Source organism: Simochromis diagramma, unplaced genomic scaffold (genome assembly GCF_900408965.1).
Source record: "Simochromis diagramma unplaced genomic scaffold, fSimDia1.1 OVJJ01000422.1, whole genome shotgun sequence".
NCBI lineage: Eukaryota > Metazoa > Chordata > Actinopteri > Cichliformes > Cichlidae > Simochromis > Simochromis diagramma.
This window is the reverse complement of record NW_024387252.1, coordinates 7,240-151,418: the sequence shown is the minus strand read 5'-3', so window position 1 is coordinate 151,418 and position 144,179 is coordinate 7,240. Positions and strand designations below refer to the sequence as shown.

At 40.9% G+C, this 144,179-nt stretch overlaps 4 protein-coding genes and 8 long non-coding RNA genes across 17 annotated transcripts in view; 2 read left to right on the top strand and 10 right to left on the bottom strand.

Moving 5' to 3' along the window:
• Positions 1–3,277: 3,277 nt before the first annotated feature.
• Positions 3,278–8,767, bottom strand: LOC120715200. 5 transcript variants are annotated; one of them, XM_040002055.1, is made up of 4 exons: positions 8,407–8,767; positions 8,157–8,221; positions 7,516–7,602; positions 3,278–7,173 (listed from the first exon to the last, which is right to left on the bottom strand). In XM_040002055.1, the coding sequence occupies exons 3-4, from the start codon at positions 7,591–7,593 to the stop codon at positions 5,227–5,229; spliced, it is 2,025 nt and encodes a 674-aa protein (XP_039857989.1). In that variant the 5' UTR covers positions 7,594–7,602; positions 8,157–8,221; positions 8,407–8,767; the 3' UTR covers positions 3,278–5,226. The 5 variants fall into 5 exon arrangements, with proteins under 5 accessions (XP_039857989.1, XP_039857988.1, XP_039857990.1 ...); XM_040002054.1 differs by having other exon boundaries at positions 8,157–8,767; XM_040002056.1 differs by having other exon boundaries at positions 7,516–8,221.
• A 13,292-nt stretch (positions 8,768–22,059) lies between these two features.
• Positions 22,060–24,479, top strand: LOC120715190 (programmed cell death 1 ligand 1-like). Its single transcript, XM_040002050.1, has 2 exons — positions 22,060–22,369; positions 24,058–24,479. Exons 1-2 carry the CDS (start codon positions 22,297–22,299, stop codon positions 24,399–24,401), a joined length of 417 nt encoding a protein of 138 aa, XP_039857984.1. The 5' UTR covers positions 22,060–22,296; the 3' UTR covers positions 24,402–24,479.
• Positions 24,480–28,205: 3,726 nt separating this feature from the next.
• LOC120715194 lies at positions 28,206–30,183 on the bottom strand. Its single transcript, XR_005691558.1, has 2 exons — positions 29,573–30,183; positions 28,206–28,858 (listed from the first exon to the last, which is right to left on the bottom strand). It is a non-coding gene; the product is annotated as an uncharacterized LOC120715194 (long non-coding RNA).
• A 6,588-nt stretch (positions 30,184–36,771) lies between these two features.
• On the bottom strand, positions 36,772–44,771 carry LOC120715193. Of its 2 annotated transcripts, none has more exons than XR_005691557.1 (3): positions 42,095–42,144; positions 39,738–39,813; positions 36,772–39,029 (listed from the first exon to the last, which is right to left on the bottom strand). It is a non-coding gene; the product is annotated as an uncharacterized LOC120715193 (long non-coding RNA). The 2 variants fall into 2 exon arrangements; XR_005691556.1 differs by lacking the exon at positions 42,095–42,144 and adding an exon at positions 44,410–44,771 and having other exon boundaries at positions 38,376–39,029.
• Positions 44,772–57,894: 13,123 nt separating this feature from the next.
• On the top strand, positions 57,895–124,856 carry LOC120715188 (vascular endothelial growth factor receptor 1-like). The gene is made up of 6 exons (XM_040002048.1): positions 57,895–58,005; positions 58,798–59,151; positions 81,449–81,784; positions 95,235–95,570; positions 124,025–124,381; positions 124,601–124,856. Exons 1-6 carry the CDS (start codon positions 57,933–57,935, stop codon positions 124,786–124,788), a joined length of 1,644 nt encoding a protein of 547 aa, XP_039857982.1. The 5' UTR covers positions 57,895–57,932; the 3' UTR covers positions 124,789–124,856.
• Positions 67,067–67,685, bottom strand: LOC120715199. The gene is made up of 2 exons (XR_005691563.1): positions 67,553–67,685; positions 67,067–67,462 (listed from the first exon to the last, which is right to left on the bottom strand). It is a non-coding gene; the product is annotated as an uncharacterized LOC120715199 (long non-coding RNA).
• Positions 68,903–70,631, bottom strand: LOC120715195. The gene is made up of 2 exons (XR_005691559.1): positions 69,736–70,631; positions 68,903–69,029 (listed from the first exon to the last, which is right to left on the bottom strand). It is a non-coding gene; the product is annotated as an uncharacterized LOC120715195 (long non-coding RNA).
• On the bottom strand, positions 76,302–79,177 carry LOC120715198. The gene is made up of 2 exons (XR_005691562.1): positions 79,074–79,177; positions 76,302–76,451 (listed from the first exon to the last, which is right to left on the bottom strand). It is a non-coding gene; the product is annotated as an uncharacterized LOC120715198 (long non-coding RNA).
• Positions 77,454–78,667, bottom strand: LOC120715197. The gene is made up of 2 exons (XR_005691561.1): positions 77,862–78,667; positions 77,454–77,715 (listed from the first exon to the last, which is right to left on the bottom strand). It is a non-coding gene; the product is annotated as an uncharacterized LOC120715197 (long non-coding RNA).
• Positions 83,653–93,688, bottom strand: LOC120715191. Its single transcript, XR_005691555.1, has 3 exons — positions 93,327–93,688; positions 86,640–86,729; positions 83,653–84,159 (listed from the first exon to the last, which is right to left on the bottom strand). It is a non-coding gene; the product is annotated as an uncharacterized LOC120715191 (long non-coding RNA).
• On the bottom strand, positions 89,010–93,320 carry LOC120715196. Its single transcript, XR_005691560.1, has 2 exons — positions 92,110–93,320; positions 89,010–91,965 (listed from the first exon to the last, which is right to left on the bottom strand). It is a non-coding gene; the product is annotated as an uncharacterized LOC120715196 (long non-coding RNA).
• A 3,598-nt stretch (positions 124,857–128,454) lies between the features above and the next one.
• LOC120715189 overlaps positions 128,455–144,179 on the bottom strand; it is a 17,822-nt gene continuing 2,097 nt past the window's right edge. The window contains exon 2 of the mRNA XM_040002049.1: positions 128,455–130,724. Coding sequence (XP_039857983.1) covers positions 129,019–130,722 — 1,704 coding nt within the window. The 5' untranslated portion in view covers positions 130,723–130,724 and the 3' untranslated portion in view covers positions 128,455–129,018. The remainder of the gene's footprint in view (positions 130,725–144,179) is intronic.

Here is a 144,179-nt window from a genome sequence, read left to right as displayed (position 1 = left end):
CTGCACTGTCCTTTTTTGTTTGTATCCAATTAATTAATCATTAATTAGATCTGTCACAATTGCCCCATATTGTTTAGCAATTACAGATGTGTATATTTAGTAATCCACAGTGAGTACCGATATGAGTCTGTAATTGATACAATATTCAGTGACTTTTCCCTCTTTAAGGATTACTGAGATAATCATGATCTCCACATGGCACAATGATCAGAAATATCTGTCACTCCAATTGTGCATTCAGTTACTCTATATAGATCCCATCTGTTCATTAAGATATTGTCTATTCTTGAGTAAGTGTTGGGAGTCTTTGAGTAGTGTGTATCCTCCTTATTCAGTGAGTGATGTTCCCTCCATACATCTACCATTCCCTGCTCCTTCATAAAGGTATTAACCATCCTCGCCAGGCTGTTTTTGCTTCTATTCGTACTTGTATCAATCCTATGGTCGTATACTACAATAAAGTCTCCTGCACACAACACTGTCCCTTCAGATTCTGACATGACTGTTGTAAGTAGTCTTCACATTTTGTTGATTGCTCTCAGGGGAATATAGAGATTGATTAGCGTCACCACCTCCCCTTCTAGTTTACCTCTTACAATAATGTCCTGAATTTCTTTAGAACATTCAAAATTAACTGAGTTTTTTATAATTTTGCTACCCTTTGCTACCTTTCTCATTTTAAGCATCACTTTACATCTCTTAATTGAGTTATTCATCCCATTGACATCAGAGAGCACTGTCCTCTGGTTGATGATGGATGAACCTCAAACCTGAGCCACAGTTCCCTCACTGCTCTTTTCAAGCAGCAACCATCACAGTTCTGCCACAGTTTGACCAGTCTGTCTCCATAATGGTACACAGTTTGACCAGTCTGTCTCCATAATGGTACACAGTTTGCATCACGACAGCAGAATCCGGCTCATTGTGTTCACACAATTTTAACACATTGCTAGTGTTATAGACTCACTCTGTGTTTACTAATTAGAGCCAAAAATAATAATTGGTGCTTATATTCTCCTCCTGTGTGTTTGTGTGTGCAGAGTTTCTACCAGAGCCAAATGTCATCGACTCCTCACTGAAGTCGTCCACCAGTCCAACCACTTTCGGTAGCTAGCTTTGTCTGCTAGCTGCACGGTGGTTTCTAGGATTAGCAGGTTTCTAATAAACCTCACACTGCAGCTGGATAAAGTTGTCAAATCAGCGATCAGCAGCTCCAGTCCTTTCAGTTTACTTGCGATCTAATGTTGGTCAGGAATATGGTGTGTGTGTGTGTGTGTGTGTGGAGTGGTTGTTTTCTTTAGCCTAGCCAACAACTCATCGGTTCCCCCCCCCAACTTCCGCTGTTTCCGCGCGTGCACTGTCGGTGTTTACCGATGCTTCTTACGGAGCCCCTCTGATGACATGGTACAAAAAATAAATAAATTGTGGCCACAAAATACTACTTCGAGGGCACGAAATAGGTATAACGTGCCCACGAAATGCTAATTTGTGGCCACGAAATACTTATTTGTGGCCACGAAATACTATTTCGAGGGCACGAAATAGGTATAACGTGCGCACGAAATGCTAATTTGTGGCCACGAATTGGGTATAACGTGGCAACGAATTACGCATTTGTGGCCAAGAAATAGATAACGTGCGCACATCTTATTGATAGAATTCCTGGACAGCTGCGTAGAGACACAAGCATAAAAGTAGGCTAAATACACCATGGACAGAGACAGTCTGATTAAGTTTTATTTCAGGCTGGGAATGAGCTACAAATGCATTTTGAAAAGCCTGGCAATGCAAGGAACCATCATTACGGAGAGACATTTAAACCGGATATTGAGAGCCAAGTCGCTTTACAGACGTAAGTACGACCTGGACGCCGGGATAGATTTTATTGTGAACCAACTGCAAGGGCCTGGGAAGGATCACGGTTATCGGTGGATGTTTACAAAGTGCAAACAACACGGCATTCTGATCAAGAAAGAAGACGTCAGGATCCTCATCTCTTTACTGGACCCAGTAGGTTCCCAGGTTCGCCAGACCAGACGTCTTAGAAGGAGGCAATATTTTGCTCAGGGGCCTAACTTTGTGTGGCACATAGACTCTTATGACAAACTAAAGCCATATGGGATATGTATTAATGGATGCATCGACGGTTTCTCACGCAACATCATTTGGCTGCGGGCCGCACACACTAACAGTGACCCAAAGGTTATCGGAGGTTACTTTGTGGAAGCAGTGGAGAGTCGTGGGGGTTTCCCCAGGCTCGTACGAACTGACATGGGCACTGAGAACGTGTTGGTCAGAGACCTCCAGCGTTATTTACGGAGAAATGACGGGGATGATAGAGCAGGAGACAGAAGCTACGTCACAGGAGCAAGTACCGCAAACCAGAGAATTGAGAGCTGGTGGGGAGTGATGAGAAAAAGAAGGAGTCGAGTCATGGATCAAGCTTCTAGGAGAACTGAAGGACGAAGGATTCTTCTTTGGGGATTTCATTGACAAAGCTCTGTCACAGTTCTGCTTCATGCCAATCATTCAGGTAAATGGCCCATATTATGATAACTAGTGGTGGTAATTAATTACATTAAATTACGCTGTTTTAGCAGTAAGGGTAGCAAAATAATCGTTTACATAGTTAAAACGACATTACCTTTACCGAACGGTAAATGCAATGTATTCCTAACGTTGTTGAAGTAGGTCAACTGCGCTCTGTATGTGCGTAATGGAGGCTGAAGCATCAACCCAGCCAAAGTTTTTAAATCAGGGAACACTTTGCCAATTGAACTGATCAGAAGTCAGCACGACTTAAATGTTGTTTTTTTTCTGATCGGAGGACATTATCCTTGTCTGCGCTCATTCTGCATCAGTTATGCTGCAGCTACCGATCTGTCGCTGCCAGTCTGTCAAAAGCAGTCAGAGACTTCACGCATCAGTAACTCTTCAGCGCTCTATCATTGGTACATTCAGGTCTGAGATGATATTGGATCCCCTCATGGGATTGAAAAATATTGATTTTGTCACCTGTATTATGCGCATAAAGTTGAAAAGCTTTGCGCATCCGGACCAAGATTAGTATTAGTATTAGTATAAAGCCCAGATCCCACAACTTAGTGGTTTGCCTGGTGTGGTTCTTTCTTTTCCTGTTTTTGCAATCACTCCCTCTTCCTTTGGTTTTCATTAAACTGCATCCAAACATTGCTGCTTTTCAATTCATTTAAGGATGCACCACACTTATTTTCGACCATTTTAAAAATGCCATTTTAAAAATTAGCTCTGACCTAATTCTTGTTTCTTCATCAGGAGGTATTGAATGACATCCGGAGTGTTTGGAATGCTCACCGTATAAGGCCCTCAAAGAATAACAACGTGCCCTGTGGGATACCTGATGTCATGTACATGGCCCCTCACCTTTGGGGTGCAGAAGACTGTCTCGTTCCATTGACAGAAGATTTGGCCTTGTGTAAAAATAGCTGCACTTTTGTTAGTTCAGTCCCATGTGATGTGCAAGTGTTTGATTTGTGCACAATAATAATGGAAGAATCAAGCTTGGAATTCCCATCTACCATGTCCCAGGCCCTTGATTTATATTTTCATCTCAGGGATACAGTTCGTTCACAGTTATTTGAGGCTACTTAAATGGACACAAACATACAAATGTAGTACATTTTGTACTTCAGTACGTATTCCTACAGCTTAATGTACTTATTAAGTAATTGTTTTTCTCCAGTCTGTAGTTATCTTGTCTTTGTATCAAAATTATCAGAAAAGACTGTATAACATAATTTTCATTTTATCCATGTTAGTAAATTAACTCATCATGAAGTGTTGCTTGCTCTTGGTAGCTACAAAGCGTGGAGTATTAAACTAAAATATGATACAGGTTAGAAAAAAATAAATCCTTTTGGGATTGAGTTAAACTTATCACACTGTTAAAGCATCAAAAGTTGTTCATAATAGTTTTTGGTACCAAAAGTGTGTTCATTTCTAACAAAAACAAGAGCACCTTGGATAACAACCACATAGACTGGCAATATATCTAATGTTGTGATCAATTAGACAAGAAGACCAAGTAGGCTAAAGTGTAGAATCATAGTTGTGTCACCAATGCTCCAAATGTTTCTTGAGCCTATAATTTTGTTATTGTGGAATAGATTAAAGCAATCCCATGTTTGATAAAGAACGGCTTCTTTTCTTAAAAATCATAGCACGTGTATGACATTACAGAATGAGTAGTTAAATAACTTTCAGCGGTGTCATTAGACATGTTCATGCTTAATAAAGATGTATAGAATGCAACAGAGAGGACAAAGTTTTGTACAAATGAGAATGGTTTACTGGTGTCTTTCAAAATACACCATACTCAAAAACAGGTTGTATTTTGCATATAATAACAGGATAAAATAACAGTTATTTCTAAAATGTTATACAAACCTCTTTACAATGTAACCAATCTCTGTAATTGACAACTTTTCTTCTAAACCCATTAGGAACATAAAGGTTCACATTCTTGTTTCTATTAAGATTTCTGCAAACATCTGAAATACTTTAATATAGAACATGCTTAATCAGTTGGAATATGGTATTTGTAATGGTGTTGTACTTATGTATGTATATACAGTAGACAGCACTCAGCAATCTTCCAGTTTGTAGAACTGTTACTGTATGCTATATTGGAAATATTTGTTACTCTTCCTGTAGTAAAAAAGTATTAGAATGTTAAAATTAGTAATTTATTTTGGCACTAACCAGAAACACAGTAACAATGTGTGCAGCAGGAACAGATGCACTTCTATGTTTAGTGTACGGATTCCTACCAGGTGAAGCACTGAAAATATTATTTAAATATGTATATGTATTTTCAACTGGTGTTGTTTTGTGGTCTCATTCCCCAAGCAATTTGTTGCCTTATTTTGTCCCCAACACTCACTGCTGCTTCTGCAAAATCAGAGTGCTAAGTGCTGTCTACTACAGGTAACTCCACTTCAAAAAACCTGAACATTCCCTTTAGCTTACTATTTTAATTGGGGGGAGAAACTAAGAAAGCAATTACTGACCAGATGAAAAAAAAGGCTGCACATGAAAAAGGCACAACGGGCTACACTGTTAAGAGAACTTAACCACCCAGTCTATTGAACATTCACATTCATTCCTTCATGTTACTGTTAACTACACCCGTGTTTCTATGAACTGTAGGGCAGAGTGCCTTGAGGACCAAGGTTGGGTAACACTGACCTACACCACATCCATCACCCACATAGAGCTTGTGAGAATGCTGTTAAATTCACTGCGAAAGTCTGGATAGCTGTGATAACCAAGGGGCAGCTTTAGTACACATCCACATGTGTGGGATTGTGGTCTGCGGAGGAAATCTGTAGTTTCTATGAACTCAATTAGTATGGCTTTATCCAACAGATTGGATCCTGTACAGAACCGCAGGAAAAGCTGAAGATAATTGAAATCAATTTCTCCAATGTACCTTTTCAGGTAACGAGAAACTGTTGACTGGGCAGCTGTCATCTCCTCTGGAAAGATTAGAAGCTCCTTCACTGTTTTTACAGTCGGTTTTTTTTCTGCTATGAAATGATGCAGTCCTTCTGGTGGGAGTAAACCAGCTACAGAACCCACAACGGGACGCCAGCACTTGATTACAAACATTGGGGCCTGAATAAGTACTTTGTGTCCTATCTGTGCCAAAACAGGGAGCAGTGTGTCCTTGGTAGGAACCTGCTTGCACTCATGTGCATCAAGTACTTCCAGCAATTCATCTGTATCCACTGAATTGAAGTCATCCAAAGCCTTCAGGAGAACAGATCGCTCTTCTTGTGAGACATACAAAAGAAAGGAATCTTTTAAACTACTGGTTGTCGAGCCGTACAATATCTCCTCCAGAAAGGGTATTGCAAGCTTCACTGGGAAGTAACCAGCTTGTTTCCACCCTACAACAAACACTCTAGCTATAGCCTGCCATTCTTCACACTGAAAGTCATGCCGGATGAATGGGACTTTCACCTCAACTCCCAATGTGCAGCTGTCATAGAAATCCATCCAAAATTCTGTCAGGCAGTCCCGCAAAACACCACTTCCTTCCCCCTGTTCAAGCTCTCCATTTGGTAACAACATTTTGATATTGACCTCAGATGAAATAATGTTTGAGTCCTTAAAGGCACTGATCAAATCAGGAAGACAATGACCTCTTCTAACAGTCAGTATTACGGGACAAGATCGTGGTTCAGGGAGTGCTTGGTCAGGAATATTGGCCTCTCCTGTCAGCCCCGGTGAGAGAGACAATGTGTGATGAGGTGGATCCGACTCTTTTTCTGTAAACAGTGTTTCAGGGTTTAGTTCAACCACACTAATATCCACCCTGTTATCCCCACTAATAATAACAACTGCATCAGAATCTTCACTTTCACCTACATTTGGCAGACCATCCCATGGTAATGTGTCATTCAGTTCCAAATATCCACTTATGGAAGCTCCATCATTAATTACAAAGTTTGATGGTTCTGAATTTATGTTTTCCACCAACAGATCATCAGCGGCCTGATTAGGTTCATTGCCAGTGAGATCTACCACAGAGGGCTGGGTTATTGCATGATCGGCCTCTACGTCTTGGGGCTGCTGTTGTGTTTTCTTTCTGGTACACAGATAAAGTCGCAGAATTTTGACTTTACTTTGCTTATACAACTCATCAACTGTACTGGAAGCATCCACATGCATCTGTGAGCTCTCAATATGAGTTGAATAGTGTGAAAGAATTTTGTTTTTTTTTGAGGTGCCATTGGGGAAAAACAGATTTTCAGCCATAAGTTTGATATTTGACACTGTTTCATTTTTATCTACAGATAAATGCCTTGTTCCACCACCACTTACAGACTTCACCTGTTTGAACCCACCCTTCTCCTCATCAAAATCCATCCAGCCAACCTCAATTCGTCTCACTATTCGTTTTGCATTTGTATTTTCTGCCCACTGAGACAATTTCTTTTTAGGAGGCATTCCCTCAGCTCCTGTCAGTCTTTGTCGTAGCCTTGAGAGTATAGATTCTTTCCTGGATGGTGACGTCCGTGACAGTGTTGCTTGTCTGCAGAAGGCCACAGTGGAGACTCTATCGCCAACTTTGGGGATGTACTTTGCCAGGTCATTGTCTGTCATTAAGGGAATGACAGTTTCATCAATCTGAAAAATATAAATAACAAATTAATAAAATTGTCAATATTAAAAAAACAATGAATACATACAACTGCATATTTTAGAGTTGTTTTTTGCTATCTACTTTTGATAACAGATACTTTTGGTAATGTGGTACACATTTGTCCAACATAAGATGAACAAAAATTACTTTTAAAATTACTCTTTAAACATATCACGTCATTAATTTATGTCACTGATTAAACAAAAATATGAAATTCAATAAATTGTTTTAGAATGTGCATAGTAAATTGTGGATTGCGGCTCTCCGTTCAAAAACAAACACACAGACACACACGCACGCACACAGCAACAGCTGCAGTGGCTTACATTCTCATCTTCAAGTTTCTTGATCACATCTTCTTCAACTTTACGCTCTGTTAAGAATTCTCGCAGCCGAGTATCCATAGCTGACCTCTAAACCACATGAAAATGAAATAAGTATTTTTACACTCAGTTATAAATTTTATGTAGCAGATTTTTACATGATAGCCTACCTATAAAATCACTTTATTTATGGCAAATCAGAATTTGATAATGATTGTTTTATTACTTAGATATTATCTATGGTAATGAGGAATGGAGCGATTCTCTACTTGGAGTTTAAGTAGTTCAGCATGAGCAATGGCGACCTGCATCAATACAAAATCATTCCGATCACTGTATGCTTTATTAGTTCCCTTGGCAACGTGATACCCGCAGTGAGCTACTGTAACTGCAAGGCTTCATCCGGTGATGCATTGAAAGCTACGGCTCATTTAGCATGTATTACCTTAACAAGTGTGACTCACATGATGCTACTTTCAAAGGAGATGTTCAGCAAAAAAGAGGCAATTTTAAGATGCTTTCCATCTAAAACTGTTATTATTGTCCAGACCAGATTAGTTGCACCAGCTAGTATGGTGATGTGGCCAGGGTAAAAGAGAGACACCTTCGTGACACAGAGAACTAAGGTTTTATGTTGAACATACCTCGTTTATTAGTAGCCTTCAGCCTTGCTCTACTTTGAAAGTGTGCTGCGGGGCCGCCACACGTCCTACAGTTAAAAATGAGTTTACGGCTATTAGCACAACAAAACAACGTGTAGTAACAACATGAGGATACAACATTTGAAACGTCAGCAGATACCATTTAGAACACAGTAACAATATAGGTCTGAATAAATAACTGCCGAATTGCGGGATAACAATATGAAATAAATATAAAATATAATACACTCACCTTAAGGACATCACCAACAGCAAGGACTCCGTACTATGGCTGACGCAGGTTCTAGTGAATGTGCCCTGGGATGATATATATATATATATCATCAAGTGTTTCGTGGCCACAAATAAGTATTTCGTGGGCACGTTATACCTATTTCGTGGCCACAAATAAGTATTTCGTGGCCACAAATAAGTATTTCGTGGCCACAAATAAGTATTTCGTGGGCACGTTATACCTATTTCGTGGCCACAAATAAGTATTTCGTGGCCACAAATAAGTATTTCGTGGGCACGTTATACCTATTTCGTGGCCTCGAAATGATATTTCGTGGCCACAATTTATTTATTTTTTGTACCATGTCATCAGAGGGGCTCCGTAGCTTCTCGACGTCCAGCCGAAAATTACGTGAACTGAATTAAATCGCCTACAACCCAGGGTCATCAGACACAAACACACTACACCTCACGGACGGGTCTTAACCAATCAGATCAACATACGTCATCTGACGATCAGTTTTGTGTATGAACTTTAATAACACCAGAGCACAGAGTCGCTCTCTCACTCCTACCGCGTTGCATCAGCATTACAAAGACTCCTCGGGAGGATTTTAATCCATTCACACAATGACTAAAACAATGGTTCCAGTGTGGATTTTCCTGCTGTGCGCTTATCTCTTCTCACACGCAACCGCGGAAAACAAAGGTAATTGGTTGTTTTTCATATTTCTAAGACACACTTTCACGAAAGTCTTTACAGACAGGAAACTGTATAACACTTTCCTCTCTGTGTTGTTTTCAAACATTCTCATACCCAGAGTGCATACTAAAAAATACACACACACACGCACGCACACACACACACACACACACACACACACACACACATTCTTTTGTCCTGAAATATGTATTTTTCACTTTAGTTTTACTGCAGAGTTTAGGGATCTATTTTGGAGCTCAGTGTCATTCATCTGTATTTTCTGCACTTAGTATAAGAGATTGTGCTCAGCAGCAGGTCTGATGGTCAGTTTTAAAGGATTTAACGACTAGAAACCAGACACCTGTGGTCTCTCTCTGATACTCTGATTATCTGCTGTAAAAGTGAACACTTGAACTTTGACCCATTTAACCTCTCTGCTGTGTGGTGTTTCCTCTTTCAGACCAGAAAGTCATCTCAGCTGACTCGGGACACAATGTCACTCTGCCATGTCGAGCTCCAGACAAGGACATCCCCATCCTAGTTGTAGAGTGGAGCAGAGCTGACCTGGAAGATGAATATGTCCTTACTTACCGGGATGGGCAGTTTGATCCTGATGAGCAGCATCAATCTTTTAAGAACCGGGTGGATCTGCAGGACAGATGGATGAAGGATGGAGACGTGTCTTTGATTGTGACAAATGTCACAGCTGTAGACGCTGGAACATACGAGTGTCGTGTTGTCCAGAGAAGAACAAACCGCAGGAAGCGAGCTCATCTGAAGACGGACCCCATCAGCATCATCCACCTGAGTGTTGTTGATCCTCCAGGTGAGTGAGTAGAGTTGAGTGTGTGTGTGATCAGAGGTGAAGCTGCTTCCTGGTTGTTGATGTTTGTTTCTAAAGATGTTGTTGATGAGACTTTGTAGAAAGCAGCTGGTCTGAGTGATGTGATCAGAGTGCAGTAGATAATGTCTGACAGCAGTTTGAAGAGGAAATGGATTCTGTTCTGTTCTTCACTCATCACCTACCTGACAGCTGACACCTCACACCTGTTTCTCACCTGCAGGTCAGACAGGAGGAGACACAGAGGATGGAGGGAAGGAGGATGTATCTGTTCTGAAAGTTGGTCTGTCTGTTTCTGCTGTGCTTCTTTTTGCTGCCATTGTTAGTTTTTTGATGTATAGAAAACATGGCAGCAAAAAACATCATCACAGAATTGATTGTAATGAATTGAAGCATGTTTGAAATGCCTCTGAGGTTTTTACTCCTGGACTCTCCTCTTCGTGTTCTTGGGGGATGTTGCTAACTCCGGGTCCAATAACAAGCACCACACCCGCAGTAGATGTGCTCGGTGTGAGGTCTCGCAGCAAGCTATCAAATATGGCGCATTTCTCGGCTTTTAAAAAAACGCTATGCGTCACCAGGTGTTTCATCAGATTTGAGGTGTTACCTCCTTTGACAGTATCACAGTATCAGCTTAAAGCACTTGTTGCTGCTGAGTTTGCATCTTTTGCTGTGAAGTACAGCCAGACTTTTGACCGCTTCGCCTTGGACATTTTTAATCTGTAGCTCTGCTCTAAAAGAACGTACGTACCTGAGCCCGCCTACTATCCTCGGAAACGTAAAATGATTGGCTAGAATCCAAAGTGTATGACATCTCAGGGAAAAAAAAAGCACCGAAATGTGCGCTGCTTTTCAGTCTGGTTTATGTCTACTGTTTATGTCAGAACCGATGCCATAATGGCACCGGATACCGGTACCCATGCCTACTCAGTGTTGACTGAAATTATCCATCACATTGTGTATTTGGTGTTCAGCATCTTTGTGAAAGACTTCAACCTGTTCTTTAAGGCACGCTAAAGAACTTAAACTAAGGATTTATTCATCCAAAAAGAACATTTAAATAATTGCTTAACTTTTCTTTTTTCTTTGGTGCAAAACATCAACGATCTGTCCAGCAAACATTTTCAGATTTAAAGTTTGAACATTCAATAACAGCATTATTTGTAAAATGTCTGAAAAACGGTCCAAAAGACAAAAACAAAAAAACAACCTGTCTGCTCGATGAGCTTCATGAACACCAACTGGAAATCCTCATATTTTTAAAAAGAATGCTGTGAGGTGGAGCTGTACTTACAGTTTAAATAGTTCAAATTCAGAGTATTCAAAGTTTATTGTATGAAGCTATTATTTATAGATGTTTTCTAAGCACTACTTGTACTGTTAAAGAGCACATCAGCATCTCCTTCTTTAAGCTGCTCCCGTTCACCACAGCGGATCACCTACCTCCATCTCGCTCTGTCTCCAGCATCCTCCTCTGGAACACCACCCCTCTGCATGCCCCCTCTTTTCCTGCTGTCTGGCAGCTCCATATTCAACATCTTTGGCCCAGTATATTCACAATCCCTCCTCTGCACATGTCCACTTTGAATGTAATGTTAGCAATGATGAAGATTATGGGATTCATGTTTTTTTCTATACCCATGAGCCTCCTGGTTCTTTTATAAGAAAGTTTCTGATCTGTTGATGCTGTTTTTACCCGAGCTCTCCCCATCCACGTCCATCTTTTCACTCCGAAAGTGTGTTTATACCATAAAAAACAAATGCTTTGAGATGACTGTTATTGTTGTTATATAAAACCTATATATTAAAACTTAAATAAACAAGTTAAAGAAAACAAAGTTCCAACTTTTCTTTTCTGTTTTTTGCAGACCTGAATGTTTACTCAATATTATATAACTGTCTTGCTTTTGCATCATGAATCCATTGGAAACAGTAATTTGTTTACATGGAAACACGAGAAGTATTAAAAAGTAGAAATCATGAGATATTTCAAAGAATGCTCAAAGATTAAAAAAAGGACAGTATGATGCATCTTGTTCTCATGTTTTACAGACAACTTGCCTTTCAGTTTCTATTCAGGTACTCGAAGGAAAGTAATCACTTATAAAACATCATTAAGTGACAATAAAATCAGCATTCAAGCTAAATTCATTTGCAGGTTTATACATGTTCCTGCTTTGTGTAGCTGAGCTAGTCTCCATGCCACTTTTAACCTTGACCCTTTCCTCACTCTTCTCCTCCAAACCTTTAAACTGACCCTAATCCCTGAACTGTGACACTGTGCTCCCTTTGAATGACACGTGCTAAACAAAGGACCCTTTTGTTAAATCAAACTCGAGTTTGTGGTGGGAACGTGGCTCAGATGAGTCATTTTGCAACCAAATGTATTTTTACTCTCAATATACAGAAAATATTTTGGTAATTATGCTTTTTAGCTGTCTGCACAGAGTATAAAATAACAAAACAAATTATGTTTTCAAAAATTAAAAACACTCAGCTGCTTTTGAACCCCTCAGTGATGCTACGTCTTCATCCAGGACTTTCAGGACTGCTCTCAAGTAAACTGTTTGTTTGACAGCGGAAATCTCATAGTTTTATTTATGTTTCTAACTTTTTTAAAATCAAGATTTAGGCCTGTCTGTGCTCATAATGTGTATTTACTTCAGAGATGCAAGCTTCTCACAGGACTAGCAAGTACAGTGGGGCAAAAAGTATTTAGTCAGCCACCAACTGTGCAAGTTCTCCCAGTTAAAAAGATGAGAGAGGCCTGTAATTTTCATCATTGGTTTCACCTCAACTACGAGAGACAAAATGAGAAACAAAAAAATCCAGATAATCACAAGGTCTGATTTTTAAAGAATGTATTTGCTAATTATGGCAGAAAACAAGTATTTGGTCACCTACAAACAAGCAAGATTTCTGGCTCTCACAGACCTGTAACTTCTTCTGCTAGAGGCTCCTCTGTCCTCCACTCGTTACCTGTGTTAATAGCACCTGTTTGAACTCATTATCAGAATAAAAGACACCTGCCCACAACCTCAGACAGTCACACTCCAAACCCCACTATGGACAAGACCAATGAGTTGTCAAAGGACACCAGAAACAAAACTGTAGCCCTGCACCATGCTGGGAAGACTGAATCTGGGAAGACTATTATTAGAAATTGGAAGACATACAAAACCACTGATCTCCCTCAATCTGGGGCTCCACGCAAGATCTCACCCCGTGGGGTAGTGATGGGCAGATGAAGCTTCATGAAGCACTGAAGCTTTTCATCCAATTGGTTCACCCCAGCACAAAGCTTCTTGAAGCTTCATTTGCTCTAGTAGGACACCTACTGGACGTAAAAATATTAGTTGGCATGAATTTGAAGAGTGTGGCCTTTTGCACACAGCCTGTAAATGTCAACAACAAAAGGAGTGTGTAAAACATCTATATTGTAGTGATGCAGTATACTGTGTATATTTATAGTGGCAGTATGGAAAATGATCATTTACTGTGAGGTGAGGTGTGGTTGGGGTGTGGACAGTAGTTGTGCTTTTGTAACGTTGAGGTATGGACAGCTACACACTGAGGCTTTGAGCCTCAGTCCTGCCTGTTCACATTTTATTCAGTAAAAACTAAATTTTCACTGCTTTTACGACCTTTTTAGTGGGGAGAGCATAGCTAGGATTTAATGATTTAACAAATCTTTTAAATCCTTTGTCCTCCACAATGCTAAATGGCTGGGAGTCCTCTATCACCATGGTAACCAGGTCTTCATCTATTTGAGATTGTTCTCCTGAGGAAAGACAATAAAGATAAAGCACAAATATAAATATCACACATGTAACTTATAACAGTTGTATAATATTGTTATATCATTTAGTAACATTACTGCATCCTATATTATCCTGGCATTTGATGGCTCACCTGGTCTTGCTCCACAGTCGCTGTTCCCCTTATTCTCATGCAAAGCTCTGTAGTGCCTAAGCATGGATGAGGTGTTGTTGTTATATCCCAGCTCCCTGGCACATAGCAAACACTTCACCTTGTACAAAAGTAAAGACAGCTTAACATAAATTGTATTGCACCATCAGTATTATGAAAATACATCTTCTGTAGAAATTTACATACCTTGTTGGGAGGAATAAGATCAAAATGTTCCCACACAGGGGAGGACATCCTCCTCTTCTTAGCTGGCTCCATTCTCTCCTGACTTTCTCTCCTCACTCTCATAAACCTCCAAACTCTCTCCAAACTCTCACTAACCGCAACTCTCCATCAAACACCCACATTTAGAATGAAGTCTGAGGGGTTTATATCGCTGTCATAGCTCGCGGCAAAGTTCGAACCACTTCATGAACCAGTCACGTGGTACAGCCGGGCAGCGAGGCTTCGGACGTCATCATTTTCAGCTCCTCCCATATATATATATATATATATATATATATATATAAAAATACATGTAGCATGTGATGTAATGAAGAATTTCTGATGGACAGGGAATAAACAGCAAAAAAGTGTAGACTATAAGTTACTAAATAGGGGAAAGAGAGTGGGATTAAATAAGTTCATGCTTCTTCCTACTCCTTTTTGAACATGCAAGTTATTTATAATTATTATTGCTTTGTTTTCCTTTTGTTTGTTTGTTTATGTCTCATTTTTTCCATGTTGTTGTACTATTTTAATATAGTCAAAATAAAGATTCAATGCAATGATGTCTCTCTCAAGCTCTGAAAAAAATGAGGAACAACACTTTCCATGTCATCCAATCTTCTTTGACTCACCTGCCAGCTTCCTTCCCTTACCCCACTCACTGGAACGCTAGGATAAAATTCCTTATAGTGGATCAAGAAAAAGTATAATAATACATTTTATTTGAAAGCTCCTTTCAAAACACCCAAGGGCACTTAACAATAGAATAAAACACATAAAAGAAAAATGACAATGAAGAAAAATAAGAAAACAAAAGCACAAGATAAAATAAACAAACAATAGGTTCACAGTGAATATGCAGATTTGAATAGATGGGTTTTGAATAGGGATTTAAACGGGGGAGGGAATCAATGTTTCTTATATTTGGGAGTAGAGAGTTCCACAGCCTGGGAGCAGAGCAGCTAAAAGCTCTGCTTCCCATGGTGGTGAGGTGGAAGGAAGGCACAGCAAGCTGGATAGAAGATTGAAGTGAGTGGGCAGAGGAGATAAGTAGGAGCGAGGTTATGAATGGCCTTGGAGGTGAGCAGAAGAAGTTTGTACACTATCCGGAATTTCAGAAGGAGCCAGTGAATTTCCTGAAGAACAGGGATGATGTGCTGGTGGGACGGGGTTCTGGTAATAATGCGAGCAGCAGTTTTGAACCAGTTGAAGTTTATGGAGGGATTTTTGGGGGAGACCATGCAAGAGAGAATTACAATAGTCAATACAGGAGGTAACGAGACTATGGACAAGAATGGACGTAGACTGGGTGGAAAGAGAAGAACGTAATCTGTTAATGTTGTGTAGATAGAATGGATGTGAGATTTAAAGGAAAGCGAACTGTCTAGGATGACACCAAGATGATTCCAAGAGAGAAAACTGTGATACTGCATGAGGAAATCAGGAGTGCCAGAGAAGTATGTGAGGGTGGTGCAGGGCATGCATGAACACAGCATAGCAGTGGAGAGGTCAGTGATTGGAGTGACAAATCTATGGTGGGAATGGGATTACATCAAGGATCTGTTCTGAGCCCCTTCTTGTTTGCAGTGGTGATGGACAGATGAGGTCAGGCGGGAATTTCCATGGACTGACGCTTGCAGATAATCTGTAGGTGTGACCAGTCGGAAAACCTGATATGTGGTTAGGCTCCCATCTATCCCGTTATAAGATTTTCATGTGTTTGACATACTCTAATGAAAATCCCATAAAAAAACTGATTTGTAAAGTAACATCTTCTAGTTTCTAAAATTCTTGTTTGGTTTATGAGTTACATGAAAACTAACCTTAATACAAATCATTTCAATGGCTAACTAGTAGATGTTAAATGTTTATATTTACATTTATAAAGCAGCTTCACTGATGTAAGACTTAGGATTATTAGAAGATGGTAACAGACAGGTTCATTCAAGGCAATTTCAAGCTTCACTGAGATATTTAATATGCAGGAGAAACAATAAATGTTACCGAAGATTTTTTTTTTTCATTTTTACAATAAAAATGAGAATGTATTTAATAATATCAGCTTCTGCTCACAGGTTTTTAGGTGACTATGAGAGATAAATAGACCAGACTCTTCAGTTTCAAACACACACATACCCTGTACTGAAGCTTTCCTGTGCATCGTACAGCCACTGAATGATGCCCCTGCTGTTTTTAGTCTGCACCTGTGGTTCAATGTTCATCGTTTTTTGCACAGAAGAGTGTCGCTGAAGGTTAGCCACACACAAACTGTAACATATCAAGTTTTTCATTTGAGACTTTTTGAAAACCACAGAACCAAATGAGAAACCCAAGTGAGACAAACGTTTATTAAGACTGCAGAAATCAAGAAAATATAAACAAAATAAAAATTGCTCCAAAATTACTAAACAAATAAATCATATGAACTTATTTAAATATCTGTCACCGATTTTTCCTGCAATATGAACACTTTAAAGAGTCCAGCTGAAAACAGAATGTTACCTTTGAATCATAGAAGTCTAGCTCAGTGACAGAAGACATAAAACACATTTTTTTTAAACAAGTAAACACACTCTGGTCTGGACCAGTTAGCGAACAGCAACTGGACATCAGTGGTTGGACTGGTGGACTACTTCAGTGAAGAGTAGGCAACGTCTGGCTCTGATTTAAAGTCTGAACACAAACACACAGTTCAAACAACAGGAAACATGATTACAAGCTTTGTAGTTCAATTAAGACCTCCAATCTCCACCTCTCTGCATCACACACAGTCCCAGTTCAGACTGGGAAAGTGTGAACTGGGACTGGGCGCCGAGCTTGAGTGATAATGTGGTTTGATTAGCTTAGCTTAGCACGAGGGCTGTAAACAGGGTGAGCAGCTAGCATGTCTCTTTTTAAAGTTAAAGAACTGAGAGCTGCTGGGACTCACAGTCAGACGAGCTGTGAAGAAGACTTATGGAATATTATGTGCATAAAATAAATTATTTGACTACACTTCATTTATACTTATGAGGGTTAAATATTCAGCAGGATGCAGTGATCAATTGATGTATGATTATCATGTCATGCTACAACAAAGCTTAAAAAAGGACACTTAGTGAGGTTTAGTTCATGTCAGGTTTAAACTGTGACAGAAGAAGGTTACTGACCTTGGTTTGTTGTGCAGCTCAGCAGTGAGATCAGAACTAAAGAGAAAAGACACTCAGGTTGATTTAAATGTGACATTTAACAAAACAGCAGTAAAAATAAATCCACCAGACTGTGGATATCATGGGTTTTTTCTGAGTTGTGCACTGATGAGTGGAGAAAAGATGAAACAGTTTTCGCTTTCGTGTCCTACACAGAGGCATGTGTGTTGGATTAGAGTTTTGGCAATCTGCTAATATCACTAGTGAAACAATGTAAAGTAGTACATTTACTCAAGTCATCTGAAATTTGTCATATTTTATACTATATTCAAGTATTTCTTTGTTTTACAGCTTTCTGCTTTGGCTCTGCCACATTCTGGATTCAAACATTCTCCACACTATTTATTTTCAAGTTGTTGTTGGTTTTTTTTTTTACTATATATTGTTGAGCAGCACGTCTATATTTCATTTAAACATTTATGTGGCAGGCAGGACAGGGATGAAGATGCTGGACTCACAAGACAAAAATGAACTCAAAACAATGTTGGAGTTGTTTGAAATATAAAGAAGCAAAACAAGGCAGGGCTGGAGCCAGGGGTACAAAAATAGGAATCTAGAACAAGACACAGAACACAGGAGCACACAGCATTGCAATGATTTCCTGAACCTGTCTGTCAAACACTAGTTTAATTTCTCTACAGTAGCAGAAAAGCCAAAGACTGTACAAACATGGCTTCTGCTTGGTCTGACTCAAGGAATTAAGCTTAGAGTTTGAATTTGAGAGGATTGTGGTGAAAGAAAACAAACAAAAACCAACCATCATATACTGTAAAAGTCATCCAACAAAACATAATAACAAGATAATGACTTGTGATCATTTGTCACAGTTTTCAGAGTTTAAAGGAATTCTGTAAATCTCACAGTTAAAGCCACATATATTAACTACTAATCACTAAAAAAACTGAGATCTGTCTCTCTCTGGCCACATATTCAAAAAACCTGCTAAGCACTTTTGCGTGGAGGATGGAAACAATAACTCACAAAAAATTAATTCAGATTTTTTTGTGATTTACTAAATCTTTTTAATGTCGTTTTAAAAAGGAAATAAGTGAAATGATTCAAAGTCAAATTTGGGATCATATTTACTTTGTATTTTTGCAATAAAAATGTCTTTACACCTTCTGTCTTTGCACTTTATTTTCATTTTATTGGTTCTGCTGAACACTGAGAGACTGTGATCTCTTTATGCTGCTAACAGAAAACCTAAAGAACTACAAGAAAAGTTATTATGGTGGAGTCAACACAAGATGGAAACACGTCAGTGTTTCAGTGTCAGCCAGGAAGTGGTTTCAACAGAGAAGAGTTTTTCCTCTTTAACTTTAGTGTCAGAAAAAGTATTTAAACTTCCGTTACAGTCGTCCAATATATTAACACAATAGCTTCCATAAATGCTGTCAAATAGATGCTGTTTGTTTTCATTTGCAGCACCCCAAGAGGATGAAGATATTCAGCCTCCAGGAAAGTTATGAGCTGCAGTCCTTTGGCAGACTGCAGGACTGTCTTTGTCCTCCTGTCTCAAAAATACAAAAGTCACTTTTAAACTAAGAAGCACAAAAATCGTGAAGCACAGAAAAAAGGCAACAAATCTGGACTTGACTGTGTCTGCAGAAGTGAGAGGAGGTACTTTTACCCTCCATGAACCATCTGACTCAATCTGCCTTTCCAAACCTCGTCATGGTGGCACTTCTTTGGTGAAGGAGACTCTGACTTCAACAATAACACTCAGGTATTCCTCCATTTTTAAACATACAAGTATTTTCAAAATAATCTTTTATTCAATATGACTGAAAACAAGTGACTGAGTCCATGAACTCAGCAGTAAAGTGTCTTCTTACAACCACATCTATCGCCATCTGGTGGCCTTTAGAGAGAATACAGCAGCTGATTAGTACTGGTATTAGCACAGGGCGGGATGTACACAGCAGTGATGGAGGAAATCCACTCTGGAGGAGCTGAGTGTAAACTCCACACAAAGAGCCCAGCAGGATTTGAATCAGCAACCTTTTTGCTCTGAGGGGACAGAAACTGGGTCTGTGCTAAAGCACCACCTCTCCAAACATGCTCTGACCTCTGTGTGACCTCTGTGTGACCTCTGCTGTTTCACTGTTTAGAGACTTTCCCATGATTTTCAAAGACCGTTCCCATGACAACCTCAGGTTCTCCATTGACCTCTGTCGCCTCAGTTTTCCCTAAAACTAACATCGTTTCATTGATTTGAGATGTAACATCTGAACAGATTCAGGTGAAAGTGACCAGGAACAGCTTCAATGTGTAAACATCTGGAACATCTGTAGAACGATATAAATGTGTAAATCTGTCATTTTGGTCACTTTAGGAAAAGTCTTCAAATGTCAGCATGTACAACTCATACAAGCTGTGACTGAGCACTCTGTTCATGTAACACACGCTGACCACAGTGATAAACTTCACTGAAGCAAATACAAAAGCTTCAGATCGACAAACTCGTTACAGCAATGATGTCATCACCCTATTCAGAGTGAACTAGAGCTGCTGTTAGAGAGAGAGTGAAAGAGTGATGCATTCACTGTTGGCACTAGGGGTCATGCCTCACATGCAGCTTCATTTATGAAATTAAAAACAAAAAGAAAAAAGTATAAATGTCAAATTAAACAAAAATATAACTACAGGGATCCTGAGTGTTTTACAGGTGACGTTCAAGAAGAATCTCTGCAAATCTAACTTTTATTTATTTATTTTTTTTATATTCTTTATTTCTACAATATTACCTCACAAAGATGATTACAGGCATTAATTAACACAGTTCACAAGAGAGAAACAAAACAAAACGAGAAGGAAGAAAGACAGAGAGAAAGAAAGAGAAAAAAAAAGGAAAAAAATTATATATATATAAAATAAAAGGAGAAAGCTCTGTCGGGAGTAAGCAATTAACTAAATTGGTGGTTTCAAGCTTTAAAGAGAAAATTCGGTTTATAGGTATTAACGTATTGGACCCACTTATCCCAACACAGATGGAACCAGGCCATCCTGTCATTAACATGAGCTGTTACTTCCTCCATCCTATATATCTCTAACGTAATTTCCCACCATAATGACAAAGTCGGTATGTCTTGCGAGGACCATTTCTTTGTTATACATTTCTTACTTGCAACCAATAAAGCTCTTAACAGACATATGTCATTTTTGGACCAGTTCTGCGGTATACAGCCAAAAAAAATTGTCTTCATATCCTGAGGGAATGTACAGTTAAAAATGCCTTGTAATATACCATGAATGTCTTTCCAGTAAGTCCGTAGCACAGGACAGTCCCACATAATATGGGTGTGATGGGCTCCTTGGTATCCACAGTTTCGCCAGCACACGGGAGGATTCCCATCATAGTGAGCCTTTTGACATGGAGTGATAAAGAACCTTATCAGAGTTTTCCATCCGAACTCCCTCCAGCTTTTGGAGGAAGTACTCCTCCATTGCCATTCCCACATCTGAGTCCATTCTTCCCTAGAAATACACATCCCTCCCTCCTTTTCTCATAACATCTTCACATAATCAGTTGAGTGTGGAAGCTTATTCATAAAAAAATTGTACCAAAAAGAAATGAGTCTTGTGTCAACATCCCCACTGTACGCCTGTCTAAATAAAGTTACCAATTCCACGTTAGTATTTGACATCTGACCGATTGTTGTCTTTATATAGTGTCTTATTTGCAAGTATCGAAAAAAATCCTGTTTTTCTAGATTGTGTCTCTGTTTCAGCGTGTCAAAACTAATAAGGTTCCCATCCTTTATCAAACTATCAAATGTAGATAACCCTTTAGCAGGCCAGCTTTTAAAACGTGAGTCCAATTTATTCGGGGCAAAGTCAGAATCATATGCATACCATTTGAATAAAGCCAAATCCTGTTCAAGTTTGAATTCTTTCACGACTTTTCTCCATATATTAAGTGTGCACGACACCCAGGGGTTATGAATCTTGTCAATATATTTTCGAATATTCGAGTCCATCAGGACAGCTTGTATTGGGGAGGAAAACATATTCTCCTCTATAGTGTTCCAGTGTGCTTGGTAGCTTGTATCACACCAATTAACCACCGTTTTCAACTGAGCAGCCCGACAAATCTAACTTTTAAAATAATTATAAAACAGGAAGCTGCTGAGTGCCGAAATGATTGCTCTGTATGCATGTATGCATGTGTGGTGAGAGAATGAGGATTTTCAGTTTCAACAGTCGTGCTGTGTAAATGTGACCCGTCAGACTCATTTACAACAATCAGCCTGTTTAAGTCTATTTTCAATCTGAGTTCAAACAGTTATGATATGGAATGATTCACAATAAGGGAATATTTCATATATCGGTCCAGTCTTCATTCAATTAATCACAGCTTGAAAGTTTACTCTTATAAGTCAGCTTTCAGATAAATGTTGTGGTGCCAGTATATTAAAAGAACAACATTTGAATATAGAAACAGAAATAAAAGCACCTTTAATGTTTCCTGAAGATCAGCATTTCAAACAGAGTTAAATTTCACTGCTGTAAAATTTGATTTAAATAAATAAATAAATAAATAGCAGTGAGATAAATTTCACTGTTGACATATTAGATTTTCATTATGTTATTAAAGTGTGATGTCATGAAGTTTATTAGCTAACTGTTGTTTACTTGCTAATCTTAGATTCACATAAAAGAAAGATTTTCTTCATGTCTATCAAACAATGCTGTAGCGGGCACTTTAAGGAAACCTGAAGCCGTGAGTCACAACAGTAAGCTTAGCTGCGCTAAGGAAACCACATGTAGCGGCGTTTCCGGCGGACTTTTAAGTTCACCGTCTGACTTCACTAAAACGAGTTTGACACCGAAGCCTCTGGGAGTGACTCCGCCTTTGGGAGGACTCACTCGTCTACCGGGGAGGCACAGCCAGTGTTAGCGAAACAGTGAATAATTGACAGCAGGCTTATCCAATAACAAGCGCGGACGTGAAGTATGAAAAAAGGAAAGAAACAAAAACAGCCGGCTCCACTTTCTCACATTAATTCACTCGTGCACTTTGAATGTGCCTAATGAAACATGTTTGCTGTAACATCTCCGTGCCTCTGCTGGACTTTACTGTCTGTCTCCCTCGTGAGGTTTACCTGGGCAGGTGAGTTTGATTTTAAATCCTATCGATCTATTTCTTACCCGCTGTTAGATGTTCGAGCTGCTTTAGTTTCAGCTGCTCACAGAGAGGACGCAGGTCTCCTGTCACCAAACCTCTTCTGTCATGTTAGAAAGTGGATGTTAGTGTTTAGACTCACACACGTTTACATAACAGTTTGTATAATGAAGCTGTGAAGAGAAGAGATTTTATTACTGCAATAAATTTAAAGTGGTGTCAGATAAACATGGACAAACTGCTGTAAAGGTTTATTATTGATTCATTGATTAAAAGTTCTTCTCAGAGTTTTTATTTGTTTAATTTAATTTTTAAAGCCCATGTATCATTTTTGTACCACTTTACAAGTTTGTGCTACTTTGTGTTGGTCTGTCACAGAAAAACTCAGTGAAAACATTTGAGTTTGTGGTTGTAAGGCGACAAAATGTGTAAAAGTTCAAGGGGTATAAAAACCTTTTCAAGGCACAGTATATGCAGGTATGTGTATGTTTGTTTCATATGCCTGACATGACAGCTCATCATCACCTTGAGAGCATTTTAGTAAGTTTGGGCACACAGATAAAGGCTAATAACACATGAAATTTCACAAATATGTCATATATTTTATTAGGTGCTGTGACAAAGTGGATGAGCAGTTGCAATGCTCTCCCTTTGTCCCATGTGAGTTGACCTTTTTTTTTTTTTGCACGTTTCTCTGTTTCTATTTATTTGCTATGATTTGCCATTTGTTGAGTAACATTGCTGCACTCACTATCCCGGGTTTGTCTGTTGCCGGCAAAACAAACATTCTGCAAATTGAGACAAATACCCAGTTACATGTTTCTTTATATTTTATTTCATCACAGATTAAGTCATTTGTTCATACTTTGTTGTTTCTTTCCAGTCTTCGTGTGGGAAACGCCGCCTTCTTCTGTATAGGGTTTATTGCCGGTTGGTGCAAATGGTGCATTATCGCCACCAACTGGTGTGCAGGTGGGAAACGCCTGCCTAGCATTTTGTTGTTTTAAGTCCTGCTGATGTGACATCAAGCGGAGGGGTTTCTTTTTCCATAGAAATGCTTCATTTTGTTTGTTTCAAGTTCTGAAGGGTTTTGTTGAATCTTGTTTATGTAAACGGAGCCATTTAGTTACGTAAATGTGCCAATTAGAAGTGTGAGGAGGTTTTGTGTCTTTTTAATCATCTGTGTAGAGTTTTAGATCCCTCAGTTTAAGTGAGAGGTACAGGCTGGGCTAATTGGAGGGAAATTGATGGCCCTATTTAAAGCCAGATTCAGAGGAGAGGAGAGGTGAGCTGTGTTACCAGGTCCATGAACTGATGGGTTTTGTTAATCGAGTTACTTTTGGGGAAAGTTTTGTTAAGTTACACATTAAACAGAGTTCATTGTAAATAAATTGCTCACGTCTGCAAACCTGAAATTTCTGTGTAGTCTGCTTCCCTACAACCTTCCTTGACATTCGAGTCGGACTACCTCAACATGTTTGTTTGATTCATTTCTTAATGTGAGAACAATCAGGACACAGTTTGTTTCACAGATGCAGGTTCATATTGTGTGTGTGTGATGAACATTTAGCCTAATGTGCTGAACCCAGTGTGTACAACTCTTTGCTGATTGGCTGGTGTAGAAGTGAACAGATCAAACTTTCATCTGTAACCTCTCTGCTCTGTTTCCTTTTCAGACCACAAAAACGTCACAGCTGAGTCTGGACACAACGTCACTCTGACATGTCGAGCTCCAAACAACAACATAGTAGTAAAATGGAGCAGAGCTGATCTGGAGTCAGAATATGTTCTTTTGTACCGGGATGATCTGTCTGTTCCAGATGACCAGCATCCATCTTTTAAGAACCGGGTGGATCTGCAGGACACACAGATGAAGGATGGAGACGTGTCTCTGATTCTGAAGGATGTGACGGTTAATGACACTGGGACATACGAGTGTCGTGTCTTTGTGAGAAAAACACGCTCATGGAAATCCATCAGCATCATCTACCTTCATGTTGTTGATCCTCCAGGTGAGTGAGTAGAGTTGAGTGTGTGTGTGATCAGAGGTGAAGCTGCTTCCTGCTTGTTGATGTTTGTTTCTAAAGATGTTGTTGATGAGACTTTGTAGAAAGCAGCTGGTCTGAGTGATGTGATCAGAGTGCAGTAGATAATGTCTGACAGCAGTTTGAAGAGGAAATGGATTCTGTTCTGTTCTTCACTCATCACCTACCTGACAGCTGACACCTCACACCTGTTTCTCACCTGCAGGTCAGACAGGAGGAGACACAGAGGATGGAGGGAAGGAGGATGGAGGGAAGGAGGATGGAGGGAAGGAGGATGGAGGGAAGGAGGATGGAGGGAAGGAGGCTGGAATTGGTAGAAGACACCATGTTGCACTGGTAGCTTTTGGTTTGTTACTTGCTGTGATCATTGTTGTGGTCGCTGTCGTGATCTCTAAAAAAAGGAAGAATGATCCTTCCTGATGAAGAAGCAATGAAGGAGATGATCTGAAAGAAAATAGGATGACAGGAGAGAGAGAGAATACATTAAACCCAGTTAAAAATGTTTAACTATAAAAATGACATATTTATATGTATAGATAGATAGTTGTATGAGGGTAACATCACAAGGAGAACAAACAGAATATAAACCAGTGTGTTTCACACTGAATGTGTTCAGGTTGGAGCTGCTGTGTGGACCATTATAGCTTTATATCAGAACCTGTTTGAGTTACATTTCATTGCCCCAGAATGGTAACACCTCCACACCATCTGATAAGTTTTGGTTGGAGATTTATGTAACGCAAACTGTCAGAGAAACTCTTGAATCTGTGTTGGTTCCTCTTGATGTCAGTGCTGACTTTGATCCTGTGGATCACTGCAGACGTTTAGAGACATTGATAGAGACTCTGAGAGTTTCTAACTGGATTAACTTGCACAGATGGAGGATTCTTTGTACATGTTGATGAATCTTCATCCAGGAGCTACAAACTGAACTATGGTGTTCCACAGAGGTTAAATCTGGGACCAGCGCTTTTAACATTTACAGGCTGTAACTTTGTGATGTCATCAGGAGGCACAGAATCAGTACACATTAGTACACTGATGATACACAACTTTATGTTGTTGTGTCTCCTGATGACACAGAGCCAGTCAGATCTCTCTGCAACTTACACATTAATTCCTGGATGGCAGCAAACTTCCTCCAACTCACTCAGGACAAAACTGAGGTTTAATCAGCAGCTCTGAAGCTCAGAGAGAAACTTCATAACAAACTTCAGACTCTTCCACTAAACCTGTGTGAGCAGGTTAAAAGCCTTCAGGTCTTATTTGATCCAGAACTCACATTTGACATTCACATTTAAAACTTTTGTCAAAAATATTCTAAAACTAAATTTTCATATTTAAAGAATATTGCAACAGTGCAACAGTTTCTCTCTCAAGCCAATGCAGAGACCTTGACTCTAGTTTTCATCTCCTGAAGGACTGATTACTGAAATGCTTGTTTTTCTAGTTTTTCAAAGAAATCTTTGTCACTGCTGCAGCTGCTTCAAAACTTGAGTCATTTCTAAGATTATTTTATTGTTTTCAACACTCAGCGGTTCAGGACCTTCTTGTCTTTATAATTTACTTTTATTCTACAAGCACTTCAGAGCCCTCAGATCCTCAGACAGGAGACTGTTGTCTTTTATTAAACATGCTGCACGTTTCTTTTTAGTTTGTTATTTTAATGTTTGTGTCTGTTTATTTTATCTTACTTTTCATCTATTTACTATTTTCTTTGCACCATTTGTTTATTCCATTTATATGATATTAAATCTATTCTTAGTGTCCTTGTTATGTTATTTGTTTCTTTTTCATCTCCAGTGTTTCTGTATGATGAGTGAGTGTCTGATGTCTGGGTGTGGGAGTGGGGATGGAGGGCTGATGAGAGGGTGTAGTGAAGGTGATGTGTGTGTATTTTTTTCTGCTTCAGTGATCAGAGGTCTGCACTACAGAGCAGGATTTAGTCTTATCCAGGTAACTACAGGATTAACTCTGGTTTTACTGTAATCTTAGGATGGTTCACTTCTCATTCCCAGTTTACGCTTCAGTGGGAAATCTCTGCTGATTACTGTGATTGAAATTTTCACCAGCTGTTGGTAACAACATCCAATCCACACATGCAAAGCAATCAAACCATAGATGTCCATAAATTATCTGTAATGATAAGAAATGTCAAAAGTATCGAGCACGTTTATTGAAATGTATTTAATCCTTTGAACATCCTTTGAGCCTTTGTTGGTGATGATTGTTTTAACGTTCCTCCTGCACGGAGAAACTTGTCTCAGGTGTGACTTTGGCCCATTCTTGGCTCTTTGACTGCATTTCTCGCTGTTTTCTTGGAAATAATTATACCGGCTCCACGTCTTTCTGTATCTCTTTGCAAGTGCTCCATGATAATTGTTTTCACTGTCTGAAATCTTATAGGAGCACCTGTTCAGGTTCAAGTGTGATCTATGTGGGAATCAGTAACTCAGAAAGTCTGTTTGACATTAAACATGCGGGTCAAACTCAGTCACTCAGTTTAAATGTTCTTCTGTGTTTCAGTGTTTCACAGTCTTTGTAAGTGTAGATGGACTTCATCTAAAAGCAAACTGAGAGACATGAGGAAAGTTTCTCAGGTATCAGAAAGCTGCTTCCATCAGGACCCCGTGATGTGGCCTCAGAATTTCATCTTCTTTTGTTTTTGTGGCCCACATTGGCTGTGATATAGACATCAGTGTGTACGATGATGTTATGACTGATGGATGAGAAACAGGACTTCTGTATTTAAAGTCTGTACTGTACATATTTGTAGGCTGAATGCTGACCTCATCCACAGAGCACTGAGGTGTGAGAGAGTAACTGAGAGTCACGGCTGTCTGCACTCTGAGAGGATGATGACTGTACAATTACTTTTTCTGTGGGTTCATTGGTGCTGAAGTTCAGTACAAACTAACCACCTTTGAGATGAAACAGCAGTTACATCATGGAGCTGACAAATCTGCAGCAGCTGTATGATAATGTCACGTCAACATGAACCAAAACATCAGAGGAATGTTTGCAGCACCTTGTTGAATCTGCTGTGAAGAATTAAAGCAACTCTGAAAGTAAAAAAAAAAAAAAAAAAAAAAGACCAAATTCAGTACTAGGAAGGTGTACCTAATAATGTGGCCAGTGAGTGTATATGATTGTAATGAAATAAAACTTGTTTGTATATTTTTGTGGTGTTCAGTGCCAGTGAAAACGTGTGACAGATTTTCTTGTAAAGAGCTGAGCACTCCTGATCCTGTGTGAAGTGGAAACATTAAACCTTCAGTGCTGCAGACTCAGAGGTGGGCAGCCTGTTGTTGCACTTTAATGCCAGTAGATGGCAGCACAGACCACTTCATCTTGGTTGCATCAAATAACAAACTCACTGCCTCATTAAAGAATAAAACTTGAAAAAAATAATGCCTTTAAAATGAATACCACCTAAACTATCATCTGCTTTGAGTTGACGTCACACCTGTTACCTGTCACACTGTGATATTTCTGGTAGCAGTGGTCACTTCTGGTGAAAACAACCCACCTGCAGCCCTGACTGCTGACAGAGCTGCAACAAGCATCAGTAAATGTATTACAGTCTCGTGAATTTGGTGGTTGGTAAAAGCTGCTCAGAGACACATGTTGTTTTATATGTGAGCGACATCCTGATTTCAAATCTGTGAGTCAGTGAAGAGAATCACTAATGGACATGCGCAGTGGAGGGTGCTCTAACATAAACGTGTGACTGTGTGTTGAAAACAATTTCACTCAGAAAGTAAAATCCGACACATTGCAGATGAAGGCTGTTTATTAATGGAGTAAAGGATCTCCATCATATTACAAAACACATTTGTACCTGTGAAAAATAGTGAAAAATATACATTTATAAGATATTAATCTTTGTGACAAACCATCCATAAATGTGTGTTAATATTCAGATTTTAAATAATGTTTATTTTTATGTTCATTGTCTCTCACAGTGACACAGACAGCTGTGACATCAAACATCACATAAACAGTGATTCATTCCTCTGTGAACTTTAAATAAACACAATAAAGAGATTGTATTTGACTCCTTTCACTTTAGTCTGACTTCATGAAAACTTGCTGCTGAGGACTTTAGTTATAAAGCAGAGGTTAAAATGGTGATAATAAGTCAGTAATAATGAAATAAGAGTAGATGCAGATCCTGTAGATGCAGACTGAGTTTAGTCCAAGGATATAAAATGTGTTACCATCAACCTTGTAACTGTCGGATAATCAGACGTCTCTGATTAGTTATTGACTTATTTGAGTGATTTCTTTTCTGACAACGATCGTCCGAGTCTCCAGGATGTCTCAGGGAGCTGCTGTGGGGACCAGTTAGAGAGCAGCAGCTGGATCCCAGTGGTTGGACTGGTGGACGACTTCAGTGAGGAGTCGATGACATTTGGCTCTGGTAGAAACTCTGCACACACAAACACACAGGAGGAGAATATAAGCACAAAGCAGAGCCTCTCTGTTCTCTTTAGATACAGCAAAGCATCAGGACATGTCAGTGAACGCATCACAGTTACAATAATGTAACTTATTGAACTTTGACACATTTTGTGCAGGTGTGTCAGATCACACAGCATCTGCAGAGACACACAATCTTGTTTTGATACATTTTAACTGCAGGATGAAAAATAAACTGAATAAACTGAAATAACATCAAACTGCTCCATCTTAACAGGTTACTGGCACCAGAATATTTAGTGGAACTGGTGCTTGTGTCCCAGTCAGTGTGTACATCCTGAGATGCTGCAGCCACAAACCTGTTCACTGTTCCCAGCTCACACTTAAAGACGACTGAATGTTTGCTGTGAGGACTCCTCGATCCTGGGATGACCTGCCTGAAGAAATCTGGCTCGCCTCATCAGTGTCGTCTTTTAAATCCTTGTTAAAGACTAATATATAAACTTTAACTCATCTTATTCATCCAGCTGTTGGAAGTTATTCACTACATGACGCTTGAGTCTGTGTAGTTTGATTCATATTTTACTCTTTGCTCTTTCACTCATCGTCTCTGGGAAGCACTCGTAACGATGGTTTGAAAAGTGACACAAACTTAAAAATACAATAAAGTTTGATTGTGAGCAACAGATTTATGGTGTTTGTACTAAAAGAAGAGCAGCTGTACCTCTCAGCTCTGACTGTTTTTCCTTCTCTTTGACTGACGTCTTCAGTTCTCACTGCTGAGCCGACTGCAGCTGCATCTGCACAATAAAACACACACACAGGACGTCAGTGCACGATTGACTTTACCCAGAATCCTCTGCAGGAGAAAATGGAAGGTACTCATGTTTAGCTGGACAGAGAAAAGTTACAGGAAGTCGTGATGTCGCTCTGATGTTGTTCAGTTTGTCTTGTACAACATTTTTCTGAAGTCTCATATAAAGACGTCGCTTCTCTGTTTTCTTAACAAAGTGGATTTTCTACAACAGTTTCAATGATAAGAAACAAAATGAATGACATTAGTTATGGAGCCCTTTGTAAATATTCAGAGAACAAGATGGAAAAACAATCAGTTACAGGAGCAAACATCATGCTGGCTTGAACACATATTTGTTGTTGAAGTTTCTCAGTATTTGAATCATGAAGATTTGTTAGTGTTTTTTAATGAGTTCATCTTTTAAACCATTTTAGCCTCGATTGTCCTGTTAAACACTATTTAAACTTCTGTCTCTATAATGCAACAAAGAGTCAAGTTTAGCCTCTCTGCTAACTTCAGGCTAAAAAACACTGATGACCTCCAACGCTGCCCCCTCAGCCTCCTGGTAGAGGCTCCTATGGACCCAGCAGGGTGACAACAACACCCCATCAAAGGGACAAAGACACTGAGCAGCATGCAAAGAAGCCCACTCACTATAAATATAATGTAAGAAATAAGAACTACAATGGGATCATTGATGGAGCTGGACTGTTGTCAGAGTGCAGCTTAGAGGAGATTCTGAGTTTAGCAAAACCTCCTCATGGCTTAAAAAGTCTAACAAGTGTTAAGATTTCCTGTGAATGAATGCAGGAGTTAATGGGATCAAATTGTTATTTTGATATTTTCTGCACAGTGTTGAGTGCAGCTGAGTTTATTACCGTTACTCTTATAAAATGATTCTCATAGTTTGGACTCCTTATGCTCCTCTACACCATCTTTCAGTCTACAGAGCACCACTTCACTGTGATTATGTGCAGGTATGCTGCAGGTTTATCCAACATATCCACCAGTTTTAATAACACCATGAAGCTGCTGTAAAGTTGTGTTCATGTGATCATGAATGATTTCAGCTCCTGTTGTTTTCCTCGACTACGCAGAGAAACAGCTGCAGTCTGTCCTCGTTAGAGTCGACAACTTTTAACTATCAAATAAAAAGACACTCTGATGGTGAGAAGCACAGTCAGCTGGGTGTAGTGTAAATATGCACTGTATGCCTTAAACTTGTAACTTTATTCAGTAAAAACTGTTTATTCTACCAGTGTTGTAATAAAATAAGCTGTGACATTAATAAATAAACAGCTGCTGAGGACTCGTTGGTGTAGCGAAGGACTAATGTCCTAAAGAGTAATATAGTACACACTCCTTCCTGAGACGACTGAAGAAGGTGCGCCTCCACAAACTCCTCCTTAACACCTTCTACAGAGGCTCCATAGAGAGCATCCTAACCAGCTGCATCACAGTCTGTATGGAAACTGTCACACGTCCGATCACAGAGCCGCAGAGGATTGTGGGAACCGCTGAGAGCATTGTTGGCAGCTCTCCAACCAATCTGCAGGATATTTACACCTCACGCTGCATTCAGAAAACCACTAGCATCATGGCTGACCCACATCACCCTCCCACAGACTTTGTCTCAATCTATCACTAGAGTGAAATCACAGCCAGCATTGAAAAGTGACCAAAACATGAGCCAGAAAGCATCAGCACAGAGAAGGTCTGTGGTCACCACCTGCAGAAACACTCCTTTATTGGGATGTCTTGCTAATAATTCCCACCTGTTGTCTAATCCAACAGTGTGTGGCATTGATTGTCAATCAGTGTTGCTTCCTAAGTGGACAGTTTGATTTCACAGAAGTGTGATTGGCTTGGAGGGGTACGACGGAGTAACTCTGGTTTTACTGTAATCTTAGGATGGTTCACTTCTCATCCCAGTTTACGCTTCAGTGGGAAATCTCCTGCTGATTACTGTGATGTGAAATTTTCACCAGCTGTTGGTAACAACATCCAATCCACACATGCAAAGCAATCAAACCATAGATGTCCATAAATTATCTGTAATGATAAGAAATGTCAAAAGTATCGAGCACGTTTATTGAAATGTATTTAATCCTTTGAACATCCTTTGAGCCTTTGTTGGTGATGATTGTTTTAACGTTCCTCCTGCACGGAAGAAACTTGTCTCAGGTGTGACTTTGGCCCATTCTTGGCTCTTGCTACGCATTTCCCGCTGTTTTCTTGGAAATAATTATACCGGCTCCACGTCTTTCTGTATCTCTTTGCAAGTGCTCCATGATAATTGTTTTCACTGTCTGAAATCTTATAGGAGCACCTGTTCAGGTTCAAGTGTGATCTATGTGGGAATCAGTAACTCAGAAAGTCTGTTTGACATTAACATGCGGGTCAAACTCAGTCACTCAGTTTAAATGTTCCTTGGTTTCAGTGTTTCACAGTCTTTGTAAGTGTAGATGGACTTCATCTAAAAGCAAACTGAGAGACATGAGGAAGTTTCTCAGGATCAGAAGGCTGCCCATCAGGACCCCGTGATGTGGCCTCAGAATTTCATCTTCTTTTGTTTTTGTGGCCCACATTGGCTGTGATATAGACATCAGTGTGTACGATGATGTTATGACGGATGGAGAAACAGGACTTCTGTATTAATAGTCTGTACTGTACATATTTGTAGGCTGAATGCTGACCTCATCCACAGAGCACTGAGGTGTGAGAGAGTAACTGAGAGCACGGCTGTCTGCACTCTGAGAGGATGATGACTGTAAATACTTTTTCGTGGGTTCATTGGTGCTGAAGTTCAGTACAAACTAACCACCTTTGAGATGAAACAGCAGTTACATCATGGGAGCTGACAAATCTGCAGCAGCTGTAGATAATGTCACGTCAACATGAACCAAAACATCAGAGGAATGTTTGCAGCACCTTGTTGAATCTGCTGTGAAGAATAAAGCAACTCTGAAAGTAAAAAAAAAAAAAAAAAAAAAAAGACAAATTCAGTACTAGGAAGGTGTACCTAATAATGTGGCCAGTGAGTGTATATGATTGTAATGAAATAAAACTTGTTTGTATATTTTTGTGGTGTTCAGTGGCCAGTGAAAACGTGTGACAGATTTTCTTGTAAAGAGCTGAGCACTCCTGATCCTGTGTGAGTGGAAACATTAAACCTTCAGTGCTGCAGACTCAGAGGTGGGCAGCCTGTTGTTGCACTTTAATGCCAGTAGATGGCAGCACAGACCACTTCACTTGGTGCATCAAATAACAACTCACTGCCTATTAAAGAATAAAACTTGAAAAAAAATGCCTTTAAAATTAAACACCTAAACTATCATCTGCTTTGAGTTGACGTCACACCTGTTACCTGTCACACTGTGATATTTCTGGTAGCAGTGGTCACTTCTGGTGAAAACAACCCACCTGCAGCCCTGGCTGCTGACAGAGCTGCAACAAGCATCAGTAATGTATACAGTCTCGTGAATTTGGTGGTTGGTAAAAGCTGCTCAGAGACACATGTTGTTTTATATGTGAGCGACATCCTGATTTCAAATGTGAGTCAGTGAAGAGAATCACTAATGGACATGCGCAGTGGAGGGTGCTCAAACATAAACGTGTGACTGTGTGTTGAAAACAATTTCACTCAGAAAGTAAAATCCGACACATTGCAGATGAGAAGGCTGTTTATTAGGAGTAAAGGATCTCCATCATAACAAACACATTTGTACCTGTGAAAAATAGTGAAAAATAACATTTATAAATATTAATTTTGTGACAAACCATCCATAAAGTGTGTGTTAATATCAGATTTTAAATAATGTTTATTTTTATGTTCATTGTCTCTCACAGTGACACAGACAGCTGTGACATCAAACATCACATAAACAGTGATTCATTCCTCTGTGAACTTTAAATAAACACAATAAAGAGATTGTATTTGACTCTTTCACTTTAGTCTGACTTCATGAAAACTTGCTGCGAGGACTTTGTTATAAAGCAGAGGTTAAAATGGTGATAATAAGTCAGTAATAATGAAATAAGAGTAGATGCAGATCCTGGTAGATGCAGACTGAGTTTAGTCCAAGGATATAAAATGTGTTACCACAACCTTGTAACTGTCGGATATCAGACGTCTCTGATTAGTTATTGACTTATTTGAGTGATTTCTTTCTGACAACGATCGTCCCGAGTCTCCAGGATGTCTCAGGGAGCTGCTGTGGGGACCAGTTAGAGAGCGCAGCCTGGATCCCAGTGGTTGGACTGTGAGACGACTTAGTGAGGAGTCGATGACATTGGCTCTGGTAGAAACTCTGCACACACAAACACACAGGGAGGAGAATATAAGCACAAAGCAGAGCCTCTGTTCTCTTTAGATACAGCAAGCATCAGGACAGGTCAGTGAACGCATCACAGTTACAATAATGTAACTTATTGAACTTGACACATTTTGTGCAGGTGTGTCAGATCACAGAACCCAGTGTGTACAACTCTTTTGCTGATTGGCTGGTGTAGAAGTGAACAGATCAAACTTTCATCTGTAACCTCTCTGCTCTGTTTCCTTTCAGACCACAAAACGTCACAGCTGAGTCTGGACACAACGTCACTCTGACATGTCGAGCTCCAAAACAACAACATAGTAGTAAAATGGAGCAGAGCTGATCTGGAGTCAGAATATGTTCTTTTGTACCGGGATGATCTGTCTGTTCCAGATGACCAGCATCCATCTTTTAAGAACCGGGTGGATCTGCAGGACACACAGATGAAGGATGGAGACGTGTCTCTGATTCTGAAGGATGTGACGGTTAATGACACTGGGACATACGAGTGTCGTGTCTTTGTGAGAAAACACGCTCATGGAAATCCATCAGCATCATCTACCTTCATGTTGTTGATCCTCCAGGTGAGTGAGTAGAGCTGAGTGTGTGTGTGATCAGAGGTGAAGCTGCTTCCTGCTTGTTGATGTTTGTTTCTAAAGATGTTGTTGATGAGACTTTGTAGAAAGCAGCTGGTCTGAGTGATGTGATCAGAGTGCAGTAGATAATGTCTGACAGCAGTTTGAAGAGGAACTGGATTCTGTTCTGTTCTTCACTCATCACCTACCTGACAGCTGACACCTCACACCTGTTTCTCACCTGCAGGTCAGACAGGAGGAGACACAGAGGATGGAGGGAAGGAGGATGGAGGGAAGGAGGATGGAGGGAAGGAGGATGGAGGGAAGGAGGATGAGGGAAGGAGGATGGAGGGAAGGAGGCTGGAATTGGTAGAAGACACCATGTTGCACTGGTAGCTTTTGGTTTGTTACTTGCTGTGATCATTGTTGTGGTCGCTGTCGTGATCTCTAAAAAAAGGAAGAATGATCCTTCCTGATGAAGAAGCAATGAAGGAGATGATCTGAAAGAAAATAGGATGACAGGAGAGAGAGAGAATACATTAAACCCAGTTAAAAATGTTTAACTATAAAAATGACATATTTATATGTATAGATAGATAGTTGTATGAGGGTAACATCACAAGGAGAACAAACAGAATATAAACCAGTGTGTTTCACACTGAATGTGTTCAGGTTGGAGCTGCTGTGTGGACCATTATAGCTTTATATCAGAACCTGTTTGAGTTACATTTCATTGCCCCAGAATGGTAACACCTCCACACCATCTGATAAGTTTTGGTTGGAGATTTATGTAACGCAAACTGTCAGAGAAACTCTTGAATCTGTGTTTGGTTCCTCTTGATGTCAGTGCTGACTTTGATCCTGTGGATCACTGCAGACGTTTAGAGACATTGATAGAGACTCTGAGAGTTTCTAACTGGATTAACTTGCACAGATGGAGGATCTTTTGTACATGTTGATGAATCTTCATCCAGGAGCTACAAACTGAACTATGGTGTTCCACAGAGGTTAAATCTGGGACCAGCGCTTTTAACATTTACAGGCTGTAACTTTGTGATGTCATCAGGAGGCACAGAATCAGTACACATTAGTACACTGATGATACACAACTTTATGTTGTTGTGTCTCCTGATGACACAGAGCCAGTCAGATCTCTCTGCAACTTACACATTAATTCCTGGATGGCAGCAAACTTCCTCCAACTCACTCAGGACAAAACTGAGGTTTAATCAGCAGCTCTGAAGCTCAGAGAGAAACTTCATAACAAAACTTCAGACTCTTCCACTAAACCTGTGTGAGCAGGTTAAAAGCCTTCAGGTCTTATTTGATCCAGAACTCACATTTGACATTCACATTTAAAAACTTTTGTCAAAAATATTCTAAAACTAAATTTTCATATTTTAAAGAATATTGCAACAGTGCAACAGTTTCTCTCTCAAGCCAATGCAGAGACCTTGACTCTAGTTTTCATCTCCTGAAGGACTGATTACTGAAATGCTTGTTTTTCTAGTTTTTCAAAGAAATCTTTGTCACTGCTGCAGCTGCTTCAAAACTTGAGTCATTTCTAAGATTATTTTATTGTTTTCAACACTCAGCGGTTCAGGACCTTCTTGTCTTTATAATTTACTTTTTATTCTACAAGCACTTCAGAGCCCTCAGATCCTCAGACAGGAGACTGTTGTCTTTTATTAAACATGCTGCACGTTTCTTTTTAGTTTGTTATTTTAATGTTTGTGTCTGTTTATTTTATCTTACTTTTCATCTATTTACTATTTTCTTTGCACCATTTGTTTATTCCATTTATATGATATTAAATCTATTCTTAGTGTCCTTGTTATGTTATTTGTTTCTTTTCATCTCCAGTGTTTCTGTATGATGAGTGAGTGTCTGATGTCTGGGTGTGGGAGTGGGGATGGAGGGCTGATGAGAGGGTGTAGTGAAGGTGATGTGTGTGTATTTTTTTCTGCTTCAGTGATCAGAGGTCTGCACTACAGAGCAGGATTTAGTCTTATCCAGGTAACTACAGGATTAACTCTGGTTTTACTGTAATCTTAGGATGGTTCACTTCTCATTCCCAGTTTACGCTTCAGTGGGAAATCTCTGCTGATTACTGTGATTGAAATTTTCACCAGCTGTTGGTAACAACATCCAATCCACACATGCAAAGCAATCAAACCATAGATGTCCATAAATTATCTGTAATGATAAGAAATGTCAAAAGTATCGAGCACGTTTATTGAAATGTATTTAATCCTTTGAACATCCTTTGAGCCTTTGTTGGTGATGATTGTTTTAACGTTCCTCCTGCACGGAGAAACTTGTCTCAGGTGTGACTTTGGCCCATTCTTGGCTCTTTGACTGCATTTCTCGCTGTTTTCTTGGAAATAATTATACCGGCTCCACGTCTTTCTGTATCTCTTTGCAAGTGCTCCATGATAATTGTTTTCACTGTCTGAAATCTTATAGGAGCACCTGTTCAGGTTCAAGTGTGATCTATGTGGGAATCAGTAACTCAGAAAGTCTGTTTGACATTAAACATGCGGGTCAAACTCAGTCACTCAGTTTAAATGTTCTTCTGTGTTTCAGTGTTTCACAGTCTTTGTAAGTGTAGATGGACTTCATCTAAAAGCAAACTGAGAGACATGAGGAAAGTTTCTCAGGTATCAGAAAGCTGCTTCCATCAGGACCCCGTGATGTGGCCTCAGAATTTCATCTTCTTTTGTTTTTGTGGCCCACATTGGCTGTGATATAGACATCAGTGTGTACGATGATGTTATGACTGATGGATGAGAAACAGGACTTCTGTATTTAAAGTCTGTACTGTACATATTTGTAGGCTGAATGCTGACCTCATCCACAGAGCACTGAGGTGTGAGAGAGTAACTGAGAGTCACGGCTGCACTCTGAGAGGATGATGACTGTACAATTACTTTTTCTGTGGGTTCATTGGTGCTGAAGTTCAGTACAAACTAACCACCTTTGAGATGAAACAGCAGTTACATCATGGAGCTGACAAATCTGCAGCAGCTGTGTGATAATGTCACGTCAACATGAACCAAAACATCAGAGGAATGTTTGCAGCACCTTGTTGAATCTGCTGTGAAGAATTAAAGCAACTCTGAAAGTAAAAAAAAAAAAAAAAAAAGACCAAATTCAGTACTAGGAAGGTGTACCTAATAATGTGGCCAGTGAGTGTATATGATTGTAATGAAATAAAACTTGTTTGTATATTTTTGTGGTGTTCAGTGCCAGTGAAAACGTGTGACAGAGATTTTCTTGTAAAGAGCTGAGCACTCCTGATCCTGTGTGAAGTGGAAACATTAAACCTTCAGTGCTGCAGACTCAGAGGTGGGCAGCCTGTTGTTGCACTTTAATGCCAGTAGATGGCAGCACAGACCACTTCATCTTGGTTGCATCAAATAACAAACTCACTGCCTCATTAAAGAATAAAACTTGAAAAAAATAATGCCTTTAAAATGAATACCACCTAAACTATCATCTGCTTTGAGTTGACGTCACACCTGTTACCTGTCACACTGTGATATTTCTGGTAGCAGTGGTCACTTCTGGTGAAAACAACCCACCTGCAGCCCTGACTGCTGACAGAGCTGCAACAAGCATAAGTAAATGTATTACAGTCTCGTGAATTTGGTGGTTGGTAAAAGCTGCTCAGAGACACATGTTGTTTTATATGTGAGCGACATCCTGATTTCAAATCTGTGGGTCAGTGAAGAGAATCACTAATGGACAGTGGAGTGTGACAGTGGAGGGTGCGCTAACATAAACGTGTGACTGTGTGTTGAAAACAATTTCACTCAGAAAGTAAAATCCGACACATTGCAGATGAAGGCTATTTATTAATGGAGTAAAGGATCTCCATCATATTACAAAACACATTTGTACCTGTGAAAAATAGTGAAAAATATACATTTATAAGATATTAATCTTTGTGACAAACCATCCATAAATGTGTGTTAATATTCAGATTTTAAATAATGTTTATTTTTATGTTCATTGTCTCTCACAGTGACACAGACAGCTGTGACATCAAACATCACATAAACAGTGATTCATTCCTCTGTGAACTTTAAATAAACACAATAAAGAGATTGTATTTGACTCCTTTCACTTTAGTCTGACTTCATGAAAACTTGCTGCTGAGCACTTTAGTTATAAAGCAGAGGTTAAAATGGTGATAATAAGTCAGTAATAATGAAATAAGAGTAGATGCAGATCCTGTAGATGCAGACTGAGTTTAGTCCAAGGATATAAAATGTGTTACCATCAACCTTGTAACTGTCGGATAATCAGATGTCTCTGATTAGTTATTGACTTATTTGAGTGATTTCCTTTCTGACAACGATCGTCCGAGTCTCCAGGATGTCTCAGGGAGCTGCTGTGGGGACCAGTTAGAGAGCAGCAGCTGGATCCCAGTGGTTGGACTGGAGGACGACTTCAGTGAGGAGTCGATGACATTTGGCTCTGGTAGAAACTCTGCACACACAAACACACAGGAGGAGAATATAAGCACAAAGCAGAGCCTCTCTGTTCTCTTTAGATACAGCAAAGCATCAGGACATGTCAGTGAACGCATCACAGTTACAATAATGTAACTTATTGAACTTTGACACATTTTGTGCAGGTGTGTCAGATCACACAGCATCTGCAGAGACACACAATCTTGTTTTGATACATTTTAACTGCAGGATGAAAAATAAACTGATTAAATAACATCAAATTGCTCCATCTTAACAGGTTACTGGCACCAGAATATTTAGTGGAACTGGTGCTTGTGTCCCAGTCAGTGTGTACATCCTGAGATGCTGCAGCCACAAACCTGTTCACTGTTCCCAGCTCACACTTAAAGACGACTGAATGTTTGCTGTGAGGACTCCTCGATCCTGGGATGACCTGCCTGAAGAAATCTGGCTCGCCTCATCAGTGTCTTCTTTTAAATCCTTGTTAAAGACTAATATATAAACTTTAACTCATCTTATTCATCCAGCTGTTGGAAGTTATTCACTACATGACGCTTGAGTCTGTGTAGTTTGATTCATAATTTACTCTTTGCTCTTTCACTCATCGTCTCTGGGAAGCACTCGTAACGATGGTTTGAAAAGTGACACAAACTTAAACATAAAATAACGTTTGATTGTGAGCAACAGATTTATGGTGTTTGTACTAAAAGAAGAGCAGCTGTACCTCTCAGCTCTGACTGTTTTTCCTTCTCTTTGACTGACGTCTTCAGTTCTCACTGCTGAGCCGACTGCAGCTGCATCTGCACAATAAAACACACACACACAGGACGTCAGTGCACGATTGACTTTACCCAGAATCCTCTGCAGGAGAAAATGGAAGGTACTCGTGTTTAGCTGGACAGAGAAAAGTTACAGGAAGTCATGATGTCGCTCTGATGTTGTTCAGTTTGTCTTGTACAACATTTTTCTGAAGTCTCATATAAAGACGTCGTTTCTCTGTTTTCTTAACAAAGTGGATTTTCTACAACAGTTTCAATGATAAGAAACAAAATGAATGACATTAGTTATGGAGCCCTTTGTAAATATTCAGAGAATATGCTCCTGATGAGGTGGTGGATGGTCTCCTGAGGGATCTCCTCTCAGACCTGGACTGAAGCATCTGCCAACTCCTGGACAGTCTGTGGTGCAGCTGGTGGACGGAGCGAGACATGACGTCCCAGATGTGCTGGGTTGATTCAGGTCTGGGGAACAGCTGGACCAGTCCACAGCATCAATGCCTTCGTCCTGCAGGAAATGCTGACACACTGCAGCCACATGAGGTTCAGCATTATCTTGCATTAGGAGGAAACCAGAGCTGCCCGCACCAACATATGATCTCACAGGGGGGTCTGAGGATTTCATCTCAGTACCTAATGGAAGTCAGGCTACCTCTGATGAACACATGGAGGGCTGTGCAGCCCCCCCCCCCAAAAGAAATGCCACCCCACACCATAACTGACCCACTGCCAAACCATCATGCTGGAGGATGTTGGAGGCAGCAGAAGGTTCTCCACGTTGTGTCCAGACTCTGTCACGTCTGTCACATGTGCTCAGTGTGATTCTGCTTTCATTGCCAGTGGCAAAGTTGCCATCTCGGTGTTCTCTGGCAAATGCCAAACGTCCTGCACGGTGCTGGGCTGTAAACACAACCTCCACCTGTGGACGTCGGGCCCTCATGCCACCCTCATGGAGTCTGTTTCTGACCATTTGAGCAGACACGTGTACATTTGTGGCCTGCTGGAGGTCATTTTGCTCTAGCAGTGCTCCTCCTGTTCCTCCTTCCACAAAGGTGGAGGCAGCGGTCCTGCTGCTGGGTTGTTGCCCTCCTACGGCCTTCTGATGTACCGGCCTGTCTCCTGGTAGCGCCTCCATGCTCTGGACACTACACTGACACACAGCAAACCTTCCTGCCACAGCTCACATTGATGTGATCCTGGATGAGCTGCACTACCTGAGCCACTTGTGTGGATTGTAGACTTCGTCTCAATCTATCACTAGAGTGAAATCACAGCCAGCATTGAAAAGTGACCAAAACATGAGCCAGAAAGCATCAGCACAGAGAAGGTCTGTGGTCACCACCTGCAGAAACACTCCTTTATTGGGATGTCTTGCTAATAATTCCCACCTGTTGTCTAATCCAACAGTGTGTGGCATTGATTGTCAATCAGTGTTGCTTCCTAAGTGGACAGTTTGATTTCACAGAAGTGTGATTGACTTGGAGTTACATTGTGTTGTGTAAGTTTTCCCTTTGTTTTTGGAGCAGTGCATTTATTCTGTGTACTATTGTATTTATGTATTATCATTCTTTTCTATCCTTACTAGGGCTGTGCGATATGACCAAAATCTCATATCCCGATATAAAACATCTATCGTCCGATAACGATATAAATCACAAAAATGTAACATTTTCTGTAAATTCTGTGAATCTCGGACAGCTCGACTTGCTTGAAGTGTTTCCAGCTGCACGTCGTGTACCTGGAGTCGAGTGTTTTAACCGATGAAACGATAAATTTTTAGACATAAGTTGTAGCTGTTTTGCTTCTCATCCGTAAACACTGCATACTCTTTCATATGATTCCGTTTATTTTGAAAAGTCTCAACAGGATCTTGAGCTTTATTGTGAAAGGTTTATGTGGAACATAAACAAGCGGACACGCGGTGGTTTTACCGTCGTTGTTGTTCATGACAACGCATAAAAACAGGCGCTTGTCCGTCCGTAGTGTGGTTATATTAAATATAAGAGAAAGAGAGAACTTTAAGAAATGAATATAGCCACTACAGCGACCGTCAAAACCATGAAAAAATATTGACGTAAACAGTTTATTTTATGACACTACGAAACAAACGATAGCGTAAAATGAAACGATAGACGTTTTATCAACTCATATCAGCTTCATATGACAGAATATCCTGATTACCAATGTTAGCGTCAACTAATCTGAATAACAGAAATATACCCTGGGTATAATAAACTTTCTCTGTAGTGCAGGACCAGATCAGTCAAAGTACAAGAATTCAAACAAACACAGAGATTCTACTTACAGAGCAGACACAGCACAGATGTTTCCAACATCGTCCTTCTCACTCATTTCAGCTTTTTCTCATTTCTGTCTCTGACACCAAGTAAAGTCGCCCTCTTCCTCCTTCCTGTTGGTACAAAGAGAGTCAAGGTCAGATACATTAGAAATATATACAACTATTAACACACTGTAACAGTTACTCTCTTATAACACGTGGTATGAACGCCCTGTTACTTAAAGTTGCTACAAAAACACATTGTGTTTTTGTAGCAACTAAATTATAATATGAAAACAAAAAGAACATGCACATTCTCTGTCATATGGGCCCGCATGAATCCGCACATTCTGAATCCTTTATCATCTGCAACCGAAAATAGTTGTGGATGATTACTATACCTTTCTAATGTGAAGTTGTTGTCCCTGGCTCTCTTTCTCTCTCTCTCCCTCGGGCTCTGTTCCTATGCTACTGAGTGTAACTACCGCCCCTCCCCCCTCTGCCCAGCGTAAAGCACAAGGCTCGCGTGCAGAGTGAAGCGGGAAAAAAGTGCGAGACAGAGGGTGAGAGAAAGAAAAAAAAAACCCGCGAGCCGTGACAAGGAGCCGGCTCTCGTCGTTCACGTCAAAGAGTCGGCTCTAAGAGCCATTTCGTTCGCGAACGACCCATCACTACTCGATACAGAACGTCACATCACTAGTATTTGGCGCCGTTAACGTCCCGAGCGAATGTCGTCACTGTTTCATCTTGTTCTCTCTATAAACTCCACAAGATGCTCGGTTGAACTTTCCCTCCTCCGAGGTAAACTTTTATTAAACTCTTAGTAATCAGTCATGAGTCTCTACTTCTCACCTTCCGGTGTTACACTCTCAAGACTCCGGGTGGAACACACAGGTAAATGCAATTCCCATTGCTACAGTCACAGCGGGAACACCGGACAAGATGGGTAGCGGTGTTCGTACGTCGCTCTTCGGGATTCTTTTCCTCCGTTATTTCGCGTTTGCATCAACAGGTGAGTATGTAACTCTTAGATTGCTGATGAATTGATTTGCCGTTATTGGCATATTAAACACATGCAACCGGGACGTAAGTGTGATTAGAGAAGCTCGCCGGTTACCGGGCTTCGAGCGCAAGTTAGCTCGCTAGTTGCGAAGTAGAAGCGGCTCTGTGTGGTGTGAGTTTTCTGTGTGTTTTGCTTAGTCTTCGTATTTGTGTGCAGTTTAAGTGATCACTGTTAGAGCCACCGAGACTTGCTGAACATCGTTTTTCGGCTAAAACCTCACATAACAGAAAACATTCACTTGGCTCAAAGCACGGCTACCTGCCGAGGTAGCGACGGCAAAGCGACACGTCAAGTTAGCATAGCGGTACAAATCAGAGTAGCGGGCAAAAGCGGACTGGTCCCGGATTACTTTCACGTCATAACAGGGGTTTTTAATCCGGGAAACCTGAAGTCGGTACTAATATAATGCTATTAGCATGTGCAGTGCTCTGCTACGGGAGAAAGTTAAGGATAAAAAAGCTCGAAACAGGCGTTTCGACACGGTGTCGCACTTCCGTAACGCGCGCTATGCTAGCGATCAGCGAAGGAGGAGAAGCGCTACCGCGAGTGTTAATGTTCGCGGCGGGTAACAGGTCGGCTGGCTTCACCCCGGCGCACAAATCACAGCTCACTTGACCGCGTTATCTCAGGAGAACAACCAAGCCACTAAAGAAGTACTAAAACTCGAGGAGACGCACAACTGGAGCACTGTTTGCGCGCACTGTGTGTGGATTATTTAACCATCAGAGCCTGGTTAAGGAACAGTCATTTTTTGTCTCGCATCAAGTACCTGCTGAGAACATCACTGTAGTGAAGTTTATCTGAGTTTTCCCCATCCAGAAACTGGATGACAGCGAAGGTCAGGGATAAAAGAAAATAGGTCCTGTTGATATTTGGGCTTCGTTCCGCCTGTTCCAATAAGAAGTAATCCCTCACTTGAGAATGCGCTCAAACTTTAACATTTCCGCAGCAATTTGCTGAAACAACCTCTGAACCAACAACAAGGATGTAAGACTTCCTAAAACTATAACTTCTTTTTCTAGGAGGTTCCACTTTATGGTAATGTAACGACATCCAACTGTAACTTTGTCACCAAATTAAAACATCACTACTTGACTAGCTGGTTGTAAAGAAAGCGGAGTAACCTGGATCCTGACCAGTGCGCGCTCCCGACGCTGGGGAACGCTCCGTCGGTGATAAATGGCACAACGCTCAACCAGAGCAGCAGCCATGTTTCAGCGCTACAACCAGACGTGAAACACGACCTTCTTGTGAATCTACGTGTCTGTGTTCTACTTACCCCGACATGCAGAGGCTCTAAAAACATACTAGCAGCTCCTTTGTGCCTGATCCCACACGTCAGCAAACATGAAGACGGTGAAAGCTGCTGATAAGCTTCGTTTTTGTCGACGTCACGATTAAAAACAGGCTCTAATATCCAAAGTTAAGCCCACGTCGATTTCGAGTAAAGGGCATCCTTGTTCAAAGCTTCTAGCAAAGCTGTTTTCCACCGTCCACGAACGATAACACAAACGTTAATAACACAAACAGCTTCTCTTCTCACGGAGAGAAACCGTGTAGCGAGCTCACAAAGACTGCTGCGGAAGCGCGTTCCCTGTGTGCCTGCAGAGCGAGCCGATGACCGATAGGGGGCAGTGTACAGTATGGTACATACTACAGCGCGCCTCCGGTTGGCACGGAGTCGTGGGCCTTATGTATGGAGCTCATTGCATCATTTAGTCAGCCCCGTCACCTGCATCTATCTGACACTGATTTCTCAGAGGGAGCAGTGAGCTTGGCCTTGTAGTAGTTGAAGGCCTGACGGTGCAAAAACTAACGAATGTTGGCCTGGTCAACACATTTTCAATTCAATTGAGTTTTATTTATATAGCGCCAAATCACAACAACAGTCGCCACGAGGCGCTTTATATTCTAAGGTAGGATGTCTGAAAACCTACACAGACATAAACTTATTATCATTATTTAATCATGTGGTCACAACTTAATAACCCGACAAACATCACATGTTTCTGAGCATAAGAACCAAAACAACAAATAAGCAGCTGTTCAAAGCCGTTTGCAAAAAATTATTTTCCCTTTTTTAATAAATCTTTTCAGATTGTGTTTTTGTTTTATTTCTGACACTGGGAGCTAAACACAAGTTGTTTTGTTTTGTTGCTTTATTGCTTTGTTGTTCGTCTGAATTCTGTGGTTCCTTAGCAGATTTTAACAGGTCTGTGGTCATGTTTATGTGATTCAACCAGCATAAAGGAGAGAGCAGTTGTCTCTGTTCCTCACCCTGATTGGCTGCTGTAGAAGTGACCGCTTCCTCTCTTCTCTGTTGTTTCATCTTTTAGACCAGGAAACCATCACGGCTCAGTCAGGACAGAAGAACGTCACCCAGCCATTTCAAGCTCCATACAACAACATCATAATAATTGAAGAGTGGTCCAGAGCTGACCTACATAAATGTGCCCCTAAGTACTGGAATGGACACTTTTTTCCACAAGAGCAGCATCCATCTTTTGAGAACCAGGTGGATCTGGAGTTGTGGCAGTTTTTGGCGATGGCGTTTGTCCCGTGCGTGTTGGTGAAGTTGGTGATGATGCCGTTGGAGGATTTTTTCAATTTGGTGGTGTTGATGGTGTCAGCAGTGGTGTTGAAGGAGGTATTGTTGTTGTTTGTGGAGATGGTGTTTGAATCTACAGAAACAGAAACAACAGAAGCAGGGTTCATACCAGCCTCCAGCACCTCAACCTACCCTTTATCTTTCAACGACTCTACTGCCTCCTCCCCCTGTGCCATTCATCAGGAGTCACCTACCCACATCCTACACTGCAGCCTCTCCATCACAACTTACCAGGGGCGAAGTCAGCTGATGAAGATGAAAACCAAGAAGGCCATGGGCCCGGGTGGAGTAGCTTCCACTGAAGTCCATCAAGCAGGTTGGGGAGGAGAGGATGTTGTCTAAGCTAACATCCATCATGGACAACACCTTCTTGAAGTGATGAGATATTTTCCTGGAGTACTGTCTCTTAGCCTCCCGTGGCATCAGAGAGGCTAAGAGACAGTACTCCAGGAAAATATCTCATCACTTCAAAGACAGCAGAGACTCACGGAGCCTGTGGCGGGGCATTCAGACCATCACAGACTACAAGCCCCCACCACAGACCTGTGATAGCACTATCCCCCTGCTGAACGAGCTGAATACTTTCTTTGCTCGCTTTGAAGTCCAAAACAGCACCACTGCACAGAAGACCCCACCCCCTCCTGGTGATCAGGTGATGACTCTGTCCCCGGACAGCGTGAGGAGATCCCTCAGCAGAATCAATGCACGAAAAGCTCCGGGTCCTGACAACATTCCTGGTCGTGTACTGAGAGACTGTGCAGTGGAACTCACTGATGTCTTCACAGACATCTTCAACATATCACTCATCCAGGCTGTCGTCCCCACATGTTTTAAAGCCACCACAATCATTCCGGTTCCAAAAAAGTCATCTCCCTCCTGCTTTAATGACTACCGTCCTGTTGCACTTACTCCCATCCTGATGAAGTGCTTCGAACGACTAGTCATGTAACACATCAAGACTGTCCTGCCCCCCTCCCTAGATCCCTTCCAGTTTGCATATCGGCCCAACCGCTCAACCGATGATGCCATCTCCACTGCACTCCACTCGGCACTCACACACCTGGACAAAAAAGACTCATATGTTCGAATGCTGTTCATAGATTTCAGTTCAGCATTCAACACTATAATCCCCCAACAGCTCACCCAAAAACTGGTCCAGCTGGGGCTCAACACCTCACTGTGCAACTGGCTGTTGAATTTCCTCACCGGAAGACCTCAAACAGTACGGGTCGGCAGTAATACATCCAGCACCATCATTTTAAACACGGGGGCCCCGCAGGGATGTGTGCTGAGCCCCCTCCTCTTCACTCTGCTGACCCATGACTGCACTCCATCATACAGCTCCAACCTCTTCATCAAGTTTGCGGACGACACAGCGGTGGTGGGTCTCATTAGCAACAGGGATGAGACCGACTACAGAAGTGAGGTGAGACGCCTGGCCACGTGGTGTGTTGACAACAATCTCTCTCTGAATGTGGAGAAGACGAAGGAGATTGTTGTGGACTTCAGGAGAATGCACACCCAACATGCTCCTCTGACCATTGACGGAGCATCTGTGGAGAGAGTGAGCAGCACCAAGTTCTTGGGTGTGCACATCACAGAGGATCTCTCCTGGACGTACAACACCACAGCACTGGCCAAGAAATCACAGCAGCGTCTCTTCTTTCTCCGCAAACTAAGAAGAGCAGGAGCACCAGCCCCCATCATGCACACTTTCTACAGAGGCACCATCGAGAGCATCCTGTCGAGCTGCATCACTGTGTGGTTTGGAGCCTGCAATGCGTCCTGTCATAGAACCCTCCAACGCATAGTGAGAGCTGCAGAGAGGATCATTGGTGTCTCTCTCCCCTCCCTCCAGGACATTTACAGCACCCGTCTCACTAAAAAAGCCCTGTGCATAGCGGCTGATCACACGCACCCAATGCAAAGCTTCTTCAAGCTGCTGCCGTCAGGGAGGAGACTGCGGAGTCTCCAGGCCAGGACCAGCAGACTGAAGGACAGCTTCATCCATCAGGCTGTCAGGAAGCTTAACTCCCTCCCGATTCTGCCCCCTCTCCCCTCTTCTTCTCCACGGTCTCACTGAACTCTGTCACACACACACACACACACACACACACACACACACACACACACACACACACACACACACACACACACACACACACACACTCTCTGACTCACTGGCCTGCACCAGTTACCAGTCATTTTGTGGAGCATTGGACTGCCATTACCTCATAAGACTTTGTTGTTACACTATCTCATACCGTACATTACTAAATCTCCATTTGCACTATTTGCCTATTTGCACTACTCTGCCTGGTTTACACTCAATGTCATTTACCCTTACTTGAATATTGTATATTGCATAGCTTTCTTGTTATACGTAAAATTGTATTGTATTTATTTAAATTTTTACTTTTTAATTATTTTACTTGCATTTCTTAATCACTCTCTTATATTTAAATGTTCTTTTGCTATTTCATCTAGGGTTTGAGAGTAACGAAATTTCTATTCTCTGTATGTCCTGTACATGTGGCAGAATTGACAAATAAAGTTGACTTTGACTTTGACTTTTGACTTCTTGGCCTCCAAACCCTCTATGACCCTCTGGTATTCCTTCCCACGGTTGCCAAAGTGCTGCTCATAGGGGGTCATATGATTGTTGGGTTTTTCTCTGTATCTATGAAGCGCCTTGAGGCGACTTATGTTGTGATTTGGTGCTATATAAATAAAACTGAATTGAATTGAATAATCCATGTCTTGTTTTTTTGTTGCAGTTTTTCACAATGTTACTACGAATATTTTTTTTTTATCAATAAATATTAAGAATACATAATTAATCCAATAAATTGCGACAGAGTTTATAAACACAACAGCTGTTATAAATGCTGTAAAACACGTTTATTGTTTAATTTGTTAACCTGGTCATCTTTGACTACAGAGAGAAAGAACAAAGGATTTACCAAGTGCACTGTTGTGCAGACATGTAAACACTGAAACCTCATCCAGATGTTTTACACATCACATAAAACTGATTTGGATGTTTTCTTTTCGACTAATGTGACAAAAACATACTTTAATGCATGTTTTGCTCTAAACGGCTCCCAGATCTACAGGATGTTAATTCTCCTGAGTTAACATCCTGTAGATTTGGTACCAGTTCTCCTTTTCCATGGATGCAGTGCTGGTGACCAAACTAGAACTGGTTCTGTGTTCAGTTAACCTGTGTGTTGTCTTTATTGTGGATGAAGTAACTGAAATTTTCTGCTGATGCATTTGTAGTAAATGACAAAGTTTCAGATCACAACATCCACAGAGACGTGAAGCTTTGTGTTTGACACATTTTAACCACAAGATTAAACACATGAAATCATGAATCTGACTGTCTGCTGACACTTCCTGGAGAGTGAGGATGATGAAAATCCCTCCATCCTCACACAGTTTATATAAAAAGAGAAATGTTAATGTTTTTCCCTTCTTCCTTATACTTTTACTTCAGTCTCAGTATTCCACGATTATCACGGGGCAGTGGCAGATCCAGACCAAACTAACCGCAGGCTAATATTTAAAGAGGGCAATATTTAAATGTTTAATATATTAAGTGAATTTATTTTCACTCATTTATTAAAGATCCAAAAGAATTTCAAAGTAAAGGTTTCACATACTGCTCTTCCTCATACTTTTACTTCAGTCTCAGTATTGCTGTATAGTATTCCACCTCCCACACCCAGGGTTACCGAACAAAACAAGGAGAGCAATATTTCAATGTTTTATATATTAATTGAAAATATTTTAGGCACTAACATAAAATCAAAAAAATATATCCAAATGAATTTCAAAATAAAGGTTTCACATACTGTGCATGTGCACAATGTTTAAAATCCACGTCTGACATACACTCAACAAAAATATAAACACAACACCTTTGTTACTGCTCCCATTCCCCATGGGATGGACGTAGAGACCTAAAATTCATTCCAGATACACAATATAACCATCCCTCCCAAACAGTGGTCACAAATCAGTCCAAATGTGTGGTAGTGGGCACATCTGCTATATTGAGATAATCCATCCCACCTCACAGGTGTGCCACATCAGGATGCTGATCTGACATCATGAGTAGTGCACAGGTGTACCTCAGACTGCCCACAACAAAAGGCCACCCTGGAATGTGTAGTTTTTTGCGCTATTGGGGGTCTGGGGACCCAGAACCGGTCAGTATCTGGTGTGACCACCATTTGCCTCATGCAGTGCAACACATCGTCGCATGGAGTCTATCAGATTGTCAATTGTGGCCTGTGGAATGTTGGTCCACTCCACTTCAATGGCTGTGCGAGGTTGTTGGATATTCGTGGGAACTGGTACACGCTGTCGTATACGCCGGTCAAGCACATCCCGAACATGCTCAATGGGTGACATGTCCGGTGAGTATGCTGGCCATGCAAGAACTGGGACATTCTCAGCTGCCATCTGCCCTGAACAATGTGAACCATGATTCATCCGTGAAGCGCACACCTCTCCAACGTGCCAGACGCCATCGAATGTGAGCATTTGCCCACACAAGTCTGTTACGGCGACGAGCTGGAGTCAGGTCAAGACCCCGATGAGGACGACGGGCATGCAGTTGAGCGTCCCTGAGACGGTTTCTGACAGTTTGTGCAGAAATTGTTTGGTTGTGCAAACCAATTGTTCCAGCAGCTGTCTGGGTGGCTGGTCTCAGACGATCTTGGAGGTGAACCTGCTGGATGTGGAGGTCCTGGGCTGGTGTGGTTACACGAGGTCTGCGGTTGTGAGGCCGGTTGGATGTGCTGCCATATTCTCTGAAACGCCTGTGGAGACGGCTTATGGTTGAGAAATGAACATTCAATGCACGGGCGACAGATCTGGTTGACATTCCTGCTGTCAGCATGCCAGTTGCACGCTCCCTCATTGCTTGTGGCATCTGTGGCATTTTGCTGTGAGACAAAACTGCACATTCCAGGGTGGCCTTTTGTTGTGGGCAGTCTGAGGTACACCTGTGCACTACTCATGATGTCAGATCAGCATCCTGATGTGGCACACCTGTGAGGTGGGATGGATTATCTCAATATGGCAGATGTGCCCACTACTACACATTTGGACTGATTTGTGACCACTGTTTGGGAGGGATGGTTATATTGTGTATCTGGAATGAATTTTAGGTCTCTACGTCCATCCCATGGGGAATGGGAGCAGTAACAAAGGTGTTGCGTTTATATTTTTGTTGAGTGTATTTGGTGGCCTGAAACAGGCAGAGTCCATAATTACAGAGAATCCAACAATGACTTTCACACCAGCTTTGATGGAAGCTGCGTCTCCTGTCCCCCATTAATGTGACTGGAAATGTCCTCAAACTGGGCAGCACTGGTGGCTCATCTTTGTACGTCTAAGAGATGAATGCAGAGCAAACATGAGGCTGTAACTGAGGACAATAACTGATCAGTGTTAACTTATTACTTTATTCTGTCGTTATTGTTCATTACTGTCAGTTACAATGACTGTATGAATTGTAATGACACGATACTCACAGACACACAAGTCTGTTCAACATCACAAACCGCTGGTTGTCCCTCTTCCTCTCCCTCACAGCTCGTCTTCCTCCTCACTCTCAGGACTGTCCCTCTCTGCATCCTCTCCAACTAACTCCTCTGTCTCTCTGACATCCTGCTCCTCAGCTCCTCATCATCTCCATCCTCTCTCTCTACATCGTTCTCTACTGGCCCCTGTCTAAAGCCACCTATGCACTGGGGGGTTATGTTCAGGGATTTATGATGTTTGTAGCAAAAGAAGAGCAGCTGAACCTCTCGTCTTTGTTGTTCTTCTCTTTGACGATGATTCGTCCATCACTGACGTCTTCTTTTCTCACTGCTGAGCAGACTGCAGCTGATCGCTCTCTGCACATGAGACACACAAAGATAAATAAAGCAGTGCAGGTTTTTGCAGGTAGAACAGCTGTTAGCAGTGCTGCCACACGTGTGATATAAAGAAGAGTCGTAGCATCACAAACATCTTTCTTAGAAACTGGCAGCAGTTTTCAGCAGCTCACATTTTACTGCAAGGTCCAAAACCAAGACTCTTTCTAACATTACACACAGACTACAATCAGCACTGTGGTGAGAAATGAGCTTCACACATCAGTCCTGTGGAGCTCAGGGTCAATGTTGTAGCTGAGATTCATTTACATGATGCTCGGATTCATTCACTGAATTCTACTTTTACTCCACCTGTTTGCTGTTTGGTATAAACACACTATAAACAACATGTTGTGAAGACACTATGGCAGGATAGCTGGTGAAACATCTGCTCACATCTGGTTGAATTCAGTTGTGTACATCCACAAAGAGCAGCAGGTCAGCTGATCACAGCCTGGACACTGAAAACCTGAAGCTCACGTTAGAAACGACTCTGATTATTTTCCTGTGCTGAGCCACTACAAACACTTTGAATGTTCCCCACCTGCTGAATCCACTTTAACCCTGACTGTACATATAGAACATCTTTGTTTTCCTCTGCTCATGTTCTACTTCACTGATTCAAACTGAGGATCTATATTAGAATGAACATTTAGACTGAAAGAGTTCATCAGAAATCCAGAAATGTGTGTGTTGGACCAAACAGTGATTTCTGATGTTTCTGTGTTTTTACTCTAATAGTTATATTGTTAAACACACTGTAGTGAACAGCATTTATGAATGAGTTATATATAAAGTAAAGAAATGAGCTGCTGTTGAAGTATCTTTATGACACTGTGTAATTGTAGCACATTGTAACAGGGACGTGCACAGGGGGGGGGGGGGGGGGGGGGGGGCTAGAGGGGCTTGAGCACCCGCCCCTTTCCTGATGAGTGCCCAAAGTGCCCTTTTGTTGAAGCAACTTTTAAAAAATTTTTTATTTTTTTATGTGTGTGTGCGTGCGGAGTCCTGTCTGTGCCCCTCAACAATAATATTTAACTATTAATCACAGTTTTGCTAAATAAAAGGATCTGGCTTGCATCAGTCACATGATCACTATTAACCAATGATCGCCCTCGACGGCAGAACGCGCTGGTTACGAGCCGGGAACGAGCTCACAAAGAGCACGCGCATTTTTAGCGGTCCGGAGCTGTAGGAGAAACACAAGTTAACTCAGAGACACAGACTGATGCGACAAAACCAGTAAGTAGGTGTACAGCGCACACTGTAGTGTGTAGCACCCAGGAGTATTAGCTTATTATGTACACGTTGGTAAGCTGTCTTGTTGCAACTGACGAACTGAAACAAACGAGCGTGCTGTGTGTGCAACAGCGCGACAAACATTACCTGTCCTTTTATTAACTGCACAAGTAGTGCTGGTCATAGCTGCTGGCTACCTGGCTGTCATGGGTCTGTAGCTCTGTCACCGTTTTAGGGAACATATTTAGTTTTAAAGTAAGTTTCCGGGCTTTTCCTGCCTTTCTGGGGGGATTATATTTCACTAAAAACGATCTAATATGCATGTCCACATAATAATTATTATAATTATAATATATTAAAAAACACACGCTGTATTTTAAAGAACATACATTAAGAAGCAGATTATATTAGATTTATATTTTAAATAAGACAAAATTTGGATTTTACAGCAGTAAAATGATTGTATCTCTACAGTTTAAAAATGTAATAAGCTTTGGCCCTGCACAGAGTGGATAGTGAAACAAATGGAATCATCATAAATACATTATTTCATATTTATTACTTCCCCCTCCTCTTTGCTTTATTATTGTAGCTCTAGTAATAAATAATAATGTAAGGATTCTGGATCAGCACAGTGATGCCCATAGTATATACAGTATTCTGAAGAAGGTCTAAAATGTCACTGTGTGTGCGTGCATGTGTGTGTTTTATTTAGCTGGATTTAAAAAAATATTACTCATGATATAACATTGTGCAGACATGGCTGGTAAGGACATGAGGAGGAAACAGCAGGAGCTGTGTGAGGCTACTAAAGGCAGGGCTATAACATTTTTCTGTCATCATTTTATTATAGATTAAGTGCAAGAGTTGTTAGGTGTGGATAATTAGATTATAGTTTATTGCAATAGCAAGTTGTGCCTTGTTCTCAGATAGACAGCAAGTGGAGAGTGATATATGAAATGATGGGATGGAAGGAAGAAGAGAAGCAAAGAGTGATTCACAGGCAGAGCCTAAATTATTTCTCACAGTTTTTTGTTGCCTTATGGTTCCAAGTGCTGTCACCAATCTTTGCATTTTGTTATTATCTCATGACACTTGTTTAATCAGCTACCATCTCTCCTATGGACTTTTTACTGTCTACAGTCTCAGATCAACACAGCCCTGCCCTTCCCATATTAGATTCTTGACGAATGTGTGTTGTTGTTATTCAGCCTGGTTCAATGTGCCCCTTTTTAACTTTGAGCACCCGCCCCTTTAAACCTCTCTGCACGGCCCTGGCTAACGTGCACATAGTCTATTTTCCATCTGAGTTCAAACACTCACAATAAGTGAATATTTCATATATCAGTCCAGTCTTTATTCAATTAATCACAGTAAGTTTACTCTTATTGAAAAATTTGAAAACTTGAAAAGTTTCTTATTACTCTTATAAGTCAGCTTTCAGATAAATGTAGTGGTGCCAGCACATTAAAAAGAACAACATTTGAATATAGAAACAAAAATAAAAGCACCTTTAATGTTTCCTGAAGATCAGCAGTGAGTTAAATTTCACTGCTGTAAAACTAGATTTAAATACGTTTCATACTCACAGACAGTTAATACTATAAATGTCATCGTCGACATATTACATTTACATTATGTTATTAAAGTGTGATGTCATGAAGTTTATTAGCTAACTTGTTTACTTGCTAATCTTAAATTTACATAAAATAAAGATTTTCTTCATGTCTATCAAACAATGCTGTAGCGGGCAATTTAAGGAAACCTAAAGCCGTGAGTTTCAACAGTTACTAAAAGTGAGACTCACTTTTAGTAACCACTACCAGTGTTGGGCAAGTTACTTTGAAAAAGTAATTAATTATAGTTACTAGTTACTTCTTCAAAAAAGTAACTGAGTTAGTAACTGAGTTACAATATTCTAAAAGTAATTAATAACTTGGAAAAGTAACTATTGCGTTACTTAAAAAAAAAGTTTAACCCTCTGGGGTCCAGGGTATAATTGGCCATTTTTAACTACTTTTAATTTTCCCTCCACATTTCACCTTTAAAAACTATTTACTTTGCCTTGTTTGGTATCATTCTTTTCAGCACAACCTCACATGCCTGAATTTACAGTCATGTTTTCATTTTGGTATACCGTATTAACACAATTGATCTAAAATCAGACAAAAACCATAAAATCAGAGTAGAAAAAGTTTTATTTTTTACTGTAACAACCACAAACATGCTTAATGTATCATATGATTCATTTGCATTTAAAGTTATGAAATATATACTTCATAACTTTAAATGCAAATGTTACACCCCGGCCTAGGCAACCGGCGTGCAACGCAGGAAAATAAAGACAAGGAAAAAACACACGAAAAAACCCCCACTAACGGTGTGAACACACCGTAAGGCTCTCCACCAAAATCCCAAAACGAAAGTACTGACAAAACCCATTCACAGCTATTTACAACAAACTTTTTATTTACAACACGGGGGGAGATCGCGACCATGACATACTGAAACACAAGGCTTAAATACATAGAAGGAGCAATCAGGGAATGGACCACAGGAGGGAAACACAGCTGGGGCAAATTAGACCTGACGAGACAAGGAAACGTAAACTGAACACTCTAAGATAACACAGACTTTCAAAGTAAAGCAGGAAATACATGACAGTCACGCAAAAAACAAAACACTGACAACACCGAAACGTAACACAAATAAAAATAATAATATAATTTTAAGATATATGCACAAGTTTTGCAAACAACAAAGTTATTTGCATCCATTTACCTTTTACCTTGATTTTTTAAATAACCATTTCAAACTATTTACAGAACAATCAGCTGTTCTTCAATAAGATGCCACACAAATTATTTGTGCCACTCCAAAAAAATTATTTCTGTCCACTATAAAGGAGAACATCACAGCCTGATACCTGCAGGTCTGACAGCAGCAGGTGTATCACTCCTTTTTCTACCTGGAGACAGCAGTCGCCTCATTGTTCTGACACACAACACAAAACTATCCACAACACTACACACTAACTACACAAGACAACACATTAACTACACACTCCAAACACGCTAAACGTCACAAATCTCTCAAAACTCTCTCTCTCTCTCTTTTTCTGCTCTCTCTCTCTCACCATGTTGCGTTGTCTTTAAGTGGTGGTGTGATTGGCTTACCACGACTACTTTATTCTTCCTCAGTCAAACAGCAGCACTCACGCGATTGTTTTGCCCCCTGAGCTCCAGGTGTTGTGCCAAAAAGTGATCGTGATTACCGTCCGCGGGAGCGCGCGCAGCCGCTTAAAGCTGTAGCGCCCAGATTACTTACAGCTACTTCCTGCAATTGATATAAGATGCGGTAAGCTGAACACAGCTTCAACCGCCTGTTTGTTGAAAAATAGTAACGGACTGCGTTTTCTTGTTAGTAACTGTAACGGCGTTGTAACGATAGGAATAGTAATTAGTCAGATTACTCGTTACTGAAAAAAGTAACGCCGTTAGTAACGCCGTTACTTGTAACGCCATTATTCCCAACTGACCGAATAACTGAATAATTGACAGCACGCTTATCCAATAACAAGCGCGGACGTGAAGCATGACAAAAGGAAAATACAAAAACAACCTGCTCCACTCTCTCACATGAATTCACTCGTCTTGTTTTGAGTTCCCAAGAAACTTGAATTCAAACGTTTCGGAGCCACATCTGTTTGTATTAAATCGCCCTCTGGTGGAACTCATTTCCCTGACCTGCAAACTTTAAATCAGGAAGTTCCTCATATATTAATCTGTTTCTGGAGCTCTGAGAAAGTTTTACAAATGTAAATCCTCCATGGATTCAAAATTCATTCATTCATTCTGAGTCTAATTTTAATATGGTGTTCTTTAACAGTTAATCAGTCTATTAAGTAAGTTTTTATTTGTTTTTGTTGAAATACCAAAAGTGAACAATGCTGCCTGCCAATAATACAATAGTATGGCACACGGTGACAGGTGTGACGTAACCTGAAAGCCGAAGTTAGTTCAGCTGATTTAGGAAAAGTGAGTGTTGGCATGTAGCACCGGGTTAATCTGACTGATATTTTAATCATGGCCTGTGCTGCCATCTACTGAGTTTAAGCTGCAGTCTGACATGGAGAAAAAGTAGGAAGAAAAATGTTGTCAGTGCGCACCGTCTTTTTAATGAGGAGGGACTGGCAAAGAAGGAATCATGTGATCAAAGGCAGACAAGGAAATGAGATCTCTGCATGAAGGGAGGGGACATACATTCAGTCACTCAGTCAGGGATAGAGAGATGCAGACATCATGCCCCCATTTAAACAGACCATAATAAAAGTTTGGGTAAAGTGTTGGGGGGGGAACTGTCACTAATTTCCCTTTTATATTTTGTACTCCTGCATTTTAAAATTTTGTCTGTGTGAATATTGAGCTTGATTACCATCTGTCTGTGAGGAGAAATTTGAGAGGATCGTTAATAACAAAGTCAACCAATCAGATTATTGATACGCATCAAATTACAAAGAAATGGCCAAAACTGTGCACAAATTTCAAGAAACTCTTTTAACCTCCCGACACAAATATCCACAAGCCACTGGCTTCCAGGATCACCTTCCTCCTCCAGTGACTTGAATTTCTGTAGAGCATACCACATAACCTACATTATAAACTCATCGCCATGATTTATGCTTTGTGATCACGTTCCGGTGTTTTAGATGTGGTGCCACCAACGATAGAAACAAATACTGTTTTTACAGTAACAGCTATCGCCACCTGGAGGCCTCCAGTTAGAATGCAGCTTTTTTCTTTCTTTCACTGTGCCAACCGGGGGTAGAAGTTTCTGTTATGTTATGTTATGTTATGTTATGTTATGTTATGTTATGTTATGTTAGGAGTTTGCGGCGTGACGTCAACTCCAAAGAAGCTCCTCCCCCAAGTCGGCATGGGTGGAGTAGGCTAACGTCTTACAATCCACATAACGAGAATCTCCCACATTAATTCATTCGTGCACTTTGAGTGTGCTTCATGAAACATGTTTGCTGTAACATCTCTGTGGCTCTGCTGGACTTTACTGTCTGTCTCCCTCGTGGGCTTTACCTGTGCAGGTGAGTTTGATTTTAAATCCTATCGACTGATTTCTTACCCGCTGTTAGATGTTCAAGCTGCTTTAGTTTCAGCGTGGATGTTAGTGTTTAAATGTACTAAAAGGTGTACACATACACAGGCAGGTATTTAGATAAACACTTTATTTATCCACAGAGGGAAACTCACAGATCCTGGAGCTCATTTAAAATAAACCCTTCAGTCATAACTGTGAAACTACTAAACAGATAGAAACGAGTTCTCAAGAGCAAAATGTTGATAAATAATGTTGTAAATAAATAATGTCTTTGATACAAAATGTCTGAGTTCGACAATGAAAAACACAATCTAACATAAACACTAAACCACTAAAACAATTTGCATTTGCATTGCAAATCCCTTCCCAAGGGAACAGCTAAACAGTTCTGTGTTACTCATGGCTTCCATTACAATAACTGGCCTACGTTACTTTTTTTTTAGGGATTACATGTAATAGAACTTTAGTAATCAGATTAACTTATAGATAATAAACCAGTTAATAATACACAACATAAGATGCACTGGCTGGTTTGCTAAAACATATCTTATAACTTTAACTTTAACTTAACTGAGCCACCACTGCCACCTACTGGCGGAAATCAACATCGCACCACTTAAGGTGGCAGCAAATGAGCTTTTCCCTCTGTGCTATGATGTAAACTATCATCACAACAAAGGCAAAAAAAAAAGATGATTGGGGGGGGGGCAGCTGTAAAAGTGAACAGTTATACTTAGACATCTGTATCCTCTCTGCTCTGTGTTGTTTTCTCTTTTAGGGCACAAAAGCATCACAGCTGAGTCTGGGCAGGACGTCACTCTGACATGTGGAGCTCCAAACAAGAACATCATAGTGGTAGAGTGGAGCAGAGCTGACCTGCAGCCAGATTATGTCCTCTTGTACCGGGATGATCTGTTTGTTCCAGACAACCAGCATCCTTCTTTTAAGAACCGGGTGGATCTGCAGGACAGACAGATGAAGGATGGAGACGTGTCTGTGATTCTGTACAATGTGACGACTGCTGATACTGGAACATACGAGTGTCGTGTCTTCATGAGAGGAGCAAACCGCAGGAAGAGAGCTCATCTGAAGACTGATCCAATCACCACCATCAGCTTAAATGTTTCTCCAGGTGAGTGAGTAGAGCTGAGTGTGTGTGTGATCAGAGGTGAAGCTGCTTCCTGCTTGTTGATGTTTGTTTCTAAAGATGTTGTTGATGAGACTTTGTAGAAAGCAGCTGGTCTGAGTGATGTGATCAGAGTGCAGTAGATAATGTCTGACAGCAGTTTGAAGAGGAAATGGATTCTGTTCTGTTCTTCACTCATCACCTACCTGACAGCTGACACCTCACACCTGTTTCTCACCTGCAGGTCAGACAGGAGGAGGCACAGAGGATGGAGGGAAGGAGGGTGGAGGGAAGGAGGGTGGAGTCAGTAGAGAACGTTATGGGCTGATAGCTTCTTTTTTGTTACTTCCTGTATTCATTGCTGCTCTTGTTGTTGTTGCAAAACTGCAAAAAAGAAAATTATCCAAGGATCTTCCTTCTGTTGAACCAGCTGCCAGCTGTTCTGAAACCATAGTGTGACTAAGATGATGCAAACAGCAGCCTCATACAACATTAAGTCTCACATGGACTGTTACTTATGTAGCCTCGCACACTCTCACACTCAGATCAATGAATCAGGGCAACTCAGGCTTCTGTATCTGACACTCCAGAGGTCAGGAATCAAACCACCAACATTTCAATTTGCATAAAACCCACTCTACCTCCTCCACGGATCGAATTGCACAGAACTCTGGTGCGTCTTTACTGAATAATTTTTAACTGTGATTATTGAATAAATGACATTTTGAAATTTGTCTCCAAGAGCCAGGATAAGGATAAGACTCAAGAGGAGCTTCTATCCCCAAGCCATCCGTGCCCTAAACACACACACCCGCCCGCTCACATCATCTATAATTGACTGAGACAGGACTCTTCCAAACACTCTAAACCAAGGCACAAAGTACATTCCAAATTCCTTTAATTTTAAATATGTTTATATTGTCTATCCTGTAAAATAGTCAGAGGTCTATTCATATTAATATACAGAATTCACCTGGTTGCTGCTACTACTGCACATTCACCTAGTGTATATACTATATATATATATATATATATATATAGTATATATATAATGTTCTTCCTCTACCCCCCCTCCATTTTTGTACATGTCGAGGAGCGTGTCAGGCTACATTTCACTGTGTGTTATACTTGTATGACTATGCATGTGACAAATAAAGAACCTTGAACTTGAAACTTGGTGCAACTCTTCAGTTTGTCTTGAATATAAAATGAAAGCAAAGTGTTCTCGCCTTTTGTGAAGCTGTTTGTGCTTCAGACCTGAGCTTGTGTGTTCGTGTGTTCGTGTCTCCATATTCCCGAATATGTAAATTAAAGATCATTTTAAAGTAAAAGACCACTTTTGAGCCGTTTCTTTCTTGGCCCTAAGAATACTAAAGAACCGGGATTAACAAGAGTCACTGCAGGACTAAACTAAAGTTTAGTTTAGTTTAAGTTTTACTGCAGTCAGCATGACTGCAGCATTAGATCCAGATCAGATCTTTCCTCATTCTGATTGTGGGCAGGTTATTTCAATGAGTAGAGCTCTTAAGAAGGAATTGAAATTGAAAATGATTCATTGATGTACAGAATTCAATTTGAAGTATTTGGTGCTTAGAATTTGATGGCCCATCACTGTTGACTTCAGACCACAGATGTGATTTCTGATGGAGTTTTGCATTTAAAACCTGCAGACTTTGTTCCTTTAAGCTAACAACACAAATCATGTGTCTTACTGAGACGTTTTGAATGTTTTATGACGACTGCAGCCTTCTTGTTTCTTCTGTGGCTGAATGTGAATCCAGGATATACAGTGGGGCAAAAAAGTATTTAGTCAGCCACCGATTGTGCAAGTTCCCCCACCTAAAATGATGACAGAGGTCAGTAATTTGCACCAGAGGTACACTTCAACTGTGAGAGACAGAATGTGAAAAAAAGATCCATGAATCCACATGGTAGGATTTGTAAAGAATTTATTCGTAAATCAGGGTGGAAAATAAGTATTTGGTCAATAACAAAAATACAACTCAATACTTTGTAACATAACCTTTGTTGGCAATAACAGAGGTCAAAGGTTTACTATAGGTCTTTACCAGGTTTGCACACACAGTAGCTGGTATTTTGGCCCATTCCTCCATGCAGATCTTCTCGAGAGCAGTGATGTTTTGGGGCTGTCGCCGAGCAACACGGACTTTCAACTCCCGCCACAGATTTTCTATGGGGTTGAGGTCTGGAGACTGGCTAGGCCACTCCAGGACTTTCAAATGCTTCTTACGGAGCCACTCCTTTGTTGCCCGGGCGGTGTGTTTTGGATCATTGTCATGTTGGAAGACCCAGCCTCGTTTCATCTTCAAAGTTCTCACTGATGGAAGGAGGTTTTGGCTCAAAATCTCACGATACATGGCCCCATTCATTCTGTCCTTAACACGGATCAGTCGTCATGTCCCCTTGGCAGAAAAACAGCCCCATAGCATGATGTTTCCACCCCCATGCTTCACAGTAGGTATGGTGTTCTTGGGATGCAACTCAGTATTCTTCTTCCTCCAAACACGACGAGTTGAGTTTATACCAAAAAGTTCTACTTTGGTTTCATCTGACCACATGACATTCTCCCAATCCTCTGCTGTATCATCCATGTGCTCTCTGGCAAACTTCAGACGGGCCTGGACATGCACTGGCTTCAGCAGCGGAACACGTCTGGCACTGCGGGATTTGATTCCCTGCCGTTGTAGTGTGTTACTGATGGTGACCTTTGTTACTTTGGTCCCAGCTCTCTGCAGGTCATTCACCAGGTCCCCCCGTGTGGTTCTGGGATCTTTGCTCACCGTTCTCATGATCATTTTGACCCCACAGGATGAGATCTTGCGTGGAGCCCCAGATGGAGGGAGATTATCAGTGGTCTTGTATGTCTTCCATTTTCTGATGATTGCTCCCACAGTTGATTTTTTCACACCAAGCTGCTTGCCTATTGTAGATTCACTCTTCCCAGTCTGGTGCAGGTCTACAATACTTTTCCTGGTGTCCTTCGAAAGCTCTTTGGTCTTGGCCATGGCGGAGTTTGGAGTCTGACTGTTTGAGGCTGTGGACAGGTGTCTTTTATACAGATGATGAGTTCAAACAGGTGCCATTCATACAGGTAACGAGTGGGGGACAGAAAAGCTTCTTACAGAAGACGTTACAGGTCTGTGAGAGTCAGAGATTTTCCTTGTTTGAGGTGACCAAATACTTATTTTCCACCCTAATTTACGAATAAATTCTTTACAAATCCTACCATGTGAATTCATGGATTTTTTTTTCACATTCTGTCTCTCACAGTTGAAGTGTACCTCTGGTGCAAATTACTGACCTCTGTCATCATTTTAAGTGGGGGAACTTGCACAATCGGTGTCTGACTAAATACTTTTTTGCCCCACTGTAGCTTTGTAATGACTATTGCTAATGATTTGTGATAAATACTGCGATTGTTCCACCAGCACATTTAAACAGAGCAGAGAAACAGCACAAACATGCTCATGCGTGTCTGTAGGATGGTAAATATTTGTTTTGCTTCTTCGGTTCAAATTATTATTCCAGATGTTTTGATGTCATATTTCAGATGCTTTATCATTAAAATGTTTGGGGACTGAAAAAATAAAATATTTTAGCTAATTACGTCTGCATAATATTCTGGCTTCATGTGATGTTTATAGATGTGACTGCATGTTAACTGCAGTTTGATCTATCTGTCTGCTGATTTGTTGACTTTGATCTTTTAAGTGGGGCAGGATTGGAAAAACTAACTCTGAACATGATGAGGAGGAAGTGGGGAATTCTTCTTTTTCAGTTCACAAGATCACAAAAGCGAGCACGACACAAATCGCACCACAAACTGACGATTTGCCCGGTTCTTAAAAGATGCTGCTCATCCCAGTGTTGTAACAGGTCAGCCCTGCTCTGCTCCACTCTGAAACTGGGATGTGTTTATGTGAAGCTCAGCACATCAGAGTGATGTCCAGCTAGATTTGTTTCTAGAAGAGGAGACAATATAGAATATAGAGAAAGTAACGCGGCCTGCAGGACTGATCATCATGATGAGGTACAACAGAAACCACTGATTCCTGTTGAACCACAGGACGTAGAGCTCAACGCTGAAATTTAGCCCACTGTGGTGTTTGCTATCACAGAGTTACGGCTCTCTCCCTTTTCATTTGGACAGACTTTAAAATAACTACCCAGATTATTATTGCACTATTTATTTACCGGGTCACTTGATGAGATTTGCATATGCATCCATTTTATTTTAATTTTCTTTTTATTTCTGGGTGAAAAAAAGAAAATATATATCAGGATACCTGACTCCATTGTTCCAGGGTTTGGTTCACGGGGCTAGCAGTCATAGCAAAGAAGCCAGACTCTGCCACCTTATCAGGGAGAGCACAGAGGTGTTCTCAAACCAGACAAGAGATAAAATCCCTCCAACAAGTCCCAAGTCTGCCCCAGGGCCTCCTCCTGGTAGGACAGGAGTTGTTTTGGACATTTAAAAGAGTATTTGAAAGTTCTGTGAATGCTCAGTAGGAAAGCCTTCATCATTAGTCCCTCTGAATGACCGAGATCTTCACCCCATCTCGGAAAAAGAATCAGCCCATAAAGCAACTAAGTGCCGTTGCTTGTATCATCCTTGGTCACTACCCAGAGCTCGTGACCATAGGTGAGGGAAAGGAGTACTCTTACTGAGCACTCATAGTCAGTTTGCTTATTCACCCACTCTCACACACACATTTGAAAGCATCATCCCATACCTGACTGCCTTGCTTTACATTTTACACACTCACACTCCAATAGATGCATCAGGGGAAGCTTAGAGTTCAGTTTGTTGCTCAAGGATTCATCACTATGCAGACCTATGAGTAGGGAATTAAACTGCTGACTCTGTTGTTGTTGTTATTATTATTATTATTATTATTATTATTATTATTATTATTTTACATGATTATGGGCCAAAAGGGGCCTCAGATGTGTGTGTAGTGTCATATTGCATCTTTACTTGCTATTTAATGTAAGTTTTGTCATTTAATTGCAGAATGTCAAAATGTAATTTAAACAGCACATTTAAAACAACAACTCTTGGCCAAAGTGCTGTACATTTCAAATAATTAAAACAGTTTAAAATGTTTGAAGACATGTAAAAATGTAAGAAGAGAGTAAGAAATAAGACAAAAGTAGTAAGAACTTATTCTGATTTAAAAACTTAGGAATAGAATTTGGTTTTCAAACATATTTTGAAAGTGTTTCATGTTGGGCAGGTCCTGATGTGGAGCAGTCACAAGTGTCTTATTTCTTACTGAGATTTTCTCGGGGGCGTCCCTGTTAAACAGCACATCTAAAAGAAACAGAGGACTTCACTTCTATCATGATCAGTTTGTGGTTTGACGGTGTCACATACTGACTAGAATATTTTCTATTCAGGACCACAAATGTTGTATTTGTTAAGAAAGCACTGAGTCATTTGTTCTCCGAGAGTTTGTGGTTTATCGGCAAACCACAGAGTTCTTCACATCAGCCTCTGTGTCTCAGTTAGACAGACAGTACTTGGTTGTAGCTGAAGAACCAAATCTGTGGATGGAGACTAAATATTTCTCTGGGAATCTTAAACTGATTTTTAACAAAGTTTATTGTTATTTCTACATTTTTTATTAGATTTATATTAAACAAAATGAAGTCTGTGTTGTGGACAAACAGCTGTATCCACATTAACTCTCACCTCTGTCTCAGAATGACTCACAGTGAAATGAGAGTCAAATCTCCGTCTGAGGTTATATATATTCTGAATGAATGAAAATTAATAAAAGATCAATGTTATGGCTCTGAATATGACAAGCATTTATAAAAAGGCTTCATGCTATTTATTTTTTCCACCCTTCTCCTCGTGTCCCACCACATACGATGAGGTGAGGAAGAGACAGGAGTCAAAATGAGACGTCCTTGCTTCAAATCTCATGTTAAAGTGATGTCAGTGAAATGATGTTTTACCAACTGCATCACAAACAGTTTTGTTAAGGCTCCACTAAACTTACATGTTCATGATCTCAGAGATATCAGTGGTCATGATCTTTTTTTAATATTTAGATTATATTAGATTCACGGCAGTGATTTTGGAGTTTGTTTTCACTTCTAACCTCGTATCTACAGTTTTGGTCCTCCTGTGACATTTAAGGTCAGATGAAAACCATCTGTGTTGGACAAACTGACGCTCCTCTGCTGCCACCTACTGGCTGTTATCTTTTAATGAGCGATGTCAGTGATGTGCAGCGCATACTGTGTTGTGGATAGGCGTAGCTTTGGGTCACGTGGTGTCAGTAATAGTGATCGCTATATCACCTGTTCACGGCCCGAGGGAAATTTTGTGAATGAGTGGGTGATGGAGGAAGTCAACTTTTGCTGACCGCTCAAGCTTAGAATGTTTTGATCACTGTTTTTCTACGGATTTTAAGGATTCGATAACAAATAAAGGAGTTTTAACCTGGAACTTTGACTTACGTTTTAAACAGCGGGCGCGTCAACATTATTCCCCTATTCAGCTGCTCGGCGACTCAAAGGCTTGACAGTCGCCAGTACACTAACTGGCCACTTTATTATACACCTTGGATGTACCCCCTTTTCCTTCAAAACTGTTTTAATTCTTCATGGAATAGATTCAACACGGTCCTGAAACATTCAGAGTTAAGTTCATGCTTCAATAGTCACTGAAAGTTGATCCCTGACGGGGTGTAAATTTGACATGGACAGAGGGGACATGTCCCCCACCAATATCCAGCGATTATTAAATTGTCCCCACCAATAATTTGATGTCTTCGAGTAAAGAAAAACAAACCTGATAGAAAGGGAAAAAAACGATCTGTCAATGTCTCATTCACCCAGAAAGAGTTAAATAATAATAATAAATAATACATTACCTCTCAAGGTACAAAGATTGTTTGTATTGTGTTCAGGAAGTGGGGACAGTAGAAGGAAGTTTGATTTTAAGCATCAGTTTGCTAGGACCACACAAAGGCAAATGTGTCCGACAGTTAAGGGTAAGAATATGGATTCTCTTCAAGATGATCTTAAGAGCTGTACAAATATGCACAGTTTTAAAATGTGTTACATACTTAAAAGGATGAATCAATATGAAGAACATGAAAGTAATTTGGGCTAAATGTGGAAGGAAAAATGTTTGCATTGTTACATAAAGATACATGTTAGAGGGTTTTTTGGGTTGTTGGCGCCCTCATGTAAGAATAATTGGATTGCAGGTAGGGGGGAGGAGCTAACAAGAATGCATTCTTCTTCCTGCTCCTTTTCACCCATGGGTGCGGTGTTATAATAATGGGAAGGAGGGTTTGTATGAAGGAAATGAAACGCTGTTGAACAATGTGTGGAATAAATAAATGAATGAAATGAAATTACGTCCTCTACTGGAGTCCTACGTCATGTGACAAATATGGCCAATGTGATTGGCTGAGCCTTTCAGGGAGCTCTGTTTAGTTTTAGCAGCGGCAAACCTGCGCTGCGAGCAGGAGAGGAGGATGGCAGCAAAGAGGAAGAACCTGGATATAAGAAAGTATTTTTCAAAGAAACCTGTAAGTCACTTAAAGCCAAGTTCACTCATAAAATGTGTCCGTCACAATAACGTTACAGGCTATGCTAGGCTTTGGCCCACAATTGTCTAAAAATAACTATTAATTAGCTCAACAATCCGCCAGCAGCGCCACTGAAACATAGCTTCAGAAAGATTTTATTTCAGATACGATGAGTGGTAAACACGTTTTGGCGTTTATCTTCCTGCTCGTCTTATCCACAGCTGGAGGGAAAGCCGCTCTTGGAGGTAAGAAGTTGCTCCGTTTCCTCTCATTCATCCTCTCTGACAGCGCCGTGTGATCAGATGTCCCGCTTTGCGCGACACTGTAGGTATTTTATCTTATTTTTTTCTCGCGCGCATCAAATGTGAAAGACGTGTCCCGCGTTTTGATTTAAAGTTAATCGCCTCGGGTGCCGCTGTCTTAAATCTCCATTTACTTCAGTGACGCTGTATCTCCCGTTCAACAGCTGGGGGGAGGGGCTTCACCCACGAGGACCATGCTCAAAGGAGTGTCTGTGAAGGTTCTCAGTCATCCAGGTCATCGTAGTCAAAGGAGCTTGCAAAGAAAAGCGTCTGGACTTCTTTAAGTTGCTTGAAGACGTTTCACCTCTCATCCGAGAAGCTTCTTCAGTTCTAAGGTCAAATGGTGGAGAGTCCCAGATAGAGACAGAGTCACATGAATGTGGTTAAAACATTTCTCCATCGTGACTCCAAATATTGAACAGTCTTTCCACCTGTCTGGATCTATCCATGGATGAAAACAAAGATATGAATTTTTGCATTTGTATCACCATCATTTCAAGTTAAAATGTCTTAAAATGAATTTATTCACACCTGAAAATCAGTAAGAAAAAGAACACAGACCAGCTGTGTGACGCTCTCACGTCCACATGAACCAAAACATATTCTGTGGTGTTCAGTGTCAGTGAAAACATGTGACAAGCTTTTATTGTGAAGATCTGAGCACCGTGGCTCACGGGGTTGGGAATCGCATCTGTAACCGGAAGGTCGCCGGTTCGATCCCTGGGCTCTCTGTCCTGGTCGTTGTGTCCTTGGGCAAGACACTTTACCCTACTTGCCTACTGGTGTTGGCCAGAGGGGCCGATGGCGCGATATGGCAGCCTCGCTTCTGTCAGTCTGCCCCAGGGCAGCTGTGGCTACAACTGTAGCTGCCTCCACCAGTGTGTGAATGTGAGACTGAATGAATAGTGGTATTGTAAAGCGCTTTGGGTGCCTTGAAAAGCGGTATATAAATCCAATCCATTATTATTATTATTATTACTCCTGATCCTGTGTGATGTCACTGAGCAGGTTGTGTGATATAAGACCAGCGGTGAACAGCAGGTGTGAACAAGCCTGTAAAAAGTATTTACAGAAGACATTTTGTAAAGTTTAAATCTGTTAGTGTGACGTTTCCTCCATATCAGACACAAAACAGCTGCTGCACATTCACAAAGTGGAAACATTAAATTTTCAGCGGTGCGGAGTCAGTGTTGTTACACTTTAACGTCAGTAGATGGCAGCACAGACCACATAATCTTGACCCAGCAGCAACTTAAAAAGCTACTTTCTCATTAAAGAAAAGGTTTTTTGTTTGTTTTAAAAAAAACACACACAAATAAACCTTTCAAATAATGCCCACCTAAACTATTGTCCACTTTCAGGTGACTTCACACCTGTTACCTGTCACACTGTGATATTTCTGGTGGTCACTTCTGGTGAAAACAAGCCTCCAGCCCTCACTGCTGACAGAGCAGCAATAAGCATCAATACACTTATTACAGTCTCGTGAATTTCCACAGTGGTTGGTAAAAGCTGCTCAGAAACACAAATGTGTTCGTATCTGTGAGCAACATCCTGATTTCAAATCTGTGGATCGGTGAATACAAGCACCAGCACTAATGAGCATGCGCAGTGAGTCTGTTATCGAGCTGTTTAATAGTCCAATTCTATTGGAGGGCACTCTAATATAAACACATGACTGTGTTCAAGATAATCTCACTCAAAGAAACGTCTAACACATTGTAGATGAAGGCTGTTTAATAATGGAGTAAAGGATCTCCATCGTATTACAAACAACACCTGTAGCTGTTAAAATAAGAGAAAAATATAAATTCATAATCTATGACTCCAAAGAATTCATGTTCCTTCATGAGGAGAACAAACAGAATATAAACCAGTGTGTTTACAGTGAATGTGTCAGGTCTGAGCTGCTGTGTGGACCAGTTAGAGAGCAGCAGCTGGATCCCAGTGGTTGGACTGGTGGACGACTTCAGTGAGGAGTAGATGACATTTGGCTCTGGTAGAAACTCTGCACACACAAACACACAGGAGGAGAATATAAGCACAAAGCAGAGCCTCTCTGTTCTCTTTATATACAGCAAAGCATGAGGACATGTCAGTGAACGCATCACAGTTACAATAATGTAACTTATTGAACTTTGACACATTTTGTGCAGGTGTGTCAGATCACAGCATCTGCAGAGACACACAATCTTGTTTTGATACATTTTAACTGCAGGATGAAAAATAAACTGATTAAATAACATCAAATTGCTCCATCTTAACAGGTTACTGGCACCAGAATATTTAGTGGAACTGGTGCTTGTGTCCCAGTCAGTGTGTACATCCTGAGATGCTGCAGCCACAAACCTGTTCACTGTTCCCAGCTCACACTTAAAGACGACTGAACGTTTGCTGTGAGGACTCCTCGATCCTGGGACGACCTGCCTGAAGAAATCTGGCTCGCCTCATCAGTGTCGTCTTTTAAATCCGTGTTAAAGACTAATATATAAACTTTAACTCATCTTATTCATCCAGCTGTTGGAAGTTATTCACTACATGACGCTTGAGTCTGTGTAGTTTGATTCATAATTTACTCTTTGCTCTTTCACTCATCGTCTCTGGGAAGCACTCGTAACGATGGTTTGAAAAGTGACACAAACTTAAAAATACAATAAAGTTTGATTGTGAGCAACAGATTTATGGTGTTTGTACTAAAAGAAGAGCAGCTGTACCTCTCAGCTCTGACTGTTTTTCCTTCTCTTTGACTGACGTCTTCAGTTCTCACTGCTGAGCCGACTGCAGCTGCATCTGCACAATAAAACACACACACAGGACGTCAGTGCACGATTGACTTTACCCAGAATCCTCTGCAGGAGAAAATGGAAGGTACTCATGTTTAGCTGGACAGAGAAAAGTTACAGGAAGTCGTCTTGTAGTTTGTCTTGTACAACATTTTTCTGAAGTCTCATATAAAGACGTCGCTTCTCTGTTTTCTTAACAAAGTGGATTTTCTACAACAGTTTCAATGATAAGAAACCAAATGAATGACATTAGTTATGGAGCCCTTTGGTAAATATTCAGAGAACAAGATGGAAAAACAATCAGTTACAGGAGCAAACATCATGCTGGCTTGAACACATATTTGTTGTTGAAGCTTCTCAGTATTTGAATCATGAAGATTTGTTAGTGTTTTTTAATGAGTTCATCTTTTAAACCATTTTAGCCTCGATTGTCCTGTTAAACACTATTTAAACTTCTGTCTCTATAATGCAACAAAGAGTCAAGTTTAGCCTCTCTGCTAACTTCAGGCTAAAAACACTGACGACCTCCAACGCTGCCCCTCAGCCTCCTGGTAGAGGCTCCTATGGACCCAGCAGGGTGACAACAACACCCCATCAAAGGGACAAAGACACTGAGCAGCATGCAAAGAAGCCCACTCACTATAAACATCATGTAAGAAATAAGAACTACAATGGGATCATTGATGGAGCTGGACTGTTGTCAGAGTGCAGCTTAGAGGAGATTCTGAGTTTAGCAAAACCTCCTCATGGCTTAAAAAGTCTAACAAGTGTTAGACTAGACTATCACTAGAAGAAGCCTACGCGTCCCACCAAGATCAGGAAACATTGAACAAAATACGCAAAACAAAACTAGAATTAAATGAGATAATTGATAAAAAAACAAAATTCTTAGTACAAAGACTACGCCTACAAAATTATGAACATGGTAATAAATCCGGTCAATTTCTAGCAAACCAGCTAAAAATAAATAAAGAAAAAACAACTATATGTGCTGTTCGAGATTCATCTGGGAACACAATATATGATCCGATACAAATAAACAACATTTTCAGGGATTTCTATAAAACGTTGTATTCACCACAAATAAACCCATCTAAAAAAGAAATTGATCAGTTTTTGGACAACATAACTCTTCCAAAATTATTGGACACTCAAGCAATGGCACTGGATTCACCACTGACACCAGGTGAACTCCAGGAAGCCCTGATAAGTATGCCCAATAATAAGGCTCCAGGTCCAGACGGCTTTCCTGCAGAAGTCTACAAAGAATTCTGGTCGATTCTAGCACCAGTTTTCTACAGAACGTTGTTGGAAATTAAAGAAAAGGGCAGACTTCCATCCAATATGAATTCTGCAAACATTAATCTCCTGCTAAAACCAGGCAAAGACCCTGTATATCCCTCAAGCTATCGTCCAATATCCCTTATAAACGTAGACCTTAAAATAATCTGCAAAGCTCTCTCAAAGAGACTGGAGAAAATAACCCCCCTCTTAATTCATCCTGACCAAACTGGTTTCATAAAAGGTAGGCACTCATCAACAAATACACGTAGATTACTTAATTTGATAGACTACTCATACAGTAAAAACCTAGAAACTACAATATTCTCTTTAGACGCAGAAAAAGCATTCGACAGAGTTAACTGGAAATTTCTATTTGCAACTTTACACAAATTTGGTTTTGGATCCTCTTTCATAAACTGGTTAAAAATATTATATAATTCCCCAACAGCTTGTGTCAGAACAAATGACCAGACATCCTCCAGCTTCTGCCTCATGAGGGGCACCAGGCAGGGATGCCCACTCTCCCCTTCACTGTTTGCAATTTTTATTGAACCACTAGCAGCAGCAATTAGACAGAATTCAGTAATTAAGGGCATAAAATGCAAGAACGTGGAACATAAAATCAGCCTTTATGCGGATGATGTGTTACTCTTTCTCCAAAATTCACAAACCAATATCTCTGGGGTGATTGAATTGATAAACTCTTTTGCAAGAATATCAGATTACTCAATTAACTGGTCAAAATCTACAGTTTTACCGATTAATTGCTCCCTCCATAATTCCTCTTCTACACCACTTTTGTTTTTATTATTAAGTGTCAGTGCACTTATGTTAACGACAGTGAATCCTTAAGCTGTCATCATCGATTTTCACCTGTCAGCCTCATTCTGTCCTCTCTGAAAGTCTTCAACAACTCAATTATGATGTGACTGAAAACACAATGAAGACAAAATATTAGGTATAAAAAAAAACTGACTGTGGAAAATTTATTCTGTTTTATCAACATATATAAACACATTTAAGGATCTGACTGCAATGTTTAAAAACAAAAACAAAAACAAATGAACAGTTATTAATAAATATAACAAACATACAGTCTTTTAGAAAGTAGAGCCGATCAATGCATTTATGGATTATTGGAGTTTTTACAAAACTGATCATTTAAACAGAAGTCATTTCCAATGTTTCTATTTATTTTTATGTGTATTGTCTTTACTTATATTGGTAAGTAGAGTTCAGTGAACATGATTTATTACGATTTATATATAAAATTTAGAAATTAACTGTTTTGCAAAGTATCTCAAATCCTGCGTTATTTGACACGTTTCACATATACACCAACAAGTCATTTACAACAATGTAAATACGGCCAATCATTTTAATGCGGAAACCAGGAAACCAGTTCGGGGCACAACCGTATTTGGCACCGTTACCGTCCCGAGCGAACGTCTTCACGGCGACAAGATGGGTAGCGGTGTTCGTACGTCGCTCTTCGGGATTCTTTTCCTCCGTTATTTCGCGTTTGCATCAACAGGTGAGTATGTAACTCTTAGATTGCTGATGAATTGATTTGCCGTTATTGGCATATTAAACACACGCAACCGGGACGTAAGCGTGATTAGAGAAGCTCGCCGGTTACCGGGCTTCGAGCGCAAGTTAGCTCGCTAGTTGCGAAGTAGAAGCGGCTCTGTGTGGTGTGAGTTTTCTGTGTGTTTTGCTTAGTCTTCGTATTTGTGTGCAGTTTAAGTGATCACTGTTAGAGCCACCGAGACTTGCTGAACATCGTTTTTCGGCTAAAACCTCACATAACAGAAAACATTCACTTGGCTCAAAGCACGGCTACCTGCCGAGCTAGCGACAGCAGAGCGACACGTCAAGTTAGCATAGCGGTACAAATCAGAGTAGCGGGCAAAAGCGGACTGGTCCCGGATTACTTTCACGTCATAACAGGGGTTTTTAATCCGGGAAACCTGAAGTCGGTACTAATATAATGCTATTAGCATGTGCAGTGCTCTGCTACGGGAGAAAGTTAAGGATAAAAAAGCTCGAAACAGGCGTTTCGACACGGTGTCGCACTTCCGTAGCGATCAGCGAAGGAGGAGAAGCGCTACCGCGGCGGGTAACAGGTCGGCTGGCTTCACCCCGGCGCACAAATCACAGCGTTATCTCAGGAGAACAACCAAGCCACTAAAGAAGTACTAAAACTCGAGGAGACGGGACAAAGACACTGCGAGCCTGACAAGAAGCCCACCACTATAACATCATGTAACATAAGAACTACAATGGGTCATTGTGGAGCTGGACTGTGTCAGAGTGCAGCTTAGAGGAGATTCTGAGTAAGGTTTCCTTTGACACTACATTGACATTATAGTGTCTCTATCCAATTCAAACTGTTTAACTTATGAATGTTATAAAGTAAATAAACATCTTGTAAATAAGCACATTACAATATTTATGATGTATTATTTGTCCCTTAGGGAAATTTGTTGTGGACTCAAGTACTGCCACAAATGCTGCCTTCACAGAGTCAATAACATTAAAGATAAGAAAGAATAGATGCTTTTAAAAAAAACAAATAAATTATTCTATATTACAAAGATATGTTAGTATTACTCATATTGAAATAACTCTAAAAACTGTTATTAAAAGCTTGTTGCTGTTGTAAAAAGGAATTATAAAAGTAATTCAGATGCTTTTGGGACTCTGTATCTTCAAGAAAGAAAAAAGCTCAAACTGACAGAACTCTGTACCTGTGTGATTACAGACCAATCATAATGGACTGGAGGGAGAGGTCTTGAGTCCTCCCAGTTGCACAAGACGTGGCGGCTTAATTTTGCCTGTTCAGAGAATCCATACCACGGTCTACCTTATGATGCTCCAGCCCTTCTGCGTAGGGCTGATCGTAATGATATAGATCAGATGACGTATATAAAATCTATATTGTTTCATATTACACGCTATCGTTGTTTTGTGGTGCAGCAAAATAAACTGTTTGCTGCAATATTTTTCATGGTTTTGTGGTCACTGTAGTGGCTATTTTAATTTCTTACATTCTCTCTTTTCTCTTATATTTAAAATAACCACTGCACCACTGAATAACACAGAATCTCCCTGTGGCTCTATCTCTGTACAACTCCTCCATCTAATACCACAGCACACGCTCTACAGAGAAAATAACAAAGTTTTACAGTTTTACAGTCAATTATATATATCTAACCTCTGTAATAATCTAAATATTTATTATTGAGCCATTTGTACATAATAGAACTTTTTCTTTTATTTTGTAACTTTGTAATTTATTATATTATTGAATTTAGTTCAGTCTGTTATTGTTACTGTTTTGAGCAGCTGTAATTATATAATTTCCTTATAGATTAATAAAATATTCTGATTCTGATTTTCGATTACAATTGAGTTCCACCTAGTGTGCATGGGTTCGTTGTGGCAAAGTGGCCATGCTTCCCGTGACAAACACCACAACAACCATGGACGCTGAGGCGACGATATAACTGCTGCTCAGTCTGTGGCTTTAAGGAAGACTTGGGGACCACAGTGCTCGTTTCAGGGTCTCAGTTTTGATTTTGCGTGACAAGACAAACGTGACTCGTCAAATGCTGCCACTGACTAGTCGTAGGTGCCATGCAATCTGTTGATGTCACAGAACAGAACCCTGGCAGAATAGGTACTAAAAAAAACTGGGTACCAAGTACTATGACCTAATGGAAACCCCTGAAAACCATGGCAAGCTGACCCGAGTAGGCGCTAAAGGGGCAAAGGAAAACAGTGGGAAAAGGACAATGAGTGAATTAACAAGCTACTAGATAAAAGACAAAAAACTCACAAAACACATGTTTTTATATGTGAATAAACAGAAATGTGTTAAAACATGAATGTAAATAAAATATAAATATCAATTATAACTTAAGAGTTTACTATAATAAGGTACACGCCTGGCACATCATACACAGTAACCTGCCTAGACAACTTATGTTGATGTCTTCTAATGTAGCAGAAGATGTATTCATGCACAAGGCAGAGAAATTTTTGCCTCTGTCACAGAGTGGACAGCAGAGCTGTTGTTTTTGTTTGTTTGTTTAACTATTATTAAGTGTGCAGCATATTCAGCAAAAATGTAGCATTTAAGCTAGCTTGATTTAGACTTCTGTGGGAAATTATTTCCTAACTCACGTTGTAACCATTAGTAGTTCACATTATCCAGGAAGTGCAAGTCAGGTTATGTCAAAGGTTTAAAGTGTTGTTTCAGGTGTTGTGCCACAAAGTGATTTCCAATGTTTCTCTGTTTTTCTTATGTCTAATATATTGGCTTATAGTGGTATGTTTTGGTAAATAAACTGTAATAATAATAATAATAGATTGGATTTATATATCGCTTTTCTAGGCACCCAAAGCGCTTTACAATTCCATTATTCATTCACTCTCACATTCACACACTGGTGGAGGCAAGCTACAGTTGTAGCCACAGCTGCCCTGGGGCAGACTGACAGAAGCGAGGCTGCCATATCGCGCCATCGGCCCCTCTGGCCATCACCAGTAGGCAAGTAGGGTAAAGTGTCTTGCCCAAGGACACAACGACCAGGACAGAGAGCCCAGGGATCGAACCAGCGACCTTCCGGTTACAGATGCAATTCCCAACCCCCTGAGCCACGGTCGCCCGTAATGAACAGGATTTGTGAAGGGCTTATATATAAAGACATGACTTGTTTTTGAAGTGTCTTTATAACAGCACAATTGTTACAGTCCTTTTGATCACTTAAAATATGCTTACAGAACTGTGATGTTATATTTCTTAGCTAGATCTCTCTGGAAAGCCATATTTTTTTATGTCCATCAGACTTCAATCATATAACATAGCCAGCCTTATCATGAAATTACATGAAATTACCACAGTGTAAAAAACTCAGATAGGTAAAAAACACTTAACTTTGAAATATCCATTCTTTTAGATAAATATATAGTCATACATATTAGGATATGACTGATTAGCATGCAGTGTTAAAAACAAATACAGGTAAGGCAGGTGAGGCTTGCACTCAGAACTAGTCTTTGAATATCTGACTTAGAAATAAATATACAACGATTTCACTACTGTGTAATACACAAACTACTGCAGAACAATTTTTATTATTACTATTACCAAATTATCAAAAAGGGCAGTTTTGTCAAGTCCATTGCCACATTCAAGTCCCTTTTTAAGCACCTCCCATCACACCCAGTCCCATCGCATTAAAAAGACCGTTCAAAATACTCTAATCTCAGGATCAGCAGAACAAGATACGAGATGGGTCCTGGGAACTCCTGCAGGATCGATGCGGTGCTCTTTACCGGCTTGATGGTGTTGGTATCTGCAGGTGGGATTTGACTTTCATCAAATGTATTTTGAAAACTGCAGCAGCGGTGTAAATACAAGACACTAGCATTATTCGCATTAGACATTAACGCCTGGGAGTTTAGTTTAACTTAGCTTGGCGACAAGATCGAAAAGCTTTTGCACAAGACTGGGGTGGGGAGTTGAGATCAAGACAAGTTTTGGACTACAACATCGCTTTCCCACACCGTCATTGTGTCTGTAGTAGACATATACTGACCACCCGTATCGACCCCTGGTTTCCTGAGAAGGCCTACTAGCTCCTCATGTCAAAGATGGACGCTGAGTCGACACCGGTTAGCCAGTTGACAATCAAGCGATACGTCAAAGTAGAGGAATGGGTATATTGTATCTATGTGCAGAATGACCGGTCAAATAATAGCATAGAGTGGGCGGCATCTGCTCTCCAAAACGAAGAGCAGTGGCCGGCCAAATGCCAGCTAACTAACAGCTGCTAGCCGGTGTTAGCTAGCACCACTAGCTAACAGTGGTGATTGTTACTGCTGTCTGGATGCTAACGTTAGCATAGCTCTTAAAAGAATAACTTTTTGTCACTGTACATGTACAACGAAATTGTGGGTGCGCCACACCAACTGTGCCGGGATATAAATAGTAGACATCAAGACTAAATAACAAAGAGGAGAAATCTGTACAATCAGACTATCATCAGTCTCACCCTGGTTCATATCATAAAATGAGGATTTTAAATCAGGAAAACCTGAAGTCTGTACTTTTAAAATTATGTCAACACGTGTAGTCTCGGGACTATGGGCGAAACCACACTTGAAACTATTAGAACTATTAAAACTTGTCCTGTGGAAGCACACCCACAACTACAGGACTGCTTTAGAGCCTGGCTGAATACGCAGTCATTTTTGTCCTAGTGCTGTGCTCATAGCACCACTTAATGATATTAAAGTTTATCAACATATTTTAGTCCACGACGATTTACCTCTACGTACCTCCACTACGCTTGTTATTATTATTATCTACAATCCTTTGCCATTCAGTGCAGGGTGACATTTGAGACAGTAGGTGGCGCCATTGTCCCTTTTAACCGAGAACCTGCACCTTTACAGTTCTGTCACACAAAGTGGACATGAATGACTAGCTGATGGCTAAGGCTAATTTACACCATTGAGCCCTACACTACAAAATGTGATTGGATTTAACACTTTGAAGCTTGATTTAATAAATGTTTGTGCCTGTACAAAATATGATGTGGCAGGGTTGATTGGTTGCTGCTGCAGTAAGCAACAAAGAGTTGAATTGAAACTGGGTGTTAAAAACAATAGTGTCAGAATTAAGTTGATGGGAAGTTCTTGTGATGGTATACGGTAACTGTGAAACTGAAAAAATCTACTAAAAAGCACCTAAAGGAGGTTACTTTTGTACTGCCACTGGCTGCAAAGACTTCTATCCTAATAAGCATATACTGCTCGCTTTCTGTCTTTTAGCAATAAAACTTGAGTTACACTTCTGTGGGAAATTTAGGGCTGGGTATCATCAATGATTTCTAGATTTGATTCGATTCTATCTGAATTGGGGAAATTTTGCCTCAGACAGTCAGAAATATTAGAAATTTGATCATTTATCACTACTGACACTTGTGAGACTTCATCAGAGGTGTGAGCATCGCAGCAGATGCCTTTGTGTCAAAGTAACTGAGAATAAAACAGAAAAACCTGAAGGAGATTTTCTTGCCCTGCTTTTTATAGCAGATTTGCACTTTGTGCCGAATCGGTTTACCTGCTCTCATTTACCCGTTTTAGCTGTTTGGTAGTTGTTGAAATAGTTTTGTGAGCTGCTCTAACCTGAGATTCTGACCTTTCGAGCCAAATACGTTTATATTTAAAAATGGATTCATGATTTTAATGAATCGATATCGCTGTATTCAAGCTAGAATCGACTTTAATCGGAAAATTGATTATCAAAACCCACCCTTAAGGAAATTACCTCCTAACTCACGTTGTAACCCTCCGTTAGTAGTTTACATTATTCGCGAAGTCCAAGTCGGGTAATGTGGAAGGTTTAGGGTGTTGTTTCAGGTGTTGTGCCACCTTTCCGATGTTTCTCTTGTGTGTAATATCATTGCTTTTCTTGGTATGTTTTGGTAAATAGACTGTAACGATCAGGATTCATGGAGGGTTATATATAAAAATGGCCTGTTTTTGAAGTGTTTATAACCGCGTAATTGTACCCATATTACAATGACTGCAGTTCTTTTGGCCACTTAAAATGCTCTTACAGAACTGTGACGTTATATTTCTTAGCCAGATCTCTCTGGAAATCCCAATTTTATGTCCATAAGACTTCAATCATAACAACCCAAATGATCACACTGAATATAAAACGAACGAACTGCATTTCTTGCAGCATAAGCTCTCTGTAGGCCGCTCCTCTCTCCTGACCGAGGATTATCACTGTAGATCTACACAGCCTTACATGACGTGACACCATTTTGTCCGCACAAGGGCGAGAAGTAACGACGGGAAATACCACAGCGAGAGCCCAGCACGGCCATACATATGGGACTTCATCTGCTCTGTAACCAGGCCTGAAACAATCTCCTCAATTTATATGTCTGTGTTTTACTTACCCCAACACGCCGAGGCTGTAGAAGTTACAGGCTTTTGTACCCGATGACAAACGTCGGGCAGACAACATGTTGTGCTGGATGTTGAATAAACTGTTTCCTCGACGCTGAGTCCCGAGTTATAAAAATAGTTATAACTTCAAAGTTAAGTCATTGTCGTCTTCGAGTACTGGATATCCCAAATCTTTTTTTCTACATTATCCGTTAACGACCGAGATAAAACCAAACGTTCTTCTTCCCCTCGAGCGGACTAAAGGGAGGGAACGTCACGAAGCAGTAGGCGTTTCACAAGAGTACAAAGCTCCTCCTCCTTTTCTTCAGCGTCGCGACACAAACGAGCCAGTATGCTGAATAAAGGCTGCTCACCAGTGTGCGGAGGAAACCACATGTAGCGGCGTTTCCGGCTGACTTCACAAAGCAAGTTTGAAACCCGAGCCTCTGGGGGAGGACTCACTCGTCTACCGGGGAGGCACAGCCAGTGTTAGCGAAACAGTGAATAATTGACAGCAGGCTTATCCAATAACAAGCGCGGACGTGAAGCATGAAAAAAGGAAAAAACAAAAACAGCCGGCTCCACTCTCCCACATTAATTCACTCGTGCACTTTGAATGTGCCTAATGAAACATGTTTGCTGTAACATCTCCGTGGCTCTGCTGGACTTTACTGTCTGTCTCCCTCGTGGGCTTTACCTGTGCAGGTGAGTTTTATTTTAAAATCCTATCGATCTATTTCTTACCTGCTGTTAGATGTTCGAGCTGCTTTAGTTTCAGCTGCTCACAGAGGACGCAGGTCTCCTGTCACCAAACCTCTTCTGTCATGTTAGAAAGTGGATGTTAGTGTTTAGACTCACACACGTTTACATAACAGTTTGTATAATGAAGCTGTGAAGAGAAGAGATTTTATTACTGCAATAATTTTAAAGTGGTGTCAGATAAACATGGACAAACTGCTGTAAAGGTTTATTATTGATTCATTGATTAAAAGTTCTTCTCAGAGTTTTTATTTGTTTATTTTTTAAAGCCCATGTATCATTTTTGTACCACTTTACAAGTTTGTGCTACTTTGTGTTGGGCTGTCACAGAAAAACTCAGTGAAAACATTTGAGTTTGTGGTTGTAAGGCGACAAAATGTGTAAAAGTTCAAGGGGTATAAAAACCTTTTCAAGGCACAGTATATGCAGGTATGTGTATGTTTGTTTCATATGCCTGACATGACAGCTCATCATCACCTTGAGAGCATTTTAGTAAGTTTGGGCACACAGATAAAGGCTAATAACACATGAAATTCACAAAATGTCATATTTTATTAGGTGCTGTGACAAAGTGGATGAGCAGTTGCAATGCTCTCCCTTTGTCCATGTGAGTTGAACTTTTGTTTTTTTTTCACGTTTCTCTGTTCTATTTATTTGCTATGATTTGCCATTTGTGAGTAACATTGCTGCACTCACTATCCCGGTTTGTCTGTTGCGGCAAAACAAACATTCTGCAAATTGAGACAAATACCCAGTTACATGTTTCTTTATATTTTTATTTCATCACAGATTAAGTCATTTGTTCATACTGTTGTTTGTTCTTTTCCATTTTCCGTGTAGGTCAGGTGTGGGAAACGCCGCCTTCTTCTGTATAGGGTTTATTGCCGGTTGGTGCAAATGGTGCATTATCGCCACCAACTGGTGTGCAGGTGGAAACGCCTCCTAGCATTTCTCGTTGTAAAGTCCTGCTGATGTGACATCAAGCGGAGGGGGTTTCTTTTCCATAGAAATGCTTCCTTTTGTTTGTTTCAAGTTCTGAAGGGTGTGTTGAATCTTGTTTTATGTAAACGGAGCCATTTAGTTACGTAAATGTGCCAATTAGAAGTGTGAGGAGGTTTTGTGTCTTTTTAATCATCTGTGTAGAGTTTAAGATCCCTCAGTTTAAGTGAGAGGTACAGGCTGTGCTAATTGGAGGGAAATTGATGGCCCTATTTAAAGCCAGATTCAGAGGAGAGGTGAGCTGTGTTACCAGGTCCATGAACTGATGGGTTTTGTTAATCGAGTTACTTTTGGGGAAAAGTTTTGTTAAGTTACACATTAAACGGAGTTCATTGTAAATAAATTGCTCACGTCTGCAAACCTGAAATTTCTCTGTAGTCTGCTTCCCTACAACCTTCCTTGACATTCGAGTCGGACTACCTCAACATGTTTGATTCATTTCTTAATGTGAGAACAATCAGGACACAGTTTGTTTCACAGATGCAGGTTCATATTGTGTGTGTGTGTGATGAACATTTAGCCTAATGTGCTGAACCCAGTGTGTACAACTCTTTGCTGATTGGCCGGTGTAGAAGTGAACAGATCAAACTTTCATCTGTAACCTCTCTGCTCTGTGTTTCCTTTTCAGACCACAAAAACGTCACAGCTGAGTCTGGACACAACGTCACTCTGACATGTCGAGCTCCAAACAACAACATCATAGTAGTAAAATGGAGCAGAGCTGATCTGGAGTCAGAATATGTTCTTTTGTACCGGGATGATCTGTCTGTTCCAGACGACCAGCATCCATCTTTTAAGAACCGGGTGGATCTGCAGGACAGACAGATGAAGGATGGAGACGTGTCTCTGATTCTGAACAATGTGACGGTTAATGATACTGGAACATACGAGTGTCGTGTCTTTGTGAGAAAAACACGCTCATGGAAATCCATCAGCAGCATCAACCTTCATGTTGATCCTCCAGGTGAGTGAGTAGAGTTGAGTGTGTGTGTGATCAGAGGTGAAGCTGCTTCCTGGTTGTTGATGTTTGTTTCTAAAGATGTTGTTGATGAGACTTTGTAGAAAGCAGCTGGTCTGAGTGATGTGATCAGAGTGCAGTAGATAATGTCTGACAGCAGTTTGAAGAGGAAATGGATTCTGTTCTGTTCTTCACTCATCACCTACCTGACAGCTGACACCTCACACCTGTTTCTCACCTGCAGGTCAGACAGGAGGACTCACAGAGGATGGAGGGAAGGAGGCTGGAGGGAAGGAGGCTGGAGGGAAGGAGGATGGATCTGTTGGACTGATTGTTGGTTTGGTAGTTTCTGCTGTGTTTCTTCTTGCTGTTGTTGTTGGTGTTTTGATCTACAAAACACGTAAACGACAGAAGCAGGGTTCATACCAGCCTCCAGTTGAACTTCAGTCTGTTTGAAAGGTTTCAGTTTTTTCCAGCTGTTTCAGCTTCTCAGAGGTGACACTGAGCACTCAGGATAAAGACTGTTGTGGTTTTCTAATCATGAAACATGTGCAGAGTCAAATGTCACACATGTCATTAAGAATTGCCAAAAAAAGATTCATAATTATTTTTACATTTTCTTTTTCTTTGGTGTCAGATGTCGACAAACAATCCAGGAAACATTTAAAGGTACATCATAGAGTCCGACCTCCTGCTGAGCTAACGTCTCTTTAACTTTTACTTTAACCTCCTGAGACTCAAACTCTTTCATGGCATTTTAATTTCTCTTTGATATTTGGGCTGATTGGGACCTGATGAATGTGAAAACAAAGAATTACCAATTTTTTTTTTTTTTAGTCTGATTTTTGTTTCTAGAAAATGAGATCCACATATGAGGACATTTTATTTCATAGAGTGTCAGTATTCAGTAGATACAGTGTAGCGTAGTATAACGTCCTGTATCGTAATGTGGATATCAGGCGCTTTGGGAGAGTAAAATGTTCTGTAGTTTTGTCTAGAACGACCCAAGTGAATGTCCCTGAATGCTCCGACTTTGTGAACCCGCAAAGTGAAACATGCACAATCGCCTCCATATATCACACCACTTAACTCACAGTTGTGACCACAGATTTGTGTGGATCACAGACGCCAGGTCCTAGGAGGTTAACATCAAACTACCTGCTGCTTCTCTCATGTTTGTATCAGAGGAGCTTCTGATTATTACAGCTTTAAGCACTGAACGCACTTCTTAACTTTGTTATTGTTCTTTAATATATATGCTTTTAATGCACGTTACAATAGTAGATGATGAGGTTTCATGTTTATTTTTTTAATGTAACTTTCTGACCTGTTGACTCAGTTCAGCAGTTTTCAGGGACTTTGTTTCTCATGTTTTTACTGTAAAAGTGCCTTCAGATGGTTGTTGTTTCCTGCTGCTTCATGAATAATTCTGCAGTGAAACTGAATCTGAGCTGGACCCAAACAAACCTCACTGAGCTGATGTGTAAACTGGATCTAAGCAAGAATCAAACTGCATTAAAAAGCTGACAGAAAACCTGCTCACTGACTTTCTCTCACTTTGACTCTGAAACTGTAACGAGAGACAACATTTAGACATTAACTGTCATTATGTAACAAGTTTGTACAGCTGTAGTCTCTTGATGCTACGAACAGAAAACAAAAAATAAATAACTTGGTCATAAAAAGGTGTCGGTGTAACTGGCTCAACCAGGACTTTGCACGAGGGCTCAGACAGCTGTGTTCATGGTCGTACCTCAGTATTTACAGAGTCAGTGACCAATCTAGGACTGGTTCTATGTTCCCACCAGGAAAAGAAAACGACTCACGTTTTCCATCAGACATCTTTGTGAAACTCACAGAAGCACACGAGAAGATCAAGTGAGACCAAAGTTTATTGAACCTGCAGAGAAACCAGATCACTGCTGTGGAGACGACAGCACACTTAGAAATAACATAAATAACAGCAAAGTTACTGAAGACATGAAAACATGGATTACATCTATATTTTAGTTACATACCATTTATTATTGTTTATGTATAAATTACGTCTTGGTCATGCTTTTATTCTGAAAGGCCTGATGAAGAAAAATTTTCTTTTTTATATAAAAAATTTAAAAACTAAATTAAGAAAGTAAAATGTTTCCAGCTTCTTTATAAAAGAAAATAACAAAAACTCTCCATTTGAACTTTCTGGCCTCAGAGGTTGTGTGAGGTTTCCTTCATGAGGAGAACAAACAGAATATAAACCAGTGTGTTTACAGTGAATGTGTCAGGTCTGAGCTGCTGTGTGGACCAGTTAGAGAGCAGCAGCTGGATCCCAGTGGTTGGACTGGTGGACGACTTCAGTGAGGAGTCGATGACATTTGGCTCTGGTAGAAACTCTGCACACACAAACACACAGGAGGAGAATATAAGCACACTCTCACACTTAAAGACGACTGAATGTTTGCTGTGAGGACTCCTCGATCCTGGGACGACCTGCCTGAAGAAATCTGGCTCGCCTCATCAGTGTCGTCTTTTTAATCCGTGTTAAAGACTATATATAAACTTTAACTCATCTTATTCATCCAGCTGTTGGAATTATTCACTACATGACGCTTGAGTCTGTGTAGTTTGATTCAAATTTACTCTTTGCTCTTTCACTCATCGTCTCTGGGAAGCACTCGTAACGATGTTTGAAAAGTGACACAAACTTAAAAATACAATAAAGTTTGATTGTGAGCAACAGATTTATGGTGTTTGTACTAAAAGAAGAGCAGCGTACCTCTAGCTCTGACTGTTTTTCCTTCTCTTGCTGACGTCTAGTTCTCACTGCTGAGCCGACTCGCGTGCATCTGCACAATAAACACACAACACAGGACGTCAGTGCACGATTGACTTTACCAGATCCTCTGCAGGAGAAAATGGAAGGTACTCTGTTTAGCATCCTTGTTAAAGTCTTGTTCATATCATAAGCCTTTTTTTCAAATTGTATTTTATGTTTTCAAATTTAGATAGTATTTGGATAGATACTGCCCCCTTATGGTCATCCTACAAACAAAGTAGCATGCAGAAGCTGCATGTTGCATATAATGATGTGATGAGAATCCTTTGCAGGATACACTTTTAAGAAAGTTAATGTTCAATTTTAGAGAATAACAGTATAATTTTAGCACTTACAGATCCGACAGTGAGTGGTTCCCGTTACTCATCCAGTCTGAGAAAGCACTGAGCAGCCTGCAAAGAAGCCCCACTCACTATAAAACATCTGTAAACTAATAGAACTACCTGGTCATTGATGGAGCTGCTGTTGTCAGAGTGCAGCTTGGAGATTCTGAGTTTTTGCAAACCTCCTCCTGGCTTAAAAAGTCTACAAGTGTTAGACTAGACTATCACTAGAAGAAGCCTACGCGTCCCACCAAGTCAGGGAACATTGAACAAATACGCCAAAAAAACTAGAATTAAATGAGAAATTGATAAAAAAACAAAATTTTAGTACAAGACTCGCCTACAAAATTATGAACATGGTAATAAATCCGGTCCATTTCTAGCAACCAGCTAAAAATAAATAAAGAAAAACACTATATGTGCTGCTTCAAATACATGCCCCAAAATGTTTTTTGTAACGTATTCTGTTAAGTTACTCAATGAAAGTACGTATTCTGAATACTTTGGACTCGCGTACTTGAGTATTGAGAAACAGTCTAACAGTCTGCAGTCTATGATCTAACCTCAGCTAATGGCAGCTAACAATGCATTCCTGCCCGTGTACTGCCCTGTATGACCCTGCACATTGTGCTGGCTCTGGATCCAATGTGTAACTGACGCCACCAACATTAACAGAACACTTACATTAAAGCCTCTTATTGTGTGTTTTATTTGGATTTGCAGCAATCAGAATAAGAGAAACTGTATTAGCCCCAGATGAATATTGAGTTAAAAAAATTAATAGATAAAGGGGCCGCAAGTCATACTTGAACCTGGGCCGGCCGCTCCCAGCCGTGCAATATGACTACATGCTCATCCAACTGAGCTAAACCTGTGCCTGTCTGCATTAAAGCACCAAAATTGGAGAAGGCATAGACTAACATATGAAACCAGAAATGTCCGCTGTGCATTCTATTTATTTCAACACAGTAACTGTATTCTGATTACTATCTATTTAAATGTAACTGTAATAGAATACAGTTACTCATATTTGTATTTTAAATGTGGAACGCTGGTACATGTATTCTGTTACTGTTGTTGGTTTAGTTCTTTGTTGCACTGCAGCATGTGACAGTAATTAAAAGCTGCACTTTAGTGCCTAAAAGCCCACATGGACACACGATGTCACGTGCACCTATCAGGCGATCCGTCCACAGAGAGACAGATGTTACGTGTAGTTTTAGATATCTGACATTTAAATCGTGCGTAAATGATCAGTATTCAGGTTCAGATGTACTTAATTGTAAAATAGTTTTACATGAGGTCAGATTGCTTCATATTTGTTTGTGGCACCTGAGAGTCCTCAAAAGTTACACACAAATCATTGCACACATTTCTAAATCTTTGTTTACGCTTATGAATAATATCATACTCCTTTGCAATTCTTCTGAGGTAAATTCTCTCCATACTTTCTCATTGTTTTCTCTCAGCCTTTCAGCTCCACTTTTCTGGGTGAGTGCACAGCAAAGGTAGAGAAGGGGCCGGTCACATTAAGACAGTTGATTATGCAATACAGTGTCAGAAATGAAAATCAACAAATGGGCTGCTGCCATTGCTTGCACAGCTGGTGCCCAGTGAAAATAACTGGTTTGTTAGATTACCACATAACAAAAAAACCCCTCAATTCTTCAGGAAATAGATTCATTTCTTCGTACTAAAAGAAGAGCAGTTGTACCTTTCAGCCTCTCTTCTCTTTGGTGATATTCATCCGTATCAGCTGACATCTTCTGTTCTCACTGCTGAGCAGACTGCAGCTCATCACTCTCTGCACAAGAAAAGCCACAAAAAATCAATCAGGTTGGAAAAAACAACCAAAAAGAAGAGTTTCATTAATAATGAGGTCTTTATTTCCTGTGTAGAATTACAAAAATATTTCTTGGAAACTAACTGGCAGAAGGTCTCAGCAGCGCTGTGGGCCACTGTGGATATTGTGGACAAACTCACGACCATATTTGTTGTTAGCGCCACAAGAATTAGGAAACACACACTTTGCCAAAAACTACAAAACAGAGCTATATATTTGCTGTATACAAGTAAGATCCCAGAATCAGGTCTGAAGAACAGTCAGGAGATCAGGGGTCAGTTATGACTATACATGTGTGATATGCGTGAGTAAGCAATAGTGTCCTCCAAAGATCAAATGACATCCGCCTCTGATTCATTAAGTTCAACACAGCGTAATTAGACACATTCAAACACACGGAAACACATAAAGACTCATGCATCATCATCGACTGGAAGCTTGGTGATTTGATTACAGAAAGTATCCTTGGACAAGATAGTGAATGTAAGTTTCATCAGAGTGTGAACTCTAGAAGGAAAGCACTTAGATGGAGACAATTTATTGATTCATATATAAACAAGGAGGTCCAGGCTCCAAGATCAAGTTTAGGCCCACCGATCAACAGAAACACAGTCCAACATCAGAACACAGAAAAAAAAAGGTGCAAAAGAAACATTGAAGTATGAAGGACTAATCCTGGCTAACTCCTGGTCTCACTACACAACTGAAGTACAGATTATTTCATGAGCTTTTCCTCTTTTGAACAATAATGTAGTGAAAGATGAGCGTGCTGATGGAGGAGGCTGTTGGACTGACGGAGCACAGAGCTGCTGGATGGTTAACACAGCAGAATGTCACACAAACTATGAAATCATTAACTTCATAAAGTTTAAATATAAAAGGAATAGAATAGAATAGAATGCCTTTATTGCCACTATACAGAAGTACAATGAGATACAGAGCATCTCCTACTCAGTGCAAACATGTAGAGGCGGGGTGGGGGCTGCACAGTTTCTGCAGCACTATAGTGGATGGATGATGGTAGAGGCTCCTATGGACCCAGCAGGGTGACAACAACACCCCATCAAAGGGACAAAGACACTGAGCAGCATGACACGAAGTGCACTCACTATAAACATCATGTAACTAAGAAGAACTACAATGGGATCATTGATGGAGCTGGACTGCTGTCAGAGTGCAGCTTAGAGGAGATTCTGAGTAAGGTTTCCTTTGACCACTACATGTGAACATTTAATAGTGTTTTCTATCCAAATTCAAACTGTTTAACTTATGAATGTTATAAAGTAAATAAACATCTTGTAAATAAGCATAGTTACAATATTATATGATGTATTATTTGTCCCCTTAGGGAAATTTGTTGTGGACTCAAGTACTGCCACAAATGCTGCCGTCACAGAGTCAATAAACATTAAAGAAATAAGAAAGAAATAGATGCTTTTAAAAAAAAATAAATAATAATCTATTATCTATAATTACAAAGATACTTGTTAGTATATACTCATATTGTAAATAACTCTAAAAACTGTTATTTAAAAGCTTGATTGCTGTTGTAAAAAAGGAATTATTAAAGTAATTCAGATGCATTTTGGGACTCTGTATCTTCAAGAAAGAAAAAAGCTCAAACTGACAGAACTCTGTACCTGTGTGATTACAGACCAATCATAAATGGACTGGAGGGAGAGGTCTTGAGTCCTCCCAGTTGCACAAGACGTGGCGGCTTAAATTTTGCCTGCTCAGAGAGATCACATACCACTGTCATACCTTATGATGCTCCACAGCCTTCTGCTAGGGCTGATCGATATAATGATATAGATCAGATGACGATATATAAATATCTATTGTTTCATATTACACGCTATCGTTTGTTTTGTGGTGCAGCAAAATAAACTGTTTGCTGCAATATTTTTTCATGGTTTTGATGGTCACTGTAGTGGCTATTTTAATTTCTTACATTTCTCTCTTTCTCTTATATTTCAAATAACCACTGCACCACTGAATAACACAGAAATCTCCCTGTGGCTCTATCTCTGTACAACTCCTCCATCTAATACACAGCACACGCTCTACAGAGAAAATAACAAAGTTTTACAGTTTACAGTCAATCATATATATTTAACCTCTGTAATATTCTGAATATTTATTATTTAGCTATTTGTATATATTAGAGCTTTTTTTATTTTGTAACTTTGTAATATATTGTATTATTGAATTTAGTTCAGTCTGTTATTGTTACTGTTTTTGAGCAGCTGTAATAATTTCCTTAGAGATTAATAAAATATTCTGATTCTGATTTTCCATTACAATTGAGTTCCACCTAGTGTGCATGGGTTCGTTGTGGCAAAGTGGCCATGCTTCCCGTGACAAACACCACAACAACCATGGACGCTGAGGCGACGATATAACTGCTGCTCAGTCTGTGGCTTTAAGGAAGACTTGGGGACCACAGTGCTCGTTTCAGGGTCTCAGTTTTGATTTTGCGTGACAAGACAAACGTGACTCGTCAAATGCTGCCACTGACTAGTCGTAGGTGCCATGCAATCTGTTGATGTCACAGAACAGAACCCTGGCAGAATAGGTACTAAAAAAAACTGGGTACCAAGTACTATGACCTAATGGAAACCCCTGAAAACCATGGCAAGCTGACCCGAGTAGGCGCTAAAGGGGCAAAGGAAAACAGTGGGAAAAGGACAATGAGTGAATTAACAAGCTACTAGATAAAAGACAAAAAACTCACAAAACACATGTTTTTATATGTGAATAAACAGAAATGTGTTAAAACATGAATGTAAATAAAATATAAATATCAATTATAACTTAAGAGTTTACTATAATAAGGTACACGCCTGGCACATCATACACAGTAACCTGCCTAGACAACTTATGTTGATGTCTTCTAATGTAGCAGAAGATGTATTCATGCACAAGGCAGAGAAATTTTTGCCTCTGTCACAGAGTGGACAGCAGAGCTGTTGTTTTTGTTTGTTTGTTTAACTATTATTAAGTGTGCAGCATATTCAGCAAAAATGTAGCATTTAAGCTAGCTTGATTTAGACTTCTGTGGGAAATTATTTCCTAACTCACGTTGTAACCATTAGTAGTTCACATTATCCAGGAAGTGCAAGTCAGGTTATGTCAAAGGTTTAAAGTGTTGTTTCAGGTGTTGTGCCACAAAGTGATTTCCAATGTTTCTCTGTTTTTCTTATGTCTAATATATTGGCTTATAGTGGTATGTTTTGGTAAATAAACTGTAATGAACAGGATTTGTGAAGGGCTTATATATAAAGACATGACTTGTTTTTGAAGTGTCTTTATAACAGCACAATTGTTACAGTCCTTTTGATCACTTAAAATATGCTTACAGAACTGTGATGTTATATTTCTTAGCTAGATCTCTCTGGAAAGCCATATTTTTTATGTCCATCAGACTTCAATCATATAACATAGCCAGCCTTATCATGAAATTACATGAAATTACCACAGTGTAAAAAACTCAGATAGGTAAAAAACACTTAACTTTGAAATATCCATTCTTTTAGATAAATATATAGTCATACATATTAGGATATGACTGATTAGCATGCAGTGTTAAAAACAAATACAGGTAAGGCAGGTGAGGCTTGCACTCAGAACTAGTCTTTGAATATCTGACTTAGAAATAAATATACAACGATTTCACTACTGTGTAATACACAAACTACTGCAGAACAATTTTTATTATTACTATTACCAAATTATCAAAAAGGGCAGTTTTGTCAAGTCCATTGCCACATTCAAGTCCCTTTTTAAGCACCTCCCATAATCACACCCAGTCCCATCGCATTAAAAAGACCGTTCAAAATACTCTAATCTCAGGATCAGCAGAACAAGATACGAGATGGGTCCTGGGAACTCCTGCAGGATCGATGCGGTGCTCTTTACCGGCTTGATGGTGTTGGTATCTGCAGGTGGGATTTGACTTTCATCAAATGTATTTTGAAAACTGCAGCAGCGGTGTAAATACAAGACACTAGCATTATTAGCATTAGCATTAACGCCTGGGAGTTAGTTTAACTTAGCTTGGCGACAAGATCGAAGAAGCTTTTGCACAAGACTGGGGGTGGGGAGTTGAGATCAAGACAATGTTTGGCTACAACATCGCTTTCCACACCCGTCATTGTGTCTGTAGTAGACATATACTGACCACCCGATCGACCCCTGTTCCTGAGAAGGCCTACTAGCTCCTCATGTCAAAGATGGACGCTGAGTCGACACCGGTTAGCCCAGTTGACAATCAAGCGATACGTCAAAGTAGAGGAATGGGTATTTGTATCTATGTGCAGAATGACCGGTCAAATAATAGCATAGAGTGGGCGGCATCTGCTCTCCAAAACGAAGAGCAGTGGCCGGCCAAATGCCAAGCTAACTAACAGCTAGCTAGCCGGTGTTAGCTAGCACCACTAGCTAACAGTGGTGATTGTTACTGCTGTCTGGATGCTAACGTTAGCATAGCTCTTAAAAGAATAACTTTTTGTCACTGTACATGTACAACGAAATTGTGGGTGCGCCACACCAACTGTGCCGGGATATAAATAGTAGACATCAAGACTAAATAACAAAGAGGAGAAATCTGTACAATCAGACTATCATCAGTCTCACCCTGGTTTCATATCATAAAAATGAGATTTTAATCAGGAAAACCTGAAGTCTGTACTTTTAAAATTATGTCAACACGTGTAGTCTCGGACTATGGGCGAAACCACACTTGAAACTATTAGAACTATTAAAACTTGTCCTGTGGAAGCACACCCACAACTACAGGACTGCTTTAGAGCCTGGCTGAATACGCAGTCATTTTTGTCCTAGTGCTGTGCTCATAGCACCACTTAATGATATTAAAGTTTATCAACATATTTTAGTCCACGACGATTTACCTCTACGTACCTCCACTACGCTTGTTATTATTATTATCTACAATCCTTTGCCATTCAGTGCAGGGTGACATTTGAGACAGTAGGTGGCGCCATTGTCCCTTTTAACCGAGAACCTGCACCTTTACAGTTCTGTCACACAAAGTGGACATGAATGACTACTGATGGCTAAGGCTAATTTACACCATTGAGCCCTACACTACAAAATGTGATTGATTTAACACTTTGAAGCTTGATTTAATAAATGTTTGTGCCTGTACAAAATATGATGTGGCAGGGTTGATTGGTTGCTGCTGCAGTAAGCAACAAAGAGTTGAATTGAAACTGGGTGTTAAAAACAATAGTGTCAGAATTAGTGATGGGAAGTTCTTGTGATGGTATACGGTAACTGTGAAACTGAAAAAATCTACTAAAAAGCACCTAAAGGAGGTTACTTTTGTACTGCCACTGGCTGCAAAGACTTCTATCCTAATAAGCATATACTGCTCGCTTTCTCTCTTTTAGCAATAAAACTTGAGTTACACTTCTGTGGGAAATTTAGGGCTGGGTATCATCAATGATTTCTAGATTTGATTCGATTCTATCTGAATTGGGGAAATTTTGCCTCAGACAGTCAGAAATATTAGAAATTTGATCATTTATCAAATTGACACTGACACTTGTGAGACTTCATCAGAGGTGTGAGCATCGCAGCAGATGCCTTTGTGTCAAAGTAACTGAGAATAAAACAGAAAAACCTGAAGGAGATTTTCTTGCCCTGCTTTTTATAGCAGATTTGCACTTTGTGCCGAATCGGTTTACCTGCTCTCATTTACCGTTTTAGCTGTTTGGTAGTTGTTGAAATAGTTTTGTGAGCTGCTCTAACCTGAGATTCTGACCTTTCGAGCCAAATACGTTTATATTTAAAAATGGATTCATGATTTTAATGAATCGATATCGCTGTATTCAAGCTAGAATCGACTTTAATCGGAAAATTGATTATCAAAACCCACCCTTAAGGAAATTACCTCCTAACTCACGTTGTAACCCTCCGTTAGTAGTTTACATTATTCGCGAAGTCCAAGTCGGGTAATGTCGAAGGTTTAGGGTGTTGTTTCAGGTGTTGTGCCACCTTTCCGATGTTTCTCTTGTGTGTAATATCATTGCTTATATTGGTATTTTTTGGTAAATAGACTGTAACGATCAGGATTCATGGAGGGGTTATATATAAAAACGGCCTGTTTTTGAAGTGTTTATAACCGCGTAATTGTACCCATATTACAATGACTGCAGTTCTTTTGGCCACTTAAAATACTCTTACAGAACTGTGACGTTATATTTCTTAGCCAGATCTCTCTGGAAATCCCAATTTTATGTCCATAAGACTTCAATCATAACAACCCAAATGATCACACTGAATATAAAACGAACGAACTGCATTTCTTGCAGCATAAGCTCTCTGTAGGCCGCTCCTCTCTCCTGACCGAGGATTATCACTGTAGAACTACACAGCCTTACATGACGTGACACCATTTTGTCCGCATTAGGGCGAGCAGTAACGACGGGAAATACCACAGCGAGAGCCCAGCACGGCCATACATATGGGACTTCATCTGCTCTGTAACCAGGCCTGAAACAATCTCCTCAATTTATATGTCTGTGTTTTACTTACCCCAACACGCCGAGGCTGTAGAAGTTACAGGCTTTTGTGCCCGATGGCAAACGTCGGGCAGACAACATGTTGTGCTGGATGTTGAATAAACGGTTTCCTCGACGCTGAGTCCCGAGTTATAAAATAGTTATAACTTCAAAGTTAAGTCATTGTCGTCTTCGAGTACTGGATATCCCAAATCTTTTTTTCTACATTATCCGTTAATGACCGAGATAAAACCAAACGTTCTTCTTCTCCTCGAGCGGACTAAAGGGAGGGAACGAAGCAGCAGTAGGCGTTTCACAAGAGTACACAGCTCCTCCTCTTCTTCAGCGTCGCTACACAAACGAGCCAGTATGCTGAATAAAGGCCGCTCACCAGTGTGCGGAAGAAACCACATGTAGCGGCGTTTCCGTCTGACTTCACTAAAAGTTAGTTTGACACCGAAGCCTCTGGGAGTGACTTCTCCTCTGGGAGTGACTCCGCCTTTGGGAACTGCTTCCTGAAGACTGAACTCACTCGTCTACCGGGGAGGCACAGGCAGTGTTAGCGAAACAGTGAATAATTGACAGCAGGCTTATCCAATAACAAGCGCGGACGTGAAGCATGACAAAAGGAAAAAAAACAAAAACAGCCGGCTCCACACTCCCACATTGATTTACGTGCACTGAATGTGTCTAATGAAACATGTTTGCTGTAACATCTCCGTCGCTCTGCTGGACTTTACTGTCTGTCTCCCTCGTGGGCTTTACCTGTGCAGGTGAGTTTTATTTTAAAATCCTATCGATCTATTTATTACCCGCTGTTAGATGTTCGAGCTGCTTTAAGCTGGGCTCACACTGTGCGATTTTTTTCAGTCGCGCGATTCAGCTCCTGCTCAAACTGCACGATTGACTCGCAGGGGTTAGAAGTTGGTAGGTCACGATGCAGGTCTCACACTATACGGCCGGATGCTCTGATGCGACCCGAGTGCTCACACTGTGCCTCCATAACATGAAGGTTATAACAGAAATTCGGTCGCTCGCTCTCTCCGTCTTTCACTCACACAGACACATCACCACCATCAACTTTGCTAAATTGCTAATGAAAAACATTGATCAGGCAGCTGTGATTGAGCAGCAGTGTAGATCCAACTATTTTCACGGTTGTTGTGGTCGTGATAATTTTGTGAGGCCACATCGAAAAGGCTCTGATGAGCTTTCCAAAGTTCTACAAGTGCCTCCATCGCTTGTGTTTGCGCGTACGCACGGCCGGTTGGTGCAAATGGTGCATTATCGCCACCAACTGGTGTGCAGGTGGAAAACGCCTGTCTAGCATTTTGTTGTTTTAAGTCCTGCTGATGTGACATCAAGCGGAGGGGTTTCTTTTTCCATAGAAATGCTTCATTTTGTTTGTTTCAAGTTCTGAAGGAGTTTGTTGAATCTTGTTTTTGTAAATAGAGACATTTAGTTACGTAAATGTGCCAATTAGAAGTGTGAGGAGGTTTTGTGTCTTTTTAATCATCTGTGTAGAGTTTTAGAGGACAGGTGAGCTGTGTTACCAGGTCCATGAACTGATGGGTTTTGTTAATCGAGTTACTTTTGGGGAAAGTTTTGTTAAGTTACACATTAAACGGAGTTCATTGTAAATAAATTGCTCACGTCTGCAAACCCGAAATTTCTGTGTAGTCTGCTTCGCTACAACTTTCCCTACAACTCCTTGACATTCGAGTCGGACTACCTCAACATGTTTGTTTGATTCATTTCTTAATGTGAGAACAATCAGGACACAGTTTGTTTCACAGATGCAGGTTCATATTGTGTGTGTGTGATGAACATTTAGCCTAATGTGCTGAACCCAGTGTGTACAACTCTTTGCTGATTGGCTGGTGTAGAAGTGAACAGATCAAACTTTCATCTGTAACCTCTCTGCTCTGTGTTTCCTTTTCAGACCACAAAAACGTCACAGCTGAGTCTGGACACAACGTCACTCTGACATGTCGAGCTCCAAACAACAACATCATAGTAGTAAAATGGAGCAGAGCTGATCTGGAGTCAGAATATGTTCTTTTGTACCGGGACGATCTGTCTGTTCCAGACGACCAGCATCCATCTTTTAAGAACCGGGTGGATCTGCAGGACAGACAGATGAAGGATGGAGACGTGTCTTTGATTCTGAAGGATGTGACGGTTAATGACGCTGGAACATACGAGTGTCGTATCTTTGTGAGAAAAACACGCTCATGGAAATCCATCAGCAGCATCTACCTTCATGTTGATCCTCCAGGTGAGTGAGTAGAGTTGAGTGTGTGTGTGATCAGAGGTGAAGCTGCTTCCTGGTTGTTGATGTTTGTTTCTAAAGATGTTGTTGATGAGACTTTGTAGAAAGCAGCTGGTCTGAGTGATGTGATCAGAGTGCAGTAGATAATGTCTGACAGCAGTTTGATTCTGTTCTGTTCTTCACTCATCACCTACCTGACAGCTGACACCTCACACCTGTTTCTCACCTGCAGGTCAGCTGGGAGAACACACAGAGAAGGATGGAGGGAAGGAGGATGGATCTGTTGGACTGATTGTTGGTCCGTCTGTTTTTGCGTTGCTTCTTGTTGCTGCTGTTGTTGGTTTTTTGATGTACAGAAAACATCAAGAACAAAAGATACAGGATTCCTACCAGCCTCCAGCTGAACAGCAGCCTGTTTGAAATGTGTCAGAGCTTCTTCTTTTCCTCGCCTGATCTGTGAGTCTCTCTTTTGCTCGTGCACCTTCTCAGAGGTGATTCTGAGCATTCAGGGTAAAGACGGTTGAGAATTTTCTTTGCTGTAAAGCATCAACAAACAGTCCAGCAGATATTTTCAGATTTCATGTTTAAACATCTATTACAGAGTTTTAAGAAGTAGAAAACTGTCCCAAAGTTAAAGCTGTACCTTTAGCTTTTTCACTGACTGCTCATCCACTTTCATGAACACCAGCTGAAGTCTTCATAAGAAGTTTATCAGACTAAACTTGTCTTTATACTGTGAGCTGTAGCTGCTACTTCCTGCTCTCGACCTCCTGCTGAGCTAATATCAAACTACCTGCTGCTTGACTTTGAACAGATAAAACACTCATGTTTATACTACAGAAGCTTCTAATGTTTGTTATATTCAGCTTTAAGCACTGCACACACTTCTTAACTTTGTTATTCAGTATTACTGTATGTAATATATTTATTTCTATAAGTAGGAATCATGTTCAGTTTTCTCTCTGCTTTAATAGAAACTTTCTGACTTGAGGAATCAGTTTTCTGCTGATTTCAGGGACTTTCTGATTAAAATCTTTTACTGTAAAAGTGCCTTCAGATGGTTGTTGTTTCCTGTGCTTCATGAATAGACTCAATTTTTCTTTTAAATCAACAACAATCAAATGACGATAACCTTCCACCAGGGGGCACTTTAACAGACGTGTCTGTAACGGATTTACTGTCAGTTTTCTTATGGAAATTACTACATCCGTATGCTTAGAAGACACTCGAACACATTGTACAGTAAGAGTTTATTGGTGCTGTTATTTTCTTTTACATGGAAAAATGTTTCTATTTAAAAATATGAATTAATGTGACAAATCCATCTGTAGATATAATGACTTTATGTGTTAATGTTCAGATATTAAATCATGTTCATTGCATCTCCCAGTGACACACAGCTGTAAAAGCTTACAGGCAAACATCACATTCATCATCAGTGATTCATTCCTTTCTAAACTGTAAATGAACACAATAAAATACATTTTTCTTCATGTGGTCGTCTGCTCTGAATCACTTTATAAATCTGCATCATGCTTTCATTTCACTCTCATCACTCTTACTGCATGAAGACGTGCTGTGAGCACTTTAGTTTTGACTCTCAGCTCTACCAGTCTGAAGTCATTTACTTCACTGATGAACTTTCTGAAAACAGTCGTCTGTCTGCAGATTCTCTCAGACTGGATGAAGACAGATGTCACAGATGTTCTCTTTATTGCTCCTGACAGATCATCAGACACCAAACTGCACAGTAACTAAGACTCATGTGTGAAAGTGTTCCTGCTGCTTTAAGTCTGTGGCTCACATGAACTTTGTTATCTGCTCTGAAGGTGACTGAAGTGTGTTTGGGTTCACCACAACAACTCACGTTTTCCATCAGACATCTTTGTGAAACCCACAGAAGCACACGAGAAGATCAAGTGAGACCAAAGTTTATTAAACCTGCAGAGAAACCAGATCACTGCTGTGGAGACGACAGCACACTTAGAAATAACATGAATAAGAGCAAAGTTACTGAAGACATGAAAACATGGATTACATCTACATTGTAGTTAAATACCATTTGTTATTGTTTATGTATAAATGATGTCTTGGTCATGCTTTTATTCTGAAAGGCCTGGTGAATACTTGTTCTCTCAAGTATGAAAAATAAATAAAATCTTTATGGTAACATTCTGCTTCTGCTTCTTTATAAAATAAATAAAGCCTCTCCATTTGAACTTTCTGCCCTCAGTGCTTGTGTGAGGTTTCCTTCATGAGGAGAACAAACAGAATATAAACCAGTGTGTTTACAGTGAATGTGTCAGGTCTGAGCTGCTGTGTGGACCAGTTAGAGAGCAGCAGCTGGATCCCAGTGGTTGGACTGGTGGACGACTTCAGTGAGGAGTCGATGACATTTGGCTCTGGTAGAAACTCTGCACACACAAACACACAGGAGGAGAATATAAGCACAAAGCAGAGCCTCTCTGTTCTCTTTAGATACAGCAAAGCATCAGGACATGTCAGTGAACGCATCACAGTTACAATAATGTAACTTATTGAACTTTGACACATTTTGTGCAGGTGTGTCAGATCACAGCATCTGCAGAGACACACAATCTTGTTTTGATACATTTTAACTGCAGGATGAAAATAAACTGATTAAATAACATTAAATTGCTCCATCTTAACAGGTTACTGGCACCAGAATATTTAGTGGAACTGGTGCTTGTGTCCCAGTCAGTGTGTACATCCTGAGATGCTGCAGCCACAAACCTGTTCACTGTTCCCAGCTCACACTTAAAGACGACTGAACGTTTGCTGTGAGGACTCCTCGATCCTGGGACGACCTGCCTGAAGAAATCTGGCTCGCCTCATCAGTGTCGTCTTTTAAATCCTTGTTAAAGACTAATATATAAACTTTAACTCATCTTATTCATCCAGCTGTTGGAAGTTATTCACTACATGACACTTCAGTCTGTGTGGCTGTAGTTTGATTCATATTTTACTCTTTGCTCTTTCACTCATCGTCTCTGGGAAGCACTCGTAACGATGGTTTGAAAAGTGACACAAACTTAAAAATACAATAAAGTTTGATTGTGAGCAACAGATTTATGGTGTTTGTACTAAAAGAAGAGCAGCTGTACCTCTCAGCTCTGACTGTTTTTTATTCTCTTTGACTGACGTCTTCAGTTCTCACTGCTGAGCCGACTGCAGCTGCATCTGCACAATAAAACACACACACAGGACGTCAGTGCACGATTGACTTTACCCAGAATCCTCTGCAGGAGAAAATGGAAGGTACTCATGTTTAGCTGGACAGAGAAAAGTTACAGGAAGTCGTGATGTCGCTCTGATGTTGTTCAGTTTGTCTTGTACAACATTTTTCTGAAGTCTCATATAAAGACGTCGTTTCTCTGTTTTCTTAACAAAGTGGATTTTCTACAACAGTTTCAATGATAAGAAACAAAATGAATGACATTAGTTATGGAGCCTTTGTAACATATTCAGAGAATATGCTCCTGATGAGGTGGTGGATGGTCTCCTGATGGACCTCCTCTCAGACCTGGACTGAAGCATCTGCCAACTCCTGGACAGTCTGTGGTGCAGTTGGTGGACGGAGCGAGACATGACGTCCCAGATGTGCTGGGTTGATTCAGGTCTGGGGAACAGCTGGACCAGTCCACAGCATCAAGGCCTTCGTCCTGCAGGAAATGCTGACACACTGCAGCCACATGAGGTTCAGCATTGTCTTGCATTAGGAGGAAACCAGAGCTGCCCGCAGCAACATATGATTTCACAGGGGGGTCTGAGGATTTCATCTCAGTACCTAATGGCAGTCAGGCTACCTCTGATGAACACATGGAGGGCTGTGCAGGCTGTCCACCCCATACCATAACTGACCCACTGCCAAACCATCATGCTGGAGGATGTTGGAGGCAGCAGAAGGTTCTCCACGCTGTGTCCAGACTCTGTCACGTCTGTCACATGTGCTCAGTGTGATTCTGCTTTCATTGCCAGTGGCAAAGTTGCCATCTCGGTGTTCTCTGGCAAATGCCAAACGTCCTGCACGGTGCTGGGCTGTAAACACAACCTCCACCTGTGGACGTCGGGCCCTCATGCCACCCTCATGGAGTCTGTTTGTAACCATTTGAGCAGACACGTGTACATTTGTGGCCTGCTGGAGGTCATTTTGCTCTGGCAGTGCTCTTCCTGTTCCTCCTTCCACAAAGGTGGAGGTAGCAGTCCTGCTGCTGGGTTGTTGCCCTCCTACGGCCTTCTGATGTACCGGCCTGTCTCCTGGTAGCACCTCCATGCTCTGGACACTACACTGACACACAGCAAACCTTCCTGCCACAGCTCACATTGATGTGATCCTGGATGAGCTGCACTACCTGAGCCACTTGTGTGGATTGTGGACTTTGTCTCAATCTATCACTAGAGTGAAATCACAGCCAGCATTGAAAAGTGACCAAAAGATGAGCCAGAAAGCATCAGCACAGAGAAGGTCTGTGGTCACCACCTGCAGAAACACTCCTTTATTGGGATGTCTTGCTAATAATTCCCACCTGTTGTCTAATCCAACAGTGTGTGGCATTGATTGTCAATCAGTGTTGCTTCCTAAGTGGACAGTTTGATTTCACAGAAGTGTGATTGGCTTGGAGTTACATTGTGTTGTGTAAGTTTTCCCTTTGTTTTTGGAGCAGTGCATTTATTCGGTGTACTATTGTATTTATGTATTATCATCCTTTTCTATCCTTACTAGGGCTGTGCGATATGACCAAAATCTCATATCCCGATATAAAACATCTATCGTCCGATAACGATATAAATCACAAAAATGTAACATTTTCTGTAAATTCTGTGAATCTCGGGCAGCTCGACTTGCTTGAAGTGTTTCCAGCTGCACGTCGTGTACCTGGAGTCGAGTGTTTTAACCGATGAAACGATACATTTTTAGACATAAGTTGTAGCTGTTTTGCTTCTCATCCGTAAACACTGCATACTCTTTCACGTGATTCAGTTTATTTTGAAAAGTCTCAACAGGATCTTGAGCTTTATTGTGAAAGGTTTATGTGGAACATAAACAAGCGGACACACAATGGTTTTACAGTTGTTGTTGCTAACGACAACGCATAAAAACAGGCGCTTGTCCGTCCGTAGTGTGGTTATATTAAATATAAGAGAAAGAGAGAACTTTAATTAATATAGCCACTACAGCGACCGTCAAAACCATGAAAAAATATTGACGTAAACAGTTTATTTTGCGACACCACGAAACAAACGATAGCGTAAACTGAAACAATAGACGTTTTTATATCGTCATCTGATGTACATCGTTATATCGAACAGCCCTCATCCTTACTCTCTCTATTCAAGCACAATACTGTTGAACTTATTCTCAGTTTATCTTCTGTATAGTTGTAAACATGTATATTTGAATTTGTTATATTTTCATGTCATTTTACAGTGTTTTTCACCTTTGAAGGAGGACGATGTTTTGTCCCACTGTTACCCGAGTGTGTATTGTTTGGTTGACAATAAAACTCGACTAAAGCAACAGAATACTGGTAATATTCAGTAATATACAGTAATGTAGTACTAGGTTTGCTAGTACTACATTACTGTATATTACACACACACACGCACACACACACGCACGCACACACACACACACACACACACACACACACACACACACACACACACACACACACACACACACACACACACACACTCTTCATCAGCAGCAGTCTCTTTGATGTTGATACATTTATCCATAACTGTGTGAAAACAGCACATGTGGAGGTGCAGGGAGGGAAACTCCAGGTTAACTGAGTGAGTTTTATCAACTCATATCAGCTTCATATGACAGAATATCCTGATTACCAATGTTAGCGTCAACTAATCTGAATAACAGAAATATACCCTGGGTATAATAAACTTTCTCTGTAGTGCAGGACCAGATCAGTCAAAGTACAAGAATTCAAACAAACACAGAGATTCTACTTACAGAGCAGACACAGCACAGATGTTTCCAACATCGTCCTTCTCACTCATTTCAGCTTTTTCTCATTTCTGTCTCTGACACCAAGTAAAGTCGCCCTCTTCCTCCTTCCTGATGGTACAAAGAGAGTCGAGGTCAGATACATTAGAAATATATACAACTATTAACACACTGTAATGGTTATTTTCTTCTAACACGTGGTATGAACGCCCTGTTACTTAAAGTTGCTACAAAAACACACAGATAGTTTTTTAAAGAATATTTCCAAGATGGACGTCTGATCGACATCAGTGTCCATTTGATGAACCTCTTCAGCATCACCTGCGTACCCCTGTTAGACTTGTTACGACTCATCGAGCGATGTCACCGACCAGCCAATCGGTGACATCAGTTTACTACCTGCTCAGATCTCTTGGAAACCCGGCCGAGCAGGTACTAAAGAAATACCTGGTACCAGGTACTGATGACCATTCACACTCACATTCACACCTCTGGGCGATTCAGAATCACCAGTGAACTTAACCCCACTGACTGCAAGTCTGTGGACTGTGGGAGGAAGCTGGAGTATCTGAAGAGAACCCACACAAACACAAGGAGAACATGCAAACCCCCCACAGAGACTCCCCGACCAGGTGGTGGATGCAAAGCCTGGGTGTCACCATGTGGCCCTCTTAAAAATGTATTTAGGTACTTTAAATATACACAACATGTAAACTATAAATAATAATAAATGAAAGTTATAACGCTACTTATGTCAGCTGTAACTCGTCTGGACTCTAATTTTACAGTTTTGATTTTATTATTGAGTGTCGGTGCACTTATGTTAACGACAGTGAATCCTTAAGCTGTCATCATCGATTTTCACCTGTCAGCCTCATTCTGTCCTTTCTGAAAGTCTTCAACAACTCAATTATGATGTGACTGAAAACACAATGAAGACAAAATATTAGGTATAAAATAACTGACTGTGGAAAATTTATTCTGTTTTATCAACATATATAAACACATTTAAGGATCTGACTGCAATGTTTAAAAAACAAACAAAAAACAACAAAAACAAATGAACAGTAATTAATAAATAAATAATAAATAATTATAATAAATAATTATAATATATATAATATATAATATATATATAATTATAATAAATAAATGAATTAATATAACAAACATACAGTCTTTTAGAAAGTAGAGCTGATCAATGCATTTATGGATTATAGGAGTTTTTACAAAACTGATCATTTAAACAGAAGTCATTTCCAATGTTTCTATTTATTTTTATGTGTATTGTCTTTACTTATATTGGTAAGTAGAGTTCAGTGAACATGATTTATTACGATTTATATATAAAATTTAGAAATTAGCTGTTTTGCAAAGTATCTTAAATCCTGCGTTATTTGACACGTTTCACATATTATACACCAACAAGTCATTTACAGCAATGTAAATACGGCCAATCATTTTAATGCGGAAACCAGGAAACCTGTTTAGGGCACAACCGTATTTGGCACCGTTACCGTCCCGAGCGAACGTCTTCACGGCGACAAGATGGGTACCGGTGTTCGTACGTCGCTCTTCGGGATTCTTCTCCTCTGTTATTTCGCGTTTGCATCAACAGGTGAGTATGTAACTCTTAGATTGCTGATGAATTGATTTGCCGTTATTGGCATATTAAACACACGCAACCGGGACGTAAACGTGATTAGCGAAGCTCGCCGGTTACCGGGCTTCGAGCGCAAGTTAGCTCGCTAGTTGCGAAGTAGAAGCGGCTCTGTGTGGTGTGAGTTTTCTGTGTGTTTTGCTTAGTCTTAGTATTTGTGTGCAGTTTAAGTGATCACTGTTAGAGCCACCGAGACTTGCTGAACATCGTTTTTCGGCTAAAACCTCACATAACAGAAAACATTCACTTGGCTCAAAGCACGGCTACCTGCCGAGCTAGCGACGGCAAAGCGACACGTCAAGTTAGCATAGCGGTACAAATCAGAGTAGCGGGCAAAAGCGGACTGGTCCCGGATTACTTTCACGTCATAACAGGGGTTTTTAATCCGGGAAACCTGAAGTCGGTACTAATATAATGCTATTAGCATGTGCAGTGCTCTGCTACGGGAGAAAGTTAAGAATAAAAAAGCTCGAAACAGGCGTTTCGACACGGTGTCGCACTTCCGTAGCGCGCGCTATGCTAGCGATCAGCGAAGGAGGAGAAGCGCTACCGCGAGTGTTAATGTTCGCGGCGGGTAACAGGTCGGCTGGCTTCACCCCAGCGCACAAATCACAGCTCACTTGACCGCGTTATCTCAGGAGAACAACCAAGCCACTAAAGAAGTACTAAAACTCGAGGAGACGCACAACTGGAGCACTGTTTGCGGATTATTTAACCATCAGAGCCTGGTTAAGGAACAGTCATTTTTTGTCTCGCATCAAGTACCTGCTGAGAACATCACTGTAGTGAAGTTTATCTGAGTTTTCCCCATCCAGAAACTGGATGACAGCGAAGGTCAGGGATAAAAGAAAATAGGTCCTGTTGATATTTGGGCTTCGTTCCGCCTGTTCCAATAAGAAGTCATCCCTCGCTTGAGAATGCACTCAAACTTTAACATTTCCGCAGCAATTTGCTGAAACAACCTCTGAACCAACAACAAGGCTGTAAGACTTCCTAAAACTATAACTTCTTTTTCTAGGAGGTTCCACTTTATGGTAATGTAACGACATCCAACTGTAACTTTGTCACCAAATTAAAACATCACTACTTGACTAGCTGGTTGTAAAGAAAGCGGAGTAACCTGGATCCTGACCAGTGCGCGCTCCCGACGCTGGGGAACGCTCCGTCGGTGATAAATGGCACAACGCTCAACCAGAGCAGCAGCCATGTTTCAGCGCTACAACCAGACGTGAAACACGACCTTCTTGTGAATCTACGTGTCTGTGTTCTACTTACCCCGACATGCAGAGGCTCGAAAAACATACTAGCAGCTCCTCTGTGCCTGATCCCACACGTCAGCAAACATGAAGACGGTGAAAGCTGCTGATAAGCTTCGTTTTTGTCGACGTCACGATTAAAAACAGGCTCTAATATCCAAAGTTAAGCCCACGTCGATTTCGAGTAAAGGGCATCCTTGTTCAAAGCTTCTAGCAAAGCTGTTTTCCACCGTCCACGAACGATAACACAAACGTTAATAACACAAACAGCTTCTCTTCTCACGGAGAGAAACCGTGTAGCGAGCTCACAAAGACTGCTGCGGAAGCGCGTTCCCTGTGTGCCTGCAGAGCGAGCCGATGACCGATAGGGGGCAGTGTACAGTATGGTACATACTACAGCGCGCCTCCGGTTGGCACGGAGTCGTGGGCCTGATGTCTGAACTGGGAGCTCATTGCATCATTTAGTCAGCCCCGTCACCTGCATCTATCTGACATTGATTTCTCAGAGGGAGCAGTGTAGTAGATGAAGAGCTGATGGTGAAATCAGGAGCAAAAACTGACGAATGTTGGTTGAATTGAATGTTGGCCTGGTCAACACAAGTTCAATTCAATTTTATTTATATAGTGCGAAGTCAAAGGAGCTTGGAAAGAAAAGCGTCTGGACTTCTTTAAGTTGCTTGAAGACGTTTCACCTCTCATCCGAGAAGCTTCTTCAGTTCTAAGGTCAAATGGTGGGGAGTCCCAGATTTAAACTCAAGTGACTTAAAGAAGTCCCAGACGCTTTTCTTTGCAAGCTCCTTTGACTACGATGACCTGGATGACTGAGAACCTTCACAGACATATATAGCACGAAATCAAAACAGCAGTCACCTCAAGGTGCTTTATACTCTAAGGTAGACCCTACAACAATACATGTCCAGGAAGTTCATGTCGTGTTCACAAAGGTGATGATTATGTGAACAGAGATTTAGCCACAACCTGCTCAGTGGCTTCATGTCTACAACCCCACAAAGTCTTACAGCAGTAAGGATGCACCCGTGTCATCCATGTGATCTGCGTGCTCAGAGCCTGGCTCTACAATCACCTGGACACAGAGAAACTTTGATGTAGCTGTTTGATGAGCTAAAGTCCACAATATTAAGATTATGTGTATACTTTACTTTAACGATCCCTGTGGGGAAATTACTCTTTCTGCATTTGACCTGTTCACTCAGTGAAGCAGTGGGCAGCCACTGAGCAGGCGCCCGGGGAGCAGTGTGTAGGAACGGTACCTTGCTCAGACATACTTCAGGGTAGCCGTTCAGTGGACTTGAACCCCCGACTTTCTGATCATGGGGCGACCACTCTGACTGACAGCCTACACAGACATAAACTTATTATCATAATTTCATTCTGTGGTCACCAGAAAAACAACCTGAAATAATAACCTGAAAAACATTGCATATTTCTGAGCATAAGAACAAAAACAACAAATATGCAGCTGTTCAAAGGTGTTTGCAAAAATATTATTTGTCTTAAGTCCTTTCAAATTGTGTTTTTGTTTGATTTCTAACACTGGGAGCTAAACACAAGTTGTTCTGTTTGCACTGAGATATGTTTAGACTTTGTTCTTTATCAAGAATTTATCGCTTTGTTGTTCGTCTGAATTCTGTGATTCCTTAACAGATTTTAACAGGTCTATGGTCACGTTTGTGTGATTCAACCAGCATAAACCAGAGAGCAGTTGTGTCTGTTCCCCACTCCGATTGGCTGATGTTGAAGTGACTGTTTCCTCTCTGCTCTGTTGTTACAGATCACTCTGGACAGACCATTATTCTGCACTGTCGAGCTCCAAACAACAACTTCACACTTGTACAGTGGAGCAGAGATGATCTGGAGCCAGAACATGTTGCTGTTTACAAGGGTGGACAGTTCCTTCCAGATCACCAGCATCCATCTTTTAAGAACCGGGTGGATCTGCAGGACAGACAGATGAAGGATGGAGATGTGTCTTTGATTCTGAATAATGCGACGAGTGCTGATAGTGGAAAATACGAGTGTCGTGTGTTCAACAGAGGAACTGTGCGCAGGAAGAGAGCCCTGTCAAAGATTCCCCCCATCAGCATCATCCACCTGAGTGTTGTTGATCCTCCAGGTGAGTGAGTAGAGTTGAGTGTGTGTGTGATCAGAAGTGAAGCTGCTTCCTGGTTGTTGATGTTTGTTTCTAAAGATGTTGTTGATGAGACTTTGTAGAACGCAGCTGGTCTGAGTGATGTGATCAGAGTGCAGTAGATAATGTCTGACAGCAGTTTGAAGAGGAAATGGATTCTGTTCTGTTCTTCACTCATAACCTACCTGACAGCTGACACCTCACACCTGTTTCTCACCTGCAGGTCAGACAGGAGGAGACACAGAGGATGGAGGGAAGGAGGCAGGAGGGAATGAGTTGTCTTGGGAGTTGTTAGCGAGGGTGGCAAGAGGGATGGAGATGTATGCCAGGGTGGCTAGAGGGATGGAGTGGTTGGCAAGGGTGGCTAGAGGGATGGAGTTGTTAGTGTTGGAGACAAGATGGATGGAGTGGTTGGCGGGGGTGGCTAGAGGGATGGAGTGGTTGGCAGGGGTGGCTAGAGGGATGGAGTGGTTGGCGGGGGTGGCTAGAGGGATGGAGTGGTTGGCGTGGGTGGCTAGAGGGATAGAGGTTTTGGCGGTGTTGGCTACAGGGATGGATTGGTTGGCGAGGGTGGCTATAAGGATGGAGTTGTTGGCAGTGGAGACTAGAGGGATGGAGTGGTTGGCGGGGGTGGCTAGAGGGATGGAGTGGTTGGCGGGGGTGGCTAGAGGGATGGAGTGGTTGGCGGGGGTGACTAGAGGGATGGGGTGGTTGTCATGGGTGGCTAGAGGGATAGAGCTTTTGGCGGTGTTGGCTACAGGGATGGATTGGTTGGCGAGGGTGGCTATAAGGATGGAGTTGTTGGCAGTGGAGACTAGAGGGATGGAGTGGTTGGCGAGGGTGGCTAGAGGGATGGAGTGGTTGGAAGAAGTGGCTAGAGGGATGGAGTGGTTCAATTCAATTCAATTCAATTCAATTTTATTTGTATAGTGCCAAATCACAACAAAAGTCGCCTCAAGGTGCTTTATTATTGTACAGTAGATCGTACAATAATGAATACAGAGAAAAAAAAGAGAGTTGGGGACGGTGGTGGCTAAAGTGATGGAGTTGCTTTGGGAGTTGGTGGAGGTGGTGTTTGACCTTTTGGAGTTGGTGTTTTGATCTACAGAAAGCTTAAACCACAGAAGCAGGGTTCATACCAGCTTCCATTAGAACTTGAGTCTGTTTTAAATGTTTCAGTTTTTTTCCAGCTGATCTGAGTTTTAATCATGAAACCTAAACGCCTATTAATTAATTTTAAGTTGTTTACAAATTGTCCAAAGAAGAAGTTGTACCTTTAGCTCCTCATTGTCTGTCCAGTCTGTGCTGAACTGCGCCCTCCGCTTAGCCTTGTCAGGGTCACGGGGGGCGCTGGAGCCTATCCCAGCTGTCTTAGGGCAAGAGACTGGGTACACTCTGGACAGGTCACCAGTCTGTCGCGGGTCTAACACAGAGACAGAAAACCACTCGCACTAAAACCAATTAACCTAACTCTGTGGAAAGAAGCCCGAGGACTCGGGAGAACCTGCAAACTCCACACAGAAAGACCCCGACCTGATGGTGTCATCAGAGCCTTCCTGCTATGAGACAACAGTGCTACCCATCATGCTCCACACGTCTTAACTCTGTTACAGCACACTGTTTTTAATATATTTATTTCGTAAGATTTTAAGAGGGATGATTATTTATTTTGTTTGATTATTTATTTTGTAAAAGTGAATTTTTCATCAGAATCTTTCTGAATTGTTGACTCGGTTCAGTTTGTAGGAGTTTGTGGTTTTAATGTTTCTACTGTAAAGATAAAGTGCCTTTTGATATGACTGTTGTTGTTTCCTGAATAAAACTGAAGCTGGAATCAAAGTGATCCATGTTTTGTTCTTCATGTTTGTTTTTGTTTTTCTTGCAGTTTTCAGACAATTTTACTACAAATATTATTTTACCAATAAATATTAAGAATACATAATGACTCCCATAAACTGTGACAGAGTTTATAAACACAACAGCTGCTATAAATGTTGTAAAACACGATTATGTTTTAATTGGTTAACCTGGTCCTTTATGACCACAGAGAGAAAGAACAAAGGATTTACCAAGTGCACTGAAACGTAAACACTGAAACCTCATCCAGATGTTTCACACATCACATAAAACTAATTTGGATGTTTTCTTTTCCACTTAAGTGACAAAAACATACTTTAATGCATGTTTGCTCTGAACGGCTCCCAGATCTACAGGATGTTAATTCTCCTGAGTTAACATCCTGTAGATTTGGGACCAGTTCCCTTTTTCCATGGATGCAGTGCTGGTGACCAAACTAGAACTGGTTCTGTGTTCCCATCAGGAAAAGTTGGTTCTGCTGAGAACAGGAAACTGAGGCTGTGATTCACACAGGCTCACCAAAGTCTGACAACAGCAGACTGGAGAAACATTTCCAGGTCTGATGAGTTCCGATTTGTGCTGTGACGGTCACATGGATCCATCCTGCCTCGTATCAGAGCATCAATTAAACACCACAGCGTGTTGCTGCTGACTGCATCCATCCCTTTATGAACACACTGTAAACATCCTCTGATTGCACTCCATGTCACAAAGCTCAAATCATCTCCACCTGGTTTCTTGACCATGACGATGAGTTCACTGTACTCAGGTCGCCTCCACGTCTGACATATTTGGTGGCCTGAAACAGGCAGAGTCCATAATTACAGAGAATCCAACGATGACTTTCATACCAGCTTTGATGGAAGCTGCGTCTCCTGTCCCCCATTAATGTGACTGGAAATGTCCTCAAACTGGGCAGCACTGGTGGATCATCTTTGTACGTCTGATAAGAGATGAATGCAGAGCAAACATGAGGCTGTAACTGAGGACAATAACTGATCAAATTCAAATTTTATTTGTCACGTACACAGTCATACACAGTACAATATGTAGTGAAATGCTTGGACAACTGCTTGTGACCAAAAGAAAACAAAAAAGGAAAGACTATGAATAAGATAGGAAATAAATATGAAAAATTAAAAAGGGTAAATTTAACTAGGAAGGAATAAAATATAAATTAAGGTTAAAAATGAAATAACTGTACAACACAAATTAGAATGAAGGGTAAATTTAACTGGGAAAGAATAAGATAAAATATATAAATTAAAGTTGAAAATAAAATAACTGTACAACAAAATACACAATATAGAACTATATAAGAATGTATGAAGAAATATAAATAAATAAATACACAATAACAGCATTATTATTCTGTCATTATTGTTCATTACTGTCAGTTACAATGACTGTATGAATTGTAATGACACGACACTCACAGACACACAGGTCTGTTCAACATCACAAACCGCTGGTTGTCCCTCTTCCTCTCCCTCACAGCTCGTCTTCCTCCTCACTCTCAGGACTGTCCCTCTCTGCATCCTCTCCAACTAACTCCTCTGTCTCTCTGTCATCCTGCTCCTCAGCTCCTCCTCATCTCCATCCTCTCTCTCTACATCGTTCTCCACTGGCCCCTGTCTAAAGCCACCTATGCACTGGGGGGGGTTATGTTCAGGGATTTATGATGTTTGTAGTAAAAGAAGAGCAGCTGAACCTTTCTTCTTTGTTTTTCTTCTCTTTGACGATGATTCGTCCATCACTGACGTCTTCTTTTCTCACTGCTGAGCAAACTGCAGCTGATCGCTCTCTGCACATGAAACACACAAAGATAAATAAAGCAGTGCAGGTTTTTGCAGGTAGAACAGCTGTTAGCAGTGCTGCCACACGTGTGATATAAAGAAGAGTCGTAGCATCACAAACATCTTTCTTAGAAACTGGCAGCAGTTTTCAGCAGCTCACATTTTACTACAAGGTCCAAAACCAAGACTCTTTCTAACGTTACACACACACTACAATCAGCACTGTGGTGAGAAATGAGCTTCACACATCAGTCCTGTGGAGCTCAGGGTCAATGTTGTAGCTGAGATTCATTTACATGATGTTTGGATTCATTCACTGAATTCTACTTTTACTCCACCTGTTTGCTGTCTGGTATAAACACACTATAAACAACATGTTGTGAAGACACTATGGCAGGATAGCTCGTGAAACATCTGCTCACATCTGGTTGAATTCAGTTGTGTACATCCACAAAGAGCAGCAGGTCAGCTGATCACAGCCTGGACACTGAAAACCTGAAGCTCACGTTAGAAACGACTCTGATTATTTTCCTGTGCTGAGCCACTACAAACACTTTGAATGTTCCCCACCTGCTGAATCCACTTTAACCCTGACTGTACAAATAGAACATCTTTGTTTCCTCTGCTCATGTTCTACTTCACTGATTCAAACTGAGGATCTATATTAGAATGAACATTTAGACTGAAAGAGTTCATCAGAAATCCAGAAATGTGTGTGTTGGACCAAAAATTAATTCCTGATGTTTCTGTGTTTTTCTCTAATATGTTTATAAAGTTTATATAGTTAAACAGACTGTAGTGAACAGGATTTATGAATGAGTTATAAATAAAATAAAGAAATGAGCTGCTGTTGAAGTATCTTGATGACACTGTGTAATTGTACCACAATGTAATGAATTCAGTCCTTTGTGGTGACTTAAATATCCTCATACAACTATGATGTTATATTTCTTCAAACTTCTTGGCCACATCTCATTTTAAAAGGACATTTTAATATTAATGACACTTTTACCCATATATATATGTATATATATATATATATATATATATATATATATATATATATATATATATATATATATCAATCAAATATAACTGATCTATTCTAGTGACAGAAATATTCTTTCTTGCTCAAAATAAGTGGATATCGTTCATGAGAGATATAGACCTATTTAAACAAATCTCTTTTAAATTCCCGCGATGATATCTGGCACATTCCGAAAATTACGTATTAGCAACTGATAGGCTGAAGGGTTGGGCGGTCCCCGCCAAAGTTCATTTATATGAAGGGTTTTAAGGATTTTAACAGCAGGTTGCACTGTAGACCAGTTCCGGCTTTGGCAACAGTTTTCCAGTCAAATTTTCAGAACTTTTCCCGCGAACTTTAAAAACACTCTGATCTGCGCACCCACAGAAGTACAAGTAATGGACCTGACATCAGCCTGCTGCTCTGTGATTTTCACCTGCCTTCTCTCGGCTGTCTGTTCAAGTGAGTTAAACTGATTTTTGTTTTTACACTGTAACTACAACACTCATAACACACTGCGATCCACTGTAACTACACACTCATAACACACTGAGGTGGCAGAGATGGATCAGGGTGCTTGTGTTATGATCGGAAGGTCGGGGCTTCACCGACCGTGAGGTATCCCTGAGTAAGGTACCGTCTGTACACACTGCTCCCGGGGCGCTGGACTGTTGGCTGCTCGCTGCTTCACTGACTGAATGTGTTAAATGCAGCGGACTCATTTCCTACTGGACTAACAGCAGCCTGCTGTCACTGTGAGCAGGACACAAATGTGTGAAACAAACTCCACATCTGTGCTGATGTTCGCTCAGTGTTGTACTTACTCTGAAAAGTCCCGCACAGGGGGGGTTGACGTCAGAGAGGGGGGGCGGGGTTTTCCGGAACCTTCTAAAGCAGAGCAGAGGCCCGGTCCTCTCCCGGTCCTACTTCTTCTAAGTCGTCTGGATATCCTCGTTAAACTTTCTAACAATGCAGAGTTTTCGCTCGGAAGTTGTTTCTACCATCTCTTTAAGGGCTGAGGTAAAACGAAACTTTATAAACTAGAAAATCCGTCAGAAGAAGGAGCGAGTAAACGCAACGCTGTCACAAACGAGCCCGAGGTTTTCCTGCTAGTCTTAAAAAAGGGTTGTACTTCCTGTCCCAGTGAGCAGGAGGAAACTGTCTGAATCGCTTCACATTTACATGGAAATGATCATTAATGCTGAAGCCGTGTGGGTATCAGTCACGGACCGGCCTCCCCTCGTGTGTTTTTCTATTAAGATCAGGATCATTGCCCGAAAAATGATGATGTTACCGATCAGATTCTTTCATGGTGGATCAAAATCTGATCTTCTCTGTGTTCATAATTTCATCCATTCAGACAAGATCAACAACACTGACTGACACGCAACTCCAAAAACTAACAGAGCCTCCATCGTGTTTCACAGATGGCTTCAAAAATGTACAGTTTTGATTCATCATTTAAACCTTTAACCTCTCTAATCTGTGTCGTTTCTTCTTTCAGACCAGGAAATAATTACAGCTGAGTCTGGTCAGAAGAATGTCACTCTGACATGTCGAGCTTCAAACGACAACAACATCTTAGCTGTAAAGTGGAGCAGAGTTGACCAGAAGGAGGGATATGTCTTTTTGTACCAGGATGGGCACGTTATTCCAGATTATCAGGATTCATCTTTTAAGAACCGGGTGGATCTGCAGGGAAGACATAAGAAGGATGGAGACGTGTCTCTGATTCTGAAGGATGTCACAACTGCAGATGCTGGAACATACAAGTGTCATGTTGCCCAAAAATCAGGGGAACCTATGAGCCTCATCACCACCATAAACCTGAGTGTTGTTGTTCCTCCAGGTGAGTGAGTAGAGTTGAGTGTGTGTGTGATCAGAGGTGAAGCTGCTTCCTGCTTGTTGATGTTTGTTTCTAAAGATGTTGTTGATGAGACTTTGTAGAAAGCAGCTGGTCTGAGTGATGTGATCAGAGTGCAGTAGATAATGTCTGACAGCAGTTTGAAGAGGAAATGGATTCTGTTCTGTTCTTCACTCATCACCTACCTGACAGCTGACACCTCACACCTGTTTTCTCACCTGCAGGTCAGCCAGGAGGACACACAGAGGATGGAGGGAAGGAGGACGGAGGGAAGGAGGATGGAGGGAAGGAGGCTGGAGGGAAGAAGGAAGAAGAGAAGGAAGCAGGAGGGAAGGAGGATGGATCTGTTGGACTGAAAGTTGGACTGAAAGTTGGTCTTCCTGTTGGCGTTATTGTTGCTGCTGTTGTTGTTGTTGTTGGTGGTGTTTTAATCTACAGGAAACTTAAACCACAGAGTCAGGGTTCATACCAGCCTCCAGCTGAACAGCAGCCTGTTTAAAATGTGAAAATATTATTTTCACAAGTTATTAAATGTTATTTTTGTTTGGTGCAAACATCGACAAACAGTCCAACAGAGAAACAGAGTCAGGATTCAGGATTCGCCTCCTTGAACTCTCTCAGAGGGCTTCCAGCTGATCTGAGTCTCCTGCTGCTGTTCCAGCTTCTCAGAGCAGAGACAGACGAGGACATCCTGGATTTGTTGTTCAGCATCTTTGTGAACGATTTCATCACGTTGTGTTGAACAGTTTTAAAGATGGATTCATTCCAAAAGAAGAGTGAACTAATGTCGTACATTTCCTTCTTTTTCTTTAGTTTGCTTGAATTTCAGACGTGTCCTGTTTCTACTGTGAGTGTAGCTGTTAGCTCGTGACCTCTGCTCCTGCTGAGCTGAAGCCTCAGACTGTTTCTGTAGTTTAAATAGACGAGACATCTATAATATATATTTGTATATATTAAATTACACGGAGCTTTTATTTATTTCTGTTTATTTATACACTTTTAAAATTATTCCTGGTACAGATTTTATTGTTTTATGTTATTATTGATGAAAAAATGAGTTGGATTTTGTATACATGAATTCTCTTTTATAAAAAATATTTTCTATCCTGTATTCCAAAACGTTGGTTCTGTTCGTCTGGACGTAGCTTGTAAATGTCCTGTTTATAAGGTTGGGGAAACCTGCAGTCACTTGGATGAGTGACGAAACGTTTCTCCCACTGAAAACACCACGTCCAGGTGAACGGAGTCAACTTTGGAGATTTACTTACCTGGATGATTGAACATGCATCAAGGCCCTTTCTCACCTGTACAGTCTGTTTTTGTTCTGTAAATAAATTTTCTTAACCTGAATGTTGCTTCCTGTTGCTTCTTGAGTAAATCTGAAATGAAACTGAATAAGCTGAGCTGGAATCAGTCAAAAGTGAGATTGTGTGAAATCATCTTTGCCTCTGCTTTTAAAGTGAGTTTTTTTCCCCAACTATCGCCATCTGGTGGCCTTCAGAGAGAATGCAGGCTTCCATGTTTTATGCTGTGTCTACAATGTATCAGTGTGGTGCTATTAGTATAAGGTGGGATGTAGATTTTGTTACATTGTACCTGTGAGCACAAACTACACGCATCAATAGGCAGGTCATGTACTTACATTCATACTGTGCTACAAACCCCTCAAAGTGCTTTTAATTAACCGCACATTCATAAAGCAGCTTATTCTGGGCACTTCATCTCCCTCACATACACGACCAACCTAGAATCTTCCACTCCAGAGTAGCTGAGTGCAAACTCCACACAGAAAAAAAGAAGCCCAGCAGGATTTGAACCTAGAACCTTCTTGCTCTGACAGGACAGCAACAACCTGCACCACCTATGGCAGAAACTGAATCTGTGCCAAAGCACCATCTCTCAAAGCGCACTCTGACATCTGTATGACCTGTGCTGTTTTCTTTTTCACTCTAGGGAACCTTGGACTTTTGAGTCTTTGTCCTTCGTGGAGTTTACCTGTGCAGGTGAGTTTGATATCAAAGTCTTATTAATTTCATACGACAGCTGAGTGCTGTTGGCTGCTCACAGAGAGGACGCAGGTCTCCTGTCACCAAACCTCTGCTGTCATGTGGCAAAGCAGATGTTAGTTTTTAGATGTACTCACACACAAACAGTTTGGTGCAATTAAGTTGTGAAGACAAGATTTTTCTGTTCATAACTCAGCTGTCACCAGCAGAGGGAGGAGTCGAGGCAACAGCTGATCTAGAGAAATCTTCTCAGGGTAGCAAAATCAGTCATTTCTTTACACATGTTACAGAATGTAACATCTGCATATGTATCATATACATGGTTAAAATACATGAAATATACTTGCTGCCTACTTTATATAAAAAAAAAACTTTATTGTTTTCTTTAACACTCATAATTAAACATTTCACTTAAATAAAAAAGGTGAACTGTTTAGCTTATATGATAAATAAACATACAATGCAGAAAGCTACACAACATGAAGCGGTTCATTTACAAACACTAGTCTAACTTAAGTTTCACACTCTGTTACACAATACTAACCTGATCTGCTTCTGTTGTTATAGACTGTACGTGGTTCCCACTGGTCTGACATTTCTCTTTAACTTTACTTTTACAGCTTTCAAACTGTGCTTTACCTTCTTTGTTATCATTATTTTTTTAGCAAACTATTTTTTATTAACATTCTTTATTAACACAACTGATCTAAAAAAACAAAACAAAACATAAAAATCTACTGGGGAAAAGTTATCTTTTACTGTAAAAACCTCAGCTGTGTTTATTGGTGGTGGTAGGTATCGTCCGTGCTGCATTCACATCTTCTAGTAGATCTTCTGAGGGTACTTCATGTAGATTTGGTAACCAGCTACACTGGATCCAGGTTTCAAGCTCAGTTCCTCTCGCACTCAACGATCCTTCTTCTACTGCACTTGGGGCTTTGTACCCAATCTCGGGTGGGGGTGATGATATCTCCCCCCTGACCTGGCGTCCTGGCTCCCCCTTGCCGTAGCATTTGTGTTGTACCTCATCAATCTCTAGCTGTGCGAGCAGTTCCTTCTTTCGAATGTTGGAACACTGAGCTACTGGTTGTTTCACCATCCATGTAGATGTTGGGTATCGAAGACTCCATAGGTCCCTCATCCTGTCCATGTACCTCCTTCTGCTGGGGTTACTTGTGTAGTAGCGTTCCAACAACACCCTGTTTTCATCTCTTGCACACCAATGTCTTCTTGTCCAGTAGCCACTTCTCATCAGGGTGTCCTGGTTCAAATTTGTGAGATGCTTGTTATAGTGTCACACCAGTCCATGATTTCACTTCTCTAATCATTCCTCACATGCTCCATGATGTCCTCTTATAATAAAGCATCAGACTAAACCAAGTCTGCAACTCTTGAGGTCAAAAATGTCCTCCTGTGTCCAAACTATGCTCATAAAGCACGCTGTCACATGCTTTCAATTTTATATAAACCCTCCTACAAAGCATGAATGTTAACAGTAAATGTGCACGACAAACAAATAGAAGCACTCAGAAACCATCTAGATAACTTTTATGTCAAAGGTCATGGAACATAAAATCATTGTGCATCATCTTATAATAAAAACATTTAAAAAGTTTGCTGACTTTATGCAAAAAATAAGGTTTCAAATTCTCCTGCAGATTGAAAATCAAATCAACCTTATGCAAAAGTTCAATAAGGAAGATCTGTAGTTACACATCTGTCTGCTTTCCAGGTATTGGTGCACCATCACGCCAGGCTGCTTTTCAAAATGGTGATAATGTGACAGACATCACATCTTTTTAAGAAATCACAATAAACTGAATAAAGAGGACGAGCTGTTAAAGGAGTCCTCTGCGGTTTCTATATTCCAGCTGTGGCCACAGCTGTTTAACCTCTGCATCGTCTATCAACTGTCCTCCAGATGCATTTTAGGACCTGAGACATACTTCCAGCTTCCAGATATGTAAAGTACATCCTTACCAGAAGCTCGGGTCTCAGAAGGAAACTTACAGTCTGTTTTGTTCTACTGTAACATTAAGGGTCAAAGGTCACATGAAAACTGTCAGACGTTGGGAAAACTAATGCTGCACTGCTGCCACCTGCTGGCTGTTATCATGCAGTGACTGATGCCTCTTTCCATTTTCACACAGTGCATATATTCGGCGGCCACTTTATTAGGTATACCTTACTAGTCCCATGTTGGGCCCCTTTTTGGCTTCTGAGCCGTTTTCATTCTTCATGGCACTGATTCAGCAAGCTACTGGAAACATTCCTCAGATTCTGGTCCATATTAAAATGACTGCATCACACAGCTGCTGCAGAATTTTCAATGATGTGAATCTCTTGTTAAAACCACCTGTTGGACTGAGATCTGGTGACTGTGGAGGTCATTGGAGTATTTCAGTGAACTTGTTGTCACGTTCAAGAAGTTACATTAGTTACATGGCGCTTTATCCTGCAGGAATCAGCCTCCAGACAACACTGTGGTTATAAAGTGATGCACACAGTCAGTTAGAATACTTCAAGCAGGCTGTGGTGTTTAAACAATCCTCAGTATGGGGTCCAAAGTGTGTCATTAAAATATCCCCCACTACACCACCAGCACTCTGTTCTCCCTTCTGCAGAAGCAACAGGATCATGCTTCTGCAAAACTCCTCTGTGATCTGTGTTGTAACTCTGAACTTATCCATATGATCCTGTTTCTGATTTAATTCTCTAAAAAGTTAAATTTTCAACAGATTCTGGTTTATGTGAGTCATCTTCTTCATTTTCAGAGCAGAATGTCAGGAATATAAAAAGGTTCTCAACTTCAATGGATCCACTTCATCATGTCTGCATGCCAATCGGTAGTGATTTGACACACACGCACAATGACTGATCAATGGTCATGAGAATTTGCACAATTATGATGAAGGAACTGACCTCACAGCCCATTGTTCCTTCAGTGATTCTAGTTTCAGTCATTATGCAAATGTACTGGTTATAAGATTGGGGAAACCTGCAGTCAGCTGAGACTGAAGAAGTCACTTGGATGAGTGACGAAACGTTTCTCCCACTGAAAACACCACGTCCAGATGAACAGAATCAACTTAATTATAGAAGTTTATTTTTACAGTAGTCACAGAGCAAACATGTTGCTGCAAACACCAAAATGTCTACAAATAATTTATTACAGATTTGTAATAAGATTTGCTTCAACTTTATTTAGTCGCTGAATTTTGTTTAACCCTTTTATAATTATGGATTTTTACTGACTTTTACTGACCGACTTTACTGACTCAAGGAATTAAGCTTAAAGTTTGAATTTGAGAGGACTGTGGTGAAAAAACAAACAAACAAACAAACAAAAACAAACCATCGTTCACTGTAAAGGTCGCCAGAGTTTAAAGAACCGTCTGGATTCTGTAAATCTCACAGTTAAAGTCTGCTTGCTGTGTTTCCTGGATTTCTGAGCAAAGATGAGAAACCTGCAGTCTGTCCTCTCACTTTCATTCAGGAAGAGCAGAGCAGAGCCAGGAAGAGGAGCTGAGGAAGGCAGGAAGAAGGAGCCTGGCTGAGAACATGGACTATGTTCAGGTGTGAGCACTGCAGCTGCAGCACAACTGTGGACTCCACCCTGATGATTGTTTGAGTGAGTGAATTTTCTCTGTTTAGTTTGATATTTAAACATGTTTGAGTGATTTGTTGCCATTGATTGGCAGCTGAAAACTATGTGAAAAATGATTGCATATTTGATAGTGGATCCTTCTTTAGCCAGGTTTGTCACACAGTTTCTTCTTATTCAGCATTTAAACAGACAGATCTGTGTCTACAGTTTGAAACAACTCACATCGAAAAAAGTTTAAATGTGGAGCAGCGCTTTCAAATGAAAAGCCTCATATTTTTACATGTTTTGCATTATTCTTATGTGTTTGATCTGGGGTCAGCCGGTACTAGAAATTGTCGATATATAAAACATATGATTGAATTGAATGTATCCTCACCTAAACCTCAGACTTCTGGCATAAACATGTTATAAACATCAATACCAACTTATATTGGTACCTGATTATTACCAATACAACGGAGGCTCAGGCATGTCTGTACATGTCCGGTGGCCTGCTGTTTCCTGTCCCTGTGCGCGTGTGTCTCTGCGCGCGTGTGTTTTCTCTCTTCCTGTATGAGCATGCGGGGTTTTGCAAGAGTAGCATGATTGCAGTTTCCATGGTGAAATCAATGTTTACTTTCATGTTTATGTTTCACGTCTTTGGGCTGAAAAACACAAGACGGACATTCCCGCAGCAGCTTTCTGTCTGTGCGTGGGAGGGGGGTGAAAACAAGAACTCAATAAAAACTCCATTCAAAAAAGTAAAATTCAGATTTTTTTCAGGATTTTCGAAATGTTTTATGTAGTTTTAAAAATAAGTAAAGTGATTCAAAATCAAATTAGGGATCATATTTTTATGTTTGCAATTAAAATTTACTTACTTCTTTTGTCTTTGCAGTTTACTTTCCTTTTATCGGTTCTGCTGAGTCATTGGACGTTCCAGTAGAAACAACGGACGGAGGAATGTGAGCTATGCAGCTCTCTGATTGGTTAGAGAGAGAGCGCGTCACCAGAGTTACTTACGCTCTAGTGTCTTGTTGCGCTGCAGAGTACAGGCTGTTGTTCCTGCACGTGGCGTGTTATTCACACTTGTAAAATCTCCAGCTGTGACATATGAAGAATAAGACGTGACAGTAGAGCGACACAGAGTCTTTATCCTCACAGTGCAGCGGTGGATTCAGCCTGTTTAAGGTAACTAACAATGCTAATGCTGTCAGACAGCACCGAGCTGTTACATTCATACACAGTGTCACAGCAGTCTTTAAAATAGTGATTAAAACGCTGCCTGTAAACAAAGTGCCATCAGACAGGATGTCATCACTAAACTTTCAAACACATCAGATTAAAATGAGCTGACAGCAAATCGTTCCTTGTATTACTGCACAAGGAAAAGATTGGAGATGACAAAAATGATTTAATGGATTTTGTTTTCATTACACGTGTGCACACTTTCAATCTGAATGACGACATAAATGGTGATAGTAGTGTGTGTGTGTGTGTTAAGAAGCCATTTGTGTCTGTGTGCTAACAACTATGTGCTAACCAGATTATTTCCCATTTATAGAAACAAACAAAAGAACAACATGCATTAAATTATTCCATTGTAAGAATCTGATCCATAGTTCTCACTTTGCAAAGGCAGTCTGATTACAGCACTAATTGACATGTTATAATACGTCTTTTTACAATCTCCACCTAATCACCATCCAGCAGGAGGAGCAGTGAGTCCTGAGGCTGTGCTACCAACCAGGATTTCATCTGATCCAGGTAACTTCAGGGTCTCTGTACTGCTGGGGTAAATGACCACGGTAACTTAATCAGATTAGAGATCAACAATACTGTAGTTTAGCTTTTTCTCTCACGCTGCTGATTTTATATAAAATACACAACATATATTTTAACTTTACTTACTCAGTAAACCCTGGTAAACTTAACAAACTGAGCTTTGTGTGACTGCTTATTCTGAACAACAGTGTTGGGGTAAGATACTCTGGGTGTGCTGAACTCACTACAGACTTTACCTCAGATGTGTAACTTCTGACTCATAAACGCATGTTTCAATCTACACTGTGTTTCAAAATCCAAAGCAATTTGACCACAAGCAAAAACCATTTTACTAATGTCTACGTAATTTACACACAATTTACTTTCAGTTTCACAAGTCTGATAATTTTCTTGCTTCCTGTGAGAACAGATGTCTAAAAATATGTGACTCTATTTTTAACTGATGTGCAGAACCTTAAATGTGTGAAGAAATCACCTGAGACACAGAGATGCCCACATTTCTGCTACTGTTAGCACTTTGTGCTCTCATCTAACATGTGATATCCTGTCATATCAGGTAATTCCTTCACACATTTGCTGAACATAAACATTTTGGAGGGTAAATAAACACTATTCACTGTTAGACATACACATTTGTAAATCTTAGTTTATGTTTGTGGATCATATCAGAAGCTTTGGTAAAACAAACATCTTGTGTATTTTCAGTCGACTCAGCTTCTCTTTTAAACTATGTAACACTCATGAATTTGGGATCTGCAGGACAACCTGAGATGGATACTTGCAAATCTGTGATATTCTGCTGGATTCTGCTCGTCTGCTTTTCACCGGCTGCATATACAGGTGAGACCAGCAGGTATCACTGCTGGGAATTGAATTGCTTTCATTGTCACTTTATATATATACAATTTAAATTATTACATTCAAAATAATTATAAAGCTCATTCACACCACGTTCACATGTATCAGCAGCACATTTGGTCTGCTGATAGGAGGGACAGAGGGAAGTACTGAATAGTTGTTGCTGAGCAGTGATGTTTCATGGGATGATGACACAGCAGACTTTTCCCATAGTTACTCACACACATATTATGTGAAAATTGTAAAGACTGACCAAAAGGTAACAAAAATAGTGCCAATAATCTTAATGATGATAGAAATAAGAGACAGGTTTGTATAATAATTCAGAGGCTGTCCACCTTCATAGTAATCAGATAACGAGTCAACCATTTAAAGTGATCAGTGTTTGCCGTCCTGTAGCTGTGAGCTCGTCTCCTGGTAAAGATGACGAAGATGATGCTCAGTGTGGTGAAAGCTTTCATCAGAGCTCTGATCTCTGATCTTCGCTGATCCTGGTTTCTTCTGTGTGTAACCTGAACGAGGGACAAGTGCTGCCAACACAGCATTAATGTGTGCTGTTTAAGTTGGTATTGTTTATGACAGCATTTTATAATGACTGTAAGTGCATTTATCATTTTCCACACACTCCCAGCTCCAGCAGACTGTGAACACTAGTTGTTGATATAGATATAGATTAGATATAGATATATAGATATAAATTTGTTATTCCCAGAAGTTTGCAGCTCTAATGTGGATAAAATTCCTCTCAGGTGAAAATAGTGGACACATATTAGCATTAAGGGCGTGTCTTACATGTAATTAATCAGTTTGTATACAGGGAGTGCAGAATTATTAGGCAAGTTGTATTTTTGAGGAATAATTTTATTATTGAACAACAACCATGTTCTCAATGAACCCAAAAAACTCATTAATATCAAAGCTGAATGTTTTTGGAAGTAGCTTTTAGTTTGTTTTTAGTTTTAGCTATTTTAGGGGGATATCTGTGTGTGCAGGTGACTATTACTGTGCATAATTATTAGGCAACTTAACAAAAAACAAATATATACCCATTTCAATTATTTATTTTTACTAGTGAAACCAATATAACATCTCCACATTCACAAATATACATTTCTGACATTCAAAAACAAAACAAAAACAAATCAGCGACCAATATAGCCACCTTTCTTTGCAAGGACACTCAAAAGCCTGCCATCCATGGATTCTGTCAGTGTTTTGATCTGTTCACCATCAACATTGCGTGCAGCAGCAACCACAGCCTCCCAGACACTGTTCAGAGAGGTGTACTGTTTTCCCTCCTTGTAAATCTCACATTTGATGATGGACCACAGGTTCTCAATGGGGTTCAGATCAGGTGAACAAGGAGGCCATGTCATTAGTTTTTCTTCTTTTATACCCTTTCTTGCCAGCCACGCTGTGGAGTACTTGGACGCGTGTGATGGAGCATTGTCCTGCATGAAAATCATGTTTTTCTTGAAGGATGCAGACTTCTTCCTGTACCACTGCTTGAAGAAGGTGTCTTCCAGAAACTGGCAGTAGGACTGGGAGTTGAGCTTGACTCCATCCTCAACCCGAAAAGGCCCCACAAGCTCATCTTTGATGATACCAGCCCAAACCAGTACTCCACCTCCACCTTGCTGGCGTCTGAGTCGGACTGGAGCTCTCTGCCCTTTACCAATCCAGCCACGGGCCCATCCATCTGGCCCATCAAGACTCCCTCTCATTTCATCAGTCCATAAAACCTTAGAAAAATCAGTCTTGAGATATTTCTTGGCCCAGTCTTGACGTTTCAGCTTGTGTGTCTTGTTCAGTGGTGGTCGTCTTTCAGCCTTTCTTACCTTGGCCATGTCTCTGAGTATTGCACACCTTGTGCTTTTGGGCACTCCAGTGATGTTGCAGCTCTGAAATATGGCCAAACTGGTGGCAAGTGGCATCTTGGCAGCTGCACGCTTGACTTTTCTCAGTTCATGGGCAGTTACTTTGCGCCTTGGTTTTTCCACACACTTCTTGCAACCCTGCTGACTATTTTGAATGAAACGCTTGATTGTTCGATGATCACGCTTCAGAAGCTTTGCAATTTTGAGACTGCTGCATCCCTCTGCAAGATATCTCACTATTTTTGACTTTTCTGAGCCTGTCAAGTCCTTCTTTTGACCCATTTTGCCAAAGGAAAGGAAGTTGCCTAATAATTATGCACACCTGATATAGGGTGTTGATGTTATTAGACCACACCCCTTCTCATTACAGAGATGCACATCACCTAATATGCTTAATTGGTAGTAGGCTTTGGAGCCTATACAGCTTGGAGTAAGACAACATGCATGAAGAGGATGATGTGGACAAAATACTCATTTGCCTAATAATTCTGCACTCCCTGTAGTTATGGTAAGCAACTCTCTGCCTACACTCTTATAAATGTGATTACAGTGATTTATTTTTGGCTCTAATTAGTAAACACAGAGTGAGTCTGCTGCTTGAAAAGAGCAGTGAGGGAACTGTGGCTCAGGTTTGAGGTTCAACCATCATCAACCAGAGCACAGTGGTCTCTGATCATCTTTCTGATTGGCTGCTGTACCAGTCAACAGTTTAAACTTTGACCTTTAACCTCTCTGCGTTGTTTCCTCTTTCAGACCAGAAAACGATCACAGCTGAGTCTCGACAGAACGTCACTCTGACATGTCGAGCTCCAAACAACAACATCATTGTTGTTGTAGAGTGGAGCAGAGCTGACCTGAAGGAAGAATATGTCCTCTTGTACCGAGATGAACAGCTTGATCCTGAGGACCAGCATCCATCTTTTAAGAACCGGGTGGATCTGCAGGACAGACAGATGAAGGATGGAGACGTGTCTCTGATTCTGAAGAATGTGACGACTGCTGATAATGGAACATATGAGTGTCGTGTCTTCATGAGAGGAGCAAACCGCAGGAAGAGAGCTCATCTGAAGACTGAGCCCATCACCACCATCAGCTTAAATGTTTCTCCAGGTGAGTGGTGAAAAGAGGTGAAGCTGCTTCCTGGTTGTTGATGTTTGTTTCTAAAGATGTTGTTGATGAGACTTTGTAGAAAGCAGCTGGTCTGAGTGATGTGATCAGAGTGCAGTAGATAATGTCTGACAGCAGTTTGAAGAGGAAATGGATTCTGTTCTGTTCTTCACTCATCACCTACCTGACAGCTGACACCTCACACCTGTTTCTCACCTGCAGGTCAGACAGGAGGACACACAGAGGATGGAGGGAAGGAGGATGGAGTTGGTAGGAATCATCATGGTGGACCGGTAGTTTTTGGTTTGCTACTTGCTGTGATCATTGTTGTGGTTGCTGTTGTGATCTTTAAACAGCAGAAGAAGGCTCTTCCTCTTCATGATGAAGAAGTAAAGCAAAGAAGGAGATGATCTGAAAGCACCATGAGAGGAGAGAGAGCGAGCACATTAAAAACAATATAAAAAAGATAGATAGATAGATAGATAGATAGATAGATGAGGTTTCCTTCATGAGGAGAACAAACAGAATATAAACCAGTGTGTTTACAGTGAATGTGTCAGGTCTGAGCTGCTGTGTGGACCAGTTAGAGAGCAGCAGCTGGATTCCAGTGGTTGGACTGGTGGACGACTTCAGTGAGGAGTAGATGACATTTGGCTCTGGTAGAAACTCTGCACACACAAACACAGCAGCTGTCCTTCCCATTTCTTTCACTTTTTTTTCTTATTTTCACTCTGAAAGATGAAAAATAGGAAAGTTAAACAACAAGTGGACAGACTTTAGTTTGTATTTTGATTCAGGGACGGGGCTGAGGAAGAGCAGCAAGCAGGACTCTGACTGACTTGTTTGACTGAAAGTGAATTCATTTGTTTAATTTAATATCAGAACATGTTTGAGTTACATTTCATTACATCAGCATGGTAACAGCTCCACACCGTCTGATAAGTTTAGGTTACTCGTACTAGAGACCATATCATCCCAATTCTTCAACAGCTGGTTGACCATAGAAGCCAGGATAAACTTTAAAATGTTAGAATGTTAAAAAATCTTTTACGTTTCTTTTTCCATTTTAGGGTTTTGTGTCTCTTTATTGTAATTTACTATTCATTTATTTCCTTTTTTGCACCACTTGTTTTTTCACTTTTTATTATATTTAATCTGTCCTTATTACCGTTGTTATGTTATTTATCATTTCTTTTTAATCTCCTGTGTTTCTGTATGCTAAGTGAGTGCTGATCTCTGGGTGTGTGAGTGGGGATGGAGGGGTGATGAGAGGGCGTAGTGAAGGTGATGTATGTGTATTGTTTTCTGCTTTTAATGTGTACATCATTTTGACTGTCTTCTTTACTGTATGAGAAGTACTATGTAAATAAAGTTTTAAGTGATATACTAAGACTTGAGGCATTTATACACCAAGCACATTGCGAAAAAGTCACAAAACACAATTTTTAAACTTGCCCTGTAACGAATATACATGACAAACATGTTGTTTTGTGTAAAAATTTATGGTGAATTCAAACCCAAGACCTTGTTGCTGTGAGGCACCAGTGCCACCAACCAGTGGTGATAACAAAACCTGGAAACCAGTACGTGTTCCCTCAGTCATGCAGAGCAAATGTTTTACATTCAGCCTGATTTGTTTTTCTTCTCCTCCATCATCGGTGATCAGAGGTCTGCACTGTGGAGCAGGATTTAGTCTCATCCAGGTAACTACAGGATTAACTCTGGTTTTACTGCAATATTAAGATGGTTCACTTCTCATTCCCAGTTTATGCTTCAATGGGAAATCTACGCTGTGACCTTACATGTAACCTGATGTAACAACACATCGAGTTGACAGTAGATTGACAGATTGGTCTGATCAGCACTGTTGACTCCTGCGCATTTCTTGCTGCTTTTTCGCCAGTTTTTGAATTTATCAGTGAGAGAATAACGATCATCTCCTCAGTGTAAAGAATATATATTATTAATGATTATAATACTAATCATAACCATTGCGAGGAAGTGTTCTGATAGCACAGAGTCACTGCTGTGAGGTAAAATGTGTTGGTTATGTACAGCCGGTAAAATAAGCATTAAACGTGTTACAAATTTTCTAAGTAAATATATTTATAAAAGTTCTTCTGACTTTTCACCAGGTGTCAGTAACAACCCATCCAGTCCATACATACATTTTTCTTGGCCCACATTTGGCTGTGATATAGACACAGTGTGGATTGTTCAATGATTTTATGACTGATGGATGAGAAACAGGACTTATTTCTATTTAAAGCTCTACTGTACATATTTTTACATGTTTCTGTAATTAATTACTTTTGAAAATCAGTAATCAATAAAGTAACTGGATTATTTTTTGGGGGAAGTAATCAGTAATTAGTCACTGATTACTTCTGTAGTGCTCACACCTGAACATAGTCCTTGCAGAAAGAAGGAGCCTGGTGTTGTTAGACTAAAAACGTTTTTACACCCCTCCAATAGCCAAACCCATCTGTTCTCTGATTGGATTGTTAAATTTGTGATTGACATGACATTGACCAATCAGATGAAAGGAAGAAAAATAGGGTCAAAATTCGTACTTGTACACTACCTGAAACTTGAGTGCAGAGTTTCACACAAATTCTTTTTACACATACAAAACTGATTTACAAGTACAAATTATTTATGACCACAATTTGAGCCCATAATTACTGTCAGATTTGATGTTTTCATAGATTTTTAGTCACTGTCTGATTACATCTCTGAGGTTGGTGGCACTCATAGCATCATGTTCTGTGGGAGAAGAGTCACATGACCCATGAACTTCATACAAACGAACCTGTGTAGTGTCTTCAGATGTCCACTAGATGGAATCAGTCCTCAGAATACAGAAACAAAACCACTGCACTGCAGCTGCACAAGGACAATAAAAACTGATCCTGAGATCCAGGATGGAAAACAGAAGCTGCTCTCTCTGCCACCGTTCCTCCACTCGCCCCAGCCAGTCTAGACACTAAACCTCTTCATCTTGGACAACATCCTCCTCTCTGACACCACCTTAAGAGAGTCCATCTCCATCCCCACAACATTACTGTCCTTGCGGATCAGTTTATTGAGTCTGTTGGCATCAGCAACCCTCAATCTGCTCCCCCAGGATGCAACAGCGTAGAGGATCGCGCTGGCCACAACAGACTCGTAGAAAATCCTGAGCATTGTCCGACAGATGTTTAAGGACCTCAGTCGCCTCAAAAGATAGAGGCGACTCTGGCCCTTCCTGTAAAGTGCTGTGGTGTTTTTAGCCCAGTCCAGGTTATTGTCAATGTGTACTCCAAGGTAATTATAGTCCTCCACAATGTCAACATTGAGCGCCTGCATTGAAACAGGGGTCAAGTGTTTCTGAATTATATTCAAACAGTAAATCTGCTGTAGACATAAAACCAGTTAAACTGTTATTTTAGTTTAATATTTTTGAATTATTTTGTTTAGATTTGACCTTTTACTGTATTTTTCATCACTTTCCAGACTGGATTTTCTTGTTTTAGTTTAGCTTTTAATGGTGTCAGTGTTTTACTCTTTTTAATAGTTAGGATATTAGGATGTTGAAAATCTGTACGTATATTCCAATGAAAAGGGAACTTTTTGAAAGCACTGACTTACAGTGTAGTGGACAGAAAACACGTCCATCTAAAAGCCTGATGGTGTATTGTCACTACCCTCCTGGGCGGTCAGGGCACACGAACACCTAATGTTGTGAATGTGGAGTCACGGAAAGACCCCACCCAGCCTCCGTCAGCGTCTAGCTGGACAGTTAGACCTGCACTGATGCTGTGTTACTCCGCCTCCATTGTTAAAATGAGTTGGCTGCAACTTTGCTCACAAAGCACCGCGTCAACAGAAGGTTGGTGTTTTTGAAGTGTTTTAAGCTGTAACCTACAGCTGAATTAGGTGAACTGAACTTTTAAGGGTCACTTCACTCAAAATAAAAATCTGGATTTCCTTAGAAATTTCCACTCCCCCAGTCATTAAAAGTGTGCATTAGAATGAGTGATACGACACACTGACAGGATATAAAGTGAGTATTCAAATCAGAGACACAAGTATGACAGTGAAACAGAAGCTTTATTCAGGGCAGACACATTTCATTGGTTCTCAGATTGCTGTATGACGTCTTTCAGTTTGACAGATGAACACAAACTTTATCTTAATTTCATTCATGTGAGTTTAACACACAGATTTGGACTCTGAGAAATGCTTCACTGTTGTTCAGAGGTTCACACATCATCAGCTGCTGCTCAAAGAAACATGAACAGCAGAAAATCTCATGAAGTGAACGTGAGCTCGGACACTGACTTTGATTGTTTGAAGGGAACAATGTTCAGAGGAGGTTCAAACCAATCAGAGCCCACTCTGGTGTTTTTCTAACCGCCTGTGTTTACATGAAATCAGCTTTAGTCTTAGTGACGGTGAGCACATCAGCCACAAACATGTGATCCGAACAGATTGAGGCACTGAGAATGGAGCAGTGGATTAAAGTGTTAGTCGCATTCAGAAATGTGGTTTTGGTTTCTTAGATACTTTGAGTCTGAGGAAAAAGATGATTTACCGAATGTTTCAGTGTCATTTTAGAGAAGAAGCTCATGTCACTTCATGAAGTCTGTTCTGCTGTTTCAGTTCTTGTTTCGCCTCCTCTTGTCTGTCACTGTTGGTTTATTTTTCTGTGTCCCTGCTTCTTTCTCTAATTCTATGGCATAATCATTTATGTCATTCTCACAGTGAAGCCCATAGTATGGATAATCACACTGGCAAATTCCAAGGAACATGTCTTTCATTTTCACACATTTTCCTCTGCCTTTTCTTTCCCCACAGTCCTGCTTGGCACACGGATCTTTTTCCATTATTTCTTCGTCACTTTTGATCAGAACAACAAACTTTCCATGCTTCACACCTGGAGATTTCTCACACTCCCCTGTGTAAATGTAAGGAGTCTGATCTGAAGGGTTTTCAGGAGCAGCATTGACTTCATCTTCATCATCAGCTTGGTCTTTAACGTTAGCTTTAGGGTTACCTTCCTTTTTCTTGATGCTTTGGTGAGCTTTTTTAATATAGGCGTGGACTGCTGTGTAAGTCTGAGACATTGGAATTCCAGCCACCTTTTCCCCACATGTGCTGAGTGTCTCTGCCACCTTATAACACAAAACCTTCTTATTAATACACTTCTCAATGGCTGTGCTGACCTCCTGTACTTTGCTTTGAGTCCCTTTCACCTGTCTGGATACGGCCACAGTAATGCGCTCTGTTGACACATCCTGGAATCCTGTCAGCACGTGTTTGTTCAGGGTTTTAATTGTTTCATGGCTGGATTTTTTGGTTATAAATCCAACAACCATCCAGTCATACCTGTCATATGTCTTCTGCAGAAAATCCCAGACTTCCTGTGCCAAATCATCACGCTTTTTAGATTTATCAATAAGTGGTTTCACGTCCTGTTTAACATAAGTCATACTGCTATCAATGCATTGTTTTTGGATTTCAAACATTGCTGCCATTGCTTCATATACATTCTTCTTCATCTCATCATCTCTCGCTTCAGACTGTATGTTCTTCAGTCTGTAGTAGAATTGATTCATCATGTTGCCCTTGAAGATAAGTGTAAGAATGAGATAAGTATATTCTATGATTTCCTTCTCGTGACATTTAACATATTCAGCCAGTTCATCCCCGAGGTTATTAACGAAGCTCTTTCCTGTTTTTTTCAGCAACTCTCCCATTTCCCGAGGAGCTTTCTCATATTTTGAGTAGGCTTCTATAAAGCTTTTTTCATGTCTTTTCCTTTCATCCTGATCTTTAGCCCCAGCGAGACTGCCCAGCAGTGTTTTGTATTCAGTCCAGGCAACCCTAATTTTCATCTCTGGCTTAGAATAAGTTGCAGCTGCCCAGATGTTCCACTTTAGTTCCCGATGATGCTTCTCAAGCTTAAGATCGATTTTTTCAAATTCTTCCTTGATATCTTTCAGTAATGATTTGTCATTAACATGTTCGTCTATCACTATCGCTATTGTCATTAGTAAGGAAAATACAGCACCTACCACTGGCACAACACTAGCCACAGACGCAGCAGATTTAAGAATATCATGATCAGTGTTTTTTAACGCATTCCCAATGTCTTTGATTAATGTTAGACAAAGTACACCAATATTTTTGACGTTCTGCTTATTTTTTAGTGCACTTTTAAGTTTTTCATTGCCTTGTTTTAGTTTCTCCAGAAGGGGTTTATTGTGTTTGCTTTGGTCAGCAGACGGAGACGTGGTCACACTGGAGATGATGAAAAAGGCTGACATCATCAGCAGGAGCAGCGGACCAACAGATGCCATGTCTGAAAATACACAAGACCAAAACATCATACTTTTTAAATGTAGTCATTTTTTTTTTAAACTCAATTTTTATTATAATTTACAACATTGCAACTTGTACTTGTCAATGTTCACAAGTAGGACAGTTACAGGAACCGCAATGCAGAAATGTAGATTAAAATAAGAACTGCAATTAAGAAGCACAAAACAAAACTGGAAAGCAAAACAAAACCCAAGCAAACAAACAGACAGACAACAGCAAAAACAAAAAGAAAAGAAAAACAAAAACTTTATGTAATATTAAATAACATGTGACAAATCTAGCCATAAATGAACAAAACGAAACAGACCTATGCTAAATTATTGAAACAGTAAAGCATGTACGGGTCGCCAACGCTCAGTAAACAACTCTCTTTGAATCCGCAGAGCGTATGTTATTTCCTCCATCTGGTAAATTTCTCTTACTTTATCAAGCCACATATTATATGAAGGTGGGTCAAGATTCAGCCATTTAATAGTAATACACTTTAGTGCTGCTGTAAGCAAGATTCTTAAGAGATACTTTTTATCGTTTCCCGCAAAACCATTAGGTAATACTCCTAAAATGGCTAGCTGTTGGTCTTTCGTTAATGGTTGTTGGAAAACTGTATTGAGAACTTTAAATATGTCATTCCAGAATGAGCAGAGTTTTGGGCATGACCAGAATATATGTGAATGGGTTCCTAAATAAGTACCACAATTTCGCCAGCAGGTGTCAGGATTTGTAGGCTTCATTTTGGCCATTATCTCTGGGGTTCTAAAATATCGCGTGACCACCTTCCATTTAAATTCTCTCCACAGCCCAGAATTAGTCACAAGATGGGCTTCGCCGAACACCTCTTCCCAGGTGTCGTCTGAGATTTGAGTGCCAGTCTCAGCTTCCCGCCTTGCCTTAATATCCAAAGTTGCATTTGTATTGAAACTCATAAATGCGTTATAAAAATTACTGATTAATTTTGGGGAGGAATTACTTTGAAATATTTTTAGAAATATTCCCTCAATGGGTGAGGGCTCCAAAACTTGCCTCCATTCTTTATGTTTTGTCAAAAAGCTTCTTAGCTGCAGAAATCTAAAAAAGTCAAAAGAAGGAAGCCGAAACTGACCTCTCAACTGTTCAAATGAGCTCAGGTGCCCATTCCTCACAACATGACACAGTTTCTAAAGCCCGCTATTTGACCATGCTCTGAAGCCAGGGTCTTCCACAATAGGAGAAAAACCCTGCAGGGAGGAGAAGCTTGATAAAATTGAAATTTCTTTTGGAAGACCAAATGATTGCTTGATTCTACGCCAAATCTTCAGTGTGACCCTTGTCCATCCCCCCATACGCAAATTTTTAATTGAAATGTTAGAAAAAAGCAGGGATTCCAATGATCTTTCGCACATTGTCTTCTCAATGTTTAGCCACTGAGTTTCAGATAAATCCCGCACCCATACAGTCAGGGGTCTCATCTGAGCTGCCCAGAAATAATATTTCAGATTTGGAACAGCCAATCCCCTCTGCAGTTTTGACAGTTTTAATGTTTGGAACTTGATCCTTGGGCGTTTACCTTGCCATATAAATTTGGAAAAAAAGTTTATCTAAATTATCAAATGTAGAGTTGGGAATGTCAATAGGCAGCATTTGGAAAAGGTATAGAAGTCTTGGCAATACATTCATACGTATACTCTCGATCCGACCTAAGAAAGACAGAGGCAGGACTGTCCATCTCTCTAAATCTTTTTTTTATTTTTGCAACTATAACTTCATAATTTACTTTAAACAAGTCTGATAATGAGTGAGGAATCTGAATTCCTAAATACTTGATCCCTTCGTTTGGCTATTTAAAGCCACATCGCTCCTTGAATGTTTGTGAAATGTTTCCTCCTATATCCATTGCCAATGTTTTGTCAATATTAACTTTGTAACCAGAGAGGTGACCGTATGTACTAATAATTTCTTTTAAATGAGGTACACTGACTGCAGGATTTGAAATGTATAAAAGTACATCGTCTGCATAGATGGACAATTTATGCTGTTCTCCATTAATTGAAAGGCCCTGAATTTCATGTTCATCTCTAATCAACTGCGCCAGAGGCTCAATACTTATATCGAACAGCAGGGGCGACAGTGGGCATCCTTGTCTACACCCACGTTCCAGTGGAAATCTGGCTGATATAGATCCATTTACCCGTACAGCCGCCATTGGGTTGGAATAAAGAATCTGTATCCACTTAATTAAGTTTGGCCCAAATTTGAATCTTTCAAGTATATGGCCCAAGTACTGCCAGGAAACCCTGTCGAATGCTTTTTGCGCAATCAAGAGACAGAATCATTGTTTCTTCTTGTTTGGTCTTGTACAAGGACATTAAGTTCAACAATCTACGAACATTGTCCCCATAGTGCCTTCCTGCAATGAACCCCGTTTGATCTGGATTTATAACCTGTGTAATAATTTTACTAACTCTTTTGGCTAAAATCGTGGTGAGAATGCGCAAATCAGTATTAAGTAATGAGATTGGCCTGTATGATTGACAATTTGTGGGGTCCTTGCCCTCTTTATGGATTACGACAATTGTAGCATCATTCCAGGATGGCGCCATAGTCCCAGACTCCAGAGCGCGGGTGGTAAGCCTTCAGTAATAAGGGTGCAACTTTGTCCTTAAGTTTTTTATAGAATTTGTTAATAAAACCATCACGGCCAGGACTTTTTTTAGTTTTAAGGTTTGAAATCACCTGTAAAATTTCTTGTTCCTGAATTGGTTCGTCTAACTCCTTTGCTACAGATTCTGGCAGTGTTTTTAAATTGATCTTTTCTAAGAAATCAGATAGTGTATTGTCATCTTTACATATATCTGAATTTTTATATAATGACTCGAAAAAATTGGCAAAGCAACTTGCAATTTGATTTGGTAATTAGGGTTTGATCTGACTTCAACTTTTGGACCATATTACAAGTTTGCTGTTTCCTGAGTCTTATTGCCAGCAATCTACTAGCCTGCTACCCTGTTCATAGTACTTTTGTTTAATGAATCTTAAATTGCTCTCAATTTTCTCGTTTAATAAACTATCAAGCTCACTACGTAACATTTTAAGATTGGAAAGCAAATTGGCTGTCTGTGCTTTTTTGTGTTGTTGCTCTAGGTATTTTATTTTGGCCTCCAATTCACGCCGCCTAGCCTCTTTTCTTTTTTTCCTGGCACTTGCAAATGATATTATGCGACCTCTAATGTATGCCTTGGCGCAATCCCAGAGAGTTAAAGGCGATATCTCCGGAGTTGTGTTCAACTCCAAGTAAGTATTTAGTTCAGTATGTATGAACTCACAAAACTGGCTATCATTTAGGAGTGAGGCATTTAATCGCCAAGTTTTAGTCTTGGTGTCAATCCTAGGTCCCATGAAAGTGATAACGGTGCATGGTCAGATAGTGTAATTGGTAAGATTTCAATATTGTCAATTCTATGCTCTTCTGTTTTAGAAGTAAAAAAGAAATCTATCCTGGAGTAGGATGCATGTCTATGCGAGTAAAAAGTATAATCTCTGACTCTAGGAAACCTATTTCTCCAGACATCAATTAGTCCCAGTTCCGTTGTTACATGTTTTAGAGCTTTGCTCATTTGCGATGCATGGCTTTTAGAACTTGGTTGTTTATCCAAATAAGGTGACAAGACACAATTAAAATCCCCTCCTAGCAATAACACACCAGAACACTTTTGAAGTACTAGATTAGAAATTGTATGTATGAAATTTGGCTCATCCTCATTAGGGGCATAGATATTGATGAGGGAAACCAGTACTCCATCAATAGAGCCGTTGACCACAATGTACCTTCCATGTGGGTCTCTATATGTAGTGAATGGGGTGAAGTTTATCTGTCTATGTACTAGGATAGCCACACCTCTTTTCCTGCCAGACTTGTGAGATGATTAAAACACTTGTTGTGCCCACGACCTTTTTAGCTTGTCATGCTCAATGTCAGATAAATGCGTCTCCTGCAAAAAAGCTATATGACAATTGAAACTTTTTAACTGGCCTAGATTTTTTTTCTTTTAATAGGGCTGTGGAGGCCATTGACATTATAGCTTATGACTTTAAGTAAATCTATCTTGACTGTTTAGGGTTACGTTTGAAAGATATCTGAGAGGCACAAATAATTTTGCACTCCATGATGACCCAAAGTTTTGCTTAGCATAGGACAATACAAAAAGAACCATCAAACCAACAAACCAGAAACTAATATATAAACTACATTGTACAAGTTTTTTACCCACAAAAGATCCCCGGGAGAACAAGGGACCTGAACAGGGGTAACAACAGCAGGACAGAAAGTCAAAGGGACCCCGAGTGCAGCTAACTCAAGTTTAGATGTCTTCATATGGAATGATGAACTGAAGTTCGGGGAAAATTGCTGGGCGAGCAGTCTCAGAACCACTAATAAATCTCAGTGCTGTCTGCTAAAACACTATTGGAACTCAGGCCCTGCACAACGTAGTTACGACCAGGCACAGTGATATAGCTTACTGACATAGAGAACTCTGAGTTACCTTCCACCTTGGGACAGAAGATAAGACAGTTATAGATCCCTCCCATCTGCTGGAGAGAGTATATTTTCCTTGACATAATTCATGGCTTTGGCAGCATCCACAAACTCCTTTTCAACGTTGTTGTAAGAGACACGGAATCTGGCAGGGTAGAGGATGCCAAAGCGGACTCCCGGTCTATCGTGGAGTATCTTCCTCACGTCAGTGAAAGCCGCCCTGGCTTTCGCCACGCTGGCCGTGTAGTCGGGGAATATGGCAATTGGGTTTCCTTTGAAGTGTAGTTTTCCTCTGCGCTCTCTCCTGAGGATGTCCGCCGCGTCTCCTTCGCTGTTTAATTTAGCAATGATAGGGCGTGGAATGTCCCCGGGTCTCCGTTGAGTCAGGCTACGATGAGATCTTTCCACGCGGACTTCTCTGTCAAGCTGAAACACCTCTTTGAGGAGCGCAGAGACCACCGCCGGTGAGCTGGAGCCCTGACTTTCAGTCACACCGATAATCCGGATGTTTCCCCTTCTCATACGTCCCTCGAGGTCTTCACATTTGTGTTTAAGGGCTTCCACCTCTTTTGTGAGGGTTAGGGTTCAATAGGTTTAAAGTGCTGACCACAGACAACTGTTTGTACTGTGAGGTGCTGCAGTAAACAGGTAACCTTTAATAAAAGCAAACGGGTCTGGAGTCGAGTGACTTGGTGTTTAAGTTTTGTTTATTCAGTGTTCTGGGATTTTCTTCTTCTTCTTTGGTGCAATCCTATAAATACAGTGTACCCCTTTTGCCTCTTCCCTTTTCTACAATTCCCCTGTGGGAGAGGTGGGTGTCATTTCTTTCCAACACCTTAAAACACATATAATGCATATTTAGCCACCTGGATGTTTCTGATTTCGATTTTACTTCAATTGTTGTCATTATTAAGCCTGTTTTTGTTAGATGTTATAAGTGTGTAGTATGTGTGTATCATAAATGTGTTTTAGGCGCCATAAATGCTAGCATATATATATATTCCTTGCTAGCTTGGAAGTTGTGGTGGGTTGAGCTAACCCTCTTCCCCACTGTTTGTATTTGGTTGTAGGAGCTGGAGTGGGCAAATTATTTACTTGGAGGGCTTTCTTTCTTTTACCTTTTTTTTATCAGGTATGTCGGATTTCATGTTGTTGTTTTTGTTTTATCTTATGTCAAATATGTTACGTGTAAATGCATTACTTTATGTTTAATGTAAAAATAAATGCCGCCCTTTTCTACAATTCCTCTGGGGGGGAGGAGCTGGAGTGGGCAAATTATTTACCTTGGAGGTCTTTCTTTCTTTACTTTTTTTTATCAGACACAACGCAGAATCACACCGGTTACACTTGGTGCCGTGACCCGTCACATCGCAATCCGCGATCTACTCCTCCTTCTGCTACCGCTGTTTTCCCGCCTCCTCTCTGCAGCTGTGTGCCAGGGTCCTGTGCCCTGCGCTTTGACTCACAGGTTTTTATATCGCATGTGTGGTCGATGCCCCGCAATTTGGCTTGCAGGCATCTCTGTCACGTGTGAACTTAAAGGGCAAATACGTAGGTGATCATTTCTGTCACTGTTTCATATTGTTGCCTCAAATTATACAGGCACAGATTGTAATTTATTTTTTTTCTATTGATATTGGCTTTTACAGCCTGTTTTAATTGAGAGGAGAAAACAAACTTTTTGTTTTATTTTCTATGGTGTTTTGATTCTTTGATGTTTTTCCCCCCCACATTTCATTGTTTTGTGAAGTTTTGCATAATTGTGTGTGGGGGTTAGGCTCGTTTTTTTGCTGTTAACCCTTTAGAGCCGGTCGGAGCGTAACTATTTTTAAATCCCGGTAGCTCTGCAACCACATAGCTAGCGCAATAATTTTTTTTGCATATGAAACCGGAGGAGTTGTACTTACATCTTATGCCATCAGCTTGTCCTAGGTCACGGTTTCCTTCCACATAAAGCTTTGCAAAAACTGCATAAAAAGCACTTGCAGGAACAAAAACAATATTCCAGAAACACGTTTTGCCGATCCGATCAGCTGTTCATACACTTCCTACTTTGGAATAGACATCAGCGCGAACTTTTGCATGTCCGCCATTACCTGACGGAAACCGGAAGTGACGTCATTTCGCGGAAATGTAGTCTTTTTTACCATCAGGGCCTCAGGGCTTATACTGGTGTTTTTAAGAGTTATGTTTGACTTTATGACTTTCTGTGTTGTTTCTGGGATGCTTAGGACTCATATTGCACTGCTGGAAATAGTTTATTTTGATGCAGATGCTGCTTTTTTGCAAATTTGCAGTATAATATTTATTTTCGTTTTTCCTGCATTGTATAAAAATTGGTGTATTTCAAAAATAAAACTATGAAGACACTCAAAATAAATTTCCTGTGGTAGGAAACTATTTTGTGCAACTTTTTTGTATTTACAGTTTTGAGGGATAAGCCTCTTAAATTAAATCTTAAAGTTTTTTGCAGTTTATTGCACTTTTTTGCAATTTATGTAATTACTATGCACTTAATGAAGACATATTATTAAAATCTGGGCTATAATTGTTGCATTGATGTATAGCAACTTGAAATGCTCCCAAAAATGGCACCACACCATGTAAAAATATAATATAAGCTCTGGCGGACTTGGTTCTATGGTAGGTCTTAAAGGGTTAAACAGTGATATCTCACTTGGGCCAACATGTTAGGTGAGGAAACTGCGGATAGCGCTATGCCTGATCTGTTCTCTGCGGGGAGTAATATGACCTTTGGTTTGGGGAGGAGGTCATCAGATGCTCCAAAGTGTTTTGGGAGGGGTATGGCCAGTAGTCCCTGGTATGGTGCCCACACTGGAGACCCAGTCAGTGATGCACCTCACCATAAATGCCAGCAGCTAGCTCCACACCAGCTGCTTGCGAACGCCAAACACACACCCAGGCTGTCACTAGTGACATCTTGAGCAGCGTGATTCTGACTTAGCAAAGCAAATTGTGGAAAATATCACGTCCTCTCTTTAACTCTATGCACCAGCCAGCCCCCACCCAGCCACAGTCACCCCGAATGTGCCCTCGAGCTGCAATGACCAGTCCCAGCTGAGGTTGTGTTCAGTCAGACACCAAAGCTCCCACTATACTTCAAGGGTGACAACACAGATCTATTTCCCATCGGTGAATGGGAGGACATGATGAGATGTTATCTGCACAGAATCAGCTGTGACACAGATGAAGAAATGTTTGCCATATTAATGTCTAGACTAACTGGCAAAGCCAGAGATGTGGTCAAGGTGTCACTTCGTTGCCGCCCTGAGTTGAATCGGAATGATCTTATTACTGTGTTTGACATACTGAGGTGTAACTTCAGCGACTTGACATATTCCAGCCTGCCCATGAAAGACTTCTACAGTACTGTGCCACATCCAGGTGAGAACGCCATGGATTACTGGATCCGGTTGAACAAGTCTATTGATGCTGCTGATGAGTGTCTCTGCAGGCGCGGCAAGCTGGTAGAGGACCTCAGTAGTGAGGTTGTTTCGATGTTCATTAATCACTGTCCTGAGCACAGTCTTGCGTTGTCTTTTCAACTGAAGGCTCCTGAGGAGTGGACTGCAGCTGAGGTTCAGAGCCGTCTGGACAACTGTGTGAGGAAAATGAGACAGTCTAGTGTTTTGTCTCATATACAGCAAGTCTGTCCATCCCAATCAGAGCCCTGTTGCTGGTAACAGCCAGCCCCACTCCAGCGGTGATCAAGCAGTACCCAGTAACAGATGAGCCAGCCTCGTACCCTATGCCCTCTGTTCCCTCTGCAGCCACATGTCAGCCTCTCTTTCTTATGGCACTGGTAAAGTGTGCAGCAGCCCTCTGCTTGTCCTCCTTTGACTCTACATGTCATGCCCCCATCTTTGCCAGTTTCCAGCCCTCCTCAAGCTGAGCCAGGTGTTCAACAGATGGTAGCACTGTTTGACAAGGTCCTGTCCATGTGTACTGCATCAACTAGACACTGGTCCTAGGTGCCCACAACCCACAGGTCATTCCCAATGGGCACCGCAGTGCTCATCGTGTTTCGTGCAGAGTGTGTGGCTCACATGAACACACAACCCATGTGCATGGTAGGCTGTTCAAGCTATGCCACAGCTGCTTTGACCTGGACACATGAGGCGTGAATGCCCACAGTTGTGCAGAAACCAAGCATTTCAGTCCCTCCTCCCACCAGTGCTGCTTTAAACTAGCCAGCCCATGTAACGAGAGGGGTAGCAAGGGCAGTGTTGATGAAACCCTCACAATGCAACAGACCCAGAAGCCATATATGTTAACTGCTGTAGTAGCCTCTCTGATGAGAAGACTGTTATTATGGGTTCACAAAGAGTTGGCAGGGCTAGTGAGTTGTTTTACACTCCAGTATCGGTCAGTGGCCGGTGTTCCCTGACAGGCATGCTTGATTCAGGAAGTATGTCATGCACACTAAGTGAAGAGGCTGATAGCAAGCTAAGAGCCGCTGGTGTTTCTCTGATTCCGCAGCATGCCCCTGAAAATGTGGTGCTGGTTGGTTGCGGTGGCCTTCTCACACAACCGAAATGCATCTATGATTTGGACATTGAAGTATATGGGACTAGGTTTCTTGTGCCAACATTTGTGGTTCCTGGGCAAAAAGATGAGCTCATGGTGGGGAGCAATGTGATCCGGCCCATCATTCAGAAGATGAAGGCTGATACAAAGTACTGGGAGCTTATTAACTCCAATTACACTGGCACTGATTGTGAAGACTTCCTGCAGTTGCTGAGCTGTATCTCACGGTGGTCTGCTCCTGGGTTGCCAGATAAAGTAGGTACAGTCAGGTTGCGGAAGAGTGTCACTCTCCTGCCACAAAAAGAATATGTAGTTTGGGGAAAACTGCCACCTTCTGCCTTTGTGTCTCCAGGAAGTACTGTCGTTGTGGAACCCACGTCAGCCCGTTCCACTCCAAAGAACATAATGGTGGGGCGCATTATAACACCCATGTGGGGAGATCGTTGGGTCCCTATGAAAGTCCTTAACCCAACAGAGAGCCCCGTGACACTTCATCGCAATGCTAAGATTGCGGATGTCTTTCCTTGTATTGCTGTGGAGGACCTGCCCATCACTCAAGGTCTCTGCGATACTCTGACTGACCAGCATACCAGTTTCCCCCCCTCATCAGACTCTGTGCCTGACTCTGCACAGCTACTCAAAGACGCTGGGTTTGCTGATATTGACATTGAGGGCTGTGAAGTGTCAGATGGGTGGAAGAGGAAATTGGTGGAGCTTGTGTTGACTTACCAAGATGTGTTCTCTAGAGACAAATTGGACTGTGGTGAGGTGAAAGACTTTGTCCATCGTATCCACCTCACTGACGACCGCCCTTTCAGGCTTCCCTATCGCAGAGTACCCCCGGCTCACTATCATAAGTTGAGAGAGGTGCTGTCAGACATGGAGATGAAAGGCATCATCAGTAAGTCCACCAGCAAATACGCCTCGCCACTGGTAATGGTTTGGAAGAAGTCAGGTGACTTGAGGATATGCACTGACTTCCGCTGGCTCAATGCCAAAACCGTTAAGGATGCTCACCCACTGCCCCATCAGGCTGACTGTCTTGCTGCCCTTGGTGGGAATGCTTTCTTCAGCACCATGGACCTCACATCCGGGTTCTACAACGTTCCCCTCCATGAGTCTGACAGACGGTACACGGCTTTCACTACACCTCTTGGCCTGTATGAGTACAACAGACTTCCCCAGGGTCTATGCAACAGCCCAGCATCTTTCATGCGGATGATGCTCAGCATCTTTGGTGACTTGAACTTTTCCAGCCTCCTGTGTTATCTTGATGACCTGCTGGTGTTTGCACCTTCAGAAGAGGAGGCCCTAAAACGTCTTGAGATTGTTTTCTCTCGCCTGAGGACCAGAAATCTGAAGCTGGCACAGAAAAAATGTCACTTTTTTCTCAGACGCTCTGTGAGGTTTTTGGGTCATGTCGTGGATGCTGGTGGTGTCTCGGTTGATCAGGATAAAGTGAGGGTTATCGCCAATTTTCAGAAGACTGACCTTATGGATGGTGACGGTTGCACCCCTTCTCAGAGGAAAGTGAGATCCTTCCTTGGCATGGTGATGGTCATGGTGAAAACCATGGTGGTTTTCTATTGATACAGTCTTAGTTCAAGCAGTAGGATCAAAGCCATTCCTTTGATCCTGACCACCCTCCAACCACTTCTATTTGCCCAGGGAGGTAAGTTCGATCTTGTTGGTCGCTACTTATATACCTCCATCTAGCAACAACAGCGATAGAAATGCGGCGCTGAACGAACTGTATCAGGCCATCAGTGAGCAACAAACAGCACACCCAGACGGTTTCATCATCCTCGCAGGAGACTTTAATCATGCTGATCTTAAAACTGTTCTCCCAAAGTTTCATCAGCATGTACATTTTCCAACAAGGGGAGACAACATATTGGACTTGGTCCAATACACACAGGAAAATGGAGCATACAAAGCCATCCCCCTCCCCCATATCGGCACCTCTGATCACCTCACTGTTATGCTAATGCCAGCATACAGACAGAGAGTGAAGGTCATCAAACCTGTTATGAAAGAGGTAAGAGTGTGGCCACAGAAGGCCACCTCTGCTCTTCAAGTCTGCTTTGGGTCAACTGATGGGAGATATTCAAGGAAGCAGCCACCTACAATAACATCATAGACATCGAGGAGTACACAGACACGGTGAGCTCATACATCACCAAATGCATTGATGATGTAACACAAGTGAAAAGTATCACAACTCGAGCCAACCGGAAGCCATGGCTAACAGCAGATGTCCACCTGCTGCTGAAGGCCAGAGACAAGGCCTTCAGAGCTGGGGATGAAATAGGCCTGAGAACAGCGAGAGCCAACCTGTCCCGTGGCATCAGGAAAGCGAAACAGGACTACACACACAAGATAACCTCCCACTTCAATGACAGCAAGGACGCACGAGCCTATGGCAAGGCATCCAGGCTATTACAGACTACAAGCCTGCAGCGCGTAGCTGTGAGAGCGACACCACTCTGCTCACAACCTGAACAGCTTCTTTGCACGATTTGAAGCACAGAACAACACACGCCCACAGAAAACACCACCACCTCCACAAGACCAGCCTCTGTGCCTGTCTGCTGCCAGCGTGAAGAGGACACTCATCACCATCAACGCCCGGAAAGCAGCGGGTCCAGATAACATCCCTGGTAGAGTGCTGAAAGACTGCGCAGAGGAGCTGAAGAATTCTTCACAGACATCTTTAACACCTCCCTGAGACAAGCCACTGTCCCATCATGCTTCAAGACTGCCACCATCATACCTGTGCCAAAGAAAGCATCCCCAGCCTGTTTCAATGACTACCGCCCCGTGGCACTGACACCCATTATAATGAAGTGCTTTGAACGACTAGCCATGTCACACATCAAATCCACCCTCCCACCCTGGACCCATACCAGTTCGCATACAGAGCGAAACGATCCACAGAGGATGCAATCTGCTCTGCCCTCCACCCAGCCCTAACTCATCTGGACAAGAAAGACTCATATGTGAGAATGCTGTTCATAGACTTTAGCTCAGCATTCAACACCATAATACCACAACAACTCATCTGTAAACTGGACAGACTGGGCCTCAGCACCTCCCTCTGCAACTGGCTGCTGGATTTCCTCAGCCAGAGGCCTCAAGCGGTGCGTGTGGGCAACAAGGTCTCAAACAGCATCACCCTGAGCACGGGGGCTCCACAAGGCTGTGTGCTCAGTCCTCTGCTCTTCACCCTGCTGACACATGACTGCACACCAACCTACAGCTCCAACCACTTTGTGAAGTTTGCGGACGACACAACACTGGTGGGGCTCATCACCAAGAGCGATGAGACCCACTACAGGAAAGAGGTTGAGCTCCTGACCACGTGGTGCAGAGACAACAACCTCCTGCTAAATGTTAGTAAGGCCAAGGAGATTATTGTCAACTTCCAGAGAGGCCACACCTGTCACCCCCCATTGACCATCGACGGCGCTGCGGTGGAGAGGGTGAGCAGCACCAAGTTGCTGGGGGTGCACATCAGTGAGGACCTCTCTTGGACCACCAACACTGCATCACTGGCCAAGAAAGCACAACAGCGCCTCTACTTCCTGCGCAAACTCAAGCGGGCAAGTGCTCCACCACCCATCCTGACTACATTCTACAGAGGAACTATTGAAAGTATCCTCTCCAGCTGCATCACTGTGTGGGGCGGTAGCTGCACTGACTATAACAGGAAAGCTCTACCTCTGAGAACAGCTGAGAGGATAGTTGGTGTACCACTCCCCTCCCTGCAAGACATTTACACCACTCGCCTCACCCGCAAAGCCATCACAATTGTCAACGATGCACCCACCCCGTGCACTGTCTGTTCAGCCTCCTGCCCTCTGGAAAGAGATACAGAAGTCTCCGCTCCCGCACTACCAGGCTCACCAACAGCTTCATCCACCAGGCTGTGAGACTGCTGAACTCTCTTCCCTCCTGGCTCCCAGCCAGCAGAATCACCAGATTGGCAGAAGTGTAGGAAGACAGACTGGACTCTACCCCTCCCACCCCCCATCCACGCACACTCTCCAACAAGAAACACTCTCTGAACCAAGAACTGGAAAACATTCCTGACTGGAAACAACTACCTCTGCATTGCAATTGCACACACCTGCTGCTATTATTTTTAGTATTTCTTTTAGCACTATTTATATTATTATATTACCATTACTGCTGCGAACACTTTATTTTATTATTTATTTATGTTTAGGTCTTGTCTATTTTTGTTGTGCATCTGCACTTTATTGTTTGTCAATGTCTACGCATGGGACAGTGTGAAACGTAATTTCAATTCCTATGTATGGCAAGTACATTTAAAGAAATTGACAAATAAAGTTTTCTATTCTATTCTATTCTATC

Excerpts from the sequence above, each read along its gene's own strand:
- LOC120715200 (XM_040002052.1), bottom strand. The coding sequence starts at position 7,593 with ATGGATACTCGGCTGCGAGAATTCTTAACAGAGCGTAAAGTTGAAGAA. Across the intron at positions 7,174-7,515 it reads AGAAACTTGAAGATGAGAAT|ATTGATGAAACTGTCATTCC; the intron begins GTAAGCCACTGC and ends TATATTTTTCAG.
- LOC120715190 (XM_040002050.1), top strand. The coding sequence starts at position 22,297 with ATGTTTGCTGTAACATCTCCGTGCCTCTGCTGGACTTTACTGTCTGTC. Across the intron at positions 22,370-24,057 it reads CGTGAGGTTTACCTGGGCAG|ACCACAAAAACGTCACAGCT; the intron begins GTGAGTTTGATT and ends TTTCCTTTTCAG.
- LOC120715188 (XM_040002048.1), top strand. The coding sequence starts at position 57,933 with ATGTTTGCTGTAACATCTCTGTGGCTCTGCTGGACTTTACTGTCTGTC. Across the intron at positions 58,006-58,797 it reads CGTGGGCTTTACCTGTGCAG|GGCACAAAAGCATCACAGCT; the intron begins GTGAGTTTGATT and ends TTTCTCTTTTAG. Across the intron at positions 81,785-95,234 it reads CCTTCATGTTGATCCTCCAG|ACCACAAAAACGTCACAGCT; the intron begins GTGAGTGAGTAG and ends TTTCCTTTTCAG.